The following is a 108491-nucleotide window of genomic DNA, read 5'->3' as shown; positions in this document are numbered from 1 at the left end:
CATAGAAAAAGAGAAAATAAGCCAAACATTGCCATCCTTAACACATGGAGATGTAACCGAGAACAAGGTTATATCATAACCTTGTTCATTGAATGAGTGTACTACGGCGACATTTGCTCCGGTCTGAACATTTCAGAGGGCATTGGGTTAGATTTTGGATTGTAATACAGTATTTATTCAGATAATGTAAAGATAAGGTTTAATTAGCTTTTGAGGTTAGGTTTTTATGTTAACCTTAACATGTAGATTTTCCATAAAAGCAATTTTGTTGCATGAGCAATGCCAATCAACAATAACTGGTGGGGGGGACATACAAAAGTCAGCTAGGGATTTACTTTTTTCTTTCTTTCCTTCTTCCTCTCCTTCTTTCTTTCCTTCTTTCCTTTTTTTCCTTCTTTCTTCCTTTCGGATCTTTCTTTCTTTCCTTCTTTCTTTCTTACTCTCTCTCCCCCTCTAATTCTTTCTTTCTCTCTTTATCTTCCTCTGATCAGTAATGGAGAGTTTCCATCCTATATCAATTTTATTGGATTTAATCTACCATGCGTGACCAAACTGACCAAGTAGTTGATCTCAAATCAAAGAGAATATTACACTCATTAATGCCTAAACTTGAAACCAAAGTAATATTTGAAAAAAATGTGATATAAATCCCTGAAAAATGGGTTTCCATTTTAGATGGACGTACTGTAGGCCTATGATACTGAAGAAGTGTACACAGCCAATACAAAGAAACCTTGAAAATTATGTTATCATTCTCGAGCACAATATCCAGACTTTAATCATTCAAAACATTACTTACATATGATGAATAATATTGAAGCTTATACAAGAAACATATTTCTACATTCTAAACACAGAATCTTAAATGTACAACTAAAACCACGTACAACTTCTAACACTTCATAATTATTATTGATTACACAATCAGTCAATTCCATATATAAAAATATAAACATTGGGCGAACGTACATTATACAAAAGAATAACACATACATGTATACAGATTTTGTGAATATACTATTACTAAATAATTATTTAAATAAATGAAAAGAAAATGGTGTATTATCAATTAAGCTTTTACATCAGTAAGATCGAGATGGGCTCTAAATGTGTATTGATAAAAAGGAAAGCCACTCAGAGGAAATTTTTTTAAGTCAACATAGATTCATTAAGAAAGGCTAGGGCCCCTATTGCATAAAACTTTAATAATCAATGGTATTTTTGTAATCAATTGTAATTACCATGGCACAGGACTTTCACAAGCAAAGTCAAGTTTACGTGAAAGTTACAATTGATTTTTTATTCGCAAGTGGATTAGAGTACTCCTCTATACATGCAAAAATAGATTGGTTCAAGTTAAATGGGTAAAGAATGAAAAAGAAAAAAAAAACTAAAGATGGGGAAAACACCTTTACAAATAGACAAATCTTCACCTAAATAGTGTTTCAAAAATTACTTGCAAGTCTACAGTTTAGGTTAACTCATGAATATGCATGACCTACAAAATGCAAAGCAGATACATGTAGTATTTAAATTCATACATGGTATAAATTGTGAGCTTGTTTATGTGAACTTTAAGATCACATTCCACACTTCCTTTTCCACGAAATTTAAAGAATAACATCAGATGCAGCCTCTGTTCTCCATGACTGGTATGTGCTTGTATGGCCAAGTATCTCCATTTGAAAATATGAGTTCCATATTTATCCATGAAATGAGCATACGTAACAAGCTAAGTACATTGCCTTATGCATATAATGTTACTACGAGCATTGCTTGATTTGTACTCAAATTTTTATCTCATAAGTTTTGGAGCAGATTTATACACAAACATCACTTGTTGGGTTGCTAAAAAGATTATATGAATTTTTCTCACATGAAACGGTGTGCATATTTCTAATATATTATCCAAAAAGAATAAAAATAAATAGTAATACAAAAGTGGAAGATTTTGATATTCGTATCTCAATTAGGCACCATGCTATAATCAAACATATGTATTCATGGTAATTACAAAAACCTCATACTAATAATTAAAAAAAAAACAGTTCTTGTATAGCGCATATCACATTATGAATCTAATGGCTATATGCGCTTTCGAATGACTTGGATATTATTATCCTATTAACCTAATTAAGCCAAAATCATTTGTTTGGCTATGTGAAGAATAAGAAACAGACAAAGAAAGGTGTTCCTGAGGCTATAGAAAATGTTCTAAACAAAACAAAAAGACTTTAATAAGTAAATCAAAAAGTATATTTTGAAACAGAGTTTGAAAGACGGCAACACTACAAAATATAAAATTTGGTCAACACACAGAAAATAAAATGAGACTTATTTTTAGATGTGCCCTTGAACACATATTTGATCCCAACTCAATCAAGCTTTTTCAAAAAGTTAAATTATTTTCTCAAAATTTGAACATACATAAGGGTAGAATTTAACTGTAATAAGGAAGTTTTAATAATCCTCAACAATGCAACAATTGCATCTAAATTGTACAAAAAATTCTACTATTTTGAACACTGATCAATTAAATTATCTCTTGGATTACCAACAATTTGTTATTCAACTTCAACAAAGGACAGTTAATCACATATCAGATGTCCCTGAAGAAAATATATAAACCTTGAATAAAAAAAAACACAACATGTTAATCATATATGGTAATAAATACCTTAAATTTATTCATAATTAAAAATTTATTTCATTCAATTACAATTTTTTTACACTTACGAATAAGACTCTACAGGATTCTTAGACAAAGGTAGTCCCTATCCAACATAGAACATATCACATTGCGATAGAAAACTCAATGAAATGAACCATGCATTTACTGTAAAAAGAGCCAGTCCCTAACAAACATGCAAATAATATTCATAAAGATTAATTATGCATGCACGTATTAATATTTGTGATACCCCCAACACCTGATATTATGTAATCTATTTACAGTAACTGATGAATACATACAACTACATGTTATGAGAAATATCCACAGATATCAAAATTGTTTGATTACAGGGCCTGCAAGAAAGGCTAAAGTTCATTATTTTATACATGTCTATCCTAAACTATAGCAAGAAAATATACGACTATGACTCGGATTCAAATTTTTCTTATAAACTGGCATACCTTTACAACAAAGGCTCTGAACCAGCCAAGTTGTAAAAATTCTATACAGATGCAAACATTCTAAATATAAACTATTCTAATATAGTATTAATAAGCGAATAAACTGTACAATATTTTTGTACATAACATGACCCTGAATATCTCAAAATGTTTGCAAAGTTTTAAAATAAACTTTCTGAAGTTCATCAAGACAGTTCTCAACGTGACTTGAATCATCACTGTGGAATGAAAAAAAAAATCATCACATATCCATCCCTCCTGGAGAGAACGCAGTGTTCACAGTGTGTTTAGTGTGTGTTAATAGTGTATTCAGTTAGTTCAAAGTGTGTTCACAGTGCTCTCAGTGTGTCCACAGTGTGTTCAGTGTATTCACAGTGTGTTTACAGTGTGTGTATAGTGTTTACAGTGTGTTTATAGTGTGTTCAGTGTATTTGCACTGTGTTCACAGTGTGTTTACAGTGTGTTCAGGGTACTCAAGTGTGTTTACGGTGTATTCACAGTGTGTTCAGTGCATTCAGTGAGTTCACAGTATGTTTACAGTGTATTCACAGTGTGCTTACAGTAAATTGTAGTGTGTTCACAGTGTGTTTGCAGTGTGCTCACATAGTGGATTATATGAAACTGTGATTTGCATTATTCAATTGTAACAATGTGAAGATTACTTCACACTTGTACAGTGGTGGCATGCAGTGTGTTCACAGTGTGGACTATGTAAAACTGTAAACTGTGAAAACGTTAAATTACAACAATTTGTCCACACTGTGCGGACACCTCTACCATGTGTTCACAATGTGCATTGTGGACTATTTGAAAATGTGATTGACACTGTTACCACGCTCAAATGTGACAATGTGAAGATGATTCCACACTGTGAACACCTCCACAGTGGGAGTGTTCACAGTGTGTTCACACATTGGACTAAGTGTGAATACAACTCACATCAAGTTCCACTTCATAAACACACTGTGGGATACTGCGTTCTCTCTGACAGGATACCTTCACGTCTGCATCATTCATAGTCGCATCAATCAATAAACTGACGTAGAATGAAACTACTGTAAGAAAAGGCCTCATTATCACAGAACAATACTTCAATCACATGCAAAGTTATTCCATTTGATGAAAACATGCAATGTGCAATACCTATTAGTCAATTAACCAATTCTGTGGTACCAATAGCTTTTCACACTGTTCTACCTAGCTCTAGTGATCAATGGTTTGAATCATTTCAAAAATTGCTTTGGTTATTAAATTAATTCAAGCCAAGTTGGAAAGGATATTAGAAGCAATGTGTTCTGAAACGTCACTTGCACTGGTTCCTCGAAAACAGATTTTTAATCAAGAGTCAAGGGCTGGCACAAGTGGATGCTTTAGCCAGTGTACGCCAACTTTGTATGGCAAGCCATTTATCACTTTTTATCCTTCCTTTCATTTTTTTTTCATGTATTTACATTCTTAATATCAAGGATCAATTTCCTGATGTCAAGAAAATCATTTTGTTTTGTTAACAACAATTTTAGGTATCAGGAATTGAATTCTTGTTATGAAGAAATTATTTATGGATAAAAGAAAAATAGGACATTTATGATAAAAATGGCTTTCCACACTTTTGTCAGCTTGCCATACACTGGCTATTGTGGTCAGGGGTGATAGCCCCTTTGGGTGCCTGTTTAATAAAACATGTTATAAAAACAAACTTGCAATAACAGTTTCAAGCTACTGAAATCATTCAATTTGATTGGCTTAGAGAAAACTTGTAACAGAAATTGGTCATTTGTCATTGTAACAAGTCTTCAAGAAACAGGAACCAAGAGTTGATGAGAGAATGGGTGTGGTCCCACTGTGAGCTGTCACTGTCCCTCCCAAATCCTCCAAACCTCTCATTATACCATTGCGTCTGCCTCGTGAGGGGGTATGGCGGCCTCTGCCGACTTCGCCTTACCCTTGCTCAAGGTAAGCTCATGTAGCGCCTGCTGGGCGAGGAAGTTCTCCCTCTTTATCTGGTTCTTGACGTTATCGGGCATATCCGGGATGACGTAAGCAGTGAACATCTTCACGATGATGATGACATGCTGGGATGCGGTTGCCACGGCAATCAGAAGCAATTGGTCGGGATGCAGAAATGGGTTTCGGGGGTAATGCAATGTCAGGTAATGAGGAAGCGGGTTCATGCGCGAGGGATGGGAAAGGAAAAGAAATAAATCATAAAGTAATGAGATGACTTGGAAAACAAACTTCAAATCAAATTGGAAATGAAAATAATCTCAAATCCTAATGATGCAAATATTCAAATCATATACATAAGCCAGGCATGAGTGGAGTGAGGATCAAATACCGGTAAGTTAAATTCCTGAAAACTGACAACCAAATCAAACTCAGACTGCTGATACTCAATACAACAAAACCACATACATTCAACCCTGCATGCCTCTAAGCTAGCACACTCATACTTGAAATATTGAGGATGCAAAAAAAGAGAGAAAGGTATAGACTTATTTTTTTTGTTATAATATAAACAGGTGACACTGATTACAATATACACAACCATACATATTTCAGATAATTCCATGCATACGGTAGGTCAATTGTGGGGTTGTTTTACGTACAGGCAATGCTATTTTTCAAAGAAAATTTTGAAAGCAACATGTATGACGAATGAGCTAACAACAAGACTGAGTGATGATTTTATATAGACAGAGCGAATGATATGTAGACAACTTATTCACAGAGAACTTGAATGAAATTCATGTAAACACAGGATCATTCATTCAAGACAACTGGGGACAAGATCAACATCACCAATATCTGATATTTCATAACAGGGTAATGTACAAAGCTACACACAACTAGACATTTCTTGTCATAATGTAGCTTGGAGGTATACATGTATGTAAAAAAAGAGCCAGTTTACGACGGTTCATTTCGTCCACAGTCCAAGAAAGTAACACTTAAACCCAATAAACAAATTTGAGAATTAAGGATGATTTTCATTCTTCATTTTAGGGTATGCGATGGATCACATTGTATTCGTGCAATTGCTTTTTTTTATGAACCCAATGACACGGACTGGTATAACCATGATGGCAGTTTGTTGCATAGTTCTGAACATAATAAATTATTTAAATATGGACATTGTAAAAAATGATGAATATTCACAATCCTCGGCATATATATTTTACTTCTTTTTAAAACTTAAAATGCAACGATTTGTGCCACGATATTATTCTTCAGCCAAGTTTGTATGTATTACAGCAAAGGCAGGTTCAAAATTGACAATATGCTACTAACATTAATTTAGAGTGCGAGATCACTGCATTCTTCAAATTGGCAATAGATAAAAAGATTTCATGAAAGAATTTATGCCAAGTGAGAGTGAAATAAGGGGTAAATAGGGGTAAAGATGATTGCAAACACATTACCACATGACAAAATAGGTGAAGCAGCAACTGATGATGATTTTTCTCTCCTTTCGTTCTTAAGTGCATAGAGCATAATTACATGATACAACATATATCAATATTTCCATTATTCAAAAGTCAAGCCTCTTATGAAATGCTAGTATAACACATGTTTTGATCAATTAAATGTAGAAACGTCAATTCGAGAACACTTGTTAATAACAAGATTTAGAAGGTGAAACCCTGTTAGGAAAGTCACATGCATATTTCAAGAATCAAACTTTCTTATGAAGAATGAGAACAGAAATAACACTGAACATGGATTCTTGTTCTAATTCTGAATCGAGACACAGCATTCAAAGAAATAGGGTACGGAAAGTATAAAAGTAAATGATATATATGTAAAAGCTTTAACACTTTTTTTAAATGATACAGAATATGGTACAATACAAAGTCAGGTATTGATATATACAAGAATGACAGAAAACAGCTATGACAGAAAAATATGAACAACCATCACTACTGACAGTTTTGGTCTATAGAGGGGGCTATATATAAAATACAGTACGAAATATGTTCTATGAGGAAGTGAATAGCTCCACAGAGGCCACTGTCGTGTACGAGGCAAGTCGGATTTAGAAAGATATGCTCTGGTTTGAAATGAGTGGATGCAGACGCGATGATAGTGAAGATCGCTGATGGATGATGCGTAGTCGTGGCGACGGGAAGCCGGTTTAGGGCTCGACGGGGCCGGAAGCGCCGGAGGAGTCTTCAGGTCCGCCGGGCGGGACCATCTTCTTGCTCTTGCCCCGGTTCTCTACCAAGGCCGTGCGCAAGGCCTGCTGGGCTAGGTAGTTCTCGCGCTTGATCTGGTTCTTGACGAAATCGGGCATGTCGGGAATGATGTAGGCCACAAAGAACTTGATGAATAAGACGAGATGCTACAGAAGGTGAAGAGAGGGTATATTATGGTTATACGAATTCACACAGAATGAGAGCGTGTACAATCTCTTGGACAGAATCGAAGTAAGAGGCAGGTAAAGATTAGAAGAGAAAGATAGAGAGACAGAGAGAGCAAAAGGGGAGGGAGAAGCAGGAGCAAGGCATATAATGAAAGGGACTGACAAAAAAAGAGGTTTGTCACATTCGGGAAGAGTTTACAGAGTGAAAATAGAGAAAGGATATAGGTACACTGAGAGAGGGTACATGCATGTCCTCCAGGACAGGTCCAAAATGATAAGGCAGGTATAGATACAAAGAGGAAACAGAGAGACAGCGAGAGAGAAAGAAGAGAGGGAGAAGCAGAAGAAAGGCAAATAATGAAAGAGACTGAGAAAAGAAGAGGTGTGTCACGTTCGGGAGGAGTTAACAGAGTGGAAATATAGAAAGGATATAGGTACAATGAGAGAGGGTATGTCCTCCAGGACAGGACCAAAATGATAAGGCAAGTAAAGATACAAAGAGGAAACAGAGAGACAGCGAGAGAGAAAGAAGAGAGGGAGAAGCAGGAGAAAGGCAAATAATGAAAGAGACTGAGAAAAGAAGAGGTGTGTCACATTCGGGAGGAGTTTACAGAGTGGAAATATAGAAAGGATATAGGTACAATGAGAGAGGGTATGTCCTCCAGGACAGGACCAAAATGATAAGGCAAGTAAAGATACAAAGAGGAAACAGAGAGACAGCGAGAGAAAAAGAGAGGGAGAGGTAGGACCAAGACAGATAATGAAAGAGGCTGACATAGACAAAAGAAGAGGTCTGTTACGTTCAGGAGGAGTTTACAGAGTGGAAAATAGAGAAAGGTTACAGGTATAGTTTAGCACTGAAAGAGAGTACTGGGAACAATCTCTAGGACAGAATCGAAATGATAGGCAGATATAGAGAAAGAGAGAGAGAGAGAAGGTGAAGAGGGGGTGGGAATAAAATAAATAATGAAATAGACTGACAACATTCGTTCATAGTACACATGAACAGTAAAAGAAAGAGTGTGTACAAGCTGTAAAAGAGAAAAAAAAAAGTAGAGCGAGAGAGCAAGAGATAGGTAGGTAGGTAGATAGATAGATAACAGGAACAAACATATATCGGGATGGTGACAAATTTTAAGAGAAATTTGAGAAAAGAGAACAGAAAAGACAGGAGCAGGAGGCTAAAAAGGGAAAGAAATAGGGGGAAAAGACATTAAAAAGGTAGATCAAAAAGTGAAAGAAATCAACAACAACAAAAGTTTAATAATGTGAGAGCTGTCGAAACAGAGTGAAAGAGAGATACATGTAGGAAGAGAGACAATGAAAGTGAGAAAAGAAAACACAAAAAGTTAATGAGCGAGCACACAGGTAATAAAAGGGGAAACATAACAAACATTGAATGGGAAAGGCACACAAAAGACTTATTTTTAATTGAAAGAGAAAGAGATTTAATAAATTGGAAAACAAGAAAAAAGATCTAGAAAGAACAACTGACATTTCTATTTCATGATACAACAAAATGGAATGCAACAAAATGTCTTTTCTTTTACATAAGATGAGAAATGTTGGACTATCATAGCAAATTTGTTCATTCTTTTAAATACAAAGGACATGACACAGCTAATGGCATCCTAGTTTGAAATGTCTTCTCTTTTATATATAACTTGATTTTTTTCCCCTTTTTTCCATTTTAATTAAAAAATGGATTAGAAGTCTGTAAATTTCATGATAATAATCTGATAGGTATGAAAATTAGTAAGCTGGATAGTTAATGAATTTGAATATCTTACAGTTGATAATAATTCCATGCAATAACGAAGGTTAGTATGGAGAACCAAAGTGTGACATCATCAATATTCAGTTTTTGCATTTCAGAATTTTTTTATACCATATTTTGGTAACGCATTGTGAAATAATAATAACAATATGCAACAATTATATAGCGCTTAACACAAATGTTCCTAAATGCTGCATACTATTACCCCGGCTTTAGCACGGCTACCCTGATCGGGCGCTCGAGCATTCAAGGAATTCCTTCTTACCGGGTACCCATTTACTACACATGGGTGAAGAGTGGCAAATATAGGTAAACGCCTTGCCAAAGGACGGGAGCGCTGTGGTGGGATTGGAACCTAGGACCTTGTGGTTTAAAGTCTGGAGACTTATCCACTAAGCAACAACACCTCTACGAAATACCTCCACACCCAGGATTTTGTGGGAATTGGCTCATGAGTGCCCCAAAATATGACCTCATGAATACGTAATTATCCTGGGCAATAAAGTTAATTAATGGTTCATAACATTTAGAACAAGGCCAATAATACATTAATGGGCTGATTATGTATTCATGAGGTCATATCTTGGATTTCCATGGACTAATTCCCACCAAATTTGGGATCATATGGAGGTATGCATGCTCAACCAAATTATGGTATCAAAAACTCTGAAATGCAAAAAAAAAAGGAAAATTCTGCAGTCATCATTTTGGTAAGATATTAAACAGGATATAACATGAATGACAAGGAGATTAGTTATCATTAATAAAAATTAGTGTTGTATTATGATATGGTCTTCAGTTGACAAGGAATCATTCTTCGAAAGAAGACTTCAGACAAGTGTTATTATTAGTACCAGAAGTAAGAGATATAATGATAAGGACTAGAAGTTTTACATATATACAAACACAAGGACCTACATTTAGCAAGTTTGTTATTTTCAGATTCAACATCTATCATCATTTAGACTCAAGAGTTAAACATGTATTGCAAACTACACTATACAGCCCATAGGCAAAGTTATGGATGATAATACGCAGCAAGAAGATTGGTGATAAATGCTCCGATTACAAGTACATGGACCGTTGTAATGCTTTATTGTTTGAAATGCTACACAAATTTATGTTTATTACCATCATTACTTATTATAATAAATAAAGGTATAAAGGAATCTACTACGGAATCTACAAAGGAACTAAAGAAAATTAATTTCAGTAAATTCTTTTTTCCACACAAACTATTTATTAGCATCTTGCAACAGGCATATGTGTCTTAAGAATTCAATAATTTTTCCACAACAAAATTCATCACATTTCCTCTTATTTTAAACCATATCAGAAGTCTCCTTGGCATAATTTGTACAAGAAAATGGAAACAGCTTATGCTTTATAAATGCGTATTATGCATACATGTAGTTAAGGTTAAGGGGTGTGGGAAGGAAGGCCTGTGGGCCATGGTAATTCAGTTTACCTTTTCCAAACCCAGGCAGCCCCTTCATCTCTATTCCAGGTCGTTTGTACTATGTCACCTATGTCCTATTGTTTGTGTGATTTGTATTGTACTACAATTTATGTATTTTTAATTGCCGAATAAAATAAAAATAATAATAATAATAATAATAACTTCATGCAGAATTAAATATACAAACAATGACATTTGAAACATGATGAATACATCTGATTTGAAAAAGGACAAGTTTTAAAATGTCCATGAATTTAGACATGACAATTGCAACAAAAAAGGACAAAGTTTAATGTATTGGAGCATTAACACATATACAGGAACATGAATTATGGCAGGTGCACTTGCTTTTGTATTGAATTGGCATGTGTTTGGAATATGAGCACACATTATCAACAAGATACAATGAGCAAATAACTCTGAGAGGCAACAATGTGAGCTGTGAGTGTTTGATGAAAATGAGTAGCATTTTAGTAGATGTGACCTGACAATTATTGTGAGTAAAACAAAACCTATTTTTCTATAAAATTATAGCACATGATCTTTCAAAAAATATAAGTGCACCTATGATTGATCCCTGGGGAACACCAGTTTCCTGGCTCAAGCTATAAGAAGAATTGTATTCTCTTCTTACTTTTTAACCCTTCACCTTTGATACATTCATATAAATATTTATTAGTATTTTCATATATTTTGCCAAGTTATTACCAAGTATATCTACATAATTATTCAGTGGGTGATTTTTCAAGACTCTTTATTCAAAGGCAATGAGAACAAACATACTGTACATATGGGAAACCTTAAAAGCAGGAGGGGCAAATGGTGGATGTTTACTACTGGTAAGTGTTCCTCCTACTACCGCATCACACTTTCAAAAGACTTCCAAGTAAAGAGACAAAATCACTCTAAGGAGTAGCTCCGCATAGGTATTAGCGAGAGATGTAGTCCAAACCAGCCTCGAGACCACATTTAGCCAACCTGTACCTTGGCCTTGGCCCGAGTTACATGTACAAAGTCTATGGATAAAGGCTCTGTCCCGCGACCTTGTGACTCCAAAATACCACCTTGTCTACATCCCTTGTATTAGCATCCAAACACCACAGTAAGTAGCCCATAAAAACCCCCAAAGACACCACACCAATATCAGCAATTATCATGAAATAGCCTAATACATGTACATGTATATGATATGGTTCCATGACATTTGCTCTAGCGACGCTTGCTCAGATGGAAAATCTGCATGTTAAGCCATACATAAAATCTTAACCTCCAAAACTAATTAAACCCTAATCCTTATCTTTACATTATTCTGAACCAAATACTCTAATACAATCATAACTCTAACCCTATGCACTCTGAAATATTAAGACCGGAGCAAATGTTGTGTCACCGTATGATAAACCTATGCCTCAACTAAGTAATAAATCGCATTTCCATGTATTTCTCAGCAAGACATTTTAATCCATATCATTTATATCTGCTGACCTTACTTCAACCAATTGAAAGAAAATGCAAAAACAAATTACTCAAAATCATAACAATAAGATGGGGGTGTATGATCATTTATAAATATTTGCCTTCACTAATCACTAAGCTTTCAAGGGATATTCTGCTGGAAATATTCATATGTAAATAAATAGAGCAAAATGCAGAAAATTCCATCAAAATCTGATTACAAATAGCGAAGTTATTGAAAGTTAAAGTTCGGCAATATATTGTGAAAACGGTTACATGCCGTCGGCATGAATATTCATTAGGTGGGCTGATGATGTCAAATCCCCACTTTCCTTTTCTTATCTTATTACATGAAATCATATTTGTTTGATTTTTTTATACATGTGTGAATGTTATGTCTCTCCTCTTATGAAATAAGTTGCAGCAATAATATCAAATGTACTGAATCAGTTGTCGTTCCAATATTTTCAATTCTCGGAGGAAAAAATTGAATAAACCTAATTTCATATAATAAAATACAAAAGAACAAGTGGGGATATGACATCATCAGATTGCTCATTGAGTAGGCATGACGACATGCCTAGAATTATTTTACTGGAATAATGCATATATATATCTTTAAAATACCATATCTTTGTTATTCCTTGTACGATTTTGATCAAATTTTCAGTCTTTTGTTTGCCTGATTTTGCTTTATTTATTCAAATCATATTATTTTCAGCCTGAAGCATCCCTTTCAGTTATGGAGCCCTGTTGTACAATAAACCCTATGTACCCTTATGACTAATAATACCAAAGAATTAAGAGAAATTACTTTCACTTGCAAGATCAATTTCAAGTTTTGAGGTGCTGTACAAGCCTGATGGCTCTATTTGCGATTTAAACAAAAAAGGAAAACAAAATTATCTCACAGCATCACCCTCTCTAAAAAGAAATCGAACAGTCTCTTTATCACAGTGACGGTACATTAAATGGGAAGCTACTATTTGATATTTGGGTACAATACTTACCTCATAGAGCAAGATGAAGGCCAGCTTGATCGCGATTATAAGCCAGTAGTCCAAAGTAACCTCGTAATTCTCATCGTAGTAGCCACGGTATCTGAAAGAATCCAAATCAAAATGAAAATGACCGACTCCACTTAAAGGGGAATCCAACCCAAATAAAAACTTGTTTTTATAAGGAAAAGAAAAATCAGACAAGTTGATAAGTGAAAGTTTGAACAATATTGGACAAACAACAAGAAAGTTATGAATCTTTAAAAGTTGTAAATATTGGTAATCACTATCCCCATGGAGACTTCAAATTGGCCGCATATGGGATGTCCTAGTGATGTAAGGCAAGGACTACCATGTACTCCAATACATATTATGGCTAAAATGTCATTTTTCCCAAAAGTTTTATTTCAAATTATATTTTTCTTTCATGAGGACATAAAACAATATACTACATGTACCTGGGTTATATTTACAAATGTAGATTACTGCCCCAGGGGAATTGGTACTTGGGAGAAAACCACAAATCCCTGATAATAAAGTACATGGCCTATGGGAAAGTTGTCCTTGCCCTTTGTCATAATTTACTTACCCAGTTGCCAATTTGAAATCTACGTAGTATTAGTGATCTCAATTTTAAAGCAGCTACATGTATAACTTTCTTATTGCTTGTCCGATTTCTTTCAGACTTTCGCCATTTTGTTTGATTTATTTTACTCCTTCCCAACACAACATTTTATGGCCAAAGCTGGATTCCCCTTTAAATGAGGAATGAAAGGTGAGTCCAGCCTTGGTCATAAAATGTTGTGTGGAAAGGAGAAAAATTAAATAATAAAACCAAATGGTTAAGGTCTGAAGGGAATCGGATGAGCAATAAGAAAGTTACCGCTGCTTTAAATTTAAGATCCCTTAGACTATGTCGATTTCAAATTGGCAACAGGGTGAGTAGATTATGACAAGGGGCAAGGACAACTTTCCCATAGCCCGTGTACTTAATTATCAGGGGGCCCCTGGGGCAGTTATCTAAATATAACTATGGAAGTATGTTGTTTTATATCCTCATTAAAGATAAATATTATTTAAAGTAAAACCTTTGAAGAATTTTTTTTGCCATTTTATGTATTGGAGTACAATGGACGAGGAGTCCTTGCCTTACATCACTATGACATCTGCTATGCGCCCAATTTAAAGTCTCCATGAGTATAATGATTACCAATATTTACAACTGTTAAAATTCATAACTTTCTTATTGTTTGTCTGATATTGTTCAAACTTTCACCTATCAAAAAAATTATTACTTCATATCATGGCATCATTTCAATGAAGAAACCTTAAAAGATAAGTTTGGTTAACAGTGTATTTTTCTTCTTTTTTAATTTTTTTTTTAAAGCGATTTTCAACATTAGAATCGATCAGACGGACTACCAGTACTCTGTTTCTAGAAATTCTTCTCAAGACAATGCTTTATACCAAACTCATCTTTTTTGTAGAGTCAGCTTCATCTTTTACCTGCACATAGAGACGTTAAGACCATAGTTCGGGTCATCTGGTTCAACCCTTGGGTAAGACGGATCAGAAGGCTTCGAATCTTCCTGGAAATCCTTGGTCTGGAAATAGGAAAGTGACCAGTTGTTGTAGCCAACAAGACTGTTTTCTTTGCCACCATAGTAATATTTATAAACTTGACGGGGGATGAACTCAGAGGTAAAAGCAATGACGAGTGCCTGTAAAAAAAAAAAAAAAGCATTTAAAACCGTCAATATTACAAGATAAATCCTCTGAAGAGGAGCAAAATGACCAATTGTTGTAGCCAACAAGACTGTTTTCTTCGCCACTGTAGTAATATTTATAAACTTGACGGGGGATGAACTCAGAGGTAAAAGCAATGACGAGTGCCTGTAAACAAACAAAAAACATTTAAAACCGTCAATATTACAAGATAAATCCTCTGAAGGGGAGCAAAATGACCAATAGTATTCAAACTTGGCTCTTTGTGAAACATACATGTACCATAGGGGAGTGTTTTACAATGTTTTAAGTATGACTTTGTGTTGCACTCGACTGACGACGCGAATATGATATGCAACGCGCAAGCTTATTGAACCAGCACATCAATGATGTGGAGCTTATCCGGCATCTCGCAACAAATTTTCACACAATTTTTTAATTTAGCCCAGTTGACACTGTAGTGAATTATATTGGTGACATAATTGAGGAAACAAAATTGAAATTGGTGAACTTCATGAGGCTCTCAGATGGAACAAAAAAAAATCAAAATCAGTAAACAAATAAGAAGCATTTTTGTGAGTTTTGAGAAATATGCATAAATTAGCATATTTAGTGAGTTTCTAAATTCTGTGAAATTTAGTATCCCCACCTAGAGCTACAGTATCATATCAAGCAAACAAAATTGAAATCGATCAACAAATGAAGGGGAAAAAGTTTTTTTTCTGAGATTTCGCATAAATTAGCATAAATAATTTTCTACTCGAAATTTCAAAATTCTGTGTAGAAGATGCAGCGAAAAAGTAATTATCATCACAATAGCATATTTCCCTTTATATATGACCTATAGCTGCGGAGTCATGCGGGAATTGTTTGTCTACACAATTGCAAGAAATGTTGAGCAAAGTGCATGCCTGACATACTTTCTGCAGGCGGTTTTTAACCTTGTTCAAAGGGATTTTATTTGTTGTTACTCAATCTCATTTGAAACCTCCTTGGTAGAAGTCAGGTGAACCTCTTAAAAAAACTTTACCAGATGGAGGCAAAAAAATCAAAATCAGTCAAAAAATAAAGAAGCATTTTTTGTGAACTTGGAAAAATTCGCAAAAATTAGCATATTTAATTAGTTTCAAAATTCTGTGTATAAGTTTTGAATCCCCCACCTAGAGCTATCATTTAAAGCAAACAGACTTGAAATGACGAAGAAGAAGCATTCTGAAATTGTGGACGGATGACAGATGATGGACGCCACGTGATAAGCTCATCCGGCCCAAAGGGCCGGATGAGCTAAAAATATGCAGTAGTGCACGTCCTCTTGGCATGATCTAACAAATGCGGTCATGCCTTTTCTAACGCACACAACTAGGAATTTAAGTGCGACTCTAAGCCATACTTAAATCTCTGTTAAACACCCTCCGCTCCCTGGTTGAACGTATATACTTACATTAGTCAAGACAGACAGGTTTCCAATGGAAACTAGGATTGCATACCAAGCACCTGAAAAGTAAAAACATAAAAAAGATTAAATAAAAGTTAAAGATTAATACCAGTTGCGGTAACGATCTCAAAATGAGTTTGAAGAGAATCCAATAAATCTACAACCCAAGTGTTTATATGTATGAATAAAAAATATGTGCCTAGTGGGTCTGGAAGAAAATTAGTAATTGCTGAGAAATGAGCAAAATAAGCAGGGAATTCGATCAAATATCAGGTAATTTACCGAGCAATATTAATAAACTGTCCCACATATGCTTTTCTATGTTAGTGATCATCAGAATTATTGGTTTTGAGCAAAGATTTCATGATTTCACAAATATAAGATTACATTAATATACAAGATCTAGATATATGACAATATGGGAACAATTAACCTGAAAGACTTTTTCATGAAATAATTGTTTGCTGCAACTACTACTACTCTTTAACCTTTAGGTACAAGAGCTCACCTTTCGCTGTTTAAATGAAACGTAATTTACATAAACAAAGGGAAATATCATGATTCGATACTAGAGGTCAATTCATGAGAGTTTAGGGTCATGCACAAATTCTCGCAATCGGCAATAACCATAAGTTCCGGGATGTAGCTTACGCTGTTTCCGGTAACTTCCAGTAGCTTGAGGGAAAGAATAGTATAGAGCAAGAGGGATGACACGAGTAGCAAGTTTTACAATGATACATGTACCGCCTCAAAATATAAGAGGACATCGAGCACACAGTGCGAAAGTTATTGCCACTAGACTAGCACTAGCTATGGTATGAGTATGAGTAGACCGGACAATGTTTAGTATCACATCACTGAAAAAGAAGTAGAATTTCTTGTTCAGTGCGCAAAGTGAATCACAAATTCACACCATGTACTGTATTCACGAACTTTTGATTATTGTGGATTTAGTAATAATTGACAGGTAACTTTTCTGGTACAAAATGAAAATAATTCCCTTTTAAACAGAATATTAATCTTAAATTCCCATTCACATGTTAGCAAATGATCTGCTCTTACCGATATCTTGAGCCCGCTTGGCGACGGGTCGTCGAAGCTGAGAGATGAATTTGTAGGCATCGAGACGGACCTCGATAAGGTTGTTGAGAAGAGCGAAGAGAGGGGCAAGGGGGAAAGCAGCCACGAAGATGGTTGAGAAACCAAACTGAACAACTGAAAATCAGAAGAGAAGAGGAATGAGAAACAGATAGTCAAATAAATGAGATAAAGAACACCACCTATGGGAGATGGGGAATGCTGTCTTTATGCTTTTTATCATATTTTAAGTCTCTTCTCAATCTGTGCCACTACTCCTAACCGAGGAGAGCATGGATTTATGCAATGCACCGCACCGGCCGAGCTGCTCGATGGGTGGAATTCAATCTGAATCCTTATGTTTCGTATTGTAAAAAGTAATGAGGCCTAGTCTGATGACACAAACCCTATCATTACATTATTCTCAAAGGCCCGTACTCTAAAGTCCCATTTAACTTAGGCCATGGTCTAACTGTATTAATATTAAGGGAAGCCAAACATTTCAAAATGCATTTACATGGCTTTTTACTCATGGTTCAGTGATATAGGGAATCATTTCAGTAACTATTCCCAGTCAGTTATGAATTATTTGAGTATCAAATGAGCTGACAAGTGGAACTTGTACTGAGAGAGAACCTGTCACAATTGCTTATTACTTATGACTATCCATAAACCACATCTTTAGACCAGAGTTTAAATTTAAGTTTAGAATACCTCTCATAACCTTTGGCCTTGTTATACTATTAAAAAAAAATTAGTCCCCACAGGCCTATTTCACAAGGATTTACACATAATTCAAATATGTCGTTACTGTGACTACCGTGAAATTCTTCATTGTAATTGGCTGCGGAGCCATGCTACCATGGTAGTGGCCAAAATGGTAAAGTTACAATGGTTGTAACTCTTTATCAAATGGGCCCCAGGCCGTTTACGTACCCATCTCAAGGTATTCTTTGAAGAGCCCTCGTGGTCCAAGGTCGGCCAAGTCAGCATCTTGCTCCCACTGCTCGTAGCGTCCCTTGCCGCTCTTTTCTTCCTTGCGACCAGTACGGGAGCGCCAGAAGTTCAAGACGACACTTTGCAGAGGGAAAGAAAAAGTTTCTAGTATGTTCATATCATACACATGTACATGTACTGTACATGTATGTCCACAGATAATATCACAATCTATAACTGCATAGGGGAACAATTCAGTATACATGTACTGCTACAGTTGCCGTTCCGGCAAACTATCAGTTCACCCCTATCTAATTTTTTCACTTTGGCCCATATTCTGAACTTGGGTTGAAATTAAACCCTGGTCTAAAGTTGTGGTTTAACTATGGAGAGCCAATTGGGGCACAAATCCCTAACAGTACACATTCAATTAATTAACTCGTATGACACCGAAATTGTCCATAATTGTCTGGGAATGATAACTGAAGTGTTTTCCTTCATTATAAAAGCAAAAGGAAACAAAAATAGTAAATACATGTATAAGAAATATATAATATAGACAGAATTTCTTAATTTTTGGCTCCCCATAATTTTAGCACAGAGATAGACCATGGTCCAAGTTAAACCTGACTTCAGAATACTTGCCTAGGAGGGTAATTTTTTTAATTCATAACAACATGTGCTGTTATTTTCACCAAAGCAACAAAATGTTCAATTGTCGTACGCTTTCATTAAAATCAACCGCAAGTCAGGTAGAATGTCTCCTCAAAACTACTTACGGCAAAGCCAATTCCATGAAGTTATTGAAGAACTGCTTTCCACACATAGTGATGGCAATGTTGATGAATAGTTCCTGCATGCATCCAGCTGGATCACACTACGAAGAAGAAGAGAGACAAAAAATTAATAAATTTTTACAGTATCTGTCACGATTTATGGCTTCTAATAATAATAATATGCAACATTTATATAGCACTTAATACAAATGTTTCTAAGCGCCGCATAATTTTACCCCGGCTTTAGCACGGCTACCCTGATCGGGCGCATCGAGCATTCAAAAAGAATTCCTTCCTACCGGGTACCCATTTACTACACCTGGGTCGAGAGTGGCAAATGTAGATAAATGCCTTGCCAAAGGATGCTAGTGCTGCGGTGAGATTTGAACCCCGGACCTTGTGGTTCACAGTCCGGAGACTTATCCACTGAGCCACAACACCTCTAGCATTTGAAAGCCTAGAATTACTGTTTGCATCCACTAGGTCTTCTGGTAGATCTAATTCTCAGATCGTCTCTTCCATTATTATAGCTAAAAGCCACTTGGTGTACAATTAATATGGTGGAGTTATGATTTAGTCCAACCATCACTACATGCAAGAGGGAAATTGCCAATTCGTCTACTGCCAACTCGTCCACTCACCACATGGTCTAATTTCATTTAGCCTAATAAATCACCATTTCGTCTATGACCGTTTCGTCTCATAACCAGTTGGTCTAATATTTATTTCATTTTCATTCATTTTACACAATTAACACTTAGTCCAATTAGACCAAATGGTATATGGACTAAATGGCTACTGGACCAACTGGTTATAATATTAGACGAAATGGTGAGTGGACAAATTGGCAATTGGACCATGTGGATAGTGGACGAACTGATGGTAGACCAAATGAGAGTAGACGAGTTGGCAATTGGATGTATTGGCATTAGACGAACTGGAATAAACCCAAATACTCCACCTGAATGTTGAGAGTCTCACGCCAAGATGGCCGTCTTCCACTTCTTCTACTTAACGTTTTTTCACTTTGTCAAGCAAACATCGATTCATAAACATTTCATGTAATATCGTCGCGCGGCAGGCAGAAGGGCAAACACACTAAATCCCATCTAACCTATAAAATATCAACTTATTTTAAACCAAACTTAAATGATTGAATAAAGGGATGAAATGAAACATGCATAGTAAATTTGGTCTGAAATAAGTGGATATTTTATAGGTTAGATGGGATTTGGTATGTGCGCCCTCCTGCTTGGCGAGAAATTGGAGCCCTTCTGCCAGCCGTGCAACGACAAGCGTATTTAGCTAAATGATTATAAGGTTTAAATATTTAATTGCTATCTCCGCTTTATAAAAAAATAAAAATTGAACAAAATTTTTGCATTGTTTAATTTTTGCATTGTTTTTCCTCACCTCTTCTTGACGCCAGATACCAAACACACGGCCATAGTCAGCTGGAGTACCGGGTAGGCTGTTTAAAAGAAAAGAGAGGAATGCCACAAAAAATAATCAACATCTTTATCCAATTAATTTTATACGTAAACAAAGTTTCATCTAAACCACACAAGAGATACCTTAAAACATTTGTATTATTTTGTATTATCATCATTTAGAGACATACATGTACCGTCCCTATTATCATCATTGTGAAACCTACCGTCCCTTGAAGAACGCAATGTAAAAACTGGTAGAGTAGTAGTTGACGAATGCAAAGAGATACATCTTGAAGGTGAAACTGTCTTCGTACTCGGTTTCCGTTCGGTGCAATTCTGTGAGAAGAAATGATACATTGTAATGTGATGAGGATCATAATCAATTGACTGAGATCTATTATGTGACCTGTCATTATTCTAACAGGCAGGTTTGCTCATGACTGGTACCTGTAAATAGCTAACCTCTCATGTTTCTGTACGTATCGATTCCCATGACCTGTCCGAATTGCCCCTTTAACAAATTAACACATTTCTACATTACTCTAAGGCAATAAACAATGCATGACACAACCTCACTGATCCTTTACCGAAGCTTTAGGCTTTAAAAGAAGTAGCATTTTCTACATTACTTTGACTCTTATTTCTAAATCTGTAAGTACACTACAAGGATAAACACTTAGTATGATTTATACTTGTACTGCATGTTACTTACCAAGGTTGGTTAGCCACACAGCAATCCGTTCGTACAACTGTAAAAAAAAACATATATATAAAATTCATCAACATGTAAAGCTGGCATATTTAGTTTTATTTCCATATTATTAACAATGTGAATTATTGAGTGTCACTCTATATAATGCATGAAGTATTTGATTTGATTTTGATTTTATTCATATATATATATATATATATATATATATATATATATATATATACATCATTTTCAACATTACATAATATTCATATTAGTATAATCATTCATGTTATATATATATACATGAGTGGAGCATCATACAGAGTAAGCTCTATGAGCTTGTATGCAAGTATGCAAGTGATAGCAACACAGGTTTTGGGTTTGGCAGAGAAATAAAAAACTCACCATGTCAAAAAATCATGATTAGGTGTGGAGTCCCACAAGGCTCCATCACTGGTCCACTGTTTTTCACAATGGTTATATATTCCCTTCAGGATATCCTACTGACACACTCTATATGATACATGAGGTATGCAAATGAAAACCACACTTTATTGGTGGTTTTGTAGCTCAGCAGTCACCATGTGAAAACATCATGAGCCATGGAATCCCTCAAGGCTCTATCACTGGTCCATTGCTTTTCATAATGTTTATGCCACCCCTTCAGGATATATTGTGCATGAAGTATGATACTCACCAGTTGAAGGATCATGATGAGGATGAGAGAGATGCAGGAAGCCGTTACCGAGGTGATGATGGAGGAGAAAGATGAGATGAATTCCTGGTCGATTGAGAAGATGGCTGCCTTGACGACGATTCTGTAGATGATGACGGTCATGACAGCTGCCATGACGAGCAGAATCTAGAGAGGCATTTAGGGAGAAAATTGGTCACAAGACCAAAAGGAAATCAGTTAGATTTTCCCTCAACTTAGGTATTCTAAGAAAAAAATACCCCCATCCCCCTTCAAACAATCATTGTTTGGGGTTGTTTTGGTTTTGTTTTTTAATCTTTAAACAGTGGTTCAAGCCCATAATATGACAATTTTTATACTTCTTTTAGAAATATTTGTATCAACTCAAAATTTACTCTGAATAACAGATATTCAGTCTCTATATGGCTTTGTGTAATGTGGTGTTAATTTGGAAGTTCTGAATACTGAGAGATAAGGCTCTTCAAGGGGACCTTTAGAATAATCTGCTGTTAATATAAGTTTATTCTGAACCAAAATAAATCTCAAGGTGATTTACTCTTGATAAATTGAACTTCTCATGTATCCATTTAATTACAATTTAATAAATAAAAGAATACTTAAATGATTCTGAATCATATTTCTTCAATGTAAATGTTAGAGCATACATGTATATACTTAATATTTCCATGAGATACCAAAAATTATGATTTGCAAAATGCACTAGAGTGAAAATTTAAATATCTGCAAATTTCATTTGGAAAGTAATGCAAAGAATGCTTTGCAAATGTGCATAATTTCCTCATTCGTTAGGCAGTGCATAATTTAAAATTTGAAAAAAATAAATTGCTGATAAATCAATAAAAGTGTTGTCCATGCCAAATAGGGTCACTTTTCATGCATTTTTTTAAACGTAATAAGAACAAATAAAATTAAATAAACATTGCTTTATCATAGAATTTGTATAAGAATATAAAGTGACACAGTACATGAAAATATAATAATTGATTATAAATGATAGAAGCAAATCAAATATGACCAGTCACCCCAAAGCCAACAGTAAGTTGTCAGGGAATGTTATTTGTAAATAGTCAAAATAGTAATTGGGTCTTCAAAGAGCAAAAATATGAAAATTAATTATCTGAAAGAGTAATTCTTCTTCACACTGCCAAATTTGCAGTGGTAAAGGTGAATCAAAATCAAAGATACAAGTTTCTTCAGTAACCATTTTTAGCAGATTGCTTGAAAGCTTCATTGAGATTGCACTCTGCGCATATCTCATGTTCAAGTGAACCCCAAACTTCAACCCTTGTTTTATCCTTTATTTTTCAAGCTTCTGCAGAATTTATTCTGCTTACAATTGAGTACCTGTGAGGGTTATTGTTGATCAATTTTGAAAAGTTATATATCATTTTAGGATGTGATTTTGCATGTTAAAGGTATTGTTTAACTTTGTGAGCAGCCGATTTAAATAATTCTCAAACCAAGATGAAACATGTGTACAAGTGCATGTATTAGAACTAATAAACTCTGAAAACAACCATTATAGAGAATGAAAAGCTTAAACTACAAGGCAAACCCCGATTTTGTAAATAGGCGTCTTATAGACGCCTAAATAGTACACATAAGTGTATGGGATGAAATTAAGATGGTGTTTTCAGTCACTTTATATTTCAATTTTTGAAGCACTAAATAATTATTTTCAAACGCAATTTTTTTCTGGGCTTCATTTTTGTAACATATCACAGACACAGGTGACAAGTGTGACCTTCTAGCTCAGATTTTTTCAAAGTCAAACCAATGTTAACCAATCACTTTAAATAAAAATTTTAAACTTCATTTTGGGTGACATATTGGTTTCAGGGTGGCTGGTAATGAACAATATATTCATATTACTGAAAGTTATCAAAACAGTTTTGAGTAGTTTACATAGGTATAGGTAGTATAGGGGTAAAAAATCAATATCCATGAATTATTGATATGTCAGTATACTGTCAATGGGCTGTTAAAACTATCTAGAATTTTTATTTTTAATGAGGCAGCTCAGAAATAGCCATATGGCAGCACTGGTGGCAACCTCATAGTGCTAGAAAACGGTCTTCTTATTCATGGGAAGAACTAATTCTAGATAAAAGAAGGTTGCTTTTATCATAAATCTAATATAAAACATTTTCTACGCTGTCTTCAAAATCTTTACATTTTGAGATACTGTACAAGAGTTTTAACAGCCCATTGGTAAGCATGGAACACCCCCGTCCCAAAGAAAATGAACAGGGGGGTGAATGCACCAGTAACTAGATACACATATAGGCCCGTATTCTAAAGTCAGGTTTAACTTAGACCATGGTTTAACTCTGCTAAAATTATGGGAAGCCAAAAGTGTCAACATTTCTATTAAGTTGTATGTTTATGTTTACTTTGCTCTTTATCATTGATGTAGACAATTATCTATTCATACTTCCTACACAATTATGAAAGATTTGAAAGCCAAATGAGCTGAAATGTGATATCTCTACTGTTACTAATTTATGTAACAATTGGCTATCCATACTTAAACCACAACTTTAAACCTGAGTTAAAGTTAAACCCGACTTCAGAATACGGGCCATAGAGAACACTTATTCAGGGAGGAAAGAAGACATCAACCATCCGCAAACACCTAGCACTTCCAATACCTAATAAGCTTCTGCTTCTGTATGTACATGTATATAGTTATGCAATACACACTACATAATATACACTGGCATACCGTACATATGGAAATGTAGATATTGCTGAAGAGTTTTTTTTTGGGGGGGTGCTTAAAAGGTTTGGGGGATCTCTATCAATAAAATTATGAACAGAGTTTGTACATTACATTATTGACAAACTCGAACAAGCATATGTTTAAATGTCTTTTTTTTTTCTTGGGGGGGGGGAATGCAGAGGCTTCTTTTGCGATATATTTATGTCCCTTTCAAATTAATATGTCCATGTACTTGAAGAAAAATGCTTTATTGTAGAGGATTTGAACTTTCTGAAATGCCATACATGCTTAAATTCTTCTGAATAGAAATTCACCAGGTATATGTTTGCAAATGGTTGATGGAATCTCTCTATAAAGATTCATTCAATTTGATTAGACAGTCAATAATACTCTTCTATACAATGAAGATTAGCAACGTACATCTATATTGAATAACTGTTAAAGAGCCATACAAGATTGAAAACTTGAAAACAAAATCTGTCTATGAGAACGAATGTGATTTACATATAGTTATATTAAAAGAGATATAGTAATAGTATATTATTATACAAAGATCAGTACAGCAAATAATCAGAAACCACAAATATATTCATGTTTAGTCCACACAAAATCTTCAAAAACACTGAACCTGATCACTAATTTACATTAATTTCAAAGAAAAGTGGGGACAGAAAAGATAATTTGTCAAAAGCGCTATCTACACAAATGAATGGCAAAATGAGAGTTATAAGTTTTATCATTAATTTATGTGATTTTTTTTTAATTGACATTTCCTAAAAATTGAAGACTGTGGAAACTACATATATTTCACAAAAGAATCTGGAAATTGTACATGATGGAAAAAACACTGTCAGGTGTTGAACTTTTCAAGTATTCCATATGAAGTTATCTTGTCAATTCAATAATTCAGATTTGTTAAATGTTCATAACACTCTCATTTTTAAACTAATTTGGATAATATTTGAATTTGTTCTTCTATGTTTTAATGGAAACAATATTCTCCCGAGATTTGGCTATATCATTATGTTAAGGGATTTAGTTAAAACATATTTCAAATATAAATTCTATTAATGCAATATCCACCTCAGAGTTTTAATATCAATACCACCTACCCATTTTCAATAACAATAGAACACAATAAAGTGATTTAATACATGTAGAAGCAAATAATACACCAATCTTTTGTTCTAATATTCTCTCATTCCTTTCATTTGCAACAGATTATTGTCATCAAGCCCACTTAAAAAAAAAAAGCTGTTACCTTTAAATTAAAAAAAGGTGAGAAAATGATGTTTTGATAGTTCAAAATTTGCACTTGTCCCATTTCTTAGCGCATAATACATGTGAGTGTATGTGAAAATTAATGGTCACAAATATTGCTAAATTTATAATATTCATACTGGGTGAGTTCAAGTTTGGTGTTTGTGCCTGATTTGGCATTTAATGAAAGGTTTAAACAAAATATGATACATAATATCACATTAATAATACATGCTGCTATAAACACCAAAACCAGATTCCAATTCTAGTTTGGTGCTATGCACATTATTGATTCATGTACATGTAGCTCAACACCAAGACCAGCTTTCGAACAAGTTTGGTGCTGTGCACATCATTGATTCATGAAGCTAAACACCAACACCTGCTTCCAATTCAAGTCTGGTGCTGTGCTGAAATAAAAACTAGGCCAACACCATTCGGTCAACACCAAGCTTGAAATCTCTAAATCCATTCAGTAATGCAATGTCCTACCCAACTTCAAACAAACAATAAACCAGTAAGTTGCTTTGTATTAAGCCAAAATAGTTATTTGAGTTTTTTTTTAAATCAAAATTTTGAAAATTACGAACTGAAAGGTTAACTTTTTTTTCAATCTCCTCTGAAAGAAGAAACACAAGATAGAAGAATATGTATGGGTTTTAATTGATTAATTCTGTAATTATTTTAATCATTAAAAGATTTTTCAAACTATGTCAAAAATACAAATTCATGTTGGCTGACTTATTGTAGGTTCAAGTTGGGCAATCACATCAATCACAAAATGAATCAAAACGTGCATCTAGCCTTGTTGAGGACACAATGGCACTATACAATGCGTCTCGCAAAAAAAGGAAACCTGTTTTCAGAGATATATTTCACAATTATCAAAAATGTTTTTACTATGAATTTGATACTTATGGTAAGAGTGGAGTCTCATCTTTAATTTGAGACCAACAGCTTATCAAATCATTCATTAGGGATCAGTGATAGAAACTTAATAAATAATACAAAAGAAATGCTAATGAGCCAATCAGCGAATAAGCACGGTTGTCGTATCACAAACCAATCTTGTCCAATTTTTCTGCAAAACCTGATTTTGACATTAAAATTTCAACTTGTATTGCTCATTAATGGGTGAAGTGTTTGTCAATTAATTAGGTATCAAAATGTAGAGGAATAATTGAATTGTATGATGATGTGAATGAAATATCAGGATTAATTTGCCTTTGAAGAAAAAGATGTGGGAATCCAGGTTTCCTTTTTTCTGGGACACACTGTACAGTGTATATAACTGTGGAGGCCACACAGAAACGTTGGTAGTGCTAACAATGCTTTAATAGAAGCCCTGTTACAATAATGTCATAGCAATGCTGATGTAACAATGCGTTGTTTACATCTTTGATCAACATTTGAAATTACAATCCGAAAAAAGTGACTGAGCTTAATACTGTTCGTGCTGTGTTAGCGCTAATAGAATTTCTGTGTGGCAGTCTCTAGGGGCCTTTTCACACGTGAATCTTGAATCATCATTGTAATGATGATTGCAATTCATCTTTCGAATCATCAGACCTTTCACACGGAAACTTCATACCGTAATTTGAGTGAAACTTAACTGGAATTCACATCTGGAATAGAATTTGAATTCGTGGTTGTGATTAACGTTCGCCATTCTAGTTTGGTTTCACACGTGCTAAAAATTCGCCATTAACCTCATTTTTCACTGGAATCATCATTCAAATTACGATTTTTTACCGTGTGAAAGGGCAGTTAGTATCTTGTATGGCTTTAAGTAACATAATTATTTCACCCTACCATGAATAGGATAATCGCTAGACCCCCTATGATGCGGGGAAATCGCACTCTCAGGGGAACAAATGGCTCCTCTCTCTACAGGGGTCAAGGGTCAAAACAGAGGTCAGATGGAAGGTTAAGAGAGGGGTTATGTTTTTTATCCAGGAAAAACCCAGCAGATATGTAATTAACAAGAAAAGATTGTGTGGATGTTAGCAGGATTAAGGGACACCGTAATTACATACAGTGTCAGGGGTCAGGATGAGGTCAGATTAGAGGTCACCAAGGGGTCATGTTTGTTATCCAAGAAAAAACCCAGCAGATGTGTAAAGAAAAAGAGAGAAAATTGTGTGGGTGTTACCAGAACTCATGGGGAAGCCATCATCATGCACGTGCACCAGGGTGTAAGGTTAGTTGACCAGGTCGCACAAGGGTTAATAGAGGTCACGCCGTGGGGTCATCCATGGGCCAAAGGTCATCCAGAATCCAAAGTTTTAGTTGCCACATGCATGGGTGGTTTTTGTGAGGTGCATTATCAATGGCATGGATCACACACATTTGAGATTGAGGGTGTTAATGGAAGTCGCAATGCATGATGAATGAATGAATGAATGAATGACACAAATCCCAATTTGATATTAAATAAAACACAATTTTGAGTTTTATAATACAATTTTAATTAATCGAGTACAATTTCATTTACCAAATACAGTTTATACGCAGTTATTTAATTTGGATATTTGCATGTGTATGCGGAGTGAATATTGTAATAACATGAATCCCAATTTTCGTTTTAGTAAGAATGATTTTTAATGATTTTGAATTTTATGAATTTGCATATAAGTTTCCAATATACACATGTACATAAATTATTTTTTTAATGGCATAAAATTAATAATTGGAGGACGTACCAACAGATTTTATTTCAATATTAGCAAGAAATGCAGTTAGAAGATATTTTTATTTGTATCAGTTTAGCAATGTTCAAGGGGGGAATGAAATATATATAGAATTACATTTGTCCCGGCCCCGATTAACAATTATCAATATTGTTAAGGAGTATGATCAGACATAAATGATCAAATACGATTTTGACAGAACCACACGAGACAGAGTGTAATGTCACATAGTGAGTGAATTTTGGAAAGAAGGGAGAAAGAATAAAAAAGATCAAATTAAAAATTAGTGCAAAAGACACCAAGTGACTGATCCCAAAACAGACCAATTTACATAGAGGACTGAACAAAATCAAACTGATTCATCAAATTCACTGTGGACGAGGAAAGAATAGTGGAAAAATAGCAGAATCAGGATAAATAAACATGCATGATAGGTCAAAAAGAAAATTATAAGTGAGTGAAGAAACAAAAAGGTAAATAAAGGGGAAGAAATTGACAAGAATAGTTGGAAAAGATGCTGTCAGCCATCTATTGTTTGCAAGTGTTAAATGCGTGTACATACAAGAGATTGCAAGATAGAAAGTTACGTGATATATACACTTGAAGTCAAAACCCAATCCAATGTTAGATTATAGCAATCAGATAAGATGCAAACAAAGTAGTGTCAGAGTCACTCGAATAAAAGTAGATGAAGGTGAAATATGCAAGCATTTGCAAAGGTTAGTTGAGTAGAAGATACACTTTGAGGGTTCCAGGCGACACAACTGAACATAAAACAGGGTTTGTAAGGTAGAAGGATTTGCCGTGTGCTGTCGGGAAGCACCGGTTCGTAATCTCTCACCATAAACGCAATTGTAGTGATGGACGTCATAAAGCGTGGGAAGCGACGGTAGAACTTCATGTACGGCTCTGGGAGCTACACAGAATTATCAGATGCACAACAATGGAGAAATACATGCACAAAAGTTATGTATGATATGAACATGATGCCATCTAGTAATGCAATGATACAATCATCGCATTGGGATAGCAACTACATTTGGCATTTCGGGGGTTTCTTTGTTATTGTTTTTCATGTTGAATTCTTGTTGAATTCTTGTCAAGTCTCACCATGAAGAAAATGGATGCAACCGATGCCGAGAATCTTGGGAACTTTTTCGAGAACTTCATGTAAGGCTCGGTGAGCTGAGGGCGCCATAAATCAATTCACACGTCATGCGGTCAAACAGCGTATGTTAAGAAACAAAGGTGACATGATCAAGAAAACGTGAGCATGAACCATGAATGCACATAACAAATAACAAATCACAATCTATGAATATTCATGAGTATCGTGTTTGGTTGTCCACCATTTGGTGGCAGCGGTGGGATACAAGATGAATATCACAAATAAATTGAATATTCATGAGCATCATGTATGGCTGTTCACATTTTGGTGGCAGCGGTGGGATACATCATGAATATTCTCAAACGAATCAATGAATATTCATGTATCCAAAAACACACATTGAAATGTACATTGGACATATGCAATGTAACAAGAAAACAATTTAACCACAGGACATAATGTGATATAGACATAATGAATATTCATGATCCTGCCAACATATATTCGGAGATAATCCAATCACCAGGTAGATATTTGCTTTCAAGTGAACCTGATATAAAATGCATATGTTTTAAATCATCAACACCAATAATGTGCATTTCAGTCAGGATGCCTGCAAACAAAGAAATGTTGATTATTCATGCCTAGATGAGAATCCATTCTTCTTATCCAACACCAAAAAAAAAATCAAGCAATTTATGATAAAGATATTATTTTTTACCCATTCATAATATGACCCAAAAATGTCTCAATTGGGCCTAGTTTCATAGAGATCTTCAAAACTTTGCCATTATGATTCAGCAGCCAATAAAAATTAGGCATTTCATTTAACAGGTAAATTTGCCTTTGAATCTTTTGGGACAACAGAAACCTGTTTGACTCATGAGAAATTTGATTTAATAGAAAAGGTACATGACAATTTTTTTTGCAAAATCGTATAAAATTTAGTGAATATTCAACTTATGGAAGGTCTACTCATTCAAGTCGTACCATTGGACAAGCTACAATAGCAAGTCTTTATGAAACATTGCATAGTTGTTCCTGTCGGAATGGATGGCTGCTTGGCTTGGGTCTATATTCAAATGTGGAAAATCCAAAGACTCCCGCTCTACCGGAATGCATTTTAATTTGGACAATAATTTACATTAAAAAAGAAAACTGAAATAGCAAGCCTGGGAACTGTTTCATGGAAGAAATAGTGTTTTTCAAATACACATTTGCTCTGAGCCAATCAGATGCAAGGATTTTGGTAGCTTATAACGTAGTGAGTGAAATTCACTGTTTCATGAAATGCTCCCCAGGTTTTAAGAATACTTGAAAGGTGTGTGGTCACGATCCACGAGCCAGTGACGACAATGCATCAACCTGAGAAGCATCAAGCAAATAATATTAGTTCACATCAAGAAATGTTACAAAGTGGAGACATTTTCACGGTCCTTTCTGAAATCTCCTCACCAGGAAAACGACAGACAGCACCGAGGCCCAGACACGGGGGAACCTCTTTCTCGGTTTGATGTACGACTCGTGATTCTACAAGATTCGGGTGGAAAAGGGGATATTTAATGGTGACCGATTGTACAATAGTGCACAAGAAGCAAATGAAAATGAGTTGGCTTGGAAATGAACTTGTTCAATCAGCAATCATTAATTGGCAATTGGTATTCCATACTTAGACTCATTCATGGGGTCAGTTTCATAAAACTTGTTATAATAACACAATCACAGATATACGTGTAAGACACTGAAATCCTTCAATCTGATTGGCTGATAGTAGATTTGTTACAGAATTCGAACATTTGTTATTATAACAAGTCTTTATGAAACGGGACCGTGAGTAGAAGTTCCTTTGTCCAACCTCTTACAATCTGAAAAAGAGAACAAACTTTTAACAGCAAACATGGAGAGACACACAAAAGAACAAGATGACAGGACAGGAGATCCATAATTTCAAAGTTGTTTCTGGTTCCCATCTCTTCGGCTTCCAAACAAGGGTTTTTTGGCACCTCTGCATACAGGGAGTGGAGAAGAACTGGTCAGTATAAAAGAAGACGATCAAGATGATGATTGTTGCATTATATTTCTTTTGGGGGGGAAAACGTGCATGGCATCAATAGCAGAGGCAATATCAAACCTGCCTCAGACTGTGTGATTGGTTGCGACTGGATTTCTTATTTTTAAAGAAATCAGGATGTTGCCTACAATAATTACAAGGAAAATTCTTTTCTTTTGAATTGATATCCTGAATGAAAAGGAATACCAAGATTGCAGGTGGCCCATTTATTTCTAGACAATGGCAAAATGGGACAAAGTCACAGTGAGGTCACACCAATCACAGCTGGGGCCCTTCTTACAAAGAGTTGCCACTGACCCAATCAACCACAACTATGGAAAGCCAGCAACATCAACATCTAATAGATATGTTTGTTCAAGAATATTTTGTAGAAATGATGTATGTTCATACGTTTACTGCTTTCCTTGACAATTCAGTATGCTTCTCTTTGTTTTCAAAGGACATTGAGCAAATTTCCTACAGAAAAAATTATGCCATTGATGGATTTCCATATACTTGAGATTGATTGGATCAATCATAAGTCTTTGTAAGACAGGGCCCTGGTCAACTGGGATTCAGTTTGGCCCCTCCTATGACTTAAAAGCTAAAAATTGAAAAATTTAAGTTTGGAAGATAATTTTGGAACACGGTCAGATACACCTAAAAATTTGAAACTCCATATCCCATCTTTTTGCGATTTATATGAATATCCAGTTGCAACAATCAATCAGTCAGTGTGAGGAAGGCTTTACAGCATTATCAAACAGGAGGCATCAATGAACACACTAGATGTTTATTATAAATGGAAAAAATCTCAGAAATATAAAGTGAAAGAACATCAAAATGATCTGGAAACAAGCACTACAAAGAAAAACCACTGTTTGAATGAACCCTGTTCCACAAAACATGTTTCCATAACAGTAATTAGATGTTCGATGACAACCTTGCTCTCAGGAAATCATGGACAAGGATTTTTTTTATCTTAAAGCAGTGTATTTTAAAATGTCATTGATAACAACTTCAATGGAACAGAGCCCATGCATTGTCATAAATAATTGATATAAACTCAAACATCTGGCAGAGTAATATGAATAATCAAATTCACATCAAAGGTTGCATATTCAAAATTACTTCCCTAAATATGGCACTATCAATATCTGTTTTGCAGAATTTACTTCCAATATAAATTATGAAAGGAATCTTCAATTTTCATTAATATCTTTTTATTCATTTAAGTGAAGTAAATCATTATTTTTTTTTATTCTCCAAAAATAAAAGTTTGGTCATAACTTATTCATGCCAAAATGAATTGTACTTCTTTATATAATTTCATATATCATGAATATAAAGTAATTTGTTTGGGACAATAATTTTTAAGACTCTTTTTGGAACAGGTGTCTGTTGAGAAAGTGGACATCTGAAGTATTCTATTTTTCACATTGTTTGTTAACATATTACTGCGAGATCAAACTGTTAAGAAAATAGGAGGAAAACATGATTTGAATAACTTACGTTGGTGATGGGACTGACTCTTCGGTCTGGTGCCTTGGCCTCAAACTCAGGACGAATGTTCTCCTAAAAAGAGGGAAAATATTCTTGTAGCATATTTTTTTGGTTTCAAATTATTATGAAAATTAAAAGAAATTCTGGCATTGATTTAATGGCAAACATCTTATGGGGCATTGCAAGAAACTTGCACTCATTGCCAAATCAAGCATACGTTCCAAAATCAACTGTAAGCCCTACATGTAATAGTAATTTTACATAAAAATTAGTTGATTATGTTCTATTCCACCACAACTTTCAAAGGGTAACTTTATTTGCGACAATCCAGTAAATTTTTCTGATACACGATGTTCTGTTCCACACGTTTTTTTTTTTAATACGCCACTGGTAAGATAGAAACTAACTTTCAATAAAAACTTAAATAAGAAAAGAAACAAATTGTGGAGCATTGTGGCCCAGTGGATTAGTCTCTGGACTTTGAAACAGAGGGTCCTGGGTTCAAATCCCAGCCATGGCATAGTTTCCTTCAGCAAGAAATTTATCCACATTGTGCTCCACTCAACGCAGGTGAGGTGAATGGGTACCTGGCAGGAATTTATTCCTTGAAATGCCGAGCGCTGGAAAGGCTGCTTGAACTACAGCCGGGGTAATAATATCCAAGTCCTTTGGAAGCGCATAGAGACGTTATTCATAATGTGTTATGCGCTATACAGGAACTGACTATTATTATTATTATTAATATCAGTGGCGGACCGTGACCCGGAGAGACAAATGATTGGAAGGGCACTGTATTGTTTGTGAACAATGCTGTGCCCCTCCAATGCTTTGTCTCCTCCGGGTCACGGTCCGCCACTGATTAATATTATGAACTTTCATCACTTTGACTTTAAAAACTAGCTTCCTATGACATACAAGATATAATAAATTCATCAATCAAACATAAATTGAAGTCTATAGTAAACCATGTACAAAAGGTTATGATCAATTGTAAATATCAAGTATATCTATTTTATGTAACACCCGCTGGTTCTGATTATAGCATACCTCCTGTTCTTCAAAGCCAAACAAGTCCCAGTCATAGTCAATCGTGTTCTGTCTTCTTTTCCAGAATTCACAGAACATGGTGGCTGCAAAAACAAAAAAATAAGTTAACAAACAAGAAAAGAAAAATATTAAATTCCTGATCAATCAAACAGCTTTATAACAAAATTGATTTCTATATCAAAATTCAAGATGTTCGCTAACTCACATTTACACTTGCATTGTAGAGTTCATCATGAATTTTGTTTGACACAATTATCAAGCAAATCATTTAACACTCTAAATTGGCAGAGTAATGGAAATAATAAGATATTAAACTAATAAAATATAAATCGGCACCATTTTCTTCTATTCATCCACTCATGTCAGATCCATATTCTATTTTTAAGGTATGACAATGGATATAATGAATACAAACCTAACAACTGCTGCCAATTTGAGGACCAAAAACAGATTAATTTTATCATATTACACACTCTAAATTGGCAATGCAATGGAAACAACAAAATCACTAATAACATGCAAATTGGCAATGTAATGGAAACAAAATCACTAATAAAATGGGTTTTTTTTAAGCTTTTGATCAAGTCATATCAACATTCTATTTTTCAAAGTATGAAAATGTAATGAAAATCAACAATTGTTGCCAATTTGTGGATCAAAAGCAGATTAAGTTTGAAACCTTATGAAAGCTGTGTGTCTCTATGAGTTCAATATACTCACCCCAGAGGGACATGAAACAAGCAAAGAAGACCGTCGCTTCATTATCAAACAGGTACGTCAGCTGTGAAGAGAGATTTGACGGAAAAAATGTATGAAATTCTAATGATTCCACAATTGATAATAATAACAGCACAGTAGCATTCATACATGTAGGCTTGTATTCAGAACTTGGGTTTAATTGAAACTCTGGTCTAGACTTTGGTTCAACTACATTGTATGGACAGCCAATTGTGACAAAAGTCTCTTTTAGGGTAGAGGTTGAAATGATCAGCGTGTTTAACTAGCAAACTGAAGAGCTAAGAGGAAGGGAAGGGCAGCACATCTGTCTCAGCACCAACTTTCCTTCATCTGTACAAATTGCTCTAGAGATTGCCACTCTATGGGACTGTACTGTACAACCACTCTAGGAAATGCATTACCTAGCGCTTAATCATCATATTTCGAGACTCACGGATGCAGATGATAATGTATATATGGGCCCAAATGCTGAAGTCAGGTTTAACTTGGCCATGGTCTAACTCTGAGCTAAAAACATGGAAATCCGAAATGTACAAAATCTTATTAAAATCGTATGCTTCCAATAACTTCAGTGTTCTCTTTCAAAGCTTTTTTGGTGAAGAGAACTATTTCATTCATCATTCACAAACAGTTATGAAGGAAGAGAGCACTGAATCGAATGTGCTGTCAATTTATATCTTTCTCGTTTGAGATTAAAAACAATTGGCTATCCATAGTTACACCACAACCTTCAGAATATGGGCAATGGAACAACAATCTCTCACTCACCTTAGAGTAGAAACAACTGTCCGATAACGTCCAGTACGGACATCTCTTATCACACAGCGGACACATGATGATGTCAGTGCCTTCACAGATCTCGTTCCTAGTATAGCAAAAATAGAAACAGATAATAATCCACATCGTGATGCACTCAACCCAGATGAGGTAAATGGGTATCTGGCAAGAGTTGGTTCCTTGCAATGTTTGTGCGTTGTAAAAAACTTGCCAAGCTAAAGCCGGGGTAATAACATTGTAGTACCTTTGGAAGTGGACTGGTACATGATAATCGCTATACAAGAACTGGGTAATATTATTATATTAAACCAGATAAATAGAACAAAACAACATTATTGAAAAGACCAAAAAAGAGGCAAGTATAAGATTGAGATGAAGAGGAAAGGAGAGGAGGAAGAGGATGGAGATTGGGATTGAAGCATAAGAAAATGAAGCATAAGAAAAAGAAGAGGAAGGAAAGAAAAGATGGAGGGGAGAGGAGAAAATGAGGAGGAGAATAACAACAAGGAGGAGAAGAAGAAGACAAAGAAGAAGAAGAGGAAGAAGAGGAAGAAGAAGAAGAAGAGGGAGAAGAAGAGGAAGAGGAAGAAGAAGAAGAGGAAGAAGAAGAAGAGGAAGAAGAAGAAGAAGAGGAAGAGGAAGAGGAAGAGGAAGAAGAAGAAGAAGAGGAAGAGGAAGAGGAAGAAGTAGAAGAAGATCAAGAAGAGGAACAAGAGCAACAAAAACAGCAACAAAGCAAAAGAAAGAAAGAAAAAGCGAACTGGACAACATCCCAAAGGAAAAGATGAAAGTACTTACACCACTGTACTGCTCGGTAGGGAGATACATCCATAGAGGAATACAATCAGACCAACAAATCCAGCCCATGTCAACATCTCGGTGTAGAAACCCAACCAACAGAAGTAGATACCAATCTTCTCTCCAAAGTACCGCCTGTAATCATAAAGAGTATTAAAAAAGAGTATAATTATAATGTTCATTAATGTGAGAAGAATGCGTATCAGTGCACTAATCTCAAACTCAATTGCGCTCGGTAATGGTGAAAGACTTCATAATCCAGTCAATGGCCAAAAAGAAGAGAAAGGGTGAAAGGAGACACCCTTGTCTAACTCCTGTTTTCACAGTGAATGCACCTGTCAACTGCCCTCCATGAATTACCCTCCATGGTTTATAAAACAATTTATTTGCAGCCAGAGGCTGAATTGCAGAATGTTTTATAAGACAAGAACAAGAATATAATAATATAGAATAAACTCAAACTCAATAATAATAATAATAACAGCATATTTACCCAGGGTAGCCACTTCATTTACGAAAACTGTTCTCCCTGCGGGCCCTGCTATTATTACATAGGCCTATATATTACACGATAATAAATTACATAATTTCACAATGCTTAATAAATTGAAATGGTAGAGCAAATAAATTCTCATATAATTTGTTTCATCTCCCATAAACATTTATCTTTTTCAGGTTAAAATCGTAAGAACCTGTCTATAGCAGCCACCTACTCAAAAAGGTCACAATTGTTCACCTTAATAGGTGGTCATTAAAAACAAGTGTCATTGCGCATGTGTATGTGTATATAAAAAAATGTCTATAGCAGCCACCTCCCTTTATAAAGGTGGTCCCTTCAGACCAGTTTCCATGTGTATATACATGTATGTGTATAAGAACCGATCTATAGGAGCCATCCACCAGTAAGTACCACATTTTTTTCTAGGTGGTCACTATAGACAGGTTTCTCTGTTTTATTGCATGTTGACAAACCTGATAAGATCCAAAGGTTGCTTCTTGTACCATCTTCCTGGCCTTGCCCATTCTTCGTACAGCAGCTAGGAAAAAAATCATTAAAAACATAGCATTATCAAAACATCAGCCAACTTTATAAGCTCCATCCATCTAGTGGGTCCTGTACACTCTTACATCTACACATACAGTTGTGCTAAAAAGTTAGTGAACCCCACCGCAACATGCACTCCTTCATGCTGAGTGTTGAATTATAGACAACACTACAATGTTCTGCAGGTCTGGAGAAACAAACTTTATTGAATCAAATGCATTATTTTATCACCTGACTTCACAATTCAATATCTACATTAAAACATTGCAGAACTTGAATACTTCTTTTTCTGATGGGGTTCACTAACTTTCGGGCACCACTATACATTTAACTCTAAGGTTGGAAACCTGGGGACCGTTTCATGAAGTTGTCAGCACTGACAACTTGTCTTTCTCTGACAGTTACCATGGTAACAGTCAGAGGTTAGTACCTCTCAGCCAATCAAAACCAAGGATTTTACTGAAATTGTCAGCTCTGACAATTTAGTCAGCGCTGACAACTTTCATGAAACACCCCTCAGGTAAGTGTTTAATAGAGCTGTTCGTACATTACGTAACAAGCGACTTTACTGGTGATCCTTTCTTAGGAACTAAATCACCACCTATGCAAATCTGGTGTATATCATTTACAACAAGAATAGGGTACAGAGTCATTTATAAAGTTGCTCATAGCTTTAATACAAACAGCTTTATGAAACACAATTTTCACTTTCACAAAAATGTTAGTATGTACACATGTACACTACATTCAATACCATAGTTTCATTCATTTTTTATTGCATTTATGTACAACAGAACATGTGTTTCTGTAAAGATTGCCAGTTACGACTCTTGCTTGTAGCTCTTCAGAGGTTGCTATTGGTGCATGATGTACTTCTACATGTACATGTACATGATACTCAAAGTTGATAGCGACAAGAAGGATCCTAATATGATACGATACGTTATGCACGGTCTTTATTTCATAATGCCAACTGTCAAAAGAGATACATGTAGTTATAATTTTTATAAAGGAAGAAATAGAAGTTTGTTCAGAGCCTCATCATCAACTCATTCAAAGCGAATGCAGTTTGGGCAGCCATTGGCATGCTGTTGCTAATCAAGACAATGAAAGAGAAGATCCGGAAGGTCGTGGAACATGCGGCGTAGTATAGAAAGAGGATACTGAGTGTTTGTACTTGAGGCTTTATAGCGATGTATCAATGTGTTATCATTTGCTTTTGGGACCGACTATAAAATTCACCATTCGAAAGACACCATAAGGGCGCGAACGGTCGAACCTCAAACACTATCAATTCGTAAACTGAAAATCTCTCTCTAGTGATCTGTTTGTTCAACTACTTCTACTTTTACTCCTATGCTACGACTACTACTGTTACTGCTACTAGCTAGTACTACATGTACTACTGACACTATTACATGCACTTCTACTACTAAGTACCACTACTTCTACTACTACTACTACGCTGTAAATGTACTACTACTACTACTACTACTACTTCTACTACTACTACGCTGTAAATGTACTACTACTACTAATATTACTACTACTACTTCTACTACTACTACTATGCTGTAAATGTACTACTACTACTACTATTACTACTACTACTACTACATCTACTACCATGCATGCTGGTGTTTAGGGGAAATGTGTGTTCTAGCATAATCATAATAGAGATTTTAATAGTTGCTCATCATCAATGAGTTGCTGAATGCATGGTGCTTACACATCCTGAATGAACAGGAATGGTTGATGAATGCTTAAGTTGTGAAAGGTGTTCCGACATTGTACAACATACTCACAATGCTTCCATTAGAGAAAGGATTATTCAGCCATGATATGAGCATTTATGCTTGCAATTTCCAAAAATGCACAAAACTCTCTTATCTCATAATGGTAGTTGAGAAGACGATTGTTATCATATGAGTTAATACAATGTATGATTAACCATATACATGTATGCTGTAGAGATGCCAACTTCTGGACATAAGATAGGGAGTGACGTCAAATTATGTGTTCATAGCACCCGACCCTTTTGGCCAGGTCAAGCTCTGGATTGCTAGATACGCTGTGGTGCAATCTGAGCTGTATGTTTAAGAACTATGTATTACATAAATATTGCGGATATGTACTACATTACATATCATTTTTTTAATGATTTTTAGAGGATTTTTATGTCATTTTCTATTATTTACACACAGTAAATTGAGTCCCTTTCACAGAATAATGGTGTTTTCAAAAATAAAACATGCACTATGAAAATACTGAATATCGTGACACAATTTCGGATTTATGATTTAATCCAGGAATTTAAGTATTCTAGCATTATCTATATTTTTTTACTATGCATTCATTTGACTATTTTTCTTGTGTGGAATTACCCAAATCCAGCCCTAGAGGGAAACCTACACTGTAATGAATTAAACATAAATTAAATAAATTTTCTGAAAATCAAATTAATTTCTATGCCGATGACACACCCAAATGTTCTAAATACAGATATCCAAATCAAACCTGAATATTTCACCAACAAATGTCCCTAATTAAAATCCTTTCTGTGTATTATCAGATATATTTTGTTAATAGCATGCAATAGTTTGGATTACAAAGCGGGAAAAAAAAAGAAAATCATAAAATCATAAAATGATATGGAAGATATAATCCCATTTATCAAAGGGTCCTCTTTCAACCGGGTCGACTTGTTAAATTTCTCCGGCTGTATTTGAAGTTTGGATGAACTTGTTCTGACTGTAAACTTTATTGTAGTATAATGACCAATGTGTTGTTTTCTTCAAATTTATAGAAAAAATGAAGATATGTACAAACCACACAAGGTTCACATTATCATAGAAAATGGCATTCATATGTTTCCTTTTTATATTATTGTATATGATATTCACTCAACCCATAAAGTTTATTTGACTGGCAGAGTGTTTAATGTAATGAAATGGTTTTTTAAAATCTCCAAATTTAGATAGGCATTTCATAATACACTAGCTATCAAAAACCAGTGATCTATGGCCTTATTACAATTCTAATCACAAAATAAACTGAAGAGAGCTTTAAAAAAAATATCAAGTATGAACATAAATGTGAATCGTGACTTCAAAACCAACAATAAGTCGCCAGCGAAGAGTCTCTGAAAATGGCCAACACAGTAAATTTGTCTTCAAAAGTGAAAATTAGCCTACTTGAAAGAATAATTCTTGTCCTTAAAAATGTCCAAATTTGTAAAGTTGTAAAGTTATATGTAAAAGCTCCTTTAAATTCTTTACTTTGGACTTCTTAGAAGCTTGACAGAGATTGTAAAGTATGCACATCTTGTGCTTGGGTGAACTCAAAATTTCAAACCTTATTTATATTCTTCAAAACTTTCACTGAATTTCACTCCATCACATACTTGTGAGGATTGCCGTTGATCAATTTTGTATCAAAGTACGACGGTGTGCTTTTTCAAGCTTGATAAAATATCAGAATTCATTTCTTTTCTTTTTTTTGCCTCCGACGAAGATTCTGCTAGGATCGAAAGCTTAGGCCCCTTTTGACTTTCTAATTTACTCCATTGGCTCTCTTTTATTAGATAAGCAGTTTTCAGCAGCTTCTTTTTGCCATATAATTCATTTTGGACAACTTATTGTTGGTTTTGGGGTGGCAGGTCGGGAATGGTCGTTAAATGAAACTATTAACAAGAAAATCATAATTGTAGTTGAGTCAGTTGAGTTTTTAGAGTGTTCGTGTATTAAACCATGAGCATGTAGATCCACTGGCATTAATCCGTCCGCATGCATATAAAGGTCAAATACTTACATTTCTAAAATTGGGTCGAGCCCAAACTGGCAGCTGCTCATTTTGCTTTTTTTTTTAATGAAGGTATGAATTCGAGCCACAAAATAGATATTATTCAACACATTCAAAACAACATTCTACATCAAATGGAAAAGTAGAGCATTTGTGATGAATACATGAGGAAAATTGAACAGTTTAACACTGACAACTTTTATTTCTTTTACCTAGTATGAGTATGCATGTTCAGGGAAATAGAAAAGATGCAGTTGCTGTAAAAGAAGATATCGTATTTCGATTCCCTTGTCTCAAATGTCATTTTATAGCATTTTTAATTCTACACAATTTGATGTCTTTGCTCCGAAGAAAATAAGATCCAAAAACACCAGTCATGGTGAATTCGAGGGGAGGGGGGGGGGGGTATCTAATACATCCAAATAAATCAAATCTACCCTTGCCATTCCTTTCCATCTGTAATGCTGCTAAGGGGATGGGGGAGGGGAATGGGGTAGGGGAGGGGGGGGGGAAGGCAGGGGGTGCATTCTCAATCACATTCAAATGACATACTCAAGGGAATATGCCACATGGACACATCACGATCAGGGACCCGTAACACAAAGCTTTAATAGCAATGATCGTAGAACATTTTTCTACAATTGATTCCATTGACTGCAATGTACAATCGATCGAGTAAATCAAGCGTACAATTAATCGCTAACCATTGTGTTACGGGACCTAGATCTTTTAAGAACCTATTCACATTCCTTTTAATACCCATGACAAACATCATACAGATGTAAAAAATAAAATAAGAAAGCATCAACCATGATGATGGAGAGAAGAGGTTTGAGGATCACCATTTCAAGTTGAGACTTCAAAAACTTTCAGAACTTTTTCATTTGATGGATTTTTTTCTCACTTCTCTCTTTCTTCTCTTTTATGAAAATTTATTTTTCCCAGGTACTCACATGTCTATCGTTCAGTGCCCCATGGGTCAGTAAGGAATGCTCGCTCTTGTAGTTGCCCTCATGGAGTGGATAGGCAGCGTAGTAGGATCCGTTAGCGATCAAGTGGTCAATACCTACATAGAGAATGAATGGTCAAGTCTTGAACACATACACGGCATAGTAGGATCCATTAGCGATCAAGTGGTCAATACCTACATACAGAATGAATAGTCATGTTTTCTCTTTTTATCATATTCCATGTGTCATTACAACTCTTGAAGATTTAATAAAGAGAAACTGGAAATGTGTCTCCTAAAAGAAATATTTTAATGATAATAATAATATGCAACATTTATATGGCGCTTAATAAAATGTTTCTAAGTGCTGCATACTATTAGCCCGGCTTTACCATGGCTTTACCACTGTTATCCTGATCGGACACCCAAGCAGTCAAGGAATTTGTTCCTACCAGGTAACCATTACACCAGAGTGGAGAGTGGCAAATGTAGATAAACGCCTCGCCAAAGGATGTGAGTGCTGCGGTGGGATTTGAACTCTGGACCTTGTGGTTCAAAGTCTGAAGACTTATCCACTGTGCCACAACACCTCTACCACTTTACCTCTATTACATGGGTTAATAATGAGAGGGTTTTGCCGTGCCACTTCAAGAAGTACATCAATACTCACCAAACTTTGATGGGTCATTTGGATCGTAGCGCATCCTCTCTAAGATCTCATAAACCTGATGAAAACAAGAGAAAAAGAGAGAGAGAAAAAGAAGATATGTTCCATCAACATAAGTACCTTTTGTTCTAAGTATTTAAAGTTAATATGAACAAGCAATCGTGTAAGGCACTACCTCAATTCCTCAACTTCTCAATGTGGCCCGTTTCCCGACCCATTTAAAGCAGTGTAGTCTTATGACAGACCTGCCAATCTCTGGGAATGAAAAACTGTATTCTGTGATGAAAAAATGTATTTTCCAAAAACATTGAAACATGTGCATATCTCACCCTGGTTTTAATAAAATGATTAAAAAAGGTTACCTGAAATTACATAAATAATCCAATAACCATATTAATGTTTATGAAAGTTTTTTTTAAATAGAGACATATAGAGATGATTTTTCTCAATAAATAACGATTTTGTTTAAAAAAAAAAAAGGATAATTTTTTCCCCCTTATTTTTAATCGTATATTTTAAAGAAAAAACATACTGTCGTATTTTGGTTGCAAACACGTACTAAATATGCCAAAAAAATACTGGTTGGCAGCTCTGTTATGATATAGGCCCACTTGAATGATTAAAACTTATCAGCTACCACTGCTAGTCAATTCATCCCTACAACAATAAGTAGCCAAACAAGTGCTTTTCTCCTTGATTAAAAAAAACATTAAAATGGACAACATTCTAATTTCAAAGAAATTGTCAGGTTTGTTTGACTTTTGTCCTTTAATTCAGATCATCTTTTTGTTGGGGTGGGTTGAACTTTGCCTTTATGATATCAGACTTGGAAATCTTACCACTCTGTTGCGGATGTTGTTGGGAAAGAACGTTTCCCTGCTGTGCATGATAAATCTGTGAATTCAAACCAAAAGAAAAAGAGGCAAACCATTAATACTTTTAAAACAACATACTTACAGATCTATGTTGTCAGACTATATGAGGTTGAAAACATTGCCATATCTAAAACTCACCTTCTTCTGAGCTGCTCTCAGTTCTTTTGTTTTTTGGGGGAGGTCAAAGTTTTAAAATCATGGTTTTATCACCTCAGTGAAGATAAGTGTGACTACAACATTCAAATGTAAAAACTTGATGCGATAATAGATTTCATTATGTAATGACCAGGGGCCCCTGATTACAAGCTGTGCTTCTTTGGGGTCCCAAACCTGTCATTTGTTTTAGTTCTTTATAATGTAACCATTTATTTTGTTTGTACTTTGTTCTCCTTTGACTGGTTTGAATAAATTCAATTCAATTCAATATAAGTCAGCCATGTCATCTTCCAAGTCATACACCTACCCTTTCATGTAGGTAAGTGCGACATTCTACTTACATAAAAGTGTAATGCATACGTACATCTACAGTACATCTCTATATCAGCTTGACCTTTTAACATGTAAACAATGTAATACATAGTTTCATGTTTCATCTCCAGCTGCACTGCTATACATGTCCTCCACTACCATAAAATGTAGTCAACTCTTGACAAATTATAGCACCACCCCCCATCCCAAACAAAATTGAAATCTTCTTCAAAATCAAACATTCATGCACTGTGAGTATTCATCGACATTGAGAAAATGTAATGCACGCGTACATGTTTTGTTCGCACTATAATTTGCATCTAAATCAATATGAAGAAACGGAGCTGTTGACATTTGAAAGTCATGTTGAAAGCAAATGGAAGGGATATCAAAAAAATGTATGCAAACATGTTGAGTTGGTTGGATTTTTCAATGAGAGATCAGCCTCAAAACAAGCATCAATTTTGTACATACATGTAGTCAACACTACATGTACATGTACCAAGATTTCAAAACTTTCCTCCTATATTGTTTGGAAATTTTTAAACCGGGTGGGTGTTTCATAAAGCTGTTTGTAAAGTTACGCACAACTTTACGCACGACTGGAACATGTTCTTAGGTCATATATCAATTATACAGGGGTATCATTTAGCACAAGAAAGGATCACCAGCCGTGAGTAAAGTCATTTGTGTCGTGCGTAAAGTCATTTGTATCTTACGAACAGCTTTACATGTATGAAACACCCACCTGGGTTGCACATCCACTTTCAATATCGACACTCCCAACAGATTCTCGATGTTTACCTCCACTTTGATAAACCCCTATTAAAACCCAACCCCTTTCCCTTTCACTATCCCTGTATACCGAACTTATCAACCTCTTCCTCCGAACTTCCTTTTGCGTGTATCTCTCCCTCCATACATCCAAGCTTTTTCCCTTCACTTCCGAAGTAATTTCCCCCAATCCACCCCCTTACACATACATGTCACTCAAATCCCTTTGCTGCTAAAGAGTGTTTCATGGAGAAAATAGTCTGAGATTTTCACTGACTAATTTGCTCTAAGCCAATCGGATGCAAGGATTTCAGTAGCTTATAACAAAAGTCAGTGAAAATTACTTTTTTTTTATTCGTGAAATTATTCTTGTTTCATATATATACACTGCATGCTAAAAGAAATAATAAGCTATCTGTAGTATGCAATTCTCTTTTAGGGTTCAGTTTTATCACTCACATATGAGTCTTTATTTTCATGATCAAAAAGGATTTTGAATGGAGTTCAAAACTTGTATGCAGTTGCATACATCTTACCTCTTGCCCTCTTTAACCCTATCTAGTCCAGGATGGGGCTTTTTAGCATTGACCCCCCCCCCCTGGGTACCTGGATGAAACTTATTCCTTTAAATGCCACCGCGCTGTTAAAGGCTGCTGGGCTAAAGCCAGGGTAATAATATCCATGTCCTTTGGAAGAGCATAGGGACGTTATGACATAATGGGATATGCGCTATACAAGAACTGCGTTATTATTATTATTATAAATAAAACAAAGAACTCACTCATTTTCTCTGTCCCTGATGAATGGGGCAGTGAAGACATCTGGCTCTGGCTTGACATAATCATCACTCAGCTCAAAAGGAGTCCAGAGCTTGTCAATGCAGTTGAATACATTCACAGGTTCTTCCATGTTGTTTTCCTATGGAAATTAACAATGCAAAGTTTGTTGGATGTGTATAACAATGACTGAATTAATCTTGATCATCACTGTCAGTAAAATTGTAACCGTCAATTCTACCACCACCATCAACATCATTAAAGGTATTGTTTGACTTTGTGAGCAGCCGATTTAAAAAATTATCAAACCAAGATGAAACATGTGTACAAGTGCATGTATTAGAACTAATAAACCCTGAAAACAACCATTATTGAGAATTAAAAGCTAAAACTACAATGCAAACCCCGATTTTGTAAATAGGCGTCTTATAGACGCCTAAATAGTACACATAAGTGTATGGGATGAAATTAAGATGGTGTTTTCGGTCACTTTATATTTCAATTTTTGAAGCACTAAATAATTATTTTCGAATGCAATTTTTTCTGGGCTTCATTTTTGTAACATATCACAGACACAGGTGACGAGTGTGACCTTCTAGCTCAGATTTTTTAAAAGTCAAACCAATGTTAACCAATCGGATTACCGTCACCATCATCGTCGACTTTGCCACCATAACCATTATTATCATAATCATAACCACAATTAACATCATCCTCATCACCACCACCACCATCACCATCATCATCATTCTCATCACCACCACCAAAATTATCACCACTATCATCACCATCACTGTCACCATCATCACTATCATCCTCATCAATATTATCACCACCAACATCATTAACATCATCATCACCATCATCACCATCATCACTATCACCACCACCACCATCATCATCATCACTATCATCCTCATCAATATTATCACCACCATCATCGTCATCACAATCACCAGTACTACATTCAACATCATCATCAACATCATCATCACCATCAACATTATCACTACCATCATCAACATCATCATCACCATCAACATTATCACTACCATCATCATCATCATCATCACCATCAACATTATCACTACCATCATCATCATCATCATCTTCATCATCATCACCACCACCATCAACATTATCACCATTATCATCATCACTACAACAACCATTACTATCTTCACCATCATATCATCATCACCAATATATTTATCATCATCATCATCCTCCTCCTCCTCCTTTTCAACTTAATCATCACCATGATCATCATTATCATTACCATCAACATTATCACCACCATCATCACCACCACTATCACCATCACCACCACCACCACCATCATCATCATTATCACAATAACAATCATCATCATCATCACCATTATCATCATCATCCTCAAACACATCACCAACACCCATCCTCAACACATGACTACTATCATTGTCATCATTAATCATCTTCATCATACTCGGCTTTGTATCACTACATGTACGTATGCTATCCAATCAATGTGAAATCTTATCATCATCAATGCATGCATAACTAGGCCTATAGTGTTAACCGTGTTGTTTAACACTACACATGTAACTGTCACTCGCATAAAGATCCTGACAGTTACATATATATATATTCACTCCATTGTGGTTTATATATAGTCAATAACTACCAGGAATATTGCTAAAGTGGCAATCATCACGACGGCACATAAGATACTGTACATGTCTTTTTTAATTAACCACTGAAACCTCACTGAAAGGCTGACAAGGTCGATCAACTTAGAAACCATAATTCATCTCTTTACACTTTATAAATATGAAGTGATGGTATGAAAGATTTATAATGTATGATCCTCTTTAGAGTATTCATATACCATTCAGTGTAATGGCCAGATGGTTAATAAGTACTTTGAAAGGCTTACTGTACATCGTTCAGTCAGTACTAACAATTTGATCTACTTGTTTTGATTCAATCTAATGTCACTATGGGGGTGTTGCAAGCAAATATTTGCGATCAATTTTCTTGCAACACCCTATATGTCTTATTGCCAGTTTGAGTACTTTACTTTCATTTTCCCTTTCATTTGATTTAACAAAATAATAATGATAATATTATTAAAGGACAAGTCCACCCCAACAAAAACTTGATTGGAATAAAAAGAGAAAAATTCAACAAGCAAAACACTGAAAATTTCATCAAAATCGGATGTAAAATAAGAAAGTTATGACATTTTAAAGTTTCGCTTCATTTCACAAATCAGTAATATGCACATCCTGGCTGGTATGCAAATGAGGGAACTGATGACATCACTCACTCACTATTTCTTTTGTATTTTATTATATGAAATATGAAATATTTTGATTTTCTCGTCATTGTCATGTGAAATGAAGTTTCATTCCTCCCTGAACACGTGGAATTCCATTATTTTAACATTTTGTGCTTCAGGCAAGGAGGTCCTAATCATCAAATTCGTAAAAATTGAAATATTGTATAATTCAAACAATAAAAAAACAAAAGAAATAGTGAGTGAGTGACATCATCGACTCTCTCATTTGGATGTAACTGGCTCGTTCATATAACTATTTTGTTAAAAATAAGCGAAACTTTGAAATGTCATAACTTTCTTATTTTACATCCGATTTTGATGAAATTTTCAGCATTGTGCTTGTTGAATTTTTCTCTTTTTATTCAAATCAACATTTTTCTGAGGTGGACTTGACCTTTAATACTACATGTAAATAGAGCTATTAAAGTATTTAGTTTTCCAGTTCCCTTTATTCGATTAAACCAAAAAAAATTATAGTTCCTTTTTTTATAACAAAGTGCCATCACCAATATATTGTGACTATTTTGAAGAACAGATGGAAAAAGAAATTGAAGGAGTAATAAAAGAATCACATGGTTCATCATAAATGTACTCATGCTTCATGAGTGGGTGCTTTTATCAAACAAGCCTACCTAACCGAAATAATTCTGAAAATATTATTTTAGAGACTTTCTGTTTTTGAGTGATTGTGCTGACCTTTTCCTCAACTGGAAGAGAGGATTCCAGAAATTAATTCCATGTTATTCATTAATTATTTGCAAGTCTTTTCTAAATACCTCGATGGGCATCTTGATCTTGAGTTCCTCAGCATAGCGAGTCATCAGGTCCCATGGAGCGTGGACCTTCACGAAGAAGGTGCGGTTGTCGTGGGATTCCTGCGGAAGAAAATCCAACCCAAGACAAATGAAAAACAATCCTTTCAGACCGAATACTGGATTTCATAGCTTCCCATCAGCTAACGGTTCATCCAGTATAAATGGTGTTTACTTAATTTTATAGAAATCAGGGCCTATAATTAGTGCCCCATCGATACCATAACCAATAAAGTTAATCCCACCCCCCCCCCCCCCCGAAAAAAAATGTTTTTCCTCTTTTTAACAACCTGTGTTACATGTATAAGGATATCAAACCCTGCTTAAGTGATAATTTTTTTTCTTTACTTTTTACAACCATACGTTAAAGGAATTATACTCTACCCTGCCCCATGTGTATCACAACCTATATAAAAGTCATTACAAGTCCCCCCCCCCCTTCTTCATCTTTAATCAAAGGGCGTGTCCAAATACTCATTAAGCTGGTGTACATTTTAAAGTAATACAAAATTTACACTAAATGTAGGTTCCTCATTTTCTTTGATTTTCATGATAAAATCAGCTTTTCTTTTTTTCTAATAGATTGCTCTTGAGTGGAGTCCTTGCCCCTCCCCCCCCCCCCAAAAAAAGAAAACATTGTCACTGGTTATGTTTTTTTTTTGCAATTACTTTGTACCACACATTCCCTCTTCTCCCTTCCCACTTTCTGCCTGCTACATGAATACACTGAAAAGTGCACGAGGGAAAGGATGCGCCTCCTAGGAAACAATTCTTAACTAACTAGTATCAATCTACATGAAGATATAATTGTACTTTAATGTCACTACTTCCGTGCATCCCAGAGGTAAATTTAGATCTATCGAACAATTCACTGCAAATGCTTTAAAGTTTATATGAAAAGGGACGTACACCAATAGAGAGGGATCATAACAAGGGTTTATACTTGAATTTTTACAAAGTTTCCGGCACAACATTCTTGCATGCAATACACTGTACATACATGTAGAAACAGGGACAGGTATTTTAAAATCCCGAGTCTATATATATATATTCCCTTTGCCATTAATTAACCTTAATCCACTCCCAACTTCACATTAATATTTCTTTTGAAATGAGCAATAATAAATACCGGTACTTATGATATTAAAGCCGTCTCACTCTCACCCATATTGAGATTTAAATATGAAGATCGAGAATTTATTGCCCCTCTACCCGTTCAACTTTATAGGATTAATTCAATATTAAGAAAAAATGAAAAATAGTAAGAATCCATAAGTCTCTCTATCAGCTTCAAGATGATAAGGTTCACATTTGTTTCTGTACGTATCTGAAAAAATTTGATAAAGCTTAGGGAAATGCTAATCTTTTTAAATCCTCTTTAATACACAAACATCAAATATAGATATGCACACAACTTGTTGGAGATACTGTATTGTATAATACATAACATTGCAAATGATTCTTAAAAACCCCAAAACTTCTATTCTGTATTAATGAGTATGTATCATGACATGCATATGATGTAGATATGAACGGTTGTGTCATGTCTGCAAAATAAAACATTTTCGTTATTTGTATGAATAAAATCCTGTTGTTATAAAGAAAAATGTAATGTGAGTCAAAGCTGTTAGTATTTATCATCAAGATAAAAGGGGTTAGTTTTAAGCTGAAATAAACGCAGCAAACTGTTGATATATATGTCTCGTTAGCACTGAAGCTTTTAATTTGTTATTAAAGAAGCAACTGAAATTCGCTTCAATCAAAAGAGATTTTATTCTGCAACGAAAGCATTAAATTTTATTTCAACAAGAACATAAACTGTAGACTAGTGTAAGTCAACTGAATATATCATTTTCAAAACAAGAAAATATTGTTCAGATTTTTTTCAAGAAATGTATCTATTGCCTCGAATGACTGTCACAGAGCTGTGCAAAGGGGCTTTTACTTTTTGTAATTAAATAGAGTTTAGTATTTTAAAATGAATAACTTGGTCCAAAAAAAATGTTTGTTATTGTTCCTCCAAATATGCTTTTACTCTGTTATCACTTACTGATTAGGGGTTTAATATCGGGATGGTTATTAATTTCCAATACCAATATGCACCTGATACTGCTTGCATAGAACACACGTTCATGTAGTACACATTATTGCCAAATAACCAAAAATATATAAAACTCAAATGAATACATCTATATACCCCCTTCACAAATCATAATAACCTTTAACTCCAAATAATCATGAATTATAAAATATATTGAAAGTAAACCTTCACCCACAGGAGTATTTGTTACAGTGGGGGTGGGGCCGATTTGGACTGGGATTGGTACATGTATGTTTCTTTTCTTTTTTGTGTGTGACCCATATACTTCACCATACAACTATACTCACTGGGTCTTCTGGGTTCGGCTCCGGCCCCTGCATGCCGACGTTACCACGACAACCAATACACATCAAAGAAAGGGGGCGTGGAAGTTAATAGAGCACACGGGTTGTCAGTTCGGTGTGTGTGTGCGGGTTACGTTTTGAGAATGCAACGCCAATCAAGCAAAGAGGGTGGCGGGGGGGGGGGAAGATATTGGAATGGGGAAGTTGTGGGAATTGAGTGGGGGAAGAGTTTGAGGGAAGAATTTTTAATGGAGGTCATTTTTTATAGGAAGGGTGGGGTCAGAGTGTCGTGCATGTAACAGCATTGGAAGAGGAGAAAGGGTGCCAGATGCGGTGATAGAGAAATAAAAAGATGGACCGAAATGGAGTAGATGAGAAAGAAATTAAGATAAAAAGGTTGAGATCAAGAAAAAAAGGTTAAGAATCAAACATGAATAATTATGTTTCATTTGTTTTATATAAAAAGCACTCATGCAATAAACATGTAATGGTTATTCAAACATAAGATAATAGAAGTATTGAGCAAACGAACAGCAAACAATCATCAAGATCAAGCATCGAGTGGAATTTAAAGAAAATACATAGCTTTAAAAAAAAAACATGATTTTTCTCTTGTATCATTGAAAAAAAAAATAAAAAATTAGAAAAATGAAACTCGAAACATAATTTGTTATGGCTTCGGCATAATGAATTGTAAAACATGTCTAAATCAGTGAATAGAAAACAAAGCTTTTCGTGAAATTGAGAATGAGAATTTATGGGGCTCCATGCTCAACAAGAAGGGTATGTGGGGTAATTCAAGAAAAAGCACCACATGTAATCGGGCAGAAGAAACCCCAAACAAAAAAATTTAAACACCTTCATCGCATCCACTTCTTGATGATGTAATCTAATTCAACTATCTACATGCATCGTACCTCGGACTAAAATGATTTCAAACTATAATCAATGCAACATAAAGAGCTATAACTAGTGTAGTCATTCTTTATTGTCCAAATTCAAAAGCAAGGTATTAAAATCAAAGCAAAATATCTAATAAAGCAATGTGTTCATGCATGCATGTGCTGTATGATCGAAGGATTCATAATTTGAATCATTCTTTCTATTGTACATGTATATATCAAAACTTTAATCAAGTCGATCCATTGTCACATCAGTGGGTGTTTTCCTAATGATTATTTTTAAAGTGTGTTTATTTAGCCACACTTGACAATTGACAGCTTTTTGGTATGAAATTTGTTTGCCCTTGAAAGAAAAAACTTCAGGGGAACACTAGCTGATCACGAATCATAAAAATCATGCTCTTTTTCCTTTAATATTCTTGCAATCTTCATGGACGAAAATATATATCATCGTATCTTAAAATTCAATACTGTCACAATTTTTTTTTCTAATGGGGGGCTAACAAACTTTTGCATTAAATGATAATAAATCAATTAATTTTAATACACATGAGTTTTCAAAAGAAATTGTCTAGGCCACAATAAGAAATTTACTATGATATCAAAATGGTTCCTCCTGGTGAAAATTGAAGGACTGAACCTTAAACTGTAATAAATTAAATTTAGTTCAGAGTATGATATTAAAGAATTATTGAATCTCTGGGTTTTTTCTATAGAAAATAAGGAATTTATAAATATATTTTAACTACATGTATAATTATAATTAATAATAAATAATACATGAAATATCAATAATTATAGTATTCATTTTTCCACATGTACACCATAAGATGATGAACATTATTATTATTATTACAAGTAAAGAAAACAAACATAGGACAGAAAAATCGAGAGGCATTCCCTTATTGAATTCAAACACTGAAAACTTAATAGTTTGGAATGTGACCTTGAGTTGAATTATTTGAAAATACAATCTCAATTCCTTGCAAAAAGTAATTACAGATGGTTGAGATTTTTCAGACAAATAAAAAAATATTAAATATTTGGATTAATCCAAACTGTAATTGTAAAAAGGAAACTTGTTTTAAAACTTTGCTTCAGAAGTACACTTCCCCAACTCCCAAGTTCATTCCAAAATATACTCTCTTGATGATAACAAAGAAAACGTTCACTCTTCAAAGAATGAATTTTGAAGAGTCAATTAAGTTTTGAATGAAAACTTCTATACTTTATAAAATTCTATCATTAAATAGTGAATTCATGCTAAATTCTATCTTTAAATATTCAAGTTTTTGTAGAGAATGCTTTTACAAAAAGGTGAGACAAAATTGAATTTGAGTTAGTTGAATCCAATTCACACTCAAACTCACCGTCAAACTCGAAATGAATCAAACTCGAAATGATGGGTATTTACCTCTGAGTTCTCTGAATTCTATCTTTAAATAGTCAAGTTTTTGTAGATAATGCTTTACAAAAATGTGAGACAAAATTAAATTTGAGTTAGTTGAATCCAATTCACACTCACACTCAAACGCACCATCAAACTCGAAATGAATGAAACTCAAAATGATTAGACTTTACCTCTGAGTTCTCGTACTCAAGCTCAAGGCCTTCATCAACGAGATTGGCCTCGTAGTTTGTCCTCTTTCTCACTCTCTTCTCTTCCCTCTCCTCACTCTCCATCTTCCTGTAAGCCAGGACGAAGTCGATCCGTCGTGTGCCATCACGGAAGAAGAGGTCGTTGAAGCTGCTGTCGTCTTTCTTGGCTGGAGACTGGAAGGAATAAAAGTAATGAAAAAATGTACCTCTGTCGAGACTTTCAAAAATCTTCTAAAAACTCTTTAGCTCTTTATGCGCCTTGAGCACTCTACAAAGTTGATTTGGTGCTTCATAAGTCACGTTATTATTATTATCATCATCATCATCATCATCATCATCATCATCATCACTATCATTATCATTATTATCATTATTATCATCATTATCATTATTATTATTATTATTATTATTATTATCATGATTATTATTATTATCATTATCATTATTATTATCATTATTATTATTATTAATTATTATTATTATTAATTAATCCACGGACATGGCCTCAGAAGGCTTTGATTTATTTACGCCTTGCTATTGATCAAAACAGATAACATACTATGTAATAAATGAAAGTGAAAATGAATCAAAATCGTTTTAAACTCTCATTGAAAGGAATCCATTAAAACAAAGCCAGTGATCATTATAACAAGAATTCTACGATAAAAACTATGAAAGATTGAAATAAACCAAAATGATCACTAACATCATAATGATTAAACAAAATCAATTTCTTTTCAGCATGCATAATAATCTTGTTTCACACCACATTTTGAAAGACGATGCATAGAAATCACAATTCGGGCATAAAGGAAGATGATACAAAATTCACAAATGCACACAAGGTAATACAGAAACTTGAAAGATACATAAGTGAAAAAAGGCAAAAAATCAACACCCAACACAAAAGTTTTCAAAGGTTATTGAACAGCAAAGATGAAAGGTCTGGAAAAATTAATACAAGTCAAAGGTGCAATGTATTTTCAATTTTTGTCACTATTTTTCATGAAGCCTCCCAAGAGGATTTCTGCTGAAAGAAACAGTGGTGAGGTACTTTTTTTTCACCACATGATCTACATGTACCTTCATAGTTTAATGCCATTCCGTCCATCAACATTTTGTCTACTTGATCCAATAATCATTTGGTCCAATCATCACTTCGTCTAATCACCAGTTCGCCTGTGACCATTTCGTCTCATGACCAGTTGGTCTAATATCCATTTTATTTTCATTCATTTTGCCCAATTAACACTTATTATATCCTACATAGAGTAAATCCTGTATAGTGATTGGTTCAAGTAGCATCATGTGACCTGATATATTTCAACTATGATGTTGCGTGACGTCAGACCTCGATATATTTTTGGATATATCGAGGTCTGACGTCATTATTTCGCAAAACTGGATATCTAGCTAAACTCTCGGGCGCACCGGCCAACGCGCTCTCTCTCCCGGCCAAGTCCAGCGATGCGTCGGCGCAGGCACTAATCTGCGTTCCGCTGAGCGCGGTGGCTCGGAGAAAAGTAGGTAATTCAACTCAAGTAACCGGACTTTGCAAGCTCAACACAAAGAGTTTGGTTGTAAATTACCAAAAGTAGGATATAAAACAAATATACCAGGCGTTTCATTCGAAAGCATAGTTGGAATTATTAATCCTCGGTTGGACTGGCAAAACTACTATATTTCCCTCGGGGCTTCGCCCCTCGGGAAAAATAGTAATTGCCAGACCAACCTCGGATAAATAATTCCACTATACTTTCTCAAAGCCTGATATATTTGTTTACTGTAGTCCAAATGGTATGTGGACTAATTGGCTATTGGACCAACTGGATATTAATAAACAAAATGACAATTAAGACTGGATAGTGGACGAACTTATGGTAGACCAAAAGATCTTAGACGAGTTGGTAATTGGACGAATTGGCATTACACTGTTAAAAATTGCCGTAATTTTACGGACAAATTTTAACAGAAATCGTCCGTAAACGATAAAATACGGAAAAAAATTGTAAATTTACGGATTTCTACAGAAAACCCGTAAAAATTACATAATAATTAGGTAAATGATCAATTTTACGGACGTTTTCTGTAATTGTACAGAAGATCATTATTGAAAGGAGGCGTTTACGATACATCTTGTAAATTTACTGTCAGTAGATGTAAGTTTACGGATAAGATTTAACATATTAATTTGTAACATGTGTAAAGTGCATTTTCTACGGAAAATTTTGTAAAATTTACAGAAAAATCAGGTTAATGATACATTTTCTGACGTTGTCCGTAATTGTAGTGAAGATCATTCTTGAAAGGAGACGTTTGGTGGTTTACGGTACAAATCTTTGTAAATTTACTAGAAAGTAGCTGTAAGTTTACGGACAAGATTTAACAGATTAATTTGTACTATACAAACTACGGAAAATTTGTAAAAATTACATAAAAATCAGGTAAATGATCAATTTTACAAACGTTTTGATCCGTAATTGTACAGAAGATCATTATTGAAAGGAGACGTTTACGGTACATCTTGTAAATTTACTGTAAAGTAGATGTAAGTTTACGGACAACGTCAGAAAATTTATCATATAACCTGATTTTTCTGTAAAGTTTACAAATTTTCCGTAGAAATTCCACTTTACATATATATATTAAAAATTAATCTCAGAAATGAGACGTTTAGTGGTTTACGGTACAAATCTTTGTAAATTTACTAGAAAGGTAGCTGTAAATTTACGGACAAGATTTAACAGAAATGGCAATTTCTACGGAAACTTTGTAGAATTTACAGAAAAATCAGGTTATAATGATAAATTTACTGACATTGTCCGTAATTGTAGTGAAGATCATTATTGAAAGGAGACGTTTACGATACATCTTGTAAATTTACTGTAAAGTAGATGTAAGTTTATGGACAAGATTTAACAGATTAATTTGTAATATGTGTAAAGTGCAATTTCTTCAGAAAATTTGTAAAATTTACAGAAAAATCAGGTTATAATGGTAAATTTACTGACGTAAGGATCGAGACGTTTACGATACATCTTTGTAAATTTACTGTAAAGTAGATGTTAAGTTTACAGACACGATTTAACAGATTAATTCGTAATATGTGGAAAGTGCAATTTCTACGGAAACTTTGTAAAATTTACAGAAAAATCAAGTTAATGATAAGTTTTCTTTTTCGAGCATGCGCACTTGAGAAGTTTGTGAAAAGCCCGCGAAGCAAAGAGAATTTTCCTTCCGGTCTTGGATGTGTCAAGTGATCTTCTTGATCAGAAATTCGTAAGTATTTTGCTTTGAATTCGTAAAAGAAATTTCTGCTGTGCCTCTCTGGAATATATTGATACGTTTTATGCAGTTATATGAAATTAATAGTGTTGGTTTTCATGATTACGAACAAGGTTTTGGCATTGACGAGTCCAGACGATGCAATGTATCGTCGCGTACGCGCTGCTACAGTCCCATTGGTGCATTTGAGTGTTGGATATTTTGACACTGTGGTTGAACGAATTGAATCGAAGGTGCGAAGCCGTGGGCCAAGCTTGTTTTATGAGCTTCACAAGGATATTTTATATTATGATGCCATTTATATATTCATTTGTATCTTCATTTGTAAATGTCAAGATGAAAATATAAACCTCAAAATATTAAATTTGTGCAATTAAACTTATTTAAACTTGGGGTAGGCCTAGATTAGATTAGGGCCTAGCCGGTAGCCTAGATGATCTAATTCTAAATCAAATCAATGACAATGACAATGGCATTGAATGGGTGATTTCAACTCAAGTACAGTGTTGAAATCTGGTGTTGGTGTTGTGACAACACCAGCCACAACACCGTACTTGAAATCAGGCTGGTGTTAATTGGGATTGACCTCGGAAAATATGACGTATTTCCGGCAGTTCGTGTTGAATGTCGTCTGCTGAACCCAGCACTGCGGCTGGTGTTGACGATCTACGTGCAATTTCCCCATTCACCAACACCAACCCCCAGGGATTGGGAAAATCATGGTTTCAAGTTCGGTGTTGGTGTTGGCAATCTCAAGCTCGTGAACAGGCGGCAAACACGATGAAACATCCCCGTAAAATTAGCTTTTACAGTTAAGATGAGCTAGTACTAGTAGTATAGTAGTAGAACAAATCATTTGAGCTGTATGTATTTTGATAAAGAATAATGTTCACTCTTTTGAATTCTTGAATTAATTAAAACATTGGTACATGTATTCTGTACGATGAGAATTTAATGCATTTCTTTCCGATTTCATTTTCGTCGTCGAGACTTCTCGCGTGAAGTTGAGATGATTTAGCAGCGCAGCGCAGAGGCGTGACGTCATGTGCTATCGATAACGCCATTGGTATCATTCCTCTGAACCCAGTCCCAGCTCGGTGTTGGAGCTCGGTTCAGCGGCCTTTTTACGCTCTCAACACCAACACCGAACTTGAAATCACCCAATGTCAACTACAGTTAGTTAGATCTAGTAATACCTCAAGCGAAGTTCGCGCAGGCTCCACTCCACTTCACTACCGCTACACTACACTCCACCTACCCAAACTTCGGGACGGTGAACTCGATCGGATATTCCGAGTGACAAAGGTGGGGTGGCCGATGGAAATGTTATTTATTGTAAAAATCGTAACAAAAAATATAAAGAGAAAGAAAAATAGCTTAATTTCTTACTCTTCACCCGTATTTCACTCCGTGTCCATCCTCTGGTTATCCTCTAAATTGTTGATTTTGAGCCAGTATCTATTTCCTCACACGTCACTATTCATGGCCGATTTAAAAACATCGCATGCGATCGGTCGCAGGTCAAACAGCATAAATATTTATATTATTATTGGATGGTTCAGAAAATACCAAAAATATTCTACGAGTATGGGAAAAAAAAAATTTCCTCGTTTTATTTTTTTCTATAATTTTTACAATAAATAACATTTCCATCCCACCTTTGTCACTAGCGGTAGTGAAGTGGAGTGGAGCCTGCACGAACTTCGCTCGAGGTAGATCTAGTAATGACTTAGTGCTGGCTAGCGACCGACGGGTTTCCATTCTCAGCCATTCACTGATAATTCAGTTAAGACAGTGTGTTCCATGTGTGTATGTGTGATGCGAAGCTACCTCAGCTCAAGCGATGTAGACGACCTTGTTGGAGCGTACAGTGTAGCGGTAGTGAAGTGGAGTGGAGCCTGCACGAACATCGCTTTAGGTAATGCGAAGCGTGCTGTACATGTGTCCTCTGGAGGTGTGGGCATGGGTTTAGTGACAGTGTGCATGTGATTGTGAAGGGTTGAAGCCCGGGTTGAAGTTTCTTACAGCTCTGTGGGTTTATCTATAATTAAATGATTCTCTTTTCAAGCTTAAATTTTTATAATGATGATTGCTACATTCCAATTATTTGATTAAATTGTTTGTTTTAGAACAGGTCTTTTATTTTGTCCTCAGTCTATTTCTCCCATTACATATCAAATAAAGAGAGTCTTCACTTGTGTTTCATTAAATTATTATACAATGTCCACTGTAATGAAAATGGAAACATGCCGGTCAAATGAAAGTGCAATATAAGTGGAAACATGCTGGTCTATTGACTATATGTTGACCATATAGTAGAAAGCAAAATTTGTTCTCAGCTGTAATTATTCTTCTATGGGAACTTGCTTCTCATAGATAAAATAAAATTTCCGAAGACCCCATATAATTTTGTACTATTTGGTGCATTTAAAGAGGAGAAAGAAATGCTTTTTTTTTTCAATTTGCCTAAATTGCATTTAAAAATATACCTTTCTTTTGCTTTCGGCACAGGCCAATTTTTAGAGGCTGAAATATTAAAGAGTTGATTACTTAAATTTCGTTCTAAAATCTTTTTCATATCACTTGCAAATAGAGAAAATATAGCGCCCCCCCCAAAAAAAAAACTTTAATTTTTAAAGGCATCTCGCACAAATGATTACAATGTTTTTGTTTTATTTATCATTCACTATGAGATCTGTATAAAGTGATAAACCAATGAATTATTTTTATATGTATATGTTTCCAATTATTTGCCTACCGGTATTTATTAAATAATAATGTTTGTGTTGTTATTTGACAATTGTTTCACAGAATTACGTCGTCGGTTGACATCTACCTATACCCATGGATTATCTCCATCACCTTCACAACCTTGAATTGCTAAGAGAGGTATGATTGATAAATTTGGTTTACATTGTTTTAATTTGTTTAAAAGTATTATTGAAATGATTTGATGAGATAACAAAAATGAAAACTTGAAATAACATTTTGAATGTAATTTTTGTTAATCTTGGGAAGACAATTAAGATTGCAGTTATTATGTTGGTAGATGTGTAATCAAATCTACATGCACATGTTCACTGTTTGGAACGTTTATAAAGATCACAAAATAAAAGAATTAAAAATAATATTCAACTCTTCTGCATACATGTACAGCTACCTTTGCCAAGACCACGTCGTGGGCTACGGGATGCTAGAAATCCATCGGAATCGTATGAGGATGGGCCATTTCGAGATCGGTATCAACTGTCAAAAGAAACCGTCATTTACATCATCAACATGCTGGAAGCCAAATTGAAGAGGGACACACAGAGGAATGATCCACTTCCCGTTTATTTGCAGGTGTTGACAGCTCTCCGTTTTCATGCAGTGGGTGAGTAATTGAATTAAATGATTATTGAATGTTTCTGGGCACTGTTAAATCTATTTGACTGAGGTTGTTTCTATTAATTTTAGGACTCCAGACAAAGTTGATGATGATGACAATATCTAGAAATCAGAGAGGGATCACATAAGTAAGAGTATCATTTAAGCAAACAGTCAAGTACCTATGAATTGCATGCTTAAAAATTCCAAAACTACCACAGCAGGAGTGAAGCTCTGCTGTTTCTGCTGTTAGAACTGTTATGTCAGGTTAGAGTTATAAATTCGTCATTAACTCTAAATTGGCAGATCACCCCCACCCCCCCCCCCCCCCCGAAACTTGGCTGTGTTGCGATGAAAAGCTATGAAATTTGGCACATAGATAACAACTCGAGATGAACATACACACAAAAAACTAGAGCTGCAATTGTATCAGAACAATGTGCATGCATTGACGCCTGTGATTTTATGGAGGGCAAGAAACAGAAGGAGATAAAGAGAAAACTCCTGAGGATATACATTTTCAAAATATTAAGAGGGCGCTATTTTTATAGGCAATGGTCACTGATGCGTAAAAAAAACATTTTGCATATGAGGGATGATGCCATTAGCAAACCCTAAAAAAGTGATACCAAGATAAATGGAAACAAGGAAGTGATGGCCATTTTACTGTTTTCCAACTTTTTAATAGAGAGCGCTATTTCTTTAAGGTAATGGTCACTGATGTGCGTAAAAAAACATGGATTATGAGGGATGATGCCATAAGCATACCCTGAAAATATGAGACCGAAATAAATGAAAACTAGGAACTTATCGTCATGGCCATTATAATATTTCTTTAGTTTGCAATAGAGGGCGCTATTTTTTAAGATAATGGTCATTGATGTGTAAAATGAAAAAAAAAAACAATTGAATTTGGACTATCGTAAGTCAACCCTGAAAATATGAAACTGAAATAAATGAAAACAAGTAAGTGATGGCCATTTTACTATTATTCCACTTTGCAATAGAGGGCGCTATTTCTAAAGGTAATGGTCACTGATGCGTAAAAACAGATGAATAAGGAAGCATGTTCCCAAATCAGACCAAAATAAATAAAAACAAGGAAGTTACGGCCATTTTATGATTTTCCTACTTTACATTTCAATAAATATGAATTTTTTTTAATGTAGACTATTTCGGATTTGAATTTAGGGCATGAAGACGGCATTTTCAAGGGCAAGTCATATTTTCATATGAAGAGCAACTCTTAAACAATCTACAGCAATTTGTTAGAAGTGTGTAGCATGCAGGATAAGAGAGTAAGGATGGGATTAGGAATAGTATGCAAATGGACTAGAAATTTACAAAATGGCGCCTGGATGGTCATGCATTGCCCCTGTCCGTCCACCCCCCACTTGGTTTCCGCGCAATAAGTAAAAAAATATGTAATGGATAAAAAAAGTTTGGTGTGTAGGTATAGGACACCAAAATACAGGCTCAGTTCGAATTCGGAGTCCGCAGGTCAAAGGTCACAGCTCATTAGATATGCGAGTTGGTTTCCACATGATTATCATAAGTTCCAAATGAATATTTAGAAATGTTTTTTTATTTGAATTATAATCATGTGAATGATCACACATAGACATCTACTATGTATGGGAAATACCATGTATGTTGCGCGCCATGTTATATAGTGGTACACTTTGGGGGTACTGACCAATTTTTTTGATTTTTTATCAATAGATGTGCAAAAACATCAAGGTAAAAAGTCAAAAGCACGGGGCAGAAAATAAACATTATTCAATAGCTGTTTTTGAAGTCAGTACTGCTGCTATATCGAATCGCGTATGATGGCGACACTGCAAGAGGCCTTCCACTTGTTAAAATGAATTGCAGAAAATTGTCTGATATTTGTAAAAGATGAATATTCTTATGAAATATGTGCTTAATTTTTTTTGTCATCAGAAGTATCATCTGTATGTGTAATGAAATGTTTTAAAATTACCTCGAAACAATGACCTATCAACCATATGGTTTGTTTGATTTTACAGGATCATTTCAAAAGATGCATGGTGATGAGGCAGCAATATCACAGTCATCAATGTGTCGAATCATCAAAGATGTGTCAGAAGCTATAGCAAGAAGGAAAAGGCAATACATGAAGTTTCCTTCGACAAGAGAAGAAGTTGAAGCAACTCAGCGACAGTTCTTCCAGTACTGCAGATTTCCAGGAGTGATAGGTGCAATTGATGGGACACATGTCTACATCAGGAGCCCTGGTGGGGATCAGGCAATATACTTCCTCAACAGGAAGAATAGATACTCGATCAATGTTCAGGTTAGATTAATTATACCCTTTCTTAGGCCCTTTTCACAATTAGTGCTGAGACTGCTTGCAACCTTTGTGATTGTGTGCGACATATATTGTGATCAAATGATTGAAATTGCTAATACAAGCAAATGTGAAAGCCACTTAAATTACTATAACTAGAACAATGTACTATTTTGTATAAAGTTTGGCAAAAAAAAAGAATGTGACATTAATTTTCTTTCCTAGGATTTCCTATCACTTCAGTTTCATTTATAGTAATTATTCGATTCGTATTTGATTGGGCAATTTTTAAAATGAGTAGTTAATTCTGTAGCATATATATTTTTTTTTGTGTGTGTGCAAGTACTGAGCAATTGAAGCAGTGGAAGGGTGGGGTGATTGTTGGATAAATCAACCTAACATGGAAAGCACACCAATAATTTTTATGTGCATGCATGTTAAAATTGCATTCCAAATATGTGATAAACTTGCAAAACTCAATTGTTGTGTGCTCCCATTGGATGTCCCAAAGAAAATTGAAAATTAAGTGCCCAGAACGATATAGAGACAGTTATGAATGTAAGATTTGATATTCCTCTTTTGTCTTCTGCTAGGTTGTTTGTGATCAGGCTGGGAAAATAACAAGCATCGTTGCCAGATGGCCTGGCAGCACACCTAACTCCGCAACCGTAAGTCACTTTTCAACCAAACTTGGATGGTAGATGTACTTAGGCGACCTGCATATTATGCTGCAGTCGGAGGTCACATGGTAAGGTCAAAGTGTTCAAAGTTTTTGTAGAAATGTACCAAACCCGACGGTGCTCTCACTCCATGATGTGTCACTGCATCGTAGCAATCCAGTCGGATTTGAAATGGTCTACACATGTTGAATATATGGTCAAGCGCGCAAAAAGTCGTTTATATGTTCTTCGCACTTTGAAATATCATAGTCTGTAATTTCAGGACCTTATAGTTGTATATACTAGTTTCGTGAGACCAGTTGTTGAATATGCTGTACCTGTATGGTCAGGAGCACTAACAAAACAACAAGTACAAGTCATCGAACGTATTCAGAAACGTGCCCTTAGAATCATTTTTGGAGCAGCATATTCTTCATATGAGCATGCTTTACTCCAGTCAGAACTGATGTCTCTTGAAGATAGATGGATCAAACTCTTTGTCTTGCGTTTGCGAAGTCTATGCAAATCCCCACGTCTAAACTGTATCACCTTCTACCTCAAAATAGGACTTGTCAATATCAGACTAGAAGCTTGGCCGGAACAGTAGAGATGCGATGTCGAACTTCACGATATAGAAATAGCCCCTTGCCCTCGTTGATTCGGCACCTTAAAGAGAAATTCCAGTAGTTGCAGTAAACACTGATTTCATGAGAAAGTCTGTAAAACAAGGCTTAATTGTCATTAATCATCGAGGATCTAGATCTGGTACAGTTACATAAACTGAACTTTGTGAAATCTTGAAATCTACGCTGAAAAATGTTCAGGCTGAAGATCCCCAACACAGATAAGCGCACGTGGGACAGTGTATAATTATTGCTTGGAATGTCGGGCCCGACGCTCTACCCGAATCCTGTGCTTATTTGCTGATTTCTCAGCAATTACACAATTTCTTCCAGAATCCTTTGGCACATATGTTTTATTTATACAAACAGACACTTTGGTGGTCATTTCATTGGATTCTGTACGAACTCATATTGATATCGTTACCAAAACTAGCATTTACCTTTAACTCTAAAAGAATTGATTACAAGGAGTAGTTTTTTTTGTATATATCTTCCCCTATCGTTACATGTACAATAATATCAAACTACGAATGGCTGAGAATTAAAGAACTCATCATTCATTGGACTCTTAAAATGTGATATCATTAAAAGATTGTTTTTTATAAAATGCAGATTACATACTAATTCTAATGTTGAGTTCTCTTTATGTTGGCGAACTCAAGTTTCATTTCATTTCATTTTACTTTGTTAATCAAAATATTTTTCTTTCATATGAGCAATTATTCACTGATATCTAGTCGTAAACTTAATATTTGAATTGAAGTCATAAAAATTGCCAAACTATGTATTATTGCAGCATATTAGATTATCGTTTTTTCCCAAAGTAATGTAATTCAGAACTGAATATGTAAATGTGTTTATTAATTTCTCTTTGTATATATGTTTAATCGTTTTATGATTTCTGTATACAGTGTATACTGAATCATTTATTTTTATTATTATTTATTTATTTTTATTTTTATTTGTTTATTTTTTATTCATTTGATATATATTGTTTATTTCTTAATTTTATCTTATTTTTTATTCATAAAATTTACTTATAAAAGGGGGCCTTCACCCTACAAGCTCTGCTTTTTAGTTGGTCTCCTTCCCTTTCGATTTCATGGTATTATTGTATTATAAAAAAATGATTTAAATGTTATATTTTGTAAATATGTATATTGAACTATCATTGTAAATGTAAAAAGATTGAAAGAGAAAATAAATGAATTGAATTGAATTGAATTGCTTCTTCGCCCTTTTCTCTCTGTTTCCCTTCCACCATCAATTTCTTCTCTCTCTCTTTCTCTGCCTCTCTTCTCTCTTCCACTATTTCTATTCCTTTCTGCTTTCCAATTCATTTCCTCTATCCACTCATATTTACATGTATTTTGAATATTTTTCAATTTTTTTTATTGATCAGTGAGTATCAATTTAAATTTATTTATGATATACTTTGTTACATATGTCTATATTGAAATTTGTTCGTAGTACTATAAGTTTTTTTTACCTTGTTATTGATGATTTTGTTTGAAATGTAAATTTTCGCAATTCGGCTTTTGCCGCAAAGAAAGGATTTTTAATAAACCATTTTGAATTGAATTGAATTTACAGGTCAACATTAAAGTTTATGTGCAAGGCTCTTATGACAAGTGTTATTCCATCCCAGTCATTTCACAATGAAGTTTCAATACAATTATGTTGTGTGCCCTCGCAAATCACGATATTTCTGGTTATTTTCATGAGTGGGCGAGACACTATCACTGTTGCCATGTTTTATTCTAGAAATAGTAAGCTTAGTATGAAAAAAGAAATTGAAAAAAGCTGGCCCGATTTGTCCAGGTCAGAAAAGGGCAACACAATGTTTGTTCAGGCCTTAAGTGAATGCATTCATACAATCTACCATGTGTTTGGGAGTACATGTTTAAATAGCAAATCAGCGTTCCTATTGTAAGGTATCTACTGATTAAAAAATATCTGTAAAAAATTTAAGAATTCTGTAAACTTGTTTTTTTACGGAAATGTGTAAATTTACATGGGAATTTTGTAAAAGTACGGTAATTTTACGGAAAAGGAATCCGTAAAATTACGGATTTAAAAAAAAAATTCCGGCAGCAAAATTTCCGGACAAATTTTTTTTTCCCGTTAATTATTTATACGGAATCATGTTAATTCACGTAAATTTTCTGTAAAATTTCCGTAAATAATATCCATATTTTACATGGGAATTTGTAAAAGTACGGTAATTTTACGGAAAAGGAATCCGTAAAATTACGGACAAAAAAAAAAATTCCGGCAGCAAAATTTCCGGACAAATTTTTTTTTTCCGTTAATTATTTATACGGAATCATGTTAATTCACGTAAATTTTCTGTAAAATTTCCGTACATAAAATCCGTATTTTTCATGGGAATCTGTAAAAGTACGGTAATTTTACGGAAAAGGAATCCGTAAAATTACGGACAAAAAAAAAAAATTCCGGCAGCAAAATTTCCGGACAAATTTTTTTTTTCCGTTAATTATTTATACGGAATCATGTTAATTTATGTAAATTTTCTGTAAAGTTTCCGTAAATAAAGTCCGTATTTTCAAGAATTGTAATTTACGGAATCTTGTATATTTTACAGAACTTTTCCATAAATTACCACTTTCTGTAAATTTACGGAAAAAAAAAAAAAGTCCGGAAATTCTGCTGCCGGACTTTTTCCGTTAAAAAACGGAAATTTTTCTAACAGTGTAGACCAATCGAAAATAAACCCATTTTTTTTCTACACATGAAACAGGGTTTTTAAGAAGTAAAGTAAATCTATTTTTTTCATGCCTTAATTGACACTGTTTTATAGGACTGACATTTGGCAATTAACAACTGAATAGTTGATTCCCTTTATTGTTTTCAATCTCTATCTCTTTCGTGTTTTTAAAGTTTGGCCTCTTTGCTCTGTGGGCTCTTTAAGAAAACTTTGAAGAATATTATCAAGAGTGGCAAGTCAGATCCTTGATTAAATTTGAATCCTCTAGATTTTTTCTTTTTATCTCAAAGGATTTATAATATAAATCCACAGTACAAGTGGTCACTATTCAGAGCCGATCTGGAATCATTTTGAATCCATGAAAAATTAGAGTGTGTACCTGTGCATCATAATTTCTCACCAATCATGCTGAAAATTATGCATTTAAAGGGACTGTTTACGCTGATGAAAAGCTTGCTGTAAAAATACATGAAAAGGTATTAATAAAAAACATTAACGGTTTGAGGAAAATCCTAGATTAAGAAAGTTATCTGAACAGTATTGGACTAGTGTAATTTTATTTGTTATACCTGCTTGGTGTTATACCAGCAGAACGCTATCTTGCCGAGTTCATGTGGAAGATGGGCGAGAATAAGGCAGTAAATGTAGATTTTTATTTCAAAAGGCTTGCAAAGTTTCGTATGAAATCTTTATGGAATGTAATATAATATAAAAAGAGTAAAGAGATAATTGGGGCATGCGGAAAGGAACACCTGATGATTAATCTTTATCACACAGCAAATGAAATTAAAATAGCCCTGAATAATGCTCGTTAACAGCTCATGTTGCTTTTGCACTCCTGATCATACTGTAGGTTGCCAATTTAATGACCTTAAAACTAAGAGGATGATTATGGTCAGATTTTTATTTCCAAATTATAGTTGCCAATTTGACAATCATAGTAGTGAACCTTTGAGCTTTAGAATCGGCATCCTCTTCCTATTGGTCACTGGAATAAAGCATGAGAATTTGGGTTGCCAATTTGATGATTGCAGTTGCAAATATTGCGACACAATCGCCATCCTCGTTACTAAAAATGCAAAGGATTAAATTTGTGACCAATTTAATAAAGCAAAAGTCGCAAAGTTCACAACTGAAGGTGTGAACATAATGAATTATTCAAATTTGTATGAATGAAATTATGAGAGAAACTTCATACTGAAAGGAGATGTCATGGAGCATAATAAGGGCTATCATTAAAATGTAAGTTGTACACTGCAACAATGGTATAATGGATTTGGGTTCCAATTGGTGATTTCAAGTCCGGTGTTGGCCTTGGTGTTGGTGTTGAAATTCGGATTGCTTCCCTTAGCTCCAAACTTTATTCCGAGTTCGTAAAACCGATCCAGATCACACTATTGACATCTCAACAACTTATAGTGAGTGACTTTTCGGGAACATCTTCATTTTATGTTTGGTGTAATATAGTCGTGTAAAAATTGACCTAACACCAACACCAAAAGGTCAACACTGAACTTGAAATCACCCAATGAGTTTATAGATCCAGCAAGGGGTTTAGGTCAGGCACAGATCCGTGGAGGCTCTTTGCCATCCCCCCCAGAAAAAAATAATAAGTGAATAAATGAAAACAAATAAATCAATAAAATAATAATAATCAATAATAAAAAAAATAAGAATATACATGAATAAATACACTGTAAATAAATAAATCAATTAATTAATAAATTAATTAATAATTCAATAAATAAATAATAAATAAATAAAACAAAAAATGTGAGTGATATCCTTTCCTAAGAAAGTTTTCTCTTTATTTTCTTATTTTTCTTTATTTTTGGCTTCTCAATTATTTTTCTCTGAAAAAGTGCCCCAACCCATTTGCCAATCCTGGATCCACCCCTACTTTCAACTCATGCACTTTAATACTGAGAATGAGATAAATTGAAATAAATGAAGTCATGAACACTCTTCTGGCTTGGAAAAGACACTCTGTTTTTACCTCAGGATATTCATCATCGGTTTGTGCTAGCAAATTTGGATACAGATGCTGGGCAAAATGAATGAACAAAAAGGAAAACAAGCATTAAATGCGCACAATAAATGCTGCCATGGTTGTTACTGAAAAATGTATTACAAATCATTAGTCTTCCTTTTGAAATGCTAATACTAATAACATACAAAAGTTGAATGTTTTTCAAACAGGAAAAATTCCCCTTACAAAAAAAAAATGTTAGTCAAACAAAGAAATTGAAATTCAAACAATGTATCCTGTAGAGATTTTAAAAAACAAAAGGAAAACGCAGGGAAGAAACTCAATAGAAGGCTCAAGTTGAATCAAGTTTGAGATTAATTTGAACCAACTATTGTTGCCCCAGCCATACCAATGAGACCGACTCCACACCGACCAATGATAACATTCAAAATAACATAATATATTTGATTGTCTCGAATTGTGTTTCGTTGGTGTGACTGTAACAACTAAAATACCTGGGACTGTTTCGATTCAGTCACAACTTTATTAATGCCTCATCAAATTGCAATTGATCCAAATCAAACTTGCTGAATCAATTAACTGAATACATCTTGGAATAAAAAATGAAAATGATTTGAATCGATTGCAATGCTTTGAGAAACAGGGCTGTGATAAATATTCTTTCCTGGGCCTGGTCGCATAAACTTTTTCACAATAAAACTCTGTGTCAAACTTAAAAGTCAGGTTGGCACAATCATGTCATTGACTTATAACTTAGGATTAATCTGTTACTGTAAATATCAAAATCAATTACCCTGTTTCTACATGAAAATAGGTATTTTCTATTGCCAAAAAACGAGTTGGAGAAGTCTGAATGCAGATTTCAGTCTGAAAGTGGCAGCCATAAAAATTTCAGTTTCAAAGTATTAGTAAAACAAAACATAAACAAAAACTAGTGACATACTGAATGTTATACATAAATTACAAGAGTAACTGTCATGTGTATTTTATAAATCATTAATTTGTATGTTATTTCACCATGCATGTAAAATGAAATCAATTAATCTGCTGTGGTTCCAGATTGGAATTTCTAAAGACAAACTTTGACAAAACTTTGGGAAAATACACTCTAAAAATGATCACATGACAATGATGCTATCTACGGACATGTAATTAGCACATTTTGATTTTAATCTAATTGGATGTAAAACCAAATACACTCATGTACATTGTACATCATGATTCATAGGCTTACAAATCCAGTTACTCTAAAAAATGTTAATGTAAATCTAACAAAACAGTTTCAATGAATTCAAAGCTGCAACAACATTTCCAAGGTGGAAATGAATATGATAGACTGCCAAATGTCTCATTAGTTTGGTGATGGACAAACCTTGAAACAGTGTTTAATTTAAAAAAATGTAACTTTTTAATGTTCAGGAATGTTCTAGGCTCAAAATATTCATGAACGCACTCAAATGTGTATCATCTCTCGTTCATGTTTGCCAGAATAACTCCAACACTGGAACTACAGACAATTAACTGATAACTTACATGCATTTTATTTTTAAGAAGAGGGGTCTGTAGAAAGAGAAAAATCGAGAAAAAGAGTCGAAACAGTGAGGAAGGCAAAATTTAGTTTTATCAAAGACATTCAGGAAATATCTTTCAGGTGAAACGACATTTGTTCCTGCGACATTTGCTATTAAAGGTTTTAACATCTAAACAGGCATAGGGTTTAGAGTTTATAGGATACAGTTTTTTTTATCAGGATAATGTAAAGATAATAAAGGGATAGGGTATAATTTAGATGTCAGATTTTGTTGGTTTAACAATTAACATGGACATTTTCCATCGCAGCAATTGCCACCAGTGCAAATGTCGTGGAACCATCTGTCAGAACATAATTAAATGTAGGACATCACATAAGTACTTTCTAGTAGGAGGTATGAACAAATGTACTGTACACCATTCACACTGCAAAGTCGGGAATACATGTAGTTCAGTACCAAGGGAGAATTCTTCATGCAGTTTGTTTGAACCAGGAACCTTTAGTTCATGAGCCAGGAGGTCTAACCAACAGAGCCACCATGCAAACATGTACATTACATGTCATATGTACATGTTGGCATGATAACACATCTACCTAGCTGTACATGTAGGCCTTCGTGTTATTCTGACTCAATATATCAAATTCAATTTTATTTGTGCAAAAGATCTGGCAAGGCATGTCATGTTTGTACATTACATAATTGGTGTTAATGAGTAACTTGTCATTCTTGAGGAGATTACATGTACAGCTTCAATGACAGATCACATTATAAAAGATAGCAATTCATTTGGGACAAGAAAGTCAACACCTGACTATATCTCTCTGTAATTTTATTACAACATAAAATAAACATAATTGTCTGATAGTTTGATTTTTATGGGATATTTGTTGCGAGAACTGTCAGAAAATGCAGGCCAATATTCTGGCCATATACATGTAATTGCACTTGAACAGGAGTGTATGTGGTTAAAAATAAGCGGACACACAATATCGACTGTCAGACAAGTGGAATTTAGGTCTAGATACATCGTATCTCCTTCAGTTGGTAGTTATACCAATCAAACAATCAACCAATTAATTAACTAATTTATACGCATCCACACACTCAACCACTTTTTTGTTGAGTTTTTGGTTGTAGAACTCTCTAAAAACCACACAGACCATGCATAGATTTTAGGGAAATATTTGTGGGATAAACGGCTGGTTAGCGCAGTGGGAAGAAGCCTCCATATTGGTGGAGGCTGCAGTTTGCTATTATGCTATTAAAAAATGGTATTAAAGCGATGTTTCTGACACAATGACTGGTAGCAGTTTATCATACAAAAAAACCTGCACCGATTCATAGTTATTAAAAAGAAAATAAACTAAAAATTAGACAACGAGGTTGATTTGCACCTACTGTTTGTCGTATTGCTGCATCTGACAAATTTTTTAACATTTAGCATATAGTTTAACAGCAAAGACAGCTGCAGCCCCCAACTAGATTGGAGGCTAGAAACAAATTTCAGGGATTTGGGGTCATTTCACCTCTGAAACACTACAGAGCCCTGGAAATTAGAAAAAGGGCAGAAAATCAAAATTCACTCCAATGTTAATGCTGGGAAGGAAGGCGAGAGGGAGGAGGAGGGGAGGGGAAGAAGAGGGGAGAAAGGAGAAAGGGAAAAGGAGGAGGCGAGAGTGAGGGAAGGGAAGGAAGGAGAGAGGGATGGGAGAGGAACAGAGCGGAGGGCAAGCGGATAGGGAAAGAAGGAGGGAATGCCAGAAGAAAGGGGGCAGAAAAAGGAGGTAGATAAACTGTGCACTGCACAGGGAAGTGAGCTTCTATAAAACTTAAAGGGGAATGAAACCTTTGGAACAAGTAGGCTTGTGTCGAAACAGAAAAATCAAAGAATAAGAACAAAGAAAGTTTGAGAAAAATCGGACAAATAATGAGAAAGTTATGAGCATTTGAATATTGCAATCACTAATGCCATGGAGATCCTCCCATTGGCAATGCGACACGGATGTGTGATGTCACGTGTGAACAAATTTCCCTTTGATGACTATAAAATACCCCCCAAATGTCTCCTTTTGCTTTTTCTTACAGTGATACAAACTCTTTATCCATGATGTATTCTTTTAAAATCTGTATTACATGCCCTCCTATAGAAAGAACACAGAAAGATAGAAACATAGACAGATCTACTGATATATGTGATAAAAGAAGCAGTTAAATGAAATATATACTTAAGTAATGGGGAGAGTTGTTCACAAACTTGTGACATCACACATCTTTGTTGCATTGCCAATGTGAGGATCTCCAGAGCATTAGCGATCACAATATTCAAAAGCTCATAACTTTCTCATTATTTGTACGATTTTTTTCAAACTTTCGTTGATCTGTTTCTTTGATATTTCTGTTTTCACACAAGCTATCTTGTTTCAAAGGTTTCATTCTCCTTTAAAAGGAAGAGAGAGGAGGGGTGTGAGAGATCAGAAGGGGATCAAAGTGAGAGGTACATGTAGGGAGGTAAAAGGGAGTAAATTGACAAGTTGGTGAGGTAGATAAACTGCATGAAAAAGCACGGCAAAGTTGAGGGGGTGGAAAGGGTGAAAAGACCAAAGGTGAAGGAGAAGTAGATGGGGATGAAGATGCTTACCCCACTGGCTACAAATGCTTTCTGTGCAAAGGCCATGCATGGTATTTTAAAAAGTCAATGGGTTTCAGAAGAAGGGGGACGCAAGGGAAGGGGGCATTCAGGCATTGCATTTACCTGCTCCTGGTATATATTATTCTCCTCACAGGGAGGGAACTTGGGAAAGAGATTCTACAATGATAATGAGTGGATACAAGCTAATAAATGATAGTAGTAAAAAGCACTGGATCTGAGCTTTGGAAATAAAGGAAAAACATTTATATGGAATTTGTGGGTATGCTGTGGAAAAGAGCAGCAATGTATGGATTCATTCAATACAACAGCATGATTACAATTAGAAAGCCTACTACCAAAAGCAAGAAAAAAGGGGGAAGAAAAATATTACAAGTTACAAAATACATGTAAATTGACTACTGCGTACTTTGCAGAAGCTGCCCGTGCACAACATTAATCTGAACAGGATATTACAGATAAATGCCAGTTGTGGTTACGATCTCAAAATGAGTTCGAACAGAATCCATTGAAATGACCACTTAAGTGTTTCGTTTGTATAAATAAAAATATGTGTCAAATGGCTCTGGAAGAAAATGCGTAATTGCTGAGAAATTAGCAAAATAAGCACAGACTTCCATCAAATATTAATACACTGTCCCACATATGCCTTTTTGTGTTTAGTGATCATCAGAATTATTGACTTTCAGCTATTAGATTTCATGATTTCACAAAGATAAGTTTATTTCAATGTACCAGATCTAGATCTATAAGAATATGGTGGCAATAAATCTTGATTTTAAAGACTTTCTCAGGAAACACCTTTTTGATGCAACTACTATCTTTTACCTTTTTTAGTAAAATGGGCAGAAAGAAGAAAAAGGAGAATGAAAATGGGGATCTACCTGGGGCCCGTTGCATAAAACTTTTTACCTGAGAAAACTCAGGTTGTTTTTACCGGAGTTTTTGCCCTGTGTTAAAGTCAATGGCAGAAATCAGACTAACCTCAGTTTTCAGTTTTTACCAGAGTTTTCTCAGGTAAAAAGTTTTATGCAACAGGCCCCTGTACATGTATAATGGACTCATAATCATGGTCTATTCCATGGAGAGTTTTCTGTCAGAAATTAAATAAAAAACACATGAATTTCAATAATAAAACATTAGTATATGATACATTATAGAAATGTATTGAATTCATGAATGTACACCTATTGTAGATGTACATGTATCATTAAAAAAAAAATCACTGCTTATCATTAATACTGTATTTAATGGTTATTTTGTGGTCTAATACTGACATGTAGTTCTGACTCTCGCCTTTCAAACAGAGGGTTGTGGGCTCGAATCCTAGCCATGGCAAGAAGCTTCACCAAGATATTCATTCACATTGTGCTGCACTCGACCCAGGTGAGGTGAATGGGTACAAGGCAGGGTTAAATTACTCGAAGTGCCGGTGATGATAGCTAAAGCAAACAGGGTAATAATTGCAGCGCTACATTGTATGTATCATCAGGCAAAAAGCAATATAAGTCAAGAGCTCTTTTATTATTATCATTATGGAGAAAATCAGGAACGTCTATAATTACTGCCAATACCATACCTTATTATAATAAGGTGAAAATGTATCAATTTCTCCAGTATAAAGGCCATATTATTATTACATGTATGTTATTTGCATTTCAATATATATAGAGAATACAGAATTTTACAAAGAAGTCAAAGAGGAGAACAATTACAATTTTGCATGATATACAGAAAATAAGACCTGGAAGAGAATAAAAGAGGCTGCCTGGGTATGGAAAAGATTTACTCAATTATCATAACCCGCAGGTCTTCCTCCCCAACCCAATCCAGAACAGAATAATAAAAAAAAAAACATTTAATGAAATGAAGGTATTTAGAGCAAAAGTGATACTGTGAACCAGTATATATGGTCAAACATGTGACTTTATCACTTCAGGCCAACCTCCACAAACCCTCCCCTCCCCCCCCCCCCCATCACATCAATACATATCCAAGCAAACCATATGTGCAAACCAAACAAGTGCTCTCTTTTTTTCATAAAATTTAACTAAAACAGGACATTTCAATATTGAATTTCCATCATAAATATTCCATTTCCTCCATATCAAATTCCATCCGTGATTTGCAATTTCAAAGAGTTGGGAGTCGATAAATAAAAATGTCATGTGTTTCCTGTTCAAAATATAAAAATGGTCTAAACCAACATGATTGCACACTTAGGAATGACAAATAAATATTCAACCAGTGATTGAACTTGTGGGTGTGTGTAGACCTACATGTACAAACATGGAGCTAAATTATATAAATATGTATTAGAGCTATTTCAATAATCATCTCCCACTCAATATACATTCCGTTCAGTCAGATAATGATGTTACAATTCGAGAAATAGATTAATACTTTTATACTGAACTATATTTTTCTATAATTAATAAAGCCTGCTATTAACATACATTGTAGCTTTGGTCCACCCAAATGTGTCTATCAGTATCACTAATCCAATATGCTAGATCTATGGCTCGTATTCTGAAGTCGGGTTTAATTTAAACTCTGGTTTAAAGTTGTGGTTTAACTATGGATAGCCAATAGTGGCATATATCTCTAAAAGTATAATTTCAATATATCAGCTCATTTTTCTTTCAAATTATTCTCAACCGTTTTGGAAGGATAAGGTAGATTTCTTCACCATTCAAGAGGTGGGAAAGAGCACAGTAATCATAAAGAAATGTCCACTGTAAGGAAAATTTTGAGAGTTAGCTTTCCATAATTTCAACACAGAGTTTATAGACCATGGTCTATTAAAGTTAAACCGGACTTCAGAATACGGGCCTACATGTATGTACATGTGTATGCCCTATTAAAAAGTTTTTTATGATGTGGAGGATATATGAAATGAAATAAAATCATGCAATTTCATATGGAAATTCATTTTGACTGAACAAGATATCAAGATCTATAAATGTTTCTTCTTTTTAATTAAAATTTTAAAACCTACAAGTATGTCATAACTTTCTTATTTTACATCAAATTTTGATGAAAAATTTCATGAGTTTTTTGTTATTATCATCATCTTATTGAAGATATTAACATGTTGCTTTATAAAACGAAAATCAACTTTAATGGAAAATTTGTTTGTTATTTTTTATTCATCTCTTTAATTGAAAATCAATTTAAGGAAGGTAATTTCATCATCCTTTCTGGAATAACACACCTACATTTTTTATGAGGAAATGTGTATTTGTACAGTGTGTAGGTGACTTCACTGAAAGAAATTTAAACTCTCTCAACTTTCAATAACCTTTGAAAAAAAGCAAAAATAAATCAAAGTGTTTTGGCAGTGACTATAGCTTCAAATTCTAAAGGCCTGGTAATCAAAATTTCATCAAAGTTATCAATGAATTCTTTCGAAACTACAGGATAAATTATTACAGTTATCATAACTTTAATCAGTGTTAAACTTTTAAAAATGAAAAAAATACAGGGCCCTAGTTTAGACAATAAATAAAATTGGATCTATAGATTTTATGTTCCTTTCCCAAAGAACAAGGATGTATAATGCAAATGAAAAAAATATATACATTACTAAGGATTTTGTTATCAATGTGCATAGTTACCAACATTGCACAATCCCTATACATTGTACAATATCTAAAATGAAACCAAATAGTACAGGTATATATATGCCAGCATATTTAATCATTTGAGTGGGTTACGAAGTATGAAGTATCGTTAAGATCAGATGTTATGAGTTCATGATATCCTTTTCATTTTGGCTGGCGCCAGAAGGGAGTAACTCCTTCCATTTTCATACAGCATTAAAGCCTTTATAGTGCTAATGAGATCATGTTACTGACAAGCTTTATGGAGTATACAAAATCAATCTCCAATGGCATCATTTTGAGTTCAAATTATTGTCATTCCCACTGGAGTTTATAAATTCTGAATTAAAGAAATTAAGACTAAATCCTCAACAGCTGTGGCTGAGCTGATTTGGAGTGTCCACCTGAACTGAATTCAAATTATACCAGAATTAAATGTGCACAGTAAAAATTTGAATTTAAATCCTTTAGAGTTGGAAATAATTTATTCCACTCACTGGCGGATCTAGGGGGGCACAGCTGGCCCTCCCCCCCCCCCCCCTTTGAGATGCACGATTAAAATTTGTAATGTAAAAATGCAGTTATAACAGAAGTGTGTGCCCCCTCCTTGTGAAGACCCTTTTTTCTTCTTTGTTTTCATTGTCAAATTTTTCCTTGGAAAAGTGTACCACCCCCCCCCCCCCCCCTTTTGAAAATTCCTGGATTCACCCCTGATTCCACTATTACCTAAATTTCATGAGGGGGAAGCAGAAAATAACAGAAAGAAGCCAGGGGAGCGGGGTGGGGCCAGGAGGAACATGGAAGGGTGAGGCCATCACCCCTTCATGTAATGGCTGAGTTTTAATTGATCCTTACCATTAGAAAGAGATGAAGAAAGCATAAAAAATACTCTTCTTTTCACAATATTATGACATTCATTAGGAGGACATACAGAAAATAACAGAAAAACCAAAGGAGCAAGATTTGGCCAAGAGGAACATACATGTAGAGTGTACACATAGAAGGGGTGGTCATTACCCCTTCATTAAGTGGTTGGTTTTCCATGGCATTAGAAAAGAGATGGAAAAAAGCATAAAAATGAAGCTATTCTCCTAGGAGTCCCTATATTGTAACATACCCAAAACTATAAAATTTACTAAAAGGGAAAACAAAACATTAAAAAGAGACCAGGAGAGCAGGGTGTGGTCAAGAGGGACATGAAATGGTGTGGTCATTACCCCCTTCATGGAACGGGTGGTCCCCCTTGTCATTAGAAAGAGATGGAAAAATAAAATGAAGCTAAATTCTTTATCTAATACTAAAAAATTCACTCGAAGGGAAAACAAAAAATGAAAAAGAGACTAGGGGTGGGTGTAGTCAAGAGGAACATGAAAGGGTGTTGTCATTACCCCCTTCATGGAGTGGTTGGTTCTCCTTATACAGATGGAAAAAAGTATCAAATGAAGCTATATTCTTCTATTCCCTAAAACTACAAACTTCAGGGAAAACAAAATGAAAGAAGAGACCAGGGGTGGGTGTGGTCAAGAGGGACATGAAAGGGTGTGGTCATTACCCCTTCATAGAATGGGGGGTCCCCCTTGTCATCAGAAAGAGATGGAAGAAAGGTACAAAATGAAGCTATTCCCATATTTAAAAAATATCAGAATGGGAAACAAGAAATGAAAGCGAGAGACTAGGGGATCAGGGTGTGGTCTTGAGGAACATCAAAGGATGTGGTCATTACCCCTTCATGGAGCGGTTGGTCCTCCTTGTCGTTTGGTGGGCCATCTTGGTTCTCCGTCAGTTCAATCTCCTGCGGATTAGCGGCTGCTGCTCCATCAGCTTGCACTCCTTCAAACCCTGTGAGTGAAAAAAAAACAAAGAGGAAAAGGAAATAATTGTACAGGGGTTCGTAATATCACAGAAAAAATATGGGTAGGGTTTGTAGAGGGTTTGCTACATGTACATGTAACTATGATAATTAAGCCTTTCATAGACAATCCACAAACCATGATAATAAAAACAGGGCAAAGTTGTACCATTAAAAGTACGGTGTTATTAAAAAAAAGCAGTCTGTGTAAAAATCTCAACTTCTGGTTTTAAAAATACACCATGATTTTTTTTAGCATAACACCAAATAGTTGTTAAAATACCAAACACAATGCTGCCGTACTTTGGCAAAAGGAAGCAAGTTAATACAGAAGTATCATTTGTTGTAAATAAGCAATGTGTGTTCGTCATTTTAGGCGTCAAAGCAATTTAACAGCATATTTTCTTCAATATCTTTCCATAAAACGATCATTTCTTCCCCAAATTTTGCCTGAACGTGCAACATACAAAGGGTGTTTAGGAAACAGCAATAAGTCAAATCTGACTGATGTGTCACTTGCTTCCTTTAGCCAAAGTTGGGCAGAATATGTAATCTATTATGCATACATGTAAACTATAAACTGTTTACTCTTTACTGCAACATTGTAGTTCCAACAGAATTTATGTATGTATGTAAAAACACAACTGTTTTGTACCTAGTTTTGTACCTTTTTTTAATTCTATTTTCAGGGGGGGGGCTACTTTTCAGAACCTACAGTATGTATACTGCATACAGTAAATCTGCAACATTTGAATGGGGATTTTTCCAGGGCACTTGAGAGCATTTCGGGGGCTAAATCGTCCTGAGCCCCCTGTTTATTTTTTTATGCTTGGCACAACACAGTAAAAACGCTGTTTAAGATTTTATACAACGCTGTTTACTATATGAACCTTACAGTATTTGTTTAACCGTTTAAACAATCATGTTTAATTTATTGACAATTAGATATTGAAAATTAAACTTTGTTGCTTAAGATTTAAACAGTTGTTTAAACTGTTTAAACAATTACTGTAAGGTTCATATAGTAAACAGCGTTGTATAATTTTTTTTTACTGTGAATGAACAGTATGCAGGCAAACTCTGCAATTATACCCCCCCAAAAAAAAAAAATCATTACTCGCTTTGTACAAAAATTGTAATTTGTATTGACTTTTGAAAAACCACATCCTACATGTACTCCCAAGGTGAGAGTAAGATTTTTGTTTGTTTTTGTTAAATGTCGATTTATCATCACACAGCATATCTATCATTGAAGAATGCACACAATATTTGGGGACATCCCGATAGACCGCGGGTCCGATAGACCGCGGGTCCGTTAGACCGCGGGTCCGATAGACCGCGGGTCCGATAGACCGCGGGTCCGATAGACCGCGGGTCCGTTAGACCGCGGGTCCGATAGACCGCGGGTCCGATAGACCGCGGGTCCGATAGTCCGCAGTGTGTGTAAAATTATGATCATATATATCAAATGTCATCGAGAGGTCCAAAGGTCAAATGATACGAGGCCATGGGGTTCTATCAGGTGCGGATCCATGGGGGGGGGGGCCGAGGGGGAACTGCCTTAGCCCCCCCCCCCCCCACCCCCAGCTCAAAAAAAGAGGGGGGAAGAGGGGAAAAGGGAGAAAATAAAAAAAGAAAGAGGAAGATGGGAAAAGAAGAGAATAGAAAAGAGAGTACGAAGGAGAAAGGAAGAGAAGAAAAAAAGAGAAGAAAAGGGGGAAAGGAAAGACAAAGAAAATGGGAAAAGAAAAGGGGAAAGAAGAGAAAAAAAGAGAGGATGGAAAAGGAAGAGAAGAAAAGAAAGGAGAATGGAAAAGGAGGAAAAAGAAGAAAAAAAAGAGGAAGGAAGAGAAGAATATTTAAATAGAGGAAGATGGGAAGAAAGATAAGAAAAAAGAGAGAGAGGAAGAGGGGAAAAGAAGAGAAGAAAGCGAGAAAGAGGGGAAGGGGGAGGGAGAGAAGAAAAAAAGATCAAAAGAAAAAAGGGGGAAAGGAAAGAAAAGAAAAAGGGAAAAGTAAAGGGGAAAGAGAAAAAAAGAGGAAGAGGGGAAAAGAAAGAAAAGAAAAGAACGGAGTAAGGAAAAGGAGGAAAAGAAGAAGAAAAAAAGAGGAAGGAAGAGAATAATATTTAAAGAGAGAGGAAGATGGGAAAAGAGAAAAAAAAAAGAGTAAGGGGGGAGGAAAAGAAGAAAAACGAGAAAAGAGAGAGGAAAAGAGGGAAAGAAAAGACAGAAAAAGAGAAGAAAAGGGGGAAAGAAAAGATAGGGGAAAAAGAGAAGAAAAGGGGGAAAGGAAGACAATAAATGAGAGAAGAAAAGGGGAAAATAAAGAGAAGAAAAAGAGAGAGAGAGGAGGAAAAGAAGAGAAGAAGAAAAGGGGAGAGGAAGAGGGGGAAAGAAAGAGAGAAAGAAAGAGAAAGGAAGGAAGGGGAATGAGGATAAGAGAAAGAAAAAAAGAAAGAAATGGAGATGGGAAACGGAAGAGGGAGATGTTGACCTGGACGTCGATTTGATGGCGCCAAAATGACGTTCGAACATTAGGGCGCCGAACTGATGTTTGAACAGGAGGTGCACCAAATTGATATTCGAACTAGGGGAGCGCTAATTTGAATTTTGACCACATGGCGACAAATACATGTTTCAGAGAGGGGGAGGGAGGGCAAAGTTATATTTCACATGGGGGCGCCAAGTTTATGTTCAACCGAGGGCGACAAATTGACCTTGAACTTAGGGGGCTTAATGCAAATTCATTTTTGACCGGAGGCGCAACATTGCTCGTATTGCCTGTTTATAGTGAAATATATGTCCTGCCCAAAAAAACTTAAATTAATGCGGCTGAATTAAAATATCCCGTTTTTACGATAACAGACAAAACCAATGTTTTCGAGTTTTAAGTCTGTTTAGCAAGATAGATACCCTGTTCAGGGTCACAAAAAAGGGTTATTATCAAATTCAGCTCGCGCTACGCGCTCGCAATATTTGATTAATGAGGTATGCATCCTCTGCATCAATCCCACATGTAAGTGTTAGTGTTTTTCAAGTCAACATACTAGTACATTTGGCCGATCCAGGGGGCAAAGATTCCCCCCCCCCATGGTGGCGCAAAAAAGGGGTAAGAAACAGAAAAAAGAGAAAAAGGACAAGCAATTAGAATAGGAATTATACCTTAGTCTTTCTTAAGTCAGTATATAAAAAAATTGAGCTCGCGCTTCGCGCTGGCATCAATAAATTGTTTAGTTATATACGCATCCCGACCTCACAGTTTTTTATGCGAACGAGAAGCACAAGCTGAAAATATTTGATATTCTAACCTGACAACTGAAAATGTATTTTTCATTTCATCAAGTTTTCAGCTAGCGCTTCGCGGTCGCATTCATTTCTTAATAGATATGCATCGTGTTCATCATAACAACTACTAACATAGGCGGATCCAAGCGGCCCGAGGGCAACCTCCCCCCTATTGACAGAGCAAATAAATTGGGAAAAAACGGGGAAAGAAAAAAAGGGGGTAAGAAAGGAAAAAAAAGAAGACGAAACATAACAGGAGGAAGACGAGTGAATAAAATAAGGTCAGGAGAAGACTTGGAAAACAATTTTTGAAAATATTTAATGTCATTATATTAAAGTTTCGCTCGCGCATCGCGCTCGCATTGCCTGTTCGATGAGATAAATATCTTGCTCAATATGCTGATATGTAGTTTAAAATATCAAGTTTTGATATCAATATACAAAACATAATTCAGCTCGGACATCGATCTTTCATTATTTTGTTTTATTTACCGTTTTATGGTTTGAATCAACATTTACAACATTTTGTGCGCTCGCACTATTTGGCAAGTAGGCCTTCCTATTGTCTTTTTGTATTTCATATAAGATTTTCTAAATATACCTTTTCAGGTGTCTCGATTGTAAAAAAAATAATAATAAAGGCCTATGAGCTAGCGCTGTGCGCTCGCATTTTGATTGATGAGTTATGTATACCTATATATTAATTCTATAACAAACTACTTAAATCCCCCCATTAAAAAATTCCGGATCGCGATTTGCGCTCGCATTATTTGCTAAAAATATATCAACCAATGAATCCTATTCATGATTACAAAAATACTTAAAATATCCAGTTTTCAGGCCTCATGCACTGTCAACAAATGTCACACACTAGGCTTAACAGTTTAATAAATATTAAATAAAATTTGTATAAATTCATAATAACTAAATTGTCCCTTTTTCAGAAATAAATATCGACAAGTTTTAGGAAAAGAAATAGAAGACAGTCATCATTCTTATATGATGACAAAATGTCCTTAGGCCTAAAATGTCTCGATCCTAGGTCAAAATAATAATAAAATATCAGCTCGCGCTTCGCGCTCGCATTATTTATATAGTGCTATCAAATTTCACTATATACACAGTGCTGTAAACAGTGCTTAAATTGACCCTTTTCATATCGGAATTTCAAATATTATTTTCAGCTCGGGCTCTGCGCTCGCATTATTGATTTTTATGATGAAAAATGAAATGTATTCAGATTGCCAGGATTCTGTCGAACTCTAAAACACGCGCACGCATGTTTTTTTTAGATACAAAGCTTGATCTTATTTCAAAATGTGCTAAAATTATCCAGTTTCGGATCAGAATATCAAAAATTTTCTGCTCGCGCTTTGTGCTCGCATTATTATTGTAAAAAGATACAAAAAATTACCCATGCTTTTTCATGATTGACAAACATGAATCGAATGTCCCATAGGTGGATTTGAAATCTCATCTTTTTAGGTTGGAATATAAAAAATGTTCAGCTCGCGCTTCGCGCTCGCATTATTTAATCGTTGAAATATGTATCGTCTTAATGGCTAACTACAAAACATCCTTAACAGGTCCCTTTTCGACCAGGCCAGAACGAATATTTAACATTTCTGCTCGCGCTTCGCGCTCGTGGTAATTATCTAGTTACATACGCGTCCTGTTCAGGTTCACAAACATTGCCCAAAATGTTCAATTTTCAGGACAAAATACATGAAATTTCATTTTTAGATTACATAGGGCTTAAGAGATTATTACACATTTATGTGGCTTATAAATTAAAGCTAGGACTGTTAGGACATGGGCGTTTTGCCCACCCCCCCCCCCCAAAAAAAAAAAAACAGAGAGAATCAAGACTAAGAAAAAATAGAGAGAAAAGGAAATGGATTAGGATGAAATATAATATTATTTACCAAATATTATGTCAAAATCTATCACAACCTTGTATTTTTGTAATAAAAATGTCGGCATATTTGCTTGCTCGCTTCGCTCACTGGCAACTTCTTATTAATTTTATGCGATACACCATATCGAGCCCCCTCGAAATTGTTGGCTCATTACGGCACTGGGACAACCCCTTCAAAGAAAAAAAATCAACTTTGAGCGGCCGATCGGGGAAAATATGGGTGAAAAAATGGCCCCTCCCCCTATTGGCGGAAGCTGGGTCCGCCCCTGACTTAGGCTTTCAGGATATAATACATGAAAAATCTATTTTAAAAAATCAGATCGCGCTTCGCGTTCTCATTATTTATTTAGGCCATGTGAGATACCTCAATGTGTTTTTAAGAATGAAATCTCAGATTTTCTTTAATGTCTACCCCCCTCCCACTTCATTTATTTTTATTGAACTTGGTGCCGTCGCCACCCCCCCCCCCCCCCCCCGTGCACCCATGCTGAATAAATACGCCACTGATGAGGAGAATTAGTCGATTGCTTCGAGATTGCATTATTCCCAAGAGGTTATCATTAATATTATTGAAGGGTATTCTAAATCGACAGTACATAAACTACAGCTCCCGTTCACACAATATTCTAGTAGGGCCTACTCTGGTTAGAAGTTACACCAATTTGAACCCCCCCCCCCCATCGCTCGTGCTTCGCGCTCCCATTGATATCACATTATATATTGATGGATTTTTTTTTTATAGAACACATGAAAAAGTGGTCTTTGTTTTTTTTAATGTGATTATAAGATAATTCAAAATCCATTTAAGGCACTTAAGTTAGCCTGGCCAGGAGGGAGTGGGCGCCATTTTTCGAAAAGTACACATGGGCGCCAAAAATCAAATTCCTCCCCTCCCTCCCAACGAAATCCTGGATCCGCGCCTGGGTTCTATAACAATAACCCAATTAGGGCAATCACCCCCTGACAACTACTTCAAGGAAAACATTATCCCCATATTTTTACCGCCGGGGACTGTTACCCCCCCCCCCCCCTCCCCCGGAAATTTACTCTCCAGACAATTACCCCGGATAATTACCCCTAGTATGGAGCCTTGAAAATGCTATCAACGTGAAGACATGGCGTGGTACTTTATCTTGTCATGTCTTAATTAATCATTGGTGGCGGAAGGCAAAAAATGTAGGGGGTCCACCTGATATTTTGGGATGGACACAGGTAAAAATTTTGACAAGCAAATCAACCAAAATTTATAGGAGGGACCATCAAAATTTCTTGACAAGAAAAAAAAAGGTTATCAACCAAAATTAGGGGGGGGGACAAAAAGATTTTAGGGGGGCCCACCTCAATTTAGGGGGGGGGACGTAGAAAACAAATTGACAAGCAAACAAAAAGGTTCTCAACTAAAAATCTAGGGGGGACCGTCCCCCACCTCAAATTTAGAGGGGAACCCCCCCCCCCCCGCTTCCACCGCCTAAGTAATTAATACGCTTATTATTTCGACATAGCGATATATTCTATCTTGTCAAGTCGATATGTCCACATGGCGAGATATGAAGTGTACAAGTCCCGGCGAGAATCCCGATATATCGCCTTGTTGACATGTAACTTTTTATAAGTGGACTGACTTGGCAGGATAACGTATCGCGCCATGCGGACATAATAAGCTTATTTAGTCGACAAGGCAAGATAAAGTATCTCGCCATGTCGTCAAGTCGATGGCATTTTAGAGGCTCCGTATGGCGTCTAGAGGGTAAATTTCCGGGGGGGGGGGGGGGGTAACAGTCCCTGCACGATAAAAATATGGGGATAATATTTTCCTTGAAGTAGATGTCAGGGGGCGATTGTCCTTTGGGTCATCGTTATAGAACCCCATGGACTTGTATCATTGGCCTTTTGACCTCTTGATGACATTGGATCTCACTATTATCCTGATAATAATTTTACACACACCGCGGACTATCGGACCCGCGGTCTATCGGACCCGCGGTCTATCGGACCCGCGGTCTATCGGACCCGCGGACTATCGGACCCGCGGTCTATCGGACCCGCGGTCTATCGGACCCGCGGTCTATCGGACCCGCGGACTATCGGACCCGCGGTCTATCGGACCCGCGGTCTATCGGACCCGCGGTCTATCGGGCTGTAACCCAATATTTGTGTACTTTTATCTATAAATCCTGCAAATATTGGGCTATTTCTTTAAACGGGTCATGTGGTCCAGTGGTTAGAGCATTGGACTCGTAATCGCAAGGTTGTGAGTTCGAATCCCCACTCTGCCCTTGTCTCCACTTTGATGAAAAGACCCCAGAGTAATGTCTGTCGTCCATAACGTCAGTCACTATGACTGATTAAACCAGACGTAAAATGTTTCCTACATGTAGGTAATTGGTTATATACCAGCTTGGCGTTTACCAGCAAACTGCTGTCCTGTCGAGTTCCTATGGGAGTTACCATAAACACAAACAGAAACACCGGTTGTGGAGCAGATTGACGAATAGCCGATATATTGAGGTTTAAACAAAATGCAAATGACATAGTGAAATAAAAGCTGGACTTCCCTGCCTAATAGTAGACACAGCTGTGATAGAGTTGGCCTTCATATCAATATTCATAAACTGTATCTCATGGATCAAAGCTCCTCTAATATATTACAGATATTGATTTTCCCCATCATTGCAGTGCTTCGTAAAATAACAAGGTACATTACATTGTACATGTATGTTGGCCTACAATGTACATGTACATGTAACTCAGGGGGCGCGGAACGGTTTTCAAAGTGGGGGGGCTGACCATGCAAAAAATCACAATCAAATGGTCATTTTTACGTTTTTGTACACGGTTTTAGAAAAAAGTGGGGGGCTGAAGCCCCCCAGCCCCTGTAACTTTGCTATTACTATACATGTACATGAACCTCAGAAAGTCTGGAAAAGGCCAGGAGAGCATTTCAAGATCAACTGTCCTGTGTAATAAGCTACTGAAATCCTTGCATCTGATTGGTTGTTGGATATTTTTACCTGTGAAAATCACTAACTAGATTTTTTGTGAAAGACTCCTCATGGAGACTAAGTTTTTATGTCATAATATAGGCCTTTGCCTGTATATTCGGGTTCATAGATATACATGTGTACTGTACATGTACTAGTATGTACACTCCGTGCACAATGATTTTATTTCAAACATATAAGAACCATAAAACATTGGCTAGGGAACGTTTTCTTTAAATTGCCATTAGTAAAATAAAGACCAACACTAAGAGCCTCAGATGGAGTGCAATACATGTACACTGTAGTCTCGAAAATACTTCTCTATGTTATTGCAAATGAATCATATTCAAGTGCCATAGAACTTGTATATAGTTGTAATGCAGTATTCAAAAAATGCATACAGTAAATATTGCATTCTTCTCTGCATGCTAGAATCACAGCAGTATATTTGCAAATCCTTCATACTTTATGCATATTATCAAATCATCCTTCAGAATTGTCATGGGTAAGAGCCCATTAACAATGTGTGTGCAGCAATACAAAAGGTTCCCAAATTTCCTCCAGACATAGAGTAATACACATATGCAAACTAAACAGGATAGTGTATTTTGTTTGTTACAAGTACTGTCTATAGGGGGACATCAACGGGCATGTATTGACCTACACATACTTTTCACAGAGAAGCATTGATAGCATGAATGCTACATAATAAACTCTGAATTACTACTAGAAAACAAATCTACATACTTGGGGAGACTCGGTGGAGCGGTTGCAAGTGTGACTCACTGCCCAACTTGTACAGTATGTATGTCCTTTCTGTCAAAAAGGGGGTGTGGCACTTCGTGACCATAAAGAATCAAGCCAAGCACTGTATTGCATTTGTGATTTTATCTTCTGTTGCCTTTATTGTAGGCCCAAATGTCAGCCCACACAGAGAAAGAGAAGAGAAGTACTGCACAGCGGTTTTCTAAAGCACACAGTTACATAGCAAAATAGTACCGTATTTCAAAGATAAAGAGAAAATACAGAGTACATGTACATGTACATAGATTATCCTCGGACTGTTGGACAGAACGATATCAGGTTCTTTTTTGGTCCAGAAAGCGTGGGTCAATTAGCGGAATTCTTACCAATGAGTATAGGATCAGCTGCCTGTGACTTGGTCACTGCGAAATACATGCTTGCTACAGTGCACTATCCAAAACTATCTCATCTTGTTGATGTCACAAACACACTGAATACAGCACACTAAAGTCCAAGCCTCAATTCAACTACTGTAGTTGACGGTTGAAAATAACCCCTTTAACTACAGCTATTGATGATCTATCTAAAGTAATTACGTCTTAGAGATTAGAAGTGGCTATCGTACCAATGGTTTGAGGGGGTGGCGCCGCAGCCGGTTCGGAGGTGTCGTCGGTCTCGGTGTACGACTTGTAGCTCTTCAGAATCGCTTCCTCGTCTTGTTTCTTTTTGCCAAGTATACTACTTGGGCGAAAGGTGCTCATCACAGTGTATTCCACCGAATAGCTCGGCCTCTCTACACAATACAGGAATTTGGCTCAATCTGTCAATTTCTATATCCACGTACGTAGGATCCAAAGTTTAGATCATTAGGCCCGGATCAGACTGAGCGCATTAGAATTAAACACACCTATTTTGTTTACACATCCATTGGTGTTCCTTGTGGTCCAAACTCCGTAGAATTCTATTCAGACCCCATTAAACTTCCTCATCTGTGGAATGTTTCACAACAGTATTGTGTAAAAAGTGGCCCAATGATACGTGTACATGCATGGATGCATTAAGGAATAATGTTCCCCCGAACAGGGTAGACACAGTGATGTCAATTTGGGGGGAGGTTATTTTTCACGCTTTTGCAATTGCTGAATTTGGGTGCTATCTCTTTTAAGTGCTACTTTAGGGTAATTTAGCACATTTTTTCATGAAAAGATTATATTTTATTCTAATTCTTTTTCTTGAATATTGTTTGTGACAGATCTTGGGGCTACTCTAGAAAAGATGGTTGCCCTTGCAAAACATTCAATTTGGAGAAAAATAATCATCAGTTCCCGAAGTGTACTTTGTAAATGTAGGTCCATCATTCTGAGTACATCCTCAAAATACTCTAAAACTTTAACTTTTCATTTCTTTTTAAAGAAGCGAATACTTTTAATATATAAATAGGCATGGTTTTATTGTCAAAGGGTCTGATTTCATAGACTGCAAATCAACCATTCAAGCATGTTATAAGTTCTTATGGACTTTGGACCTCAAAGGGTTAGGTATTTGTACACAAGCAATAATGGTAAACACTGGCTTGGTAACTTTGTGCTCAGCTCTGCCCTTTAAAAACCATCCTCATTAATTTTGTTTGAAATGAGAACATCTTATTTTTAATTAAATTGGGCTCTCAAAGATCCTGCCACGACCCAACTATTAAACTAATGTCAAACCTGCCAACATTTAGTTCAACCCCCCCCCCCCCAAAAAAAGGGGGGGCCAACTAATCCTAATTGTCATTGTGTTGCCTACTTTTTTTTTTCAATTGGCGATTGGCACAGTAAAACATCATCCGTATTACACGGGAATTAAACAAAAACACAGAATCACCCATTTTTAGGCCTTACAATGTACATGTGATGGGAAAATTAATAAAACATGCTATAAAAAATGCTATAAACATCAGAACGGTTTTGAAAGAGGGGATGCTGAAAATGCAACAAATCATGATCAGATGGTCAATTTAACATTTTTGTTCAGTTTGGTGAAAAAAAATGGGGGCTGAAGCATCCCCGGTTCCGCAGCCCCTGCTTTATAGGGTTTATATTCTGAACTAAAGCTCTGGGCCCCATCTTACAAAGAGTCACGATTGATCCAATCAATCTCAAGTATATGGAAATCCATCAATGTCATAATTTTTTCTTTAGAAAATTTGCGCAATGTCCTTTGAAAACAAAGAGAAGCATACTGAATTTTCAAGAAAAGAGCAAATGATTCTTTTCGCCATGAGCCCCCCCCCCCCCCTTTATTTTTCTCATTTATACCAAGAAGACTCTGTTTGCTAAATTTTAGCCTTCTGACTCAGTAGTGCATCATGGGAGAATGTTGGGGGTGGACATGTTTAGGAAATGGTTGTCAAAAACAGAATTGCCCACACGATGACTAGAGTCACTAAACTCTGCACTCCCACAATCAAAATGCCCTGGAGGACAATTTCCCCAGCCCCATTCGAACCCAAAATGCAAAGAAACTATTCAAAGTTAAATAAAACACTGCTCTCATAAAAAACTAAAATTGGCCCTTTGATACCTTTTGATTTAATAAGATTATTTGAACCCCCAATATTTCCATTTCATAAAAATGTTCTGGCATTGAATTCTAGTGTCAGGGTTTTTCTCGTTGAAGTAAATTGTACAAATAGACGCCCACACTGGTATTTGAATAAAAGCAAAGTACACACCTACATGTACATACAGCATACATGTATGAAGTGTAATTGGAAATGAAGCAGAAAACTGTCTCTTCCAATAAACATGAAAAATTCAAGTGCAGTACAGTTTTTACAATTGCACAAATTTATTGATCTTCAATGTTCAAGAGATACTGTATACATGCACAAGATGCACAAAGCAGTTCAGATAAATCCAGGTCATGAATACATACATGTACATGTATGATACAGTATCAAAAGTTTAAATTCTAAAACTTTATTGGCTTCACCCTAATAACAAATATCATAACCTACAGTGTAGGCTACATTACATAAACCAAATGTTAGCTTTTGTTTTAATGTCTTCAAATTTACAGGTGGCTAGTGGCCCAATACAGGGTCATGACATTTGCTCCGGTGACATTTGCTCTGCTCTCGATTCCACACACCAATCGAATGGCCAAAATTCAACCCTGCACTGTAAAAAATATTGGGTAAATTTTTTACCACCACGAGGGTAATTATGTGTCCAACCATTGAGTTTGAGCAGTATTTTACCCAATGTGGGAAGCATATTGTCCAGTTAAAGGTTAAAAAATAAGCAGCAATTACTTTATAGAATGGGTAAAATTTTCATCACACTGGATAAATAAAAATGCCAAAAAGAAATGCCCAATGTTGGTTGGACACATAATTACCCTCATGAAGCACTTTTACCCAATATTTTTAAAGTGTGGGTTTTATACCCTACCCTAAACCTATATGTAAAACCTTATTGCAACCCTAACCCTACATGTGTACGTACACCTTTTAGAAGAAATTATTAAGCCAGGAGCAATTATCGCACGAGCTATTAAATGTTGTGTCACCCAATAAAGGTATTGTGCCAACGTGAAATCTACGGTGGCTCGGTGGTAGGACGCCGCCTCATGATCGGGAGGTCAGGGTTCAACCCCCAGCCTACAGGTAGTGGTACCCAAGACTCATAGAAATGGGACCTTCTGCCTTCTTGCTAGGCACTCGGCATTAATTTAGATTAGAGAACTTGGTTAATAATAACATGTTATGCTATGCAGGGCCAGTTGGTAGAGCAGTTTGCTTTAATAGAGCTGAAGTGGCTACCCTGGGTAAAATAGTTGTTATTACTAGAAATACTTCCATGTCGGCCCAAATTCACAAATGTGGTTTTGAAAACCATTGGTTGAATCCATGGTTTATGCAGATCTCATACATAAATTACGCTTTAAAAATTTGCCGCGAATATTGACAAATGTCCAATACTGATTCACGCTTTTGTCAGTGCGGCAAATTGACACCTGCTACCATGGTATAAGTATGCTATTTTATTCATAAGTCAATTGCTTTGAAACTGGATCATTACAATTCAAAGCAGTGGACTCATGAATAAGATAAGAATACACAACCATGGGAACAAGGCGTCAATTTGACAAAATGTGACAAAAGTGCGCAAAGCATTGGATATTTTTAATATTCGTGGCAAATTAAAGCATAATTTATTCAGGAAATCTGCATAACCCATGGGTTCAACAGATGGCTTTCAAAACCACCTGTGTGAATTTTGGCCATAAAGACTCACCATTATTGACATGATGTATGTCGTGGCCAGGAGGGTAGACTTTGATCCAAGACTTACTTTCAGAGTTTTTCTCTGACATAGCAGCAAATCAAAATGAATATTCTCTCTTTAAAAGCACCTTTCAAAACCTCAAGACAATCAATGTCAGAGTAAAGAGCGAAGATCGGAAGATCTGCGCTTGTTGTAAAATGAAACAAAACACTCTCTCCAACAAAGCATACGAGCTGAGGAAATTTTCAACATTCGGAGAGACCAGAAGATCGCAATCTTTCCAACGTAAGTTCACACATCGAAGAACAATTCAAAGTCTTTGTATGATCAAAATCATACAATATCAGAATGCACTGAAAATCATAACTTTGAACAAAAAGAATGAGTTTTTAAAATCCTACTTCACTAGAAAGCAGCACATTGTTTCTGGAAAAGACGGTTGATGTCTACCGGTAAGCTGTGGAAAATTGTTTATTACACCAAGGCCCTTATATTTTATGTACTGTACATATACACATACGAATCACAATTTAATTTGACACCTAAACACAAGGGCGTGTGCTTAGTTTAAGTACGTTAAACTGCACGCAAGTATTGATAAAATCAGCTTTTAATACCCATCATACGCATTCGTGATACCAGCATACATACATGTATAATAGGATACCATCATAAATTTACATAGCCATTTTAATAGCCTAGTGGTATGAATTTCAAAATTAACAACCCGTATAAAATGAAATGTTCACACAGAAAGTTATTTGTTTTATACAATATCAGTATAGAATTTTTATTTTTTATATTTTTAGGGGATATTTCATCACATTGAGGCGATTGTTGTTATTGCATTTTTAGGGGTATTCTGTTGTGTAACAGTATACATGTATTCTTTGATATTGTTTGTGGCAGATCTTTGGGCAAATGCACAACAAATAAAGGTCTATGCCTATGGTCCCCTTTTATTATTAAAAAGCATTTTATTTGGAGAATTTTAGGGGCTGTTTGGGCCCTGGGGTATCATGAGGGCAAAATCACCCGTCATCCTCATGTATTTTAGGACTGCTCTAAAGTCTGTACAAATAATTGTGATTATGGGTCTATATTACTCTACACTGCAGTATGGCAGCATTAACCACCCTGGCTTTTAAAGCTAAATGAACGTAGTTGCAGTAAACCACTGATTTCGTGAGAAAGTCTGTAAAACCAAGGTGAAGTATTGATATATCATCGTGGATCTAGATCTGGTACAGTTACATAAACTGAACTTTGTGAAATCATAATATCTAGCTAAAAAACGATCACACTGAAGATCGCCAACACAGATAGGCACACGTGGGACAGTGTATTATTATTGCTGGAATAAAGACCCGACGGAAGTGACCGAATCCGCGCTTATTTTGCTTATTTCTCAGCAATTAACAATTTCTTCCAGAATCCTTTGGCACATATATTTTATTCATACAAACAGACACTTTGGTGATCATTATATAAAATTCTGTAAAAAATCATTTTGAGATTGTTCCCACAACTGGAATTTATCTTTAATAGCAGAGCAGCTATTACGCGCACTGCGTTTCAAGGACTGCATTCCTACATGTACCAGGTGCCAATTCACCTCACCTGGGTTGAGTGCAGCACAATGTGGGTACAAGTAAATTTCTTGGTGTACCTGAAACCTAACACACTAGTAAATTTCTTGCTGACGGAAAACGCGCCATGGCTTGGAATTGAACCACATCCCTCAGATTGAAAGATGAGTCACCACTAGACAATGATGCCCCAACATAGCCTCCTATAGCCCCTCTCCACCCCCCCCCCCCAAAAAAAAAACACACACACAACCAGCATCCTACTATTAATACTATTGTACTTTTCTGTCAATATTTCACTAGTCTGAAATAGAAAGGCATTTACTGACTGACCCCTTTCAAATTTCTAGGTTAACCCCGAGGCTGACATCTGGGCACATACAAAAATGAAGCATGATTCAATGGGTCATACAGGCATGGTACACCGTACATGGAGAAACTGCTGTAATGAGTCACGCATGACGTAACACAATCGGCAATGTCATTGCACTTGTTGAAAGGTACATGTAGTCCAGAAATATAGGGCTCTACATTGTACACATAGGCCAATTTTAAACGACAACATGAATCATGATTGAAAACATGATTAGAAAACGTGATTAGAAAACGCGATATAATGAGAAACAAAGGGTGCGTTCAATATCCGCTATTCCCGGTCGTAAAAGTAAACGTCTTTCAAATCATGATTCGGAGGAAACTTTAACCATCGAAAAAGATGCATGATTTAATGCGATCAGCTCAAATTTTACGACCTGGAGCATCACAAATGCGACATTGAACACAATTGAGTTTTGAAACGTCTTTAAATTTACTCTCGCAGTGGAAGCCTACACAAACAGGTGCCAGAACTGACCTTTCTTGTGATGGGTCAAACTGCGCACTTACGAAAGCGGGAACAATCAGCATATAAACGGCTATATATTTTCGACACTGAACAGTGCACCACTGATCGTGTGTGTGTTTGGTGTTTTGCAATCGAGTTTTCAATCATGATTCATATTGGATTTTAAATTTGAAAATCTACAGCGAACACACCCTCAGTACAAGACTTTTTTCTTTTGTACCCCCTGTACATTAATTTGTACAAAATTCCCATGTGTCTGAATAGGGTAAGGATTCTTCAAGTCAAGGACTCTTTATCAGAAGGGCATTACCTCTCATCCAAAAGAGCACTGAAAACCAGAGATTTATTTAGTACCAAGGAGGTAACTCTAGCTCTAGACACTGTCAAGTTTGTAGGGTCCCTATCAGTATCATATTCATGCTATAAAAATGGTACTTGCCTTCTTGGCCATGAATTTGACTGGTACAGTGAATGCCTATTGTACCCTATATTTTTAAGCATGGAACGAGCTAAAAATGTCAAGATACAATTCTTGGACTGTAAATTTCTGTTATTATTATCCAATCACCACTAATCATGTACATGTATGACCATGCAAATCTGTAAAATCTGTAGAAATACAAGTGCTTGTGAAAATAAAAACATTACTGATAGAGAAAGCTAGATACCCCCGAAATTCAAAATGTAGATTTTCTCAAAGAAACAGAACTCTTGAAAAGAAATAGCAGACTTTGATAAATTAATTAAATGCACACTCCACTTCTCAGATGGAATGTAAAACGACGCTAGTATAAGAGGTAAATTGCCAATTCGTCTACTGCTAACTCGTCCACTCACCATAGTCTAATGCCATTCCATCCATCAACATTTCGACTAACAACCATTTGGTCCAAACATCACTTCGTTTAATCACTATTTTGTCTACGACCATTTCCTCTCATAGCCAGTTGGTCGAATATCCATTTCATTTTTAATCATTTTGCACAATTTAACACTTGTAGTCCAATTAGACCAAATGGAATGGACTAAATGGCTATTGGACCAACTGGTTATTAGACAGAATGGCATTAGACCAAATGAAAGTAGACCAAATGAAAGTAGACCATGTGGTGAGTTGACGAACGGATAGTAGACCAATTGATAGTGGACGAGTTGGCAATTGGACGAATTGGCATTTAGACGAATAGGAAGTACAGACCCAAAACGGACATTAAAGCTTTACTCGACATTTTTAAGCAAACTCCTGAAAGTAAACAGTTCCAAAAAGTTCCATGTCGCAATAGGTTTTGAAAAGGAAAGTTCAGGCTCATCAGCTGCCAAGGAGGAAATTGGGTTTGATGTGAACTGATCGCTACAACAAGAGCTCCCAACAGCATGTGTCACAGAGGGCTTTCACACTGACTCAAAAACCAAAAATGAAATGCTCAGCGAGGAAAAAATTTACACGGGGCACGGGGCGACTTCCCTCCCCCCCATCCCCCATGGGGATCTCCCCATTCACTGCAATTTAAAGCTTATCCATTGTTGCCAATTTACACAAAATGTTGTGAAGAGCAGTCCCCGAAATATTAAAAAAAATTATACCTTTTAGCCTGATACTCGGTATTCTCTTGTCAAGAAATTTACCCCCCGAGATATACAGTATGTACATGTACAGCAAATTACTCGAATTACGGTATACCCCAATTATAAAAAACTTGGTTGGTATAATATTAACAAGTTCATGTCAATATTATGAAAAATTTCGCAGGCATTTTCCAAGGTCATGGGTTTTCTTGTAGTGCGAAAACTACTTGCTATATTAAAAGCATTCTTGTCCCAGTAGTATGCTCCCAGTAGTAGCATGCTGCCAGTCAGTGCTATGCTTGGGTTCTCGCAATGGCTGAGGGATCGATTTCAAATCTGCATGGTGCCTCATCTGCCACCCAGATCTTTAATACTGAGCATGCTCATATTAAAACAAACCTTATCCCAAACGGTCTGCTTCAGGTGGGTTTGAATATGAACATAATTATCAGACCTGTGTCCAGAGCGTTGTGGCCCGGTGGATTAGTCTTCTGACTTTGAAACAGAGGGTCGTATATTCGAATCCCAGCCATGGCGTAATTTCCTTCAGCAAGAAATTCATCCACATTGTGCTGCACCCAACCCAGGTGAGGTGAATGGGTACCCGGCAGGATTAATTCCTTGAATGCATGAGCGCTGAAAGGCAGCCCAAGCTAAAGCCAGGGTAATAATAATATCGCACCTCGGAATAGAATATTTCTAGATAGATGGCGCTATTTAAATGCCTATTATTATTATCATTATCAGGCATTATGATGCATTTTTAGGTCTGAACAAGGTCTTGTATCCAATTAAGGGGGCATTTTGATGATTGAGACGGTCTGAAAGCCCCCATAGAGAGGGACCTTCCTCCTGCACAGCGACCTGCACAGCGACCCACAGGAAGTGAAACAAGTTAGTCATCTGATGGGAGGTTGAGATCTTCATCTGATTGGTTTATGATAGATTATATGGACTACAGGTGCATTACCGAGGGAATGGAGGGATAAAATAATTTCAAAGATTTGATTGTTTTGCACATGGAGATGTACAAGTACAGTGTATGCCTAAAATAGTGTTTGTGTTTTGCCTTGTAGGTTTTGTTTTTGTTGTTTTGCCCTCCAGCAAAGTGCTGGAGTATTTAAAAAAATGACATAAAAAGGGACTAAACCCCACAATAATTTGGAAATTTTAGACCCAGAGTAAGCCTGCTGAAAACTTGTTTACAATAGCTACATGCCTACGAGTGAAGGTGCTACTAGGGACTAGCTGGCGACTACATGTAGATAAACTTTAGGAAGTTTACCAAAAGCCTCTAATATGCTTTTCACATTGCATTTCCTTAACCCCATACTATCTTTTTTTTATCCACACTGTCTTTCTTAACCCCATTCAATTTGCTTAGCCAAGGTTAACGCCTTATAAACCCAGATTATATCCCACAGCTCATGAATATTGATGATTTACAGAGCGTGATTAACGTGCAATTTCGACTTCTGTGATTGGCTATTGCTTAGCACACACTGCATCTCTTAGCACCGCAACTGTGGTGGTAGCACCACAATAAGGCGGCTAACCCTGCTTTTTTGCAGGGCCAGATAGTACCGTACTATTTACCATGCTAGCCCACTTTGCTATTAAAAGCATAGTGTGAAAACGAAGTGGGCTAAGCTTAACCCCGATAAAATTGGTGGGGCTAAGGCCCCCCCCCCCTTAGCCCCACCAATTTCCCGGGGTTAAGGAAAAAAAGTACAGTGTGAAAAGCATCTATAGGGTATAGGCCTACAGTACATCATGTTCACCACATTGTACATGCCGTCGCCTTCTTGCACAAAGGCTGCTAGCATGCACTGCACATCGCCTTCCAGCACAAAGGCTGTTAGCGCGCACTGCACGTCGCCTACCCGCAGAATGGCTGTTAGCGTGCAGTGAACAGTGCGCGCTAACGGCCTTTGTGCGGGAAGGCGACGCACAGTCCGCGCTAAGGTCCTTGTGCGGGAAGATGACGATGTGCATTTAGATTGATTTGTTTTAGACTGCAGTAAGCCTATTTGTATCAAGAAAGCCAGCAGGTAATCACAATGTACATTGTAGATCTAGCTGCTTGCTTGCAGCATGTAAAATCAAATGAATTGATAACTTTCCATAAAGATTACTTCGAGGGCATTTCCATATAATGTACAGACTACAATGAAATCCAAGTGCATACCAATACCTGTTCTATGGAATGTGACCTTGTCCAGAGTAACTTACAAGAGGTCAAAAGATGAAAAAGGGTCAAACTATTTTGATTCATGACCCAGCAAGCAAACCCTGATGGATAAAGCCCATACAAAAAAATAGAATTTTCCCAGGGAACTCATATTCATGAATAGGCCTGCACCAGAAGAGTAAAAAGGCCTATTTACAGTGATTATGATTATTAAACTCTTTTGTCATGCTGTATCAATTTTCTTTTCATTTCAAACATACTGAACTCCTGTGAGTACTACATGTATCAAGAAAAACACATATCTTGTAAAATATAGGCTACACTACAAGAATTTTTAAGGTTCATCTTGCACCTCATTTTACAAGGCGCACCTGCATGCTACAGTTTTAGCTACAGGTGCAACTTTGCACCTAGTTTCAATGAAGCAAGGTGCAAAAATAGGATGGTTCTTGGAGTGCAAAGTTAACCCTATTTTTCTTTGAATGTAGGGTACATGAAGGCCTATATGTATTAAGTAGTGCAGTCTATTGTAAAGGTCATGTACACAGGACTACAAACCCTTTGAGGAAATAATCTCCAAGAAAAAGATAATATCATCATACTGGCACTTCTCGTTGCGCCCCAACAATTTCCTTCCCGCTGCTGCCCTCGGACACCCAACTCTGACTCAAATATCAAGGGGCCATGAAAGAATTGCGATAGGGTGGCTGAATTTGTGCCAACTACCTAAACCATCATTTCCATGGCAACTAAAATGTTACACAAACCATGGACCTACTTGAACAAACTGATAGTATACATACATGTAGGAAATGGGCTTTAGCCAGATGACACTGTCACTGATCCTATCAAAATTTTACTGGATCGAAATGCTTTTTGTTTTACATGTATGGGTCTATGGGATAGCACGATATTCTTTGTAAACACTCAGTAGGGCCATCTGCACCAGCCCGATTTTTCAAATTAGTGCGCTATTTCTGATCCGGCATATTATCCCGATCTGAACAATCTCAAGATTATTTGTAATGGTGGAGACGCAATTATCGCACTAGTTCGCAGGATTAATCTTGAGATTGCAATCTCAAGTCAACTTGGGATTATTTGAAAAATAGCGCGCTATTTTATGAATTATCCCGCTAATTCGCAGGTGCTGACGCACTCGGGATTATTTATTCACAGACCAGACCATAATGCATCGAGGGTTTCTTGAATCTCGAGATTAATCGCGAAGAGGGCCGATCGGGCTAAAATCTCGAGATTGAGCAAACTCAGGCTGGTGCAGCACCGCCTAGTGTGTGTCCATGGAGGCCAAGGGAAAATAGAAGATGGTGTCTTTTAATACGATGGTGTGCATTTGTAACTTTGTCAGGAAAAAAAAAGGTGAACTGACGAAATAAGAGAGGGACAATGCACAATATTGTATCTTTTCATTATAATACTACCTGAAAGTTTAAAATGAAATGGAAGACATGATTTAGGCCTATATTGTAGCCCTTTTTGTAGGCCTGTATCCAGCATCGGATCCTACAAAGCATTTGAAGCGCCCATAGAGTTCTTTGTCGTAGTTGATGCTGGATACGCTAGTGTACAGTATGTTGTACATCTACCAAGAAATAAACTGAAGTTCACGCCTCTTTCTAATCAACGCTTTTAATTTCGATGGAAAAATGAATCCACACATCCCCATGTAAAATTGAATAACACAGTTCATTGGTCTTTAGGGTTATATGTAAGTGATAAAGCCATTATTTTCTGCAGGAAATACAACTGAAACCTGATTTCCTGTTCATTTCACTCTCAATATTAAGTTAAAGGACGTCAAACTTGACATTGGTCAGTTGCACCTGCAAGTACACGTACATGTACGTGTCTACAGGCTAGAGTATGTATCATGCGAGTGAGTGGCAAAAATATGTTAAACCATGATGAAATAAACAAGCTTGAAACTCAGTGAGATAAATATTTGACATACATGTAGCTTTCTACTTCTAGGGCCTACATTCATCTCACATGTACCTTGACACTGGTCAGTTTTACCATCAAGAAATTAAGAGAGGGTGTAAAAGTTTAACTGTGCACACACTTCGGCCCATTTTTTCAGATGTTAACCATTCACAATAGAAATTAGCCGACTTCTGTCAGGCCAGAAGTTTTTGAAGTTTACTGAATAACCGATATGGTAGTGGAAGTCCTACTGTACTGTACAGAAATCATCAAGAGATCAGAATGTTGATTTTGAAAAAAAAAATACAGGAAGGATGGATATTAACTTGCTCTTCCAATCACAAAAGCCTCTGAAGACCACTGTACAATGGGAACAGGATTAACAGGGAATTATCCCTAAAACTGTATAGGATTTTCTGGACCACAAACTATGAAAGCCTCCACAAGGTTTTATAGAGTTTTGTACATGTAGGTCTGTTTATAACCACTCACACATATATTGCAGGCCTACATGTATTTGACCTGTGCAGAAATCGGTGTTGACTTTCCTTCTTTAATAATTCTTTGTCTTTCAATCCATCAAAAACTTGGTTAGGTTGGGTTGTGTCCAATAATTTAGAAAGAACTGGCTTCAATCCAGTTAAGACTGAAGACATAAAGGGCAATACACTTCCCATATTAAAAACACTGGCATGAATGACAGTTCCTATACAGTTGGTCTGAACTCTAAATTACATTGTACGTGCACACAAAATCTGAAGTAACAAATAAGTATTAAAACAAAGTTATGATTGGATGCTCTCTACTCTAGAGAGCTCGTCTGTATATTTTTTTTTTCTTATTAGATTTTTAGAAAGTGAATACATTGCACATTTGTAATTATTGCAAACATACAAATGCTCAGTTGGTTGACATCTGAATCATTAATCATTCCTTCTTTGAATCTTTGATTCTTGAACCTTAAGTCAGAAAAGAACGCATTTAAAGATTCAGGCAGGCCATACAGTATCAAAGTGATGTACAGCTGTATGTAGGCCTACATGTTTTCCAATGATAAAACATGATGGCAACAATGTAAAAAAAACAAATATGTATGTAGAATTGACAGCCAGCGTACCGCATTGATAACCCAATTGTGTGATTGAGTGCACTGTCAACTGTCAAGATGCAGTAGCTAAGTACATGTACATGGCAATTCCATAAAATAATCAACCATTTTGTACGTCGTCCAGCCCCCATTTTTCTCAAGTTGTACTTCACTCCATAAACTGACCAAGTCATGGTCATTTGAGAGCATTATAGACTGTCAAAAGAACAAGAATTCAGAGACAGAAAATTTAATGAAGGTCCCACCTATAGGGGGTCGGACGTATTATGGAATTGCCCTACAGTATGTTCCATTACAAGTACAACACAGGCGTTCAACGTCCATGAACACGAGAATCTCTCTTCACAGAACTACTGCATATCATAATGCAAATATTTATTCATAACTTGAAAGGCCATGACGCAATACCATAATATGGCGTCTTGGGAGATGGCCTCTAGGGAGCATTTCATGAAGTGCCTTCTCAGTGATTTTAACCAATAACTGTTATAAGCTACTGAAATCCTGGCCTCTGATTGGCAGAGAGCAATGGAGATGGCTGACAGATGATTCGTGACATGCTCCCTGATCATACAAATTGATGTGTAATGCAGAGCTCTTTTATTTGCAAAATTTTCACAAATTATGATGAGTTGCGTATACTGTACCAGGCAGCCAAGCAGCGCTTTGTGGCAGGGAAGATCACATGACTCGGATTCATAAGGCATCACTCATTAAACCTAGATACATGTAGATCATCTTCCATCAGGTCACAACCTGGGATCCACCATTCAATCATACATGTACATGTATATTCTAAAGTGGATTTTAATGGCGTGTGTGTCATATGAAAGATACATACAGTCACGCCACAGAGCGAGTGCTGGTGGCACTGAATTGCCATCAAAATAATGGACACTTGACTTTAATACACCAATGTGCACAGATATCAATCTGACTTTTTTTTCAGATCTGTACATTTTGTATACACATTAATAACACAATTCGTATGCACAATTGCAATCTACACAGTAGGCCTACTGCTTGCATACAATGTTCAGTCCAAGATGTATTTCTATGGCACATGAAGAGTACTGTACACTATTAATAACTAACAATCTGAGCCATGAAGAAATGAATCACCACAACAGAAAGAGCCCTCTATCAATTTAATGTGACCTTGGGCCGCAAGCACACTCAGCATCCAAACTGCCAAGAATCCAGTACAGTACATGGGGTTTTTTCAATGTTTCAATATTGTACACATTCAATATGGTACACATACATGTTGTGCAGTAATGTACATGTAGAGTCCCCTGGGAAAAAGGGGAGGGGTACCATATTACAAGGACACAATAATTACAAAGCAAGTAAAGGCAACACTCTAGGGTTGGGAAAACAAAGTCTCCATTATCATCCCTACATGTTGTATGCATGCATGTTCACAATCAATTTTCAGGAATCTGAAGAAATTTTTGATTATTTGCACCAACAAAGTAAATTTGATTCCATGAATTTTAATTTTTCAAAGTATTGTTCAGTACCGATAGGACTCCAACTCCATGTAATCCCAAATTCTAGTTTTGTTTTCATATTTCTGTTTTTAATCAATCTTAATCCTTTGAACTAAAGTAAAAACACACAAATCTAACACCATGCAGGACACAATGCAATTAATTTTCCCACGTAAACACTGGATATAATTGGAAAGGTACTGTTAATGGTCCAGTAGCTAGAAGGAATTTAATTATATGCGTACAATTTGTTCATTACCTTATTTTCTCTTTTTCGTTCGCACATTCATACACAAGATATTAATTATTCGAAACAAAACACTCTTGGCATGAATGATCCCATGAGTATGAAAAAAATTAAGAACCTTGATCCCTGTAATAATAAAGTGGGGGAGATTTCTACAATTGACTGAATTATTGTCTAATATAAATATGATCAAATGTAGAAAACAGTGTAATGATCAATCTCTATTGAACTGTTAACAGGAGGCCTTGTTAATTTCGCAGTTCATCAAATAAACATATGTACTCCTATTCTATTTTTAAGACAAAAGTATGATTTTTCAATTCAGTGACTGGTCAGCAAACTTCACCAAATCAGAACACATCCCACATAAAGCCTGCAGGCACAGCCGGTGACAGACCTACACGTACATGTAAATTGTAACATAAAAAAAAATAGGTCTTCTCACAAAACTAGTGTAAACAAAACTTGTTGTTTCAATTTTTGAATGAGAATGGCATTGTGCACAAATCATTGGCAGGGACTTTAGGATGAATATTCAGACCAATAGCCTAGAGTGAAGGGTAAAAGTCTATGTACCGTAGTCCTGTACATAACCAGCAGTGTTTTGTATTAATTGGAGAAGAACCCGGGGGGTGCCACTTACATTGACGAGTGGATACCATGCGCGACCAAAAAAACACGTAAAAAGGATGTCTTTTTCAAGATAGGACACGTTACGTTCGTAACGTGATAAGGGTGTCAAAAACACAAAAATAATGAAAAGAGGGTATCTATTTCGTTTGGAAAGCTACATGTACGTGTTTAGGGTCAAATTTGCGGAGATGATAAAACAAAATTAAAATGTTTTATAAAGGATGTCCTTTTTGCTCCAACACTACGTGTTTAGAGTCCGATTTGCGCGACGTGTGGAAGGTAGGGCCGTTCTATTAAAACCAAGTGATGTGTAAAAGTAACCGACGACCGACGGACCCGTGACATATCGCTGTACTTGTTTAGGGGTTCATTCCAGGGAATACTTGTCAAGAGTGTCGTTTTGTTTCCAATACTTGTTAAGGGTAGGGTTTCACACACCAATATTTGTTAAGGGGTGCATTTTCAGAATATGGAAAAAACGTGTTTAGGGTGCTTTTCGAGACCCCATGGTCGCGCATGGTATCCACTCGTCAATGGAAGTGGCCCCCCCCCGGGAGAAGAACTCAAAGAAAAAGAGTGTGCTAGGTGTAGTTTTCTTTTCTTCAATGACAACCTAACATGGGCTTTTATTCTATTTTGGGACACTTTGAAGAGCAAACAAAGGCTAATATACACCAGAATTGTCAATGGAGGATGCATACTGTCCCTATTTCTCATCGTCAGTATACTCCCACCAGTATGTACAGAGGTACTCACACAGCAGTTCACACAGAAGCCACGAGCATACCTTGGTCATTCAACTGTAGAAGCATTAAAGGGGAATCCAACCCAAATAAAAACTTGTTTTTATAAGAAAAAGAAAAATCAGACGAGTTGATAGGTGAAAGTGTGAACAATATTGGACAAACAACAAGAAAGTTCTGAATTTTTAAAAGTTGTAAATATTGGTAATCACTATACTCATGGAGACTTCAAATTGGCCGCATGTGGGATGTCATAGTGATGTAAGGCATGGACTACTCTTCCATGTACTCCAATACATATTATGGCTAAAATGTCATTTTTCCCAAAAGTTTTATTTCAAATTATATTTTTCATTTATGAGGACATTAAACAATATACTAACTGGGTTATATTTAGATTACTGCCCAGGGGAATGGGTACTTAGGAGAAAACCACAAATCCCTGATAATAAAAGTACATGGCCTATGGGAAAGTTGTCCTTGCCCCTTGTCATAATTTACCTACCCAGTTGCCAATTTGAAATCTACATACTATTAGTAATCTTAATTTTAAAGCAGCTATAACTTTCTTATTGCTTGTCCGATTTCTTTCAAACTTTCACCATTCTGTTTAATTTATTTTTCTCCTTCCCAACACAACATTTTATGGCCAAGGCTGGATTCCCCTTTAAAAAGCTCTTTATAAGAATACAATGGGGCATGATTGATTTTGGACCAAGGACCTCAGTTATCCTTGAATTTTAACTCGTTGAATATGATGCTCAATGCCTGATGGTAATATTTTATCAGAAGTTCACAGGTTCATTATGTGAAAAGGTATATATATTTGACTTGGAGGTAGTAGGCCTATACATGTAGGCCTACATCATACAATGCTACAGTACTTTAAAATTCAGGCAAATGTACAACTTAATTCTTAAAAGACACAACATCGTGGTGAATGACTGATTTTATTGAATAAAAAGAGCAAATTTGAGCTCAGGGGAGCGTTTCATGAAAGGACTTGTCGGACGTTTTATCCGACAAGTCTCATTTTATCCGACAGTTACCATAGTAACAGTACCTCTCAGCCAATCAACATCAGAGAAAGTGTCAGATCTGACAACTTGTCGATGAAAATGTTGATAAAACACTACCCAGATGTTGTGGATGTGTTCAATGAATGAACAACAATATCATTAACATGAGACATGCAAGGTCAAAGAAATTGATTTGATTAGAATTTTAGGAACATACATGTAGTTCAGACAGTATGTAAAAATGCATTAAAAATTTTAAAACAGCGAAGGGCTTATTTGCAGGTGCATGTACAATGTAGGCCTACAAATATGTAGTGATGACAAAAAAAACTAGGCCTACTCTGAATTCAAACATGCATGTAGCGTACATGTACATACAGTACATGTATGCATATAAATCTTCTTCTAGTAGTCATCTCTACAAATGAAGTAGCAGGAGTGATACATCTGTCGTTAAGAATAATCATCTCAACAACAGTCCTGTCAATAGAGAAGACTAACTTCACAGAACTCATTAAACCTCCATTCCAATTTTTACAGACAAGAATGATCATTCAACGCACACGGCACAGAAAGGCATGAAAGAGTGAAACACAATATCTACATTATTACACATCTGAGATGGCAAAATTGTGATAAACACACAAAAATAATGTACCTTTCCATTCAAACACAAGCAAGTTAATAATAATACCAAACAGTTTTTGTACTGTTTTTAGTGACATTGACATGGATCTTATTTCAATATTTGATTTTGATTTCAAACCATCTCAAAACCATTCCAGTCTTACATGTACTTTGTCTTTATAAATGACCGAGTATTTAAGAAGTGATGTAGACTAGATCTCGAAATGCGGCAATAGCCAATGATAAACCAAGAACAATTAAGTCAGGCATTTCATGTAACTGCGTCAATGTACATCAAAATCCCAGACACGTAGTACTAGTTCTCCATTTTCATTGTTCAATTTGAAAATGACTGGCCTCGAGTCTTGATGACCCAAGAGTTTTTTCCAAGAAAAACGTTTTCTATCTCATTTTTATTATGAGATTTTTGGCACACATAAGTTATTATTAAGTTAAAGTCAGACTTACATGTCATATTTAATGTTAATATCAACTGAAAATTTTGTGGAACTTTAATGAAATTCATGAATGATTTAAGTTAAGTTTAATTTTCAAGTGCTAAAACATTAGAACCCCCCCCCCCCCCGCTCATAAAAATAAATGATGATAATGATTCCATGACCATGTCACAGACACAGTGACACATGTGACTGACAATATGTCATGGCATCATCATCGACAATGAATTGGGTTCTTACCAACTGGTTTTCCTCCACCATTCTGCATCTCCATGCCTTCAAATCCTATCGGATTAGACATGTTGGAATCCAATCTCCTTCTTACAAATATCCTAAAGAGTTATTTCTCAGCCTTTTCTCGTACGTCGATCAGCTAGCGCTAACTAAGCGCAGCTCCACACGTCCAACACTCTCGTTGGTTCTGCAGCCAGAAGGTCCGGCCAAAGCCAATTCCACCAATTCGAAAGTAACGATCCCGCAGTCGCAGAGTTGAAGATGAAGAATGACACACTAAAGAAACAAGCCAACCTCTGTAATTCCAACGAGGAACGTAGCCCGAAACACTTTAAGATGCAATTTATTAATATCTTAGGTCAGTTTGTAACACAAACTTGACCTAAAACCGACAAAATACTGTCAGCAATTAGCACTGCACTACTGCCACAACTGCATTCACCACCACTGCGTGCAATGCGATGCATAGCGCACAAAATGGATAGCGTGAGCGCACTACCCTTTTCAAGTGCAATTAATGCACTATCAATCTCTAAATTCGTCCATGTCAGTTGAACACTAAACGGGATTTCAGGTCAGAAGTCACGTCAATATTGTGCGTACGCAAGACATTTTTGTGCTACAATATCCCTAGATGACCTCAAACCGTCTGCTCCACTTATTTTTCGATAAAAAGGGCGTGGCTGAGTGAGAGTCATCTTGCTCCGATCCCCGGTATACGGTGCAGACCTCCCAAAGTTTTACAAGATAGTGATGGTGGGGGGGGGGGGTGCTATACACCATTCGGAACTTCCAACATTTGATTTATCTTTCTCTCTCATTTTAAGCTAATTTAGATAAACAAAACAAATACCAGATGAAATTAAACTAAAAAAAGGTGCAGAAAAAGTTTTAAAGTTAGGAATTATTTTAAAAAGTCATTAGGTATCACAATTCGCATTAATAAACAGTAAATACATGTACATAGCCTACTCTAATGACGAATCAATATACTTTTTTATTGTTACTTATAACCATTACATTGTGGTTGATTTTCAATCTATTTTTGAACGCTCAATTCAGTGGCGTAAAAATAAAGTGAGCAAAAAATTTTGAGGGGGCCGTATGGCACCGTTGCATGAAAGGGATGATTGTGGTTACTCTGTCATACAATGGTAACTTGCATGGAATACTTGATCGGCGTTACCATGGTATTTACTTCACTCTTTACCAAAAACACTGACATCCATACATACCCCACAAGACAAGCTATACAACATCAATATCACCCCCTCTGACTAGATCTGCTCATTAGGAAAGCACAAATCTCCATCTGTGTGTCATAAATATGTGTACTCAAGGAATCTAAAGAAAATGAATATAAGCGATTTTAAAAACGATTTAAGCGATGTATGTTGGCAAGATGTTCTCTCTGAAACAGACGCTAATATTGCCTATGAAATTTGGTCCAGTAAATTTTGTTCAGTTTTGAATAAACACGCACCTCTTAGGAAAAAAAGAGTGCGACAAAAAGAAACTCCATGGATAAATAGTGACATATTGACCAAGATAAAGGAAAGGAATGAAATAAAAAACCGTGCTAAATCTTCGAAATCTGACAGTGACTGGATGTTATATAGAAAACTTAGAAATACTGTCACAGATATGATACGAAAGGCAAAAAAGCAATATATTTCAGAGATAATCTTGATCAACAAAGGGAATTGTTCTGCTATGTGGAAATCTTTACGATGCATGCTTCCTAATAAAAAACACAAGAAGTTAATTCAAAAACTGTCTTTTAATGGTAAAGATATTTTGGGATTTAAGGAAATTGCCACACGCTTAAATGATCACTTCGTTGACCTGGCAGCTAAACGCAAAGAAAGGTTTACCTTTGAAGACAATATGGATCAATACTTAAACAAAGTATCAACCACTTTCAGTTTTAAGCCGATCTCAAGTCGAGATGTTAA

The 108491-nt window shown here is 35.9% G+C and overlaps 3 protein-coding genes and 1 long non-coding RNA gene across 4 annotated transcripts; 2 read left to right on the top strand and 2 right to left on the bottom strand.

The window, feature by feature from the left end:
• Positions 1–6671: 6671 nt before the first annotated feature.
• LOC129282835 (anoctamin-4-like) lies at positions 6672–55133 on the bottom strand. Its single transcript, XM_064115167.1, has 27 exons — positions 55128–55133; positions 54027–54218; positions 51547–51573; positions 49123–49221; positions 46029–46165; positions 43970–44024; positions 43134–43188; positions 42468–42580; positions 41524–41568; positions 37641–37705; positions 36669–36803; positions 35862–35958; positions 35076–35136; positions 34356–34438; positions 33318–33380; positions 29489–29563; positions 21958–22122; positions 21279–21315; positions 20791–20902; positions 20547–20604; positions 19137–19234; positions 18358–18497; positions 17407–17559; positions 16351–16403; positions 14691–14905; positions 13197–13287; positions 6672–7474 (listed from the first exon to the last, which is right to left on the bottom strand). The coding sequence occupies exons 1-27, from the start codon at positions 55131–55133 to the stop codon at positions 7268–7270; spliced, it is 2637 nt and encodes an 878-aa protein (XP_063971237.1). The 3' UTR covers positions 6672–7267.
• A 2075-nt stretch (positions 55134–57208) lies between these two features.
• Positions 57209–60626, top strand: LOC129265121 (uncharacterized). Its single transcript, XR_010296790.1, has 3 exons — positions 57209–57323; positions 60141–60218; positions 60486–60626. It is a non-coding gene; the product is annotated as an uncharacterized LOC129265121 (long non-coding RNA).
• A 60-nt stretch (positions 60627–60686) lies between these two features.
• Positions 60687–64715, top strand: LOC129274555 (putative nuclease HARBI1). Its single transcript, XM_064114978.1, has 3 exons — positions 60687–60702; positions 62726–63012; positions 63600–64715. Exons 2-3 carry the CDS (start codon positions 62740–62742, stop codon positions 63705–63707), a joined length of 381 nt encoding a protein of 126 aa, XP_063971048.1. The 5' UTR covers positions 60687–60702; positions 62726–62739; the 3' UTR covers positions 63708–64715.
• Positions 64716–70470: 5755 nt separating this feature from the next.
• LOC135157959 (uncharacterized) lies at positions 70471–88473 on the bottom strand. Its single transcript, XM_064115166.1, has 3 exons — positions 88192–88473; positions 78511–78626; positions 70471–70566 (listed from the first exon to the last, which is right to left on the bottom strand). Exons 1-3 carry the CDS (start codon positions 88325–88327, stop codon positions 70471–70473), a joined length of 348 nt encoding a protein of 115 aa, XP_063971236.1. The 5' UTR covers positions 88328–88473.
• Between the last annotated feature and the right edge of the window lie 20018 nt (positions 88474–108491).

This window comes from Lytechinus pictus, unplaced genomic scaffold (genome assembly GCF_037042905.1).
Source record: "Lytechinus pictus isolate F3 Inbred unplaced genomic scaffold, Lp3.0 scaffold_20, whole genome shotgun sequence".
Lineage (NCBI taxonomy): Eukaryota > Metazoa > Echinodermata > Echinoidea > Temnopleuroida > Toxopneustidae > Lytechinus > Lytechinus pictus.
The sequence above is the reverse complement of the archived record's forward strand: the minus strand, read 5'-3'. Positions and strand labels throughout refer to the sequence as shown.

Excerpts from the sequence above, each read along its gene's own strand:
- LOC129282835 (XM_064115167.1), bottom strand. Across the intron at positions 35,959-36,668 it reads CTACCGAGCAGTACAGTGGT|GAACGAGATCTGTGAAGGCA; the intron begins GTAAGTACTTTC and ends TTGCTATACTAG. Across the intron at positions 14,906-16,350 it reads ACCTGTCTGTCTTGACTAAT|GCACTCGTCATTGCTTTTAC; the intron begins GTAAGTATATAC and ends TTTTTTTTACAG.
- LOC129274555 (XM_064114978.1), top strand. The coding sequence starts at position 62,740 with ATGCATGGTGATGAGGCAGCAATATCACAGTCATCAATGTGTCGAATC. Across the intron at positions 63,013-63,599 it reads GATACTCGATCAATGTTCAG|GTTGTTTGTGATCAGGCTGG; the intron begins GTTAGATTAATT and ends GTCTTCTGCTAG.
- LOC135157959 (XM_064115166.1), bottom strand. The coding sequence starts at position 88,327 with ATGAGCACCTTTCGCCCAAGTAGTATACTTGGCAAAAAGAAACAAGAC. Across the intron at positions 78,627-88,191 it reads GCCACCCCCTCAAACCATTG|GGTTTGAAGGAGTGCAAGCT; the intron begins GTACGATAGCCA and ends TTTCACTCACAG. Across the intron at positions 70,567-78,510 it reads ACCAACCGCTCCATGAAGGG|ACCCCTCTTCTTAAAAATAA; the intron begins GTAATGACCACA and ends CTCTTTCTACAG.